Source organism: Capricornis sumatraensis, chromosome 7 (genome assembly GCF_032405125.1).
Source record: "Capricornis sumatraensis isolate serow.1 chromosome 7, serow.2, whole genome shotgun sequence".
NCBI classification, from domain to species: Eukaryota; Metazoa; Chordata; class Mammalia; order Artiodactyla; family Bovidae; genus Capricornis; species Capricornis sumatraensis.
The window spans coordinates 113247326-113391504 of NC_091075.1; the positions used below are offsets into that span (position 1 = coordinate 113247326).

A 144179-nucleotide genomic window follows, 5' to 3' on the forward strand; every position below is an offset into this window, starting at 1 on the left:
TTTGCAGCCAAAGATGGAGAAGCTCTATACAGCCAGCAAAAACAAGACCAGGAGCTGACTATGGCTAGGTCATGAGCTCTGTATTGTCAAATTCAGACTTAAATTGAAGAAAGTAGGGAAAACCACTGGACCATTCAGGTATGACCTAAATCAAAGCCCTTATGACTATACAATGGAAGTGAGAAATAGATTCAATGGACTATATCTGATAGAGTGTCTGATGAACTATGGACTGAGATTCATGACATTGTACAAGAGACAGGGATCAAGACTATCCCCAAGAAAAAGAAATACAAAATCTCAAAATAGCTGTCTGAGGAGGCTTTACAAATAGCTGTGAAAAGAAGAGAAGCCAAAAACAAAGGAGAAAAGGAAATGTTATGTAGTTAGAATAGGGAAAAGGAGTCCAAAATGGCGGTGGCTAAAAGACAAGGAAGGGAAAAGCCTGGAAAAATAGAACAAAGGAAGGTCAAAGAAAGGTCTGAGGACCTGAGTGAGGACTTCAGGTAGAACAGCACTCCTGGCTGAGCCCAAGTGGCATAGGGCAGGCCCAGGGGGAAGAAAACGTATAAAAGGAGGAGCCAAGCGCTCTCTCTCTCTTCCTGGTGCCTATGCTCTTTCTCTCTCTCTCCACCCCCACCCCTCCCCACCCCTGCTTGCTGGCACACTCCTCCACTCTCTTCTCTTCTTCGAGGATGGATTCTCCTGCTATCTTCTAAATCAAATAGAGCTGTAACACTGATTTGTCTAAAAGCTATGACACGGTTTGTTCAAGACCAGGGAGCTGTGATGCGCCAAGGGCTTTAATGTCCATGGCTCCAAATCATTGCTGTGATGAGACAAGAGCCCAGAAGCATACACTCGCCTGACAGAAAGATACACCCATATGAATGCAGCATTCCAAAGAATAGCAAGGAGAGATAAGAAAGCCTTCCTCAAAATTGCAAATAGAGGAAAACAATAGAATGAGAAAGACTAGAGATCTCTTCAAGAAGATTAGAGACACCAAGGGAACATTTCATGCAAATATGGACTCAGTAAACGACAGAAATGGTCTGGACCTAACAGAAGCAGAAGATATTAAGAAGAGGCGGCAAGAATCCACAGAACTGTACAAAAAAGATCTTCACGACCCAGATAATCACGATGGTGTGATCACTCACCTAGAGCCAGACATCCTGAAATGTGAAGTCAAGTGGGCCTTAGAAAGCACCACTACGAACAAAGCTAGTGGAGGTGATGGAATTCCAGTGGAGCTATTTCAAATCCTGAAAGATGATGCTGTGAAAGTGCTGCACTCAATATGCCAGCACATTTGGAAAACTCAGCAGTGGCCACAGGACTGGAAAAGGTCAGTTTTCATTCCAATCCCTAAGAAAGACAATGCCAAAGAATGCTCAGACTACTGCACAATTGCACTCATCTCACATGCTAGTAAAGTAATGCTCAAAATTCTCCAAGCCAGGCTTCAGCAATACGTGAACTGTGAACTCCCTGATGTTCAAGCTGGTTTTAGAAAAGGCAGAGGAACCAGAGATCAAATTGCCAACATCCACTGGATCGTTAAAAAAGCAAGAAAGTTCCAGAAAAACATCTATTTTTGCTTTATTGACTATGCCAAAGCCTTTGACTGTGTGGATCACAAGAAACTGGAAAATTCTGAGAGAGATGGGAATACCAGACCACCTGATCTGCTTCCTGAGAAATCTGTATACAGGTCAGGAAGCAATAGTTAGAACTGGACATGGAACAACAGACTGGTTCCAAATGGGGAAAGGAGTACATCAAGGCTGTATATTGTCACCCTGCTTATTCGATTTATATGCAGAGTACATCATGAGAAACGCTGGGCTGGATGAAGCACAAGCTGGAATTAAGATTGCGGTGAGAAATATCAATAACCTTAGATATGCAGATGACATTACCGTTATGCCAGAAAGTGAAGAAGAACTAAAGAGCCTCTTGATGAAAGTGAAAGAGGAGGGTGAAAAAGTTGGCCTAAAATTCAACATTCAGAAAACGAAGATCATGGCATCTGGTCCCATCGCTTCATGGGAAATAGATGGGGAAACAGTGGAAACAGTGTCAGACTTTATTTGGGGGGCTCCAAAATCACTGCAGACGGTGACTGCAGCCATGAAATTAAAAGACGCTTACTCCTTGGAAGAAAAGCTATGACCAACCTAGAGAGCATATTCAAAAGCAGAGACATTCCTTTGCCAACAAAGGTCCATCTAGTCAAAGCTATGGCTTTTCCAGTGGTCATGTATGGATGTGAGAGTTGGACTGTGAAGAAAGCTGAGCACTGAAGAATTGATACTTTTGGACTGTGGTGTTGGAGAAGACTGTTGAGAGTCCCTTGGACTGCAAGGAGATCCAACCAGTCCATTCTGAGAGATCAGCCCTGGGATTTCTTTGGAAGGAATGATGCTAAAGCTGAAACTCCGGTACTTTGGCCACCTGATGCGAAGAGCTGACTCGTTTGAAAAGACTCTGATGGTGGGAGGGATTGGGGGCAGGAGGAGAAGGGAACTACAGAGGATGAGATGGTTGGTGGCATCACCGACTTGGTGGACATGAGTTTGAGCAAGCTCCGGAAGTTGGTGATGGATAGGGAGGCCTGGCGTGCTGCAGTCCGTGGGGTCGCAAAGAGTCGGACACGACTGAACAACTGAACTGAACTGTTCTTTTATAAATCAGTGACTTTTCTATCATCATATATGTCTCATGTACCTGTCCAAAATTTTAGAATGAAAGCTGTAAGATCTCTATGTCTGTCTTTGCTTAAGGGTGTCTTTGAATGTATGTTAGAAATGCATGGGTTTTTTGTTACCTCCAGATGATGTTGCTGGTTCTTTAATGTTTTGTTTTCTAGATTTAAGGAAACATTTTTTCTTTTCTCTTAAACTGGTGGTGATTTTCCACCCACTGACCTCTGCTTTATGCCTTGACTCTAAGTCCCCACTTGCCCATGTTCTGTTCAGTTTGAAGTCAGCTCTATACCAAGGTCTCTTTTCCCCCTATTATAACAGTTCCTGTTTAAAATTTGCCATCACCATTTTAACTTCTGTTACATTAACTTGGTAAATTGTATCTTTGTAAAAAGAAACAGAAAGTAGAAAAGGGGTTGCCAGGGGTTATGGGGAGGGAAAAAAAACAGCAAGAGTTTGGTAAAAAGGGTACAGATTTTCAGTTTTAAAAGGACTACAGTCTGAGGTGACTATAGCTGAGAACACTATATTTGAGTAATCAAAATTTACTGAGAGTAGAACTTTAATGTTCTTACTAGGGAAAAAAGGTAAACTTGTGAAGTAATGGTATGTTAATTAACAAACACAGTGAGGGGAATCCCTTTACAATGCATAGAAGTGAAGTCGCTCAGTCGTGTCTGACTCTTTGTGACCCCATGGACTGTAGGCCACCAGGCTCTTCTATCCATGGGACAAGAGTAGTGGAGTGGGCTGCCATCCCAACCCAGGGATTGAACCCAGGTCTCTTGCATTGTAGGCAGACGCATTACCATCTGAGCCACGAAGGAAGTCGCTCAGTGCATAAGTATACCAAATTATCAGGTGTATCAAAGTATCACTTTAAATAAGCAACGATTTGTCAATTATGCCTTAACATAGCTGAAAACAAAATCACAGGAGAATCTTGCCAAAGGAGAAGGCACTGACTCACATCTGCACACCAAGCCTTGCCCTTGTTTACTGTGTTTTCCCTGACAATCTCCCAGAACTATCACCTCCACACCTTTCCCTGTTTAGGTGGAATTTAAACCTGAATGCCTAATCCCCTCAGGGAGTTACTCAACATTCCCCTGTGCATCTCTCAAGTGTACATGAGGTATGTGTTGTGTGTGTGCTAAGTCACTCTGTCTTGTCTGATCCTTTGGGATCCCATGGACTGTAGCCCGCCAGGCTCCTCTGTCCATGGGATTCTCCAGGAAAGGATAATTGGAGTGGGTAGCCATTCCCTTCTCCAGGGGATCTTCCTGCCCCAGGGATCGAACTCTGCTGTGTCTCCTGCATTGGCAGACAGATTCTTAAGCTCTGAGCCACCTGAGAAGCAATACCTGAGGTATACATGTTAATAAATCTGCTTTTCCCCCCTGTGTCTTTTGTTACAGGGCCTCCAGTCAAGAACTTAAAGCTGTTCTTATTTTTCCTTCTCTGCATCTCCCTTTAGCACTGCAGAGGAGGGAAAAACTCCCTAAAGTCAGTTTGGCCAAAATGCCTCCTATTCTTGACGTCCTCTGTTGGTCATTTCCCACCCACTGACCTCCGCTTTCTGCCTTGATTAGAAGTCCCCACTTGCCGATCCTCTGTTTAGTTTGGAGTCAGCTCTATACCAAGGTCTCTTTCCTCCTTATTATAATAGCTCCTGCTTAAAATTTGCCATTCCTGTTTTAAGTTCTGTCTGCTTCTGGTTTTCTCGGAACTCAGTAACACCTGGAAGTACTCAGTCTCCTTCTCCCCAAGATTCACTGGCCATCTCTTTTTTTCTCCTGAGTTTATTCATTTAACTCTGTTTATTTCCAACTGTGCCAGTTCCTTTCACTTACTGAGGAAATACTTTCTTTTCAAAAGTTTTTTTTTTTTTTTTTTAATCAGGGTATAGTTGATTTACAATGTTGTGTTTGTTTCAGGTGTAGATGGAAAGTGAATAAGTTATAGAAATACATACATCCAGGGCTTCCCTGGTGGCTCAGTGGTCAAGAATTCACCTGGCAAAGCAAGAGCCCCAGGTTTGATTCCTGGGTGGGGAAGATCCCTTGGAGGAGGAAATGGCTACCCACTCCAATATTCCTGCCTGGAAATCCCATCGACAGAGGAGCCTGGTGGGCCACAGTCCATGGGGTTGTAAAAGAGTCGGACACAACTTAGCAACTAAACCACCACAACAACACATATATCCACTCTTGTTTGGATTCTTTTCCCATATAGGTCAGTACAGAGTATCCAGCAGAGCTCCCCATGCTAGATGGCAGGTCCGTATGTACAGCAGTGTGCAAATATCATCTCCAATCTCCTAGTTTATCCCTCTGAACTGTGGTGTTGGAGAAGACTCTTGAGAGCCCCTTGGACTGCAAGGAGATCTAACCAGTCCATTCTGAAGGAGATCAGCCCTGGGATTTCATTGGAAGGAATGATGCTAAAGCTGAAGCTCCAGTACTTTGGCCACCTCACGTGAAGAGTTGACTCATTGGAAAAGACTCTGATGCTGGGAGGAATTGGGGGCAGGAGGAGAAGGGGACGACCGAGGATGAGATGGCTGGATGGCATCACTGACTCAATAAACATGAGTCTGAGTGAACTCCGGGAGTTGGTGATGGACAGGGAGGCTTGGCGTGCTGTGATTCATGGGGTCGCAAAGAGTCGGACATGATTGAGCGACTGAACTGAACTGAACTGAACTTATCTCTCCTGCCTTCCCTTCCCCCCGGTAACCATAAGTTTGTTTTCTACATCTCTTATTTTATTTTATTTTATTTTTTTTAGGATTTCACAAATACTATTTTCTACTCAGAAGGAAAAAAGCAGTGCCTCAGAGGGAAGGTCATGTTGGTCCAGGAAAGGGAGGGGTGTTGAGTAGACTAAAAAATACACAGACACGATGCTCCCCATTTCCTATGCCATATGTCCTTGCTTCTCTCTTCTCATCACAACACAGAAAACCTAGAACTTTTCATTTTTCACAGATCATCCCAGTTAAGAGCTCATGGCAGCGGGGAAGGGTGGCTTGTGCAAGACCAGAAGGTGAATTGCTGCCAGTTTATAAATGTGCTAAAAAGCTTCAGTCTGTCCTTAGAGAAAGTGAAAGTGTTAGTCACTCAGTCGTGTCTGACTCTTTGATCCCACAGATGTTAGCCCACCAGACTCCTTTGTCCATGGGACTGTAGCCCACCAGGCTCCAGTGTCCGTGGGATTCTCCAGGCAAGAATACTGGAGTGGGTTGCCATTTCCTTCTCCAGGGAATGATCGAGACCCAGGGATTGAACCTGGGTCTCCTGCATTGCAGGCAGATTCTTTACCATTGGAGCCACTAGGAAAGCCTTAGAGAAGTGGGGAACCATTGAAGGTTAAAAAACTCAGACAAGGGAGATGGATGATTAGGTCTGTGCTCCAGTAATTAATTCATCCAACAAATATTGTGTGTCTGTAACTTTTCAACACTACGTGCTATGCTTACTTCAGGGAGCAGATGAAAATCCATGCCTTCTTGGAGTGCCCTTCAAGTAGGTGGGGGAGATAAACAATAAGTAGCTTTTATAAAGAAGTAAACAGTATTTTAGAAGGTGATAAATGCATTAAGAAAAATATATAGCAAGATTTCCTTTGTAATACAATGGGTAAGAATCCACTTGCCAATGCAGGAGTTAAGGGTTCAATCCCCAGTCCAGCAAGATCGCACGTGCCGCTGAGCAACTAACCCTGTGTGTCACCACTATCAAGCCTGTGCTCTAGAGCCCGGGAGCCACAGCTACTGAGCCCACCAGCTGCAACTACTGAAGCCCGAGTGCTCCAGAGCCAGACTCCTCAACAAGAGAACCCACTGCAGTGAGACGCCTAAGGCCCCCAACTAGAGAGCAGCCCCCACTCTTGGCAACTGGAGAAAGACTGCAGGCAGCAACAAAGACCCAGTGCAACCTAAACTAAAGAGATAAATGTTTTTAGAGAGCAAAGCAAAATATAGCAGAGAAAAGTGTTAGAAAGGGTTGGGCTGAAGGCTGTCGTTTTGTATAAGGAAGTCTGGAAAAGTCTCCTTGAGAAGATACTATTTGAATAAAGCTTTAAAGGAGTAGAGGGTTTAAACCAAGCTGATCTCTGTGGAAAAGAACATTTCAGGTAGGAGCAGCAGAAACAAAGGCCTTGGCAGGGCTCGGGGCTGGGGGTGGGTGGGAAGTGGGGAGCAGTGTCTGAGTTATTCCAGGAAACACAGGAATAGGAACGCAGGAAACAGGGAGGCCAGGATGGTGGGGTCAGTGCGATGGAAGGACAGAGGCCAAATCAGACTGGATCTTGCAGGCCATTTTGCAGGCTTTTCTCTGAATGCAGTGAAAAGCAGTTGGATGCCCACTGGAAAGATTCTTCTGGCCACAACATACTGGTGCACCAAAATACTGGCTGAGGATGTGTCGGGAGCCAGCGTGAGGAATTCCACCCGTGTCAAGGTCATGCGGCAAGAGCTCTGATGGCAAGGCTAATCAGACCCACAACATATTGATGCACCAAAATACTGGTTGAGGATATAGATCAAATATCCATCACTAAGAAGGTGAAGTGCTATCCTGGTTTCATCCGGCAATGGACTACTCTCCACCTCTAAGTCTTTGAAACAATGTTGTATCTAAAATACATGACACTCGATTCACACTGTTATACGGCAGAAACCAACACAATATTGTACAGCAGTTATCTTTCAATTTAAAAATGAAATAAAATACACCACACTGTACTCTTCTAAAATATCAGATTACATGTGTTGGCGCTTTCACCAAATTTGTGTCTGTCTCTGGGATTCAAATAAGTCTAGGCTGATGCCATGGGTCTTTTGGAAGTTCATGTGGGATTATCAGAAAACAAAGGAATTCTGGAGAAGAATTAGCAAATCATCATTCTATCCGTAGTGAAGATTGCGTGTGTGTGTGTGTGTTTGTGTGTCTGGACATCAAGCATCCTAGTTGATCCATGACAGTGCCGATTGGTGTCCTTTGTCCTGATGTCATTATTTAACAGCCCCCCTCTCTGCTAGGGGGACCTTAAAGAGACAAGGCATATGAGACAGAGAGCCACGAGTAGCATCGTGGGGGGACCCAGCCACCAAAGAGTGCCCCAGCTAGGGTATTGAGAGGGTAACAGGCAGGAAGGGCAGGGGTCTCCAAACGGAGGGAGGAGACAAACTACAAGTGTCAGATTTTTTCCTTCTCTATACCAAATTAGAGGTTTTCCTAAAATTCTGTGTTGCCATGATGACACCTGATTTCACTTGAACTTAACTTTTCTCAAATCTTGAGCTAACCAATGTGTTTTTCTTATGGAAATGTTTTTCTTAAGCTGTGTTGATGAAACTAAGTATTTCCTTTGGAGTTTGCCTTTCTTTGAAATGGTTCCACCTAAGACTAACTTTTTTCTTTTTTCAAATCTTGGGCTGATAATACCTCAACAAACCAGTATTCATCTCAATTGTTTTATGTCTGGGGGATGACACACCTCATGCCATCCTATCTCAAAAATGCATGTTGTGGGAGAGGGGCCTGGTGAAACTCCCTCAGCCTTGAGGCGTCTCTCTTATCTGATTAATAGCCTTCTAACAGACATAAGTTCATTTGTAAACTAGCAAGGGGCGGGGGGGCACTCTTTCTAGTCCTTTCCAATGTCTATGTCAGAAGCTTTGCCTATCTCTTTTATACTTTAATAAAACTTTATTACACAAAAGCGCTGAGTGGACAAGCCTCGTCACTGGCTCCGGATTGAACTGCTCTCCTCCAGTGGTCAAGAATCCAGGCATCTTTCATGGCTTAGCAACAACCTTCCAGTATCAAGGCAGGTTTTCAGTGAGAGTGGCTGTCAAAAGCAGTAAAAGCCTGCACATGTTTTTGATTTGTGGTTTTCTCCAGGTGTGTGTCCAGTGGTGGGATTGCTGTGGCATACAGTGGTTCCAGTTTTAGTTTTTAAGGCCCCTCCTACTGTTCTCCATGGTGGCTATATCTATATACATTCTTACCATCAGTACAAGAGGGCTCCCTTTTCTCCACAACCTTTCCAGCATTTATTGTTTACAGTTTTTCGAATTTTGTAGTTTTTTTCACATCATTCTGACTGATGTGAAGTGATACCTCATTGTAGTTTTGATCCACTTTTTCTCCAACAATTTGTGATGCTGAGCATCTATTCATGTGCCTCTTGGCCTTAAGTCAGAGGAAAACAAATGTCATATATTAACACGTATATGTGGAATCTAGAAAAAAGGTACAGATGAACCCAATTGCAGGTCAGGGACAGAGACACAGATGCCAAGAAAGGACGTGTGGACACGGCAGCGGGGAGAGGGAGTGGGGTGAATTGGGAAGTCGGGGTTTATATACACTACCACGGGTAAGGCAGACAGGTAGCGGAAACCTGCTGTATAGCACCGGGATCTGTACTCTGTGACGACCTAGAAGGGTGGGATGGGGGTGGGTGTGAGGGAGGGCCAAGAGGGAGGGATATATATACACACATGGCTGATCCACTTTGTCATTCAGCAGACACTTGCTGGCCAAAATCTTGGCTTTCTCTGCCACCGAAGCTGAGTAAAAAAGTTCAGAGACCGAGTTTGGAGGAAAGAGAAAGGTGACTTTAATTCTCAGCCAGTGGAGAGGGGCACACAGTAGGTTCATGCCTCAAGAACTGTGCCCACCCTGCATGAGCAGTCTAGGGGCTTATATAAGATGAGGGCTCGCAGCCAGTGATGAGGAACCAATATGTCAGGATCTTTATTTCTTCCTCTTGCCTGTTTCAAAGGCTGGTGTCTGTAACCCCCAGTAATTGAGTCTGGTATTTCGGTGGCTTTGCTGCCTTGTTTCTGATGTGTAACTACAAGAGGAAGGGTGTTGTAAGGGTAAACACCAGGTAGAGGATGTATTTAGCATAGAGTCAAAGACAAACAAGTGTGAAGTGTAGTTCCTGCAGACTTCGGTTCAATTCAGTTCAGTTGCTCAGGTGTCTGACTCTGAAAAGGAAACTTAGCTATAGACATGCAGATTTAGGAGCAGTTCAAGTTGGGAAAAATTAAAAAAAAAAACAACTATAAACTTTCAGGCTTGCTCATTATTTTCTTTATCTTCTCTGTTCTTAGGAAAGGGAAAGAAAACCTCATTCCTCTATTTTTTTCCTTTTCACTGCAACAAAACTAACACAATATTGTAAAGCAGGTGTACTTCAATAAATTTAAAAAAAAAAATGATGGGACAAATTCAAACGGCCTTGCAAGCAGAACCAGTCTGCATCCCTCAGGGTCTTAGCAGGACCCAGATAAACACACTCAATTTTCATAATTTGAAGAGGGTTTAACAAAGGACCATTTACAAAGGTATTAGGAAGCATCTCTACAAGCAAAGCTAGTGGAGGTGATGGAATCCCAGCTGAGCTATTTCAAATCCTAAAATATGATACTGTGAAAGTGCTGCACTCAGTATGCCAGCAAATATGGAAAACTCAGCAGTAGCTACAGGACTGGAAAAGGCCAGCTTTCATTTCAATCCCAAAGAAAGACAATGCCAATGAATGTTCAAACTACTGCATAATTACACTAATTTCACATGCTAGGAAAGTAATGCTCAAAATTCTCCAATATAGGCTTCAAAGTATGTGAACTGAGAACCTCCACATGTTCAAGCCAGATTTAGAAAAGGCAAAGGAACCAGAGATCAAATTGCCAACATCCATTGGATCATAGAAAAAGTAAGATAATTCCAGGAAAAAAAAATCTTCTGTTTCATTGACTATGCTAAAGCCTTTGACAATGTGCATCACAATAAACTGTGGAAAATTCTTAAGGAGATGGGAATACCACACCACCTTACCTACCTCCTGTGAAAGCTGTATGCAGGTCAAGAAGTAACAGAATGGACATGGAACAATGCACTGGTTCCAAAGTGGGAAAGGAGTGCATCAAGGCTGTATATTGTCACCCTGATTATTTAACTTATATGCAGAGTACATCATGAGAAATGCCAGACTGGATGAAGCACAGGCTGGAATCAAGATTGCTGGGAGAAATATCAATAACCTCAGATATGCAGATGACACCACCCTTATGGCAGAAAGTGAAGAACTAAAGAGTCTCTTGATGAAAGTGAAAGAGGAGAGGGAAAAAGATGTTTTAAAACTCAACATTCAAGAAATGATGATCATGGCATCCAGTCCCATCACTTCATGGCAAATAGATGAGGAAACAGTGGAAACTGTGAGAGACTTTACTTTCTTGGGCTCCAAAATCACTGCAGATGGTGACTGCAACCATGAAATTAAAAGACGCTTGCTCCTTGGAAGAAAAGCTATGACCAACATAGACACATATTAAAAAGCAGAGACATTCCTTTGCCAACAAAGGTCCATCTAGTCAAAGCTACGGTTTTTCCAGTAGTCATGTATGGATGTGAGAGTTGGACTGCAAAGAAAGCTGAGCACCGAAGAATTGATGCTTGTGAACTGTGGTGTTGGAGAAGACTCTTGAAAGTCCCTTGGACTGCAAGGAGATGAAACCAGTCAGTCATAAAGGAAATCAATCCTGAATATTCATTGGAATATATTCATTGGAAATTCCAATATTTGGCCAACTTATGCAAAGAGCTGACTCATTTGAGAAGACCCTGATTACAGGAGAGATTGCAGGCAGGAGGAGGGGAAGATGACAGAGGATGAGATGGTTGGATGACGACACTGACTCAATGGACATGAGTTTGAGCAAGCTCTGGGAGTTGGTGATGGACAGGGAAACCTGGTGTGCTGCAGTCCAAAGAGTCGGACACGACTGAGTGAATGAACAACAAAGAAACGTTGACTGAAGGGACCAGTGGACGAAATGACTGCAAGAATCTTGAAGGAAAGAGTCCCATAGAGAGGTCAGCAGCGACCGTCTGTCAATGAATCCAGCATGAGAGGCCGCCTGTAAGGAGGGAGCCAGCTAGGGCAGGCTGCAGTCTGAATGCTTGTGTGCCCCCCAGTTCATATGTTGAAATCCTAACCCCCAAGGATGGCAGTATTAGGAGGTGGGGCTGGTGGGAGGTGCTTACACCATGAGGGTGGAGCCTGATGAATAGGCTCAGTGCCTTATGAAAGAGATCCCGGAGGTCTCTCACCCCTTCTGCCCTGGGAGACACAGGGAGAAGGTGCCCTCTGCGGACCAGGAAGAGGGACACCACTGGAACAAGGACACACTGGTGCCTTCATCTTGGGCTTCCCAGCCTCCAGAATTGTGAGAAAGAAATTTTTGTTGTTTAGAAGCTACCTGATCTTTGTATTTTGTTATAGGAGCCAAATGGGCTGAGACAGGAAATGCATAGCTTTCTCCTTCCTCCCTCTGGGAGAAGATGGGGGCAGAGAGCCAAATGGAGGCAAATGGAGAATCTGGGGACCAGACTGGGGACGTCCAGTCCTCAGTCCCTTTAGTATGTGTCACCGATGGGGACTGAGCAGGAAAGGCAAGTCCGGACAGAAGCCACAGATTGTGGCAGCCTTTATGACCAGGGATGAAGTACTCCCCGTGAGGACTCACAGAGAGGGTGAGGTGGAGACGCTTGGAAAACAGCTGATATCGTGCAAAACACACGGAGGCTTCCAAAGACACTGAGATAGAGACTGCTGGGGTTATGGTGACCCCACTGTGAACTCTGGCATCAAGGGACCCAGGGAGACGAGCATGTGTAGCTTGGAAAGATTTCTGAATTCCCAAATAGTCTTAGTCACGCACACATCTGCCGGGGCTGCTGTCTAAGAGCACTTCAGTCTGCTGGCTCTATTCTCACGGTTCCGGGGGTCAGCACAGAGGAGCCAAGGCCGGGAGGAAGGATGTTGTCATCCACTCTGTGTGGTTTTGAATCATATGAAGAAACAAACAAAGGGTGCAGCTGCATACACACTTAACTTTGTTCATGTCTCATCTGGAGGCTGATTTGATAAGCACGCCTGATAAGATGAGAAACACATGCTATCCTAAGTGGCCATTTTTCTAGTACATTGCAAGTTGTTTTAGAATATATTTGGTGATTATTATGTTATTTCTGAAAAGGCAGTACATACACATGGTTCAAAAATAAAAACAACATACAAAGCCTCACTCCCACCCTTGTCATCTGTTTTGTTCCCTCCCTTTCAGTCTGATAACCATTTGCTCCTTTGTAAAAATACAGGCACATAGGGAGAAATATTATCGCTCCCTACCTTTTCTTATACAAAAGGAAGTGTTCAATACACAATACTCTGTATCTTACTTTTTTCTGTTTCCTAACATATCCTAGGGATAACTTTGTATCAACACATGCAGTGATTCCTCACTATTTTTTAAAAACAGATATTAATACATAATATTCCACGGGAGAGGTATTTCAATTTATTTAACCCATTCCCTGTTGGAAATATCACTTGGCTTGTTGGTATTTATTTTCTCTTATTAACAAGGTTTCAGTGAGTAATCTAGTATACTCATCATTTCTTATGCGAGCAGGGATATTTGCAAAACAAATTCCTAGGAATGGAGTCAATGGAGTCAAACACCCTACCCTTCTACTTCCAAAGAAACAATCCTCTTGATTATTTAAAAGACTCCAGCTTTTAATTCCAATGGTCTAAAAGTTTCAGGGACAGAGGTAATGCAATCCAAGAGCGGAGAATTCATCCACCAGGCAAGTATTGTGTTGTTGATTGATAGATGCTGTAGCATTCCAAAGACAGTCTGAAAAATTTTTCATTCCTAGCAACAGCAGCATATGCTTCGAAATTACATGGTAGAATTCCCTGGTGGCTCAGAGGTTAAAGCGTCTGCCTCCAATGTGGGAGACCCAGGTTCCAATCCCTGGGTCGGGAAGATCCCCTGGAGAAGGAAATGGCAATCCACTCCAGTATTCTTGCCTGGAGAATCCCATGGACGGAGAAGCCTAGTACGTTACAGTCCGCAGGGTCGCAAAGAGTCGGACACGACTGAGTGACTTCACCTCACCTCACTGCAAGTAACCATGGACTCTGAAAAAAAAAAGTAAAACAAAACACAACAAAAAAACAACCACACCATTAACAATAACAGCCAAATGTGAAAAAAAAAAAAAATCACTTTCCAATGTTTCTGTTAACACACAGCAAGGTGGATTTTTAACCAAGCAGAGCCCTGTGTATGGGCTCTTCCTAGGACACAGAACCCCCATGTCCTTGATGTCCTCTGCCTGCCTCTTGTTTGTAGAAAACCTTTAGCTTCCTAGGCTTTCCCCAAGTCCCAAAGAATAAGTTTAATCAGAGAAGTGAGAAAATGTGGAAACAGGAAAACACTCAGGCAAGACAAAAAAAAAAAATTATTTAGCCATTAAACAAAGGATCTTTAGTTCCTCCTCAAGGACTATAAATAATATTCTCAGCCACATCCTTTGAGCTGTTTTGCAGATACTAAAACCCCCACCAGGTAGAAAAAGTTAACTCTATGCTACCCGGATGCATATAGACCCCAGACTGGAACCAGAAGTTTGATGATATTGACTCCCAATGACCTCACCATTAAGAAGTCAGAAGAATGTCCTTGAGCTGATCATACACCCTATAACTCTCTTCCTCACCCTGTCCTTAAAAACCTTTCCCTGAAAGCCATGGAGGAGTTTGGGTCTTTTGAACATTATCTACCCAGTTTCCTTGTTTGTTGCTGACAATAAATGCTGTACTTTCCTTCACCACTGGTGTCAATAGACTTGGTTTTACTGTGCAAAGATGAATGGACACAAGTTTGGCTTGTAACAAATGGAGGGAAGTTTTTCTCATCAAGGAAAAACACAAGAAAACCTGACCATTTAAATGTTGTGAAGATAGACCGTGCAGTAAAACTTAACCATTAAAAACCTTCAGGAGAAAAGTGGGTTTAGTTCCATGAAACTCCCATCTACCCGAAAACTTCTCTTACAGATCTCCAACATTTGTCTCAGCCATTTTTGTTTGTGGTTAAAGATTTGTACCATAAGGCAGGGCTCAGGTTGGGATGTATTCAAAACAATATATTGAATCTATATTCTGCAGTACAAGCCACACCCAGGAAGTATACTCAACCATGCTCTGCAGCTAAGTGGAAATGTCTCGAGAACGTGGTGGCTAGGTTAAGAAAGACTGAAAAACATTTTGAGTTAGAATTCATTATGCACCTCCTGGCCTTGTGAAGATGGTGTCGTGAATGGAAGGGGAATCTTTTCCGGTTGCATCAGGCCATCACCATAAACTTGGGTTATTGTAGCATTCTGCAGGTGCTTTGCGCGGTTATTCCTGCTGGTGACCTTGGAGGTGAGGTTTAGAGTGACTTTCACAATGTTTTTGTGTGATGTAGAATTATGCTGTGGCTAACCAGGTCTGTTTCCACAATTGTCAGTCTTCAGAGTGCTTTTCTGGGCCCAAGACCAGACACCAGTTCTGCTATGTGTCTATCTTGTGACCTTAGCTGCAAGATGGAGTGTCTCCTGTCTGTCAGAGGACAAAGCACATAGCTCTAGGACTGCTATTAATAGTGGTCCCCCCGATAAAGAAAACACCACACCTTCTCTTCACCAGCCCTTCCTGTTAACATTACAGAGAATTACTTTTATTTATGGGAAATTCATTACAGAGTAAATGTTTAATTTAAAAAAATCTAACAAAACTCTCTCTCTTTTTTTTTTGGCTATACAGTAGGTCCTTGTTGGTTATCCATTAAAAGTATAGCAGTGTGTACATGTCTATCCCAAACTTCCTAACTATCCCTTCCCCCCATCCTTTCCCCTGGCAACCATAAATTCATTCTCTGAGTCGGTGAGTCTCTTTCTATTTTGTAAATTAGTTCATTTGTATCATATCTCTCTAGAGTCTGCATATAAGGGCTGTAATACAATATTTCTCCTTCTCTGTCTGACTGACTTCACTCAGTACGGCACTCTCTAGGTTCACGCATGTGGCTGCAAAAGATGTTATTTCATTCTTCTAAATGGTTGAGTCAGATTCCATTGTGTATACGTGCCACACCTTCTTTATCCATCTCCCTGACAATGGGCATCTAGGCTGCTTCCATGTCTTGGCTATTGTAAACAGTGCTGCAATGAACATTGGGGTTGCCTGTATCCTTTTGAGTCATGTTTTTCTCCAGATATATGCCCAGGAGTGGGACTGCAGGTCATATGTTAGGTCTATTTTTAGTTTTCTAAGGCATCTCCACACTGTCCTCCATAGTGGCTGTACCAATTTACATTCCCGCCAACAGCAACAGCAGCGTTTTGGTTAATAATGTTTAATAGCAATTAAAGGTTTTAATATGTATAAGATATTTGGTGCCATTTCTCATAATGAAATGGAACAAAGTGTTTCCCACCCGAGCTATGTGTTGTGCACCACAGCTGGTGTGCTGGTCTTCACTGTGGATGGTGTCGTGGAGCATGAAGACAGGCATGCAGTCTCCGCAGTGCAGGGCTCTTTCTCAGTGCTGTGCACAGGAGTCCATGCTTGGAGTGCAGTTCAATGCCATTCCTATGAAAGGAGTCAGTGCTTTGAAATGGATGGGTCTGAAGTTACTTGACCTCCACCACTGTCAGGGTTCTTAGTTACGTAAAATAGAACTGTCTCCCAACAGTGCATTATAGGATATTAAGTTCCAACGTCTCTTGGAGGGGAAGGAATTAGGAAAGAATCAGGAATAATATCCAAATGACATCACTTGTCCAGTAGAGAGCCTACTGCCCAGATCTCTGAGCAAAGGGACTGAAGCTTGGACCATGGATGTGCAGTCTAGGAGCTGACCAACAGGACTTCCCTGGTGGCACAGTGAATAAGAACCCACCTGCCCTTGTAGGGGACATGATGTCCATCCCTGGTCTGGGAAGATTCCACGTGCCACTAAACCTTTACACCACAACTACTGATCCTGCCCACCTGGAACCCGTGCTCCACAAGAAGAGAAGCCACTGCAATGAGAAGCCCATGAACCACAAGGAAGAGTAGTCCTGCCTTGCTGCAACTAGCGAAATCTTGCACAGAACACAGCGAAGACCTAGTGCAGCCGATAAATAAATAAATAGAAAAAAACAAAAGATCTGACTAACAGAACCCCATCAACTCTGCCTCAGAAAGCCTGATGTGATCACACTCAGTTTCCAAATCTATGAAGTGAGCAATAGCGAGAATGCCTACCCCACAGAGTTATTTCTAGAATTTAATGACTTAATATGTGTAAAGAGTCTGTTAGTGAGCCAAACATGGGTCTATTTGCCCACATGCAGCAAAGCCAACCTACAGGCACTGGGTTGCAGTGAAGGAAAGTACAGGGTTTATTGCAGGCATCAAGCAAGGAGAACTGGCAGCTCATCCTCAAAGACTCAGACGCCCTGATGACTGTCAGGGAAAAGGTTTTAAAGGCAACATTAGGTGGGAGGGTTGCAACTTGTGACCTTTTTTCTGATTGGTTGGTGGTGAAGGTAACACAATGACATTTTGAGAGTCTCAGGCATCAACCTTCTGGTTCCAACCAGCCAGCAGTATCTGTGCTTGTGGTCACCATCCTTCATCAGGGTAGGGGTCTTATTTCTAGGAGGACAACTCAGGGGTCTATCAGATTGTTATATATCTCTCTTGAGGAGTAACTGGAATTCTGTTTTATTGCTGATCTGTTGTTATTACTTTCCTTGTTTAACCGCTTTTCCTTTGTTTCTGCATTTCCTCACTTCCCTAATTAGTAACTGCTTAAGTCTGTTCTTTGAAACTCAGGGCAGGCTTAGGAGACAAAAGTCTTTTTCTACAAACAAGAAACAGGGGACAGAGAGGGGCTTTTGTGCTTAGGAGGGCCCTACAGGGTCCTGCTCTTTTAAAGCCCAGTACAGCGTGTCCACATAGCAAATGCTTCCTCTTCCCCTCTTTCCTTTCTTATTTTTTATTTTTCTCTGCCTCTGCCCCCTTTCTTCCTTATTCCCAACGCATGAGTGATAAGAAGCAGAGTATAAATAGTTTTGGAACTTCCCTGGTGGTCCAGTGGCTCAGACTCCACGCTCCCAATGCAGGGGCCCCAGGTTCCATCCCTGCTCAGGAAACTAGATCCCTTTTGCCTCAACTAAGAGTTTGCACACTGTAGCAAAGATCCAAGGTCTCATGTGCTGCAGCTAAGACTCAGCACAGCCAAATAAATAAATAGAAATTTTAAAAATAACAAAAGACAACCCATTCTGCTTATGGGAGTGATTTTCTCTGTTTCAGGGCCAGAAGGGGCTACAGGGTGCAAGTGCCCAAAAGCTACCTTTTCACTGGATAGTATCACAAACTAAATGCTAAACACACTTCTCTCTCCTTTTCTCTCCCCACACCTTGCTCTGTTTCTCCAGTGACATCAAATATGAAATGGGGTGGCTTCATATCAGATTCCAGAAAGGTGAGAGGATACTTCACCAGAGAATGTAAAAGACATGGGGACAGGTCTTTGTTTTTTAGCATCTCTGTTGAGATATATTGCACATACCATAAAACTAACCATTTTTAAGGTATTGATATAAAGGCAAAAAGTAGTATGAACAACAGCACAAGCAACTCCTTGTTTAACTAGCAAAGAATTTATGGCACCTTGTTATCTAATCTTCCTTGGACTCAGGAATTTAGGCATCTCTGTTATGTGGCAATGCTTTTTGCAGTCTCTTTGGCTATTTGACCAATGATGCTGCTAGATTTTTAATTATGTTTCTGTTCTTCTGCACTGGGAACCAAGATTCCCAAGAGACTTAGTCACCAGGTACCTTGGTACTCCGCTAGCATGGATCTCTTGAGTCTGTAATGAAGACAAAAAGGAAGTCATCTGTTTCCTTATATATGGGCAATGGGCAATGTAAACCCGATAAAAATAAACCTTCTTTTTTCAAGTTGTCAACCTAAAAGAAAAATTCACAACCAAAGAGTTGTGAGTTAAGTTTTATTTGGGGCAAAATGAGGACTGCAGCCTGAGAGACAGTATCTCAGGTAGCTCAGAGGAACTGCTCCAAAGAGGCAATGGGGGAAAGGTCAGTATATATGAGATTTTGGTGAATGGGAAATACTTGCAATCAAGCACATGTTTTTCCAGAAGGTTTCTACTAGTCTCCTGAAGCTCTGCTAGTCATGAGGAACATTCATCGCCAGGAAGGATTTTGGTGCTTTTCTAGATATGAGGAGATATAAGAACTGGACACATAAAATCTGCTCCTGAAAATACCTAGCTACCTGAAGACCTGTCCTGCCAGTTTTTCCCCCAAGCACAGAGTGCCTCATTTTTGCTCTCCACCCTGAACTCCTTTCAGGGGGTGTTGAAGGTTAGCAACTGCAGTGGCTCATGATGTAATCCTTCTGGAGGTGGATGCCCAGTGCCCATGGCAAGGGCCAATGTATAACTGACACAGCTATGGAGACATTTATGTGACCATCCTTGGAAGGCGGGTCAACTTCAATACCACATGTGAAGATGAAACCTGGGGGAGGAATATATAAATGCCTCACAGGGGGCTCTCACTGACCATCTCATTAATAGGAAATCTTGTCAACACAACACTAAATGATGGGTTGTTTCTCTTACAAGCTTTCCAGAAGTCATTTGTGTTGTATTTGCCATGTGGGAGTTGCTGGCCTACTTACTCATATTTTTCTCTTTAGGACATTTTTCAATGAAGCAAGGGAAAGAACAAAGGAATCCTGGGATGTATTGTGCTTGGTCTCCAAGAATTGGGGATGGTATCAGACCAGGGCTGAACACATTAATATGTTAAAAAATTTGAACTGGAAAGTGGTGCAGGAAGGGGAACCCTTTCCCGGGCTCCAGAGCGGGCTCTTGTCTATCACTCAGAAATGAATTGTCTGAGGAGACACACACGTGCTGACAAATCGAGAGACCTTATTGGGAAGGGGTGGCCCCGTGGAGAGTAGCAAGGAGCCCGAGAGCACCACTCTGCATGGGGCTCAAGATCTTGAGTTTCACGGTAAGAGGGTTAGTTTCCAGATGGTTTCTGGCCAATCCGTCTGACTCAGGGTCCGTCCTGGTGGCGCACGCATTGCTCAGCCAAGATGGATTCCTGTGTATTGAGGATCCTGGGAGGTTGGTAGGACGTATGGACCGGAGTCTCCTCTCTCTTTTTGGCCTTTCCTGGATTCTTCCAGTTGGTGGTAGTTTATTAGCTCTGTGTTTCTTACCAGGGCCTCCTGTTGTAAGATAACTCATGCAAGTGGTTACTATGGAGCCTGGCCAGGGAAGTCAGGGTTGGTTAATGGTTCCCCTAACAAAAGGTTAGGGAAGTCAGTCTATGTGGGTGCTAACATTAGGAAGAGCTGAAAAGTCAGTGACGAGGCTTATGAGAGGCTTATATCGAAACTGTGGGGTTCCTTGGTAGCTCGGTTGGTAAAAAAATCTGCCTGCAGTTCAGGGGACCAGTTCAGTTCCTGGATCAAGAAGATCCCCTGGAGAAGGGGCAGGCTACCCACTCCAGTATTCTTGGGCTACCCTAGTGGCTCAGCTGGTAAAGAATCCACCTGCAATGCAGGAGACCTGGGTTCAGCCCCTGGGTTGGGAAGATTCCCTGGAGGAGGACATGGCAACCCACGCTAGTGTTCTTGCCTGGAGAATCCCCATGGACAGAGGAGCCTGATGGGCTACAGTCCATAGGGTCACAAAGAGTCGGACACGACTGAGTGACTAAGAACAGAACACCACAGTTCATATCAATCTTATATTGACTTGGGAATGTGATAACAGATCCAACAGTTGCTTAGATTGTGTTCAGTAGCTATGCTTTGTGATAACTTTATACTAAAGAATTTTCTTTCCATCCTATATATTGGGGCAAGAGACATCTAGAAGCAAAACAATAGTTTTTACTTTTGATTGGGAGACAAACATTTGGAAAGCAGTTCAATTGAATCAGTAGGATGGATCATACAGGCCTGGTCCAGACCCTTGACTTTCAGCTATCTACTACTGTCTTATTCTAACCTTCTTCTTCTTCTCATCTTGTGATCCTTTTTTTAAAAAGACTACTTCATGGTACATTTTCTTCCCAGTTGGCTCAGTGGTAAAGAATCCACCTGCCAAGCAGGAGACATGGGTTCCATACCTGGGTCAGGAAGATCTCCTGGAGAAAGAAATGGCTACCTACTCCACTATCCTTGTCTGGGAAATCCCATGAACAGAGGAGACTGGAGGGCTACAGTCCATGGGGTCAAAAAGAGTCAGAGATGATTCGCAACTAAACAACAAAAGCATGTTACACTTAGAAATATTTAACCTATAAGCATTTAGTTTAAAAAGATTATTTATTTTAACGTATTTGGCCGTACAGGGCCTCAGTTGCAGCACGTAAGATCTAGTTCCCTGATTAGGGATTGAACCTGGGCCCCTTGCATTTCAAGGGTGGAGTCTTCAGTCTCTGGACCACCAGGGAAGTCTTATAAGCACTTACGTTTCAACAGAATTGAATAGAACTCTTCTATGGATTAATTTTGGCAATACCATCCAGAAACAGAAACACACCATATTTGTAACATATAGACAGACATCTAGATGGAAAGATCACCTAGTTTTCATTTTAAAACATGAATCATGTGAATCATGTATTAGAGTATAAAATTCATCGTGTGTGTGCGTTCAGTCAGGTCTGACTCTTTGCGACCCCATGGACTGTAGCTCACCAGGTTCCTCTGTCCTTGGGATTCTCCAGGCAAGAATACTGGAGTGGGTTGCCATTTCCTTCTCCAGGGGATCTTCCTGACCCAGGGATTGAACCCAGGTCTCCTGCATTGTAGGCAGATTCTTTACCAGCTGAGCTACAAGGTTTTAAAAATACATTTATATATACATATATATATATATATATATGTATATATAACATATATGAATAATCTTATTTGCAGTGCACGTGTTAGTTCATAAATAATCATAAGAAAAAATTAACTTTACTTGCTTTTCAAAGGTCTCCCCCCTATCTTTTTTTTCCTTTTAGTTTCTACTAATTGAGTCAGATAGAGCTTCCCAGGTGGCTCTAGTGGTAAAGAACCCACCTGCCAAGGCAGGAGACCTAAGAGACATGGGTTCACTCTTCGGGTTGGGTAGATGCCCTGGAGGAGGACACAGCAACCCACTCCGGTATTCTTGCCTGGAGTATCCCATGGACAGAAGAGCCTGGTGGGATCACAAAGAATCAGACACGACTGAGAGCCTTAGCATGTGCAGCACAGTACAACTGAGTCAGTCATAGTCTCCCGCCATGTGGGCTGTGTTCACATTTTGAGGACTGGATTAAAACAGTTATGGCTTTAATCTCTCTCCTAGAAATACTTTTTTTCTCTTGGTGTCACAATTTTGAAAAAACTGTTTGTCGCGCTAACTTTCTCTAACTGCATACATGAAAGGCAGTTTGGAAATGTCAAGAGAGCCCCATCTTGGCCAGTTCAGGGTGAGATAAGTATTTGCAAGGACTGGTTCCATCTCAGATGTACGTGAATTCAGCTGGAGTTCCACGGGCGGCTGCCAGTCTGGAAGCTGGTAGGCTTTAGAAGCACAATTTCCCTTTTTCTTTTAGTTTCATTTTACTGTAAAGTCCAGACCTTTCTAATTTTTAGCCATGTAAAAAAATATTAGCCAACTCACTTCACTCCAAAGTTTCCTGTATCCTTTTCCTGCCTAGAAATGCCATCTGTGTGACTTGCTCAGAAATTCCCCGTTTCGCTAAGAACTTCCTCCTCTATCCCCTCCTAAGAACTTCCCCTCATGTCCTCTGCTTAGAAAATTCTCCCTAGGTCCCTTTCACCTAGGGAATCTACTGCTACTTCTTTAAGATCCCAAGTCTTGGGACCACCCTGGTGGTCCAAGGGCTAAGACTTCACATTCTCCATGCAGGGGGTTTGGGTTTAATCTCTGGTCAAGAAAATAGATCCCACATGCTGTAACCAAGAGTTCAAATGTCACAACTAAAGATCCTTCATGCCAAAAGTAAGACCTGGTGCAGCAGTCAAATAAATAAATAATTTTTAAAACCCCAAGTCTTAGGAAAATAGGCAAACAGAAGTCGTGGAGCATCACATGATACAAGAAGATCCAGCTATCAGGAAAAATTCACTGAAGCCCCTGAAGAGGGATGTGAAATAGCCTATGGCAATAATCAACAAACAATCTCTAACAGGAATAGAAAAGAGGTTTAGTTGAGCCAAACTGGGGGCTATAGCCCAGGAGACACAGGCTCAGGAAGCAGTGGAACTGTTTTCCACTGGACTATAAAATGGGAGAGGCTTATCAAGGCAAAACCCATAACATTTCTTAAGTCGTTTGTCAAGAGTCAATCGGAGCTGTAGGAAGTAAGAGAGCTTGGTAAGTAAGGGTAGTCTGGGATCTGAAATGGCTGCATGCTACAAGGGGAGACCTTGAGACCATGGGGCTGCAGCTCTGTTAGCAGATATGGTTTTGAGCACGGTGGTGTCCTTGAGTCTGATTCAGTTCAGAAAACTCAGGTTCTCAGTGATGCAGGAACGTATCTGAAACCACATCCACAATGGCCATCAGGTTCCATTTTCCGTTGCCTGAACCACAGCTACTCCATTTTGATTTTTAAATGGTTAAAGCAAATGTACAATGTATGTTATAATGGGCCACAAAACGGGGGGGTCCTACTCAGCATAAAGTTTAAGCTAAATCGCTTTTAAGCCAGAATGACTTCCCCATGTCTCAATATGGAAAAAGGCCTTCCATCAGGTTTTATATGGTTAAAATATGTATTAATTTCCAATTCCTTCTGATTTATGTCATTCTTTTTCTAACATAAAGAATAATATTTTAAATCTACACAATACTGTAAAGCAATTATCCTTTAATTAAAAATAAATTTTAAATAAGAATACTATTTTATTCAAATTCCAGAACTCATTTTGAGAAACCATAGGGGATGTGCCCAGAGGTTTTTTTTTTCTTTCAGGATGCTATCATAGCATCGCAAAAGATTGGAAATAGTTGAAATTGAGATAATGATCAAATAAACCATGGTAGGACAATACTGTGGAAGGCCATACATTGTTAGAAATACTACTGATGAAGAATATTTAAGAGGGTAAAATATTTGTTAAAATCCTAGAGTATAAATGTTAGGAAAATCATATATATAATAACAAGTTATTATTATTATTAATGATATTTATTCCAGAATGAAGTTATGAGTAATTTTATTTTCTTCTTTGTAGTCTTCTTAATTTTCAAAATTACATACAGCCAGAGACTGGGTAGGACTGTGAGAGCACCAGTTCCAACCACTAGACAAGGCCCTGGCTTTGCAGAAAAGAATTTCCACAAAGACAGGAAGTAGTGAAGCAAGTAAAATATTTACCAGAAGGGAAAAAGAGTACAGTAAGTGTAGAGAGACAAACAGCGGAGTGGAGAGAGAGGGGATCGCTGGGTCACACCTTCATGGCAATTTGAGTTACTTTCACGGGACATTTCTTCTGGATTTCCCTTGGCCAGCCGTTTGGATTTCCCTGGTTCACAGTTCATATTTGGTGTATGTTCAGCTCCTCCCAGGTTTGCACATGCATCTCTTACCCATACAAAGAGGTGTATGGGTAGAGCATCTCTTGACATCATTCCCTTTTGACCTCCAAGGAGGCTTTCTGCACTTGTGTGGCCAAGGAGGTCTTCTAATTTTCAGAACGAGAAGTATGTGGTCTAGGCTTCTCCCTTAATTGTCCTGCTATTCTTGTCTTGGGAGTTTTAGACCACAGGGATTGAATCTCCCAATCACTTAACCCTTGGGCGGGGGGTGGGGAGGTGATTGTTGTTCAGCCGCTCAGTCCTGTCCAACTCTTTGAGACCTCATGGACTGCAGGATGCCAGGCTTCCCTGTCCTTCACCATCTCCCGGAGCTTGCTCAAAATAATGTCCACTGAGTCAATGATGCTATCTAATCATCTCATTCTCTGTCCCCACCTTCTCCTGTTCTCAGTCTTTCCTAGCATCAGGCTCTTTTCCAGTGTGTCAGCTCTTCATCAGGTGGCCAAAGTATTGAGCTTCAGCATCAGTCCTCCCAATGAGTATTCAGGGTTGATTTCCTTCAGGAGATTGGGGGTGTCCAACTACCTCCTGCCTCCTTATCTTGATGAGTTTCTCTGGTCCCTTTGATCTTGCCTTGGGTGATTTCTTGGCTTCTCCTTGATTAGCAACTGTTGGAATCCACCCCCTGGAACACAGTAAAATCATGAAAGTTGGAGTCTTACTTACAAGAAATGGGGAACAAAAAAAAAAGCCTTCTGTGTTCAGAAGCCCACAGGACCTCCTCGGTTTACATGTCATTATATATTTGTTAAAACTTGTTCAATATACAGTACCAAGGGTCAATCTTAATATAAAAGTGTTGTTCCTCAGTTGTGTACTACTCTTTGCGACCCTATGGACCACAGCCCGTCAGACTCCACTGTCCATGGAATTCTCTAGGCTAGAATACTGGAATAGACTGCCATTCTCTTCTTCAGGGGATCTTCCTTACCCAGGGATCAAACCCGGGTCTTCTGCATTGCAGGCAGATTCCTTACCATCTGAGCCACCAGGGAAGTCTAATTTTAACATAGCATATGAACTTTGGGAGGAAAGTTATGACCAACCTAGATAGCATATTCAAAAGCAGAGACATTACTTTGCCAACAAAGGTCCATCTAGTCAAGGCTAAAGTTTTTCCAGTGGTCATGTATGGATGTGAAAGTTGGACTGTGAAGAAAGCTGAGTGCCAAAGAATGATGCTTTTGAACTGTGGTGTTGGAGAAGACTCTTGAGAGTCCCTTGGACTGCAAGGAGATCCAAACAGTCCATTCTAAAGGAGATCAGTCCTGGGTGTTCTTTGGAAGGACTGATGCTAAAGCTGAAACTCCAATACTTTGGCCACCTCATGAGAAGAGTTGACTCATTGGAAAAGTCTCTGATGCTTGGAGGGATTGGGGGCAGGAGGAGAAGGTGACAACAGAGGATGAGATGGCTGGATGGCATCACTGACTGGATGGACATGAGTTTGGGTAAACTCCAGGAGTTGGTGATGGACAGGGAGGCCTGGTGTGCTGCGATTCATGGGGTCGCAAAGAGTCGGACACGACTGAGCGACTGAACTGAACTAACTGACTTATGAAATTTGGGTGATTATGATGTGTCAATGTAGATTTATTTGTTGTTCAATCACTAAATGTCTGACTCTCTATGACCCCATGGACTGCAGCATGCCATGCTTCCCTGTCCTTCATCATCTCCCAGAGTTTGCTCAAACTCATGTCCATTGAGTCAGTGATACCATCCAACCATCTGTCCTCTGTCGTCCCCTGTCATCCCCTTCTCCTCCTGCCCTCAATATTTCCCAGCATCAGGCTCTTTTCTAATAATTTGGCTCTTTGCATCAGGTGGCCAAAGTATTGGAGCTTCAGCTTTAGCAATAGTCACTCCAATGAATATTCAGGACCGATCTCCTTTAGGATGGACTGGTTGGATCTCCTTGCACTCCAAGGGATTCTCAAGAGTCTTTTCCAACACTACAGTTTTAATGCATCAATTCTGTGGCACTCAGTCTTCTTTATGATCTAATTCTCACATCTGAACATGACTACTGGAAATACCATAACTTTGACTACACGGGCCTTAGTGGACAAAGTGATGTCTCTGCTTTTTAGTGTGTTGTCTAGGTTGGTTTCATGATTGTCGATGGTGACTGCAGCCATGAAATTAAAAGATGCTTGCTCCTTGGAAGAAAACCTATGACAAACCTAGATAGCATATTAAAATGTAGAGACAATACTGACAAAGGTCTAGTCAAAGCTATGATTTTTCCAGTAGTCCTATTTGAAGGTGAGATTTGGACCACCAAGAGGGTTGAACACTGAAGAATTGATGCTTTTGAACTGTGGTGTTGGAGAAGATTCTTGAGAGTCCCTTGGACTGCAAAGAGATCAAACCAGTCAATCCTGATGCTAAGGCTGAAGCTCCAATACTTTGGCCACCTGTTGCAAAGAACCAACTTATTAGAAAAGAGCCTGATACTGAGAAAGATTGAAGGGAGGAGGAGAAGGGGACAACAGAGGACAAGAAGGTTGTATGGCATCACCAACCCAATGGACTTGAATTTGAGCAATCTCCAGGAGTGAAGGACAGGGAAGCCTGGTGTGCTGTAGTCCATGGGGTCAAGAAGAGTTAGACATGACTGAGTGACTGAACAACAACAGGTTGGTTTATGAATTATAACAAATGTGCCTCCCTGGTGCAAGAGGATGTGGGAGGGAAGGCAGTGGGTGTGTGGGGGAAGGGGATATGGGAACTCATTCCTGTCTGCTCACTTCTGCTGTGAATCTAAAACTGCTCTAAAAGCTTGCTTATTTAAAAAAAATTTTTGGAAATCAGTGAATGATATACAATATCCTTCCTTTCAGTGAATTTGATTTGGGGCTTTCTTTTGAGTGTTTGCTTATTTTGTTTTTAGCCTGCTCTTAAAAAAAAGAAAAGACTGAGAAGACATAATTTCACAGTTGTCTCCTAAATATTCAAGAATGTGTTCCTCCTCCCAGCTGAGATATTTGACCTTTAGCCCTTTGTGTTGGAATATAAGAATGGAAAGCGCAAGTGTCTGAGGGACTGAAATAAACATCTTATAAAGGAAATCATTGAGAAGATTTTGGCATGGCTTTGGGGAATTCTGGGTGGTTTGTGATGCATATGTGTAATTAGTAGCGTATAATCTTTGCCCAAGTTAAATTAACCCAGGCTAAGTTTGACAATGAGTGTCCTTTCCTGTTGTCTTTGAAATTCAGCATCTATTCTCCCTTCTTCTGGGGATGATATCCTGATTTTTCCTGTGGAGAACTTCCCCTTCCCCATGGGGGCTCCAGCTCCCGGATCAGGCAACAGGAGACTCAGACCTGATGTCACCAGAATGTGTCAGCCCCTCTGCTACAATGATTGGCTCAGAGCCAATGGGAAGTTTTTTAAGTGACTGGAATGAGAGGGTGTATGTGCATGTGTGTGTGTGTATGTGTTTTCTCAGCTAAGAGGAAGTATGGCACAGAAGAGCATGCGTTCTGTACCCACGGCTTGGGTTTGAACCCCAGCTGCCCAGTTTCACTACCCTCTGACCAAGTGGCTTTGGGTGAGTCACTCATCTTTCCTGGGTCTCAGTCTTCCTCTGCAAAATGGGACAAGAATCCTCCCTGTCTCAAAGGTTGTTATGGGGGTTGACTGCATGAATGTTTGTAAAGCCTGTCCTGATGTTTGTCTCCTCAAAATTGTCATGTGAGCATCTCAAATTTAACACGTTCCACACACATTCTTCTTTAATTGTTTTCCTCAGCTCAGTGAATGCATCTCCAGCTTTCCTGTTGCTCAAGCCAAAAATCCTTGAAGTTGTCTTTGACCTTTCCCTTTGTGTCTTTATCCATAAATAAATCTGTCAGATCTATCTTCAAAATAAATCCAGAATTCAACCAACTTCCACAGATGTCAACTTGGCTCAAGGCACCATCATCTCCTCTCTGGATGATGGCACCATAGCCTCCTAAAGGTTCTCCCTCCTTCTGCTTTTGCCCCACTTTAGTGTATCCCCAACAGGCAGCCAGAGTGAATCTGATAAAACCAAGTCAGAAAAGATCACTCTACTGCACTGTTGACCTAAAAGATAGTCATGACCTAAAAGTTGAGAGTTATGTTTTATTCAGTGGGAATTTTTAGGACTTAAGCCTGGGAGACAGCATCTGAAGGAGCCCTAAGAGAACTACTCTGAGGAGGTGGGTGGTGGTGGTGGTGGAGAGGTCAGGTTATAGAGATGTTTTGCAACAAGGGGCAGGCAGTCTGATCACCAAATGTATTTTGTGAATTAAAGAAAATCAGATATCCCAAGTTAAGGAATGTAGGACTTTTCTATGTATGGGAAGATGCAAGAGTCTGAGCTCATGGAAATCATTCCTTTCCGACCCATCTCAGCTATCTGGGGCCAGTATCCTGTGTTTTTCACATCCTGAATTCCTCAGTGCTCACCGTAGGCAGTGGCTGCAGCCTGTTGACTGCTGGATTGTGTAAGGATTGTTCTCCTTCCTGGGTGCCCTTAGGGCTCAGAGATTCACATTTGGAGAGCCAGAATTGCTGATGACTATGACAGCCTTGTTTACTGATATGGCAGGAATACTCCAGTTCTCAGTACCATGAGTGCCCATCTACCCCATCACACACCATCACACCTCCACGTCTCCAGCCTCTTCTCCCACTTCTTCCCATCTTGCTCTCTCTGCACTTAGCATATCTTGTCTGACCTTTGCTCTTCTGTCAACACACCAGGCGCTCAGCACTCGCTCTTTTCTTGCCTCTGCTGGGACTCTGTTTGCCCTGACATCATGTGGCTACCCCATCTTCTTCAGATCCTTACGCAAAGCCTGCCTTCTCAGTTGGAAGGTCTTCATTCCAGTGTTGCCACACTTCCCCTCCTCTTCCAGTTCTTATCTCATTCCCTGCTTATTTTGTTTCCTAGCTCTCATCACTACCTCACATGCCTTGTGGTTTGCTCACGTTTTTTATACATTATATGTCTGCTCCCCCCCATTAGAATCTAAGTTCCATAAGAACTGTTTTTAAATTGCTGTGTGTGTGAGTGTGTATGCTCAGTTGTGACTCAGCTGTGACTCTCTGTGATGCCATGGACTGTAGCCCTCCAGGCTCCTCTGTCCATGGGATTCTCCAGGCAAGAATACTGGAGTGGGTTGCCATGCGCTCGTCCAGAGGATCTTCTCAACCCAGGGACTGAAGCCAGGTCTCCCACATTGCAGGCAGATTCCTTACCATCTGGGCCACCAGGGAAGCCCTTCAACTTATACAGTGATGTATATCAGCTATTTCTCAATAAAAATGGGGGGGGATAGTTAAAAAAATGAAACAGTTCATGGAACCTAATAGGTGCTCAGTGACTAATGCATAAATGAATAAATGAGTAAACAAAGAAATATTCGCATTAAAATGTGATATTCATCAAGACACCGTTTTACAAACACAGTTTTGTGTCTACTAGATGTCAGAGACTTGCTAGTCACTGGGATCACACCAGAGAAAAAGATTGCTTCAAATTAAAGTCTAGAGTAGGGCAAAGAAAAACAAGGAAAATGATCCCCAAAATCCCCAATCGATCAAAAAAAAAAAAAAAAAACCATACAGGAAGTCTCAGGTGCATATAGATGCTTATGACAGGAATGAGAAAGTTTATGAAAGATTCTAGACATGGGGTGTGTAAGCTGTCACCTAAAAGTTCACGAAAGGGCAAGTAAGTCGACCAAAGAGGTGGAGGGTGAGGAGAGCGAAGTTGCCAAATCTATTAGGCTGAGGTTAGAGCACTGACCGAGGAAGAGGCTGAGAAGTTGATTTATCACAATGAACAAGCCAGGGCAGTGCAAAAAGAACACACAGCTCAGAGTGAATTAAAAACAATTCATGGTTTTCTGCCAATTCGTGTTAATTCTGATTCATTGAAAATACAGAATAAAGGGTGAATGACGTGGCTGTGCTCAGTTTCAGGATGTGGGAGATGTCACTGTACAGCTTTTGTTTTCACAAGAAGGTGAGAAGAAAAAAATCCCCAGATGAGAGGCTGTGATGTGTTTGACATCAATGGATGTGTGTTTCTGATGTTTGTGATATTCGGCATCTATTCACCCTTCTGATTTGAAAACACGTTGCAAAGACAAATGCCTTCCTGGGAAAATAGGTCCATCCTAAGCCCCTGATGATGCTCAGAGTTCATGGCTGCCGTGGATGCATACCCAAAAACGTGTTTCAAGAAGTTCCCTCTCTGGACAACAAATCCTCTGCAGCAACAGGCTGAGTCTGTCAATGCTGGGCCAGCACACAGTCAGAACCCATTAACTATCTGCTGCTTTAGGGTTATCTGCTGGTTTAAAGGTAGGGTTAGCTGGACAGGCTTGAAATGAGATTGTCTGAGTTCAAACCCCTCCTTGACTACCTAACTTTGGCCAAATTGCTTATCTTTCTAAGCCTCTGATTCGTCATCTATTTCAGTCCTCATGTGGACTAACAAAGAATTTACACAATGGCAATGCTGCGGGGTATTGTACACAAGTATTTGACAGTAATCGATATTGGCAACCACTATTGAAGGAGGAAGAATAATTTTGTAGTTACTGTAGCCTTTCCCTCCCCTCCCATCACCATTGCACTTTACCTCTCAGATGACCAACAGATGCTTACTGGATGGATTGGTTTTAGCTGTTAAGTCTTTTTTTATTGGTTTCGCTGGGTCTTTGTTGCTGGCTCTTCTGCTCTGCGGAAGAGGAACTTGTCCCTCAGAGATGTTTTGTTACTGGCAGAAAAAATAGGATCTTTGGCTCAGGTGGTAAAGAATCTGCCTGCAATACAGGAGACCTGGGTTCGACCCCCAGATCAGGAAGATCTTCTGGAGAAGGGAATGGGTACCCACTCCAGTATTCTTACCTGGAAAATCCCATGAACAGAGGAGCCTGGCAGACTACAGTCCACTGAGTCAAAAAGAGTTGGACATGACTGAGCAACTAACACTCTCTCTCACTTTTAAGTGGCAGAGATCATTCAGGTCTACTTAACCAGCAAACCCGTGCTCTTATTGTTGATTTAACTTTCAGTCATTATTTCTATTGTTATAACATGATGGTAAAAAAAAATATGGGCAATTAAGTTTCCACTTTGGGTGAAAAATTGAAGTACAGTCGGCTTACAGGATTGTGTTAGTTTCAGGTGTATAGGAAGTTGATTCAGTTGCATATCTGTATTTTTCAGATTATTTTCCATTATACATTATTACAAGACATTGAATACTGTTCCCTGTATTATATGGATAATCCTTGTTGCTTATCTGTTTTATTCACAGTAGTGTGTATCTGTTAATTCCATATCCCTAATTTATCCCTCCCCCTTTCCTTTCCCATTTGGCAACCATAAGTTTTGCTTTCTGTGTCCCTGAGTCCATTTCTGTTTTCCGAATACATGCATTTGGATTATATTCTTTTTTAGATTTCATGAGTAAGTGACATGATATGATATTTGTCTTTCTCTGCCTGACTTGCTTCACCTTGTGTGATCATCTCCAGGTCCACCCATGACTCTACAAATGACAACATTTCATTCTTCTTATGGCTGAGGCATAGTCCATCATAAATACATGCCCCATCTTTATCCATTCACGGGTCGATGGGCACCTAGGTTGCTTCCATGTCTTGGCTATTGTGAATAATGCAAGCAAGCCTGCGTTCTTAATTGCCCTACACAGGCACTCCTCAAAGCTGGTTTACTTCCCCACCCCCAGCAGTCCAGCACAGTGCTTGGTGTGTGATGGGTCCTGAATGTACTGGATCGATGCTATTTTTTGAGCCTGAGTGCACCGCACCATGTGTTGAGCACCTAACCTGCCCAAGGTGTGTATATTATCCCAATCAACCCCCGCTTTGACCTGAGTAAGCATTATATTGTGCCCATTTTACTGATGGGAAAACTGAAATTCAAAAATGCAACTTGCCCCAAATCGTACCATGTCCAGATAGTGTGGAGTGAGGGTGGTTCCTTTTTGTGCCTTTGTAATCTCCTTCTCCCAGGGCATACCAGGATGTCTGACATTTGTAGCTGAACACCGGACTTGCAGAAAGAAAGAATACAAGGTGAGAGGGTTCATAAATCAAGAGACTTAGCAGGAGCAAAGGATGAGAGGGTCTTTTTAGATATTATTTCCTCAAGTGTTTGTTGCACTTAACAGCAGGAGAGGCTGAAAGCTGAAGTGCTCCCACGTCACTCCTGATTCATAACCAGAAATTGAGCCAAGGCAATCTGAAACTAACTGCAGATGTGAGACTCAATTGGTACAATCTCTTTGACTGGAAATACCTTACAAAGTTTAAATGGTTGTGCCATTTGACCCAGGAAATCTACTTTTAGGAGTGTAACTACTTGGGTATGTGAAAAATATGCTAACACAAAAATTACAGTATTTAATGTAAGAAAGAAATGAAAAGCCTAAATGCCCATTGATACGGGTCTACTTAGATAAAGCATGGTGCATCCAGGCCCATCACTTCATGGCAGTGCAGTGCAGTTCAGTTCAGTCGCTCAGTCGGGTCCGAATCTTTTCGATCCCGTGAATCGCAGCACACCAGGCCTACCTGTCCATCACCATCTCCCGGAGTTCACTCAAACTCATGTCCATCAAGCCGGTGATGCCATCCAACCATCTCATCCTCTGTTGTCCCCTTCTCCTCCTGCCCCCAATCCCTCCCGGCATCAGAGTCTTTTTCAATGAATCAACTCTTCGCATGAGGTGGCCAAAGTACTGGAGTTTCAGCTTCAGCATCATTCCCTCCAAAGTAATTCCAGGTCTGATCTCCTTCGGAATGGGCTGGTTGGATCTCCTTGCAGTCCAAGGGACTCTCAAGAGTCTTCTCCAACACCACAGTTCAAAAGCATCAATTCTTCGGTGCTCAGCTTTCTTCACAGTCCAACTCTCACATCCATACATGACCACTGGAAAAACCATAGCCTTGACGAGACGGACCTTTGTTGGCAAAGGAATGTCCCTGCTTTTGAATATGCTATCTAGGTTGGTCATAACTTTCCTTCCAAGGAGTAAGTAAAGTAAAGTCACTCAGTCGTGTCTGACTCTTTGTGATCCCATGGACTGCAGCCCACCAGGCTCTTCAATCCATGGGATTCTCCAGGCAAGAATACTGGAGTGGGTTGCCATTTCCTTCTCCAGGGGATCGTCCCGACCCAGGGATTGAACCCGGGTCTCCCGCATTGGAGGCAGAGGCTTTAACCTCTGAGCCACCATGGAAGCCAAAATGTCTTTTAATTTCATGGCTGCAGTCACCATCTGCAGTGATTTTGGAGCCCCCCAAAATAAAGTCTGATACTGTTTCCACTGTTCCCCCATCTATTTCCCATGAGGTGATGGGACCAGATGCCATGATCTTAGTTTTCTGAATGTTGAGCTTTAAGCCAACTTTTCACTCTCCTCTTTCACTTTCATCATGGCAAATAGATGGTAAACAATGAAACAGTGAGAGGCTTTATTTTCTTGGGCTCCGAAATCACTGCAGATGGTGACTGCAGCCATGAAATTAAAAGATGCTTGCTCCTTGGAAGAAAAACTATGACAAACTTAGGTAGTGTATTAAAAAGCAGAGCTGACAAAGGTCTGTATAGTCAAAGCTATGGTACTTTCGGTAGTCATGTATGGATGTGAAAGTTGGATCATAAAGAAGGCTGAGTACTAAAGAATTGATGCTTTTGTGCTGTGGTGTAGGAGAAGACTCTAGAGTGTCCTTTGGACTGCAAGGAGATCAAACCAGTCCATTCCTAAAGGAAATTAATCCTGAATAGTCATTGGAAGAACTGATGCTGAAGCTGAAACTCCAATACTTTGGCCACATAATGAGAAGAGCTGACTCATTGGTAAAGACCCTGAGGCTGGGAAAGATTGAAGGTAGGAGGAGAAGGGGATGACAAGGATGAGACAGCTGGAAGGCATCACCAACTCAATGGACAAGAGTTTGAGCAAGCTCCAGGAGATAGTGAAGGACAGGGAAGCTTGGCATGCTACAGTCCATGGGGTCACAAAGAGTTGGACATGACTGAGTGACTGAACAACAAGTATACATGGGAATACTAGGGTCATTTAAACGAATTAGGTAGAATATGTGCTGTTAGCCAATGTCTTCCAAATACATCACTATGTAAGGAAAACCAGGTCCATGCCAGGGCTACACAATATGCTGTACTTTTTAATGAAACAATGAAAGCTTACCTCTCTGTTCATATGTGTCTGCATGAATACTCTCTATTTATTATACAGTAAGAGGAACATCCAGGGTAGGAGAAAGAAGGACTTTCTACATTTTTCCCTGGTTCTATTTGGCTTTTATTCCATGTGTATTTATCTTTTCTTTTAACATTTTTTTCTTATTTTGGTAAAAGTCAGATAATATAAAATATACTATTTAACCGTATTTAACTGCAGAGATTAGTGGCACTGAAAACGTTCATATTATACAACTGTCCCCATTGTCCATCTCTCAAGTTTTTTACATTCTTGAACTGAAACTGTACCCCTTAAACACGAAATAACTCCCCCATTTCCAAAAACAAATACTTTGTTAAAAGGGGTTGTTTGTGTGGCAGATCGTAGATGCTGTAATAACAGAAGACTTAGTTCAGTAAGGAATAGGAGTAACTGATTTTGGATCTTGCTCAATATTCAGCATAAAACAAAGTTCACCCCCAGGAGAAGGGAGTGGAGGAAGGCAGGGCACAAGGTCAGAGATCAGGGAAATGAACTCTCGGGCAAAACCAGCTTTTCTCACCCCATATTCATACTATTTCACGTAGATCTGAGATTGTGAAAGTAACCCTCTGAATCTAGTTTGGGAAGGATGGGGTAGCAGGGGCCAGAAATAAGACTCTGGTCTGCGATTCATTCATTTATTCATTCAGCCAGCAGTTGTGGACACCAGCTCAAGTCCCAGGATGCTGAGAGAATAAGTACTATTCCTGCAGACCTGGCCTTAAGCAAACCCTGGTCCAGCTGAGGAGGACATCTTGAAGAAATTAACAGAGGACATGTTCCTGGTCTAGGTGGTCCACACCAGACATTTGGGGCTCTGTATTGTCACTGGCATCTGTGTTCTTCTGCTAGGAAAGTATACAGCTTGGAGACCTAACCCAGCATGGGAGATCCAGGGCATTAGGAAATGCTTCTGGAGGAAGTCACCTTGAAGGAAATCAGGAGGAGTTGGCTGGGGTTGGGAGCAGGAGTGGGGAGGGGGGTGGGAGCAGGAGTGGGGACGGGGGTGAAGAGGTGATGGCATCTGTGAAGACCCAGTATCGGGGAAGGGCTTGAGTCTGATCCCTGGTCTCGGAAGATTCCCCATGCTGCAGGGCAATAAAGCGTAGAAGCTGCGACTGCTAAGCCGGTATACTGCAGCGACTGAAGCCCATGTACCTAGAGGCTGTGCTCTGCAACAAGAGAAGCCACAGCAAAGAGAAGCCTGTGCACTGCAGCTAGGGAGCAGCCCCCACTGCCTGCAAGCCCACGCAGCAAAGACTCAGCTCCGTCAGAATAGGAAAATTCTAAAGCATTACAAATGGCTAAGATGTGAGTAATAAAAACCAAAAAAAACCTAACTATATGTGAAAGGTTTCCATACCTATGTCTCCAGGACTAACCCCTGGCCTGAATGCCAAATGTTCATATCCCATCAGTTACTTGGTGTCTCCTCTTGCAGTCTAATAGGTATCTCAAACTTAACACCCCTAAAACCAAATTCTTGCTTCATGCCTTTCCCCCCAAACCAAATCTATTTCACCCCCAGTTTTCTTTTTGCTGTATGTGGCAATTCTGTCTTTTTTTCTGCTCAGTTACTCAGACCAAAATTCCTGGAGTCATCTTAGACTTTCCTCTTTCTGGTAAAACCTACATCCAACTCATAAGTAAATTCCCTTGCTTCTGCTTTTAAACTACATCAGGAATGCATCTTCCTTTTTTCTTTGCTGCTTCTGTTGCTACTCTCCTGGTTACAGTCATCATAACTGGTGCCCATCTTTCTATCTTTACTTTTCTACAATTTATTCTCAATACAGAAGCCAGACAGAGCCTTTAAAGTGTCATATCTGATCAAGTCACCGAGTGACTTTCAACAGGTTACAAATAAAATCCACAGTCCCCAGCGTCCTTCTTTTGTGCTGCAGGGCCATAGGTGACCTGCCTTCCTCCTACCCTCTGAACTGCTCTCCTGGTCTGCCTCCCTCAGCCCTGCATTCCAGTTCCAACGGCCTCCTTGCTGCTCCCAGAACAGACCAAGAGCTTTTCCTGCTGTTGTTTAGTCACTAGCTTTTGTCTCACTCTTTGCAACCCCATGGACTGCAGCACACCAGGCTCCTCTGACCTCCACTATCTTCTGGAGACTTTTTGCCTCAGGGTACTGGCACCTGCTGTCCACTCTGTATGGGAATTTTTTGCCCCAGGAAGTCACTTTCCTTAGGTCTCTGCTGAAATATCAGAGATGCTCCTAGTGTAGGAGCTTGAGAAAGTCAATGCAGTGGGTGTTGGGAAAAGCCATTGGATTAGTTATTGAATCACTACTTTGAGTTCTTACTGCATGCCAGACACATGCCAGACATGTTCCAAGCAACACCTCATGGGTTCTAGAACTGTATCCTGTCGACAGCCTCAGGGAGTAGGTAGGAACTGCTAACATATATCATGTTAGTGTTTATCATGCACCTCGCTTAACACTTGATAAGTGAAGAAGTAAAGTGAAAGTTGCTCAGTCATGTCTTTGTGACCCCATGGACTATATAGCCCACCAGGCTCCTCTGTGGAGGGTTCCCTGTTCATGGAATTCTCCAGGCAAGAATATTGGAGTAGGTAGCATTCCCTACTCCCGGGATCCCAACCCAAGGATCGAACCCAGGTCTCCCACATTGCAGGCAGATTCTTTACCATCTGAGCCACCAGGGAAGCCCTTGGTAATTATGAGCTCACTCAGTCCTCATAACAAGCCCGTAAAGTAAGTATAAAGCACAGAGAGGTCAAGTAACTTACCCCACATTACTCAACCAGAACTTACACTGATGCCACTGGAGAGAAGGCTTAAGCAGAACCTTTACAGGAGGCTGAGCAGGTGTTATATTTCTCCACTGATCTCCAGTAGCATATTGGGAACCTACTGACCTGGGGAGTTCCTCTTTCAGTATCCTATCATTTTGCCTTTTCATACTGTTCATGGGGTTCTCAAGGCAAGAATACTGTAGTGGTTTGCCATTCCCTTCTCCAGTGGACCACATTCTGTCAGACCTCTCCACCATGACCTGCCCATCTTAGGTTGCCCCGTGGGCATGGCTTAGTTTCATTGAGCTAGACAAGGCTGTGGTCCTAGTGTGATTAGACTGACTAGTTTTCTGTGAGTATGGTTTCAGTACCCAGCTGTGGATATGACTGGTGATAGAAGCAAGGTCCAATGCGGTAAAGAGCAATATTGCATAGGAACCTGGAATGTCAGGTCCATGAATCAAGGCAAATTGGAAGTGGCCAAACAAGAGATGGCAAGAGTGAACATTGGCATTCTAGGAATCAGCGAACTAAAATGGACTGGAATGGGTGAATTTAACTCAGATGACCATTATATCTACTACTGCGGCCAGGAATCCCTTAGAAGAAATGGAGTAGCCATCATGGTCACAAAAGAGTCCGAAATGCAGTACTTGGATGCAATCTCAAAAACGACAGAATGATCTCTGTTCGTCTCCAAGGCAAGCCATTCAATATCACAGTAATCAAAGTCTATGTCCCAACCAGTAACACTGAAGAAGCTGAAGTTGAGCGGTTCTATGAAGACCTACAAGACCTTTTAGAACTAACACCCAAAAAAGATGTCCTTTTCATTATAGGGGACTGGAATGCAAAAGTAGGAAGTCAAGAAACACCTGGAGTAACAGGCAAATTTGGCCTTGGAATGTGAAATGAAGCAGAGCAAAGACTAATAAAGTTTTGCCAAGAAAATGCACTGGTCATAGCAAACACCCTCTTCCAACAACACAAGAGAATACTCTACCAGATGGTCAACACCAAAATCAGATTGATTATATTCTTTGCAGCCAAAGATGGAGAAGCTCTATACAACCAACAAAAGCAAGACCAGGAGCTGACTGTGGCTCAGATCATGAACTCCTTATTGCCAAATTCAGACTTAAATTGAAGAAAGTAGGGAAAACCACTAGACCATTCATATATGCTGCTGCTGCTGCTAAATCACTTCAGTCGTGTCCGACTCTGTGTGACCCCATAGACGGCAGCCCACCAGGCTCCCCCATCCCTGGGATTCTCCAGGCAAGAACACTGGAGTGGGTTGCCATTTCCTTCTCCAGTGCATGAAAGTGAAAAGTGAAAGGGAACTCGCTCAGTCGTGTCCAACTCTTCGTGACCCCATGGACTGCAGCCTACAAGGCTCCTCTGTCCATGGGATTTTCCAGGCAAGAGTACTGGAGTGGGGTGCCATCAGGTATGACCTAAATCAAATCCCTTATGATTATACAGTGGAAGTGAGAAATAGATTTAAGGGCCTAGATCTGATAGATAGAGTGCCCGATGAATTATGGAATGAGGTTCATGACATTGTACAGGAGACAGGGATCAAGACCATCCCCATGGAAAAGAAATGCAAAAAAGCAAAATGGCTATCTAGGGAGGCCTTACAAATAGCTGTGAAAAGAAGACAGGTGAAAAGCAAAGGAGAAAAGGAAAGATATAAGCATCTGAATGCAGAGTTCCAAAGAATAGCAAGAAGAGATAAGAAAGCCTTCCTCGTGATCCATGCAAAGAAATAGAGGAAAACAACAGAATGGGAAAGACTAGAGATCTCTTCAAGAAAATTAGAGATACCAAGGGAACATTTCTTGCAAAGATGTGCTCGATAAAGGACAGAAATGGTCTGGACCTAAAAGAAGCAGAAGATATTAGGAAGAGATGGCAAGAATACATAGAGGAACTGTACAAAAAAGATCTTCATGACCTGGATAATCACGATGGTGTGATCACTCATCTAGAGCCAGACATCCTTGAATGTGAAGTCAAGTGGACCTTAGGAAGCATCACTACGAACAAAGCCAGTGGAGATGACGGAATTCCAGTTGAGCTATTTTAAATCCTGAAAGATGATGCTGTGAAAGTGCTGCACTCAATATGCCAGCAAATTTGGAAAACTCAGCAGTGGCCACAGGACTGGAAAAGATCATTTTTTATTCCAATCCCAAAGAAAGGCAATGCCAAAGAATGCTCAAACTACCACACAATTGCACTCATCTCACATGCTAGTAAAGTAATGCTCAAAACTCTCCAAGCCAGGCTTCAGCAATGCGTGACCCATGAACTTCCTGATGTTCAAGCTGGATTTAGAAAAGGCAGAGGAACTAGAGATCAAATTGCCAACATCCGCTGGACCATCGAAAAAGCAAGAGAGTTCTAGAAAAACATCTATTTCTGCTTTATTGACTATGCCAAAGCCTTTGACTGTGTGGATCACAAGAAACTGGAAAATTCTGAGAGATAGGAATACCAGACCACCTGACCTGCCTCTTGAGAAATCTGTATGCAGGTCAGGAAGCAACAGTTAGAACTGGACATGGAACAACAGACTGTTTTCAAACAGGAAAAGGAGTCCGTCAAGGCTGTATATTGTCACCCTGCTTATTTAACTGCTATGCAGAGTACATCATGAGAAACGCTGGACTGAAAGCTACACAAGCTGGAATCAAGATTGCCAGGAGAAATATCAATAACCTCAGATATGCAGATGACAAAACTCTCATGGCAGAAATTGAAGAGGAACTAAAAAGCCTCTTGATGAAAGTGAAAGAGGAGAGTGAAAAAGTTGGCTTAAAGCTCCACATTCAGAAAATGAAGATCATGGCATCCGGTCCCATCACTTCATGGGAAATAGATGGGGAAACAGTGGAAACAGTGTCAAACTTTATTTTTTTGAGCTCCAAAATCACTGCAGATGGTGACTGCAGCCATGAAATTAAAAGACGCTTACTCCTTGGAAGAAAAACTATGACCAACCTAGATAGCATATTCAAAAGCAGAGACTTTCCTTTGCCAACAAAGGTCCGTCTAGTCAAGGCTATGGATTTTCCTGTGGTCATGTATGGATATGAGAGTTGGACTGTGAAGAAAGCTGAGCGCCGAAGAATTGATGCTTTTGAACTGCGGTGTTGGAGAAGACTCTTGAGAGTCCCTTGAACTGCAAGGAAATCCAACCAGTCCATTCTGAAGGAGATCAACCCTGGGATTTCTTTGGAAGGAATGATGCTAAAGCTGAAACTCCAGTACTTTGGCCACCTCATGCAGAGTTGACTCATTGGAAAAGACTCTGATGCTGGGAGGGATTGGGGGAAGGAGGAGAAGAGGAGGACAGAGAATGAGATGGCTGGATGGCATCATGGACTTGATGGGCGTGAGTCTGAGTGAACTCCGGGTGTTGGTGATGGACAGGGAGGCCTGGCGTGCAGCGATTCATGGGGTCGCAAAGAGTCGGACATGACTGAGAGACTGGACTGAACTGAACTGAACTAAGCAGGTGTTTCTCAAGGTGCTGAGCAGAGGTAGGCATTGCATGTACACAGGGAGGGAGGCAGACAGTCCCTTTGATTATCTCCAGGAAGCAGGTGTCAGTTAAGTGTAAAGTATAGCTTGGGAAAGGGAGCCAACCAAGGTGTATAAAGTTATACTGTCTGCTCTTTGAGTGTCTGCCAAGTAAGGTCAAGGGCTTCCCAGGTGGCTCAGTGGTAAACAATCTGCCTGCCAATGCAGAAGATGCCGGTTTGATCCCTGGGTGGAGAAGATTCTCTAGAAAAAGGCAATGGCAACCCACTCCAGTATTCTTGCCTGGAAAAATCCATGGACAGCGGAGCCTGGTGGGCTGCAGTCCACGGGATCTCAAAGAGTCACGACTGAGCAACTAAACAACAAATAAAGACAAAGCGGTGGCTTCTCCCTAGATGAGGAGCCTGGCTCCCTCTGCTCAAGAAGTGAACAGTTCAGTGCAGCTCAGTCACGTCCGATTCTTTGAGACGTCATGGACTGCAGCAGCCAGGCTTCCCTGTCCATCACCAGCTCCCAGAGCTTACTCAAACTCATGTGCACTGAGACAGTGATGCCATCCAACCATCTCGTCATCTGTTGTCCCCTTCTCCTGCTGCCTTCAATCTTTCCCAGCATCAGGGTCTTTTCTTCCCATCAGGTGGCCAAAGTATTGGCCATTCATTCCTTCCAATGAATATTTAGCACCACAGTTCAAAAGCATCAATTCTTCGGCACTCAGCTTCCTTTATAATTCAACTCTCACATCCACACATGACCACTGGAAAAACCATAGCATTGACTAGATGGACCTTTGTTGGCAAAGTAACGTCTCTGTTTTTTAATATGCTGTCTAGGTTGGTCATAGCTTTTTTTCCAAAGAGCAAGCATCTTGTAATTTCATGGCTGCAATCACCATCTGCAGTGATTTGGGCACCCCTCAGAATAAAATCTGTCACTGTTTTCACTGTTTCCCCATCTATCTGCCACGAAGTGATGGGACCAGAGGCCATGATCTTCATTTTCTGAATGTTGAGCTTTAGGCCAACTTTTTCAATTTCCTCTTTCACTTTCATCAAGAGGCTCTTTAGTTCTTCTTCACTTTCTGCCATAGGGTGGTGTCATCTGCATATCTGAAGTTATTGATATTTCTCCTGGCAATCTTGATTCCAGCTTGTGCTTCTTCCAGTGCAGTATTTCTCATGATATATTCTACATATAAGTTAAATAAGCAGGGTGACAATATACAGCCTTGACACACTCCTTTCCTGATTTGGAACCTGTCTGTTGTACCACGTCCAGTTCTAACTGTTGCTTCTTGACCTGCATACAGAATTTCCAGGAGTCAGGTCAGGTGGTCTGGTGTTCCCATCTCTTTCAGAATTTTCCACAGTTTCTTGTGATCCACACAGTCAAAGGCTTTGGCATAGTCAGTAAAGCAGAAATAGATGTTTTTCTGGAACTCTCTTGCTTTTTCCATGATCCAACACATGTTGGCAGTTTGATCTCTCATTCCTCTGCCTTTTCTAAATCCAGCTTCAACATCTGGAAGTTCACAGTTCAGGTACTTTTGAAGCCTGGCTTGGAGAATTTTGAGCATTACTTTGCTAGTGTGTGAGATGAGTGCAATTGCGCAGTAGTTTGAATATTATTTAGCATTGCTTTTCTTTGGGATTGGAATGAAACTGACCTTTTCCAGTCCTGTGGCCACTGCTGAGTTTTCCAAATTTGCTGGCATATTGAGTGCAGCACTTTCACAGCATCACCTTTTAGGATTTGAGATAGCTCAACTGGAATTCCATCACCTCCACTAGCTTTGTTCGTAGTGATGCTTCCTAAGGCCCACTTGACTTCACATTCCAGGATGTCTGGCTCTTGGTGAGTGATCACACCATCATGGTTATCTGGGTCATGAAGATCTTTTTTGCATAGTTCTTCTGTGTATTTTTGCCACCTCCTCTTAATATCTTCTGCTTCTTTTAGGTCCATACCATTTCTGTCCTTTAATGTGCCCATCTTTGCATGAAATGTTCCCTTGGGATCTCTAATTTTCTTGAAGAGATCTCTAGTCTTTCCCATTCTATTGTTTTCCTCTATTTCTTGGCATTGATCACTGAGGAAGGCTTTCTTATCTTTCCATGCTATTCTTTCGAACTCCTCATTCAAATGGGTATATCTTTCCTTTTCTCCTTTGCCTTTTACTTCTTTTGACAGCTATTTGTAAGGCCTCTTCAGACAACCATTTTGCCTTTCTGCATTTCTTTTTCTCGGGGATGGTCTTGATCCCTGCCTCCTGTACAATGTCATGAACCTCCGTTCATAGTTCTTCAGGCACTCTGCCTATCAGATCTCATTCCTTGAATCTATTTGTCACTTTCACTGTATAATCATAGGGGTCTTGATTTAGGTCATACCTGAATGGTCTAGTGGTTTTCCCTACTTTCTTCAATTTAAGTCTGAATTTGGTAATAAGGAGTTCATGATCTGAGCCACAGTCAGCTCCCGGTCTTGTTTTTGCTGACTGTATAGAGCTTCTCCATCTTTGGCTGCAAAGTATATAATCCATCTGATCCAGTCCATTTTGTGTTCGTTGATTCCTAAAATGTCAATATTCACTCTTGCCATCGAGGAAGTGAACAGCTGTAGGCTTTTTAAGACCTTGAGATCGTTATTGGTTGAGCAATCGCCACTGAGGCACTTCGAAAGAGGGGGGAGGAGTGGGAAAGGAAGCCAGAGAAAAGCCGAGCGAGCGCTAAAGGGGAAGTGCAGTTTGAGAACCGGGCTAGCGCTCTCCTCCCCGGCCACTCGGACTTCAGCGGCCTCTTCTACAAGTCGGTCCGGGAGACCCTCATCGGACCCCATGGCCGACTGCTGCACGAGAAAGAAGCTTTGCTACTGCTTTCTTCTGTGCTTCCTGGTGGCGGGGATCACCGGGGGGGCGATCGGAATCCACAAGTGGTACCACTCCGGGCTCAACAGGTGGCACGGGCTGGGCAGCACCCCTGATTTTCAGAAAATCATCCAAGAGCGATGCGACACCTACTCCCAGCAGATCTGGTCGTATTCCAGGTGAGTGGGCGTCTTAGGCGCCCTGCGGGGCTCCACGCGCGGTGGGGACGGCGCTCGGCGGGACGCGCGGGGCACAGCTGGGCACAGCTGGACGCCGCGTGCCGAACAGCAGCCGTCTGGATTTGCTGGCAACAAGGCATCTACTGTCCCGAGTCAGCTGGGAGCGCGCCGGGCGGTGCCGAGTAGGCAGTCCGCGCGCCACTCGCTAGAGGTGCGGGCGGCCGGTGGTCCCAGGGAGCCCGCCGAGAGCGCGCGGCTCCTGGCGCGTCCGCTGGGCTGCTGGAACTTGTCCGAGACGCCCTGAGCCTGGCCTTCCATTTGGGGCCGCAGCACTCTCTGGGCGCCCACCACCCGGCGACTGGTTCGGACAGCCAACGGGAGGCGGGTGAGTTGCTGGCGTTATCTACCTCGCGCGGGGTTTCTGTTCGCCAACTCTTGCCTTCCAAGCCCCCGGAGTGTTGTAGATGACACTGGATTAAGTGGTTTGCGGAGCCTGGGGTCGCCGGAGGACAGTGTCTGGGGGGCCGGATCACCGACATTCATTTCATTCATTAATATACCAGCCCCGAGAGTCTCCTTGTGCGCCCTGAAATAAATGTGACCAGAGCTCCCGGTAACGACAGAAAACAAAGTAACAGCAAGGTTAAAAATTAAGATTCTAACAGCCTCAAAAGTGCATCTGCTTTATGAGTCTATAGGGACCCTGGAAACACCCAGTCTATGGAAACTTTTGTGAAGGTTTCTCTGGCCCTATCCCAGCTAGCCACTAATCTCACCCCAAAGTGAACCGATTTCCTGACTTCCATTACCGGGGCTTAGTTTCACCCGGAAAACTCAGTTTTGAAATTGTACATGAAGTAGAATAAGCTAGAAAGTAAAAAGGTGCTGGCTGGCTGCCTTTTCCAGACTGCCACAGGCGGGCAGGCTAGCCGTGATATCCACCTGTGTGATTCAAATCAGTTCTGCCTTTTGACCCGGGGCTGGGGAAGAGAGGAAATGGGCAGAGAGACCCCTCATTCCTGCCCCCCAGCCTCCCTGCGGGTGCCCATGAGTTCAGGTTCTAGCGCAGCGACTGAGGTTTCTTACTTGCAAATTGTTCTAGTCCAAAGATTCCGTGGTCTCAAATGTTTTGCTTACAATTAGTTAATTGAGAGAAAATGTAGAGGTTGAGCCATTTCTTTAGATTTCAATTAACGTATCAATTAAATCAAGTGAAGTGCTGTGCTTTGTTGCTCATTTCGTGTCTGACCTTCTGCAACCCCATGGACTGTAGCCCACCAGGCTCCCCTGTCCATGGGGATTCTCCAAGAAAGAATACTGGAGTGGGTTGCCATGCTCTCCTCCAGAGGATCTTCCCAACCTAGGGATTGAACCCAGGTCTCTCACGTTGCAGGTGGATTCTTTACCACCTGAGCCATCAGGAAAGCCCATGAACACAGGAGTGGGTAGCCTATCCCTTCTCCGGGGGATCTTTCCCACCCAAGAATCAAACCAGGGTCTCCTGCATTGCAGGCAGATTCTTTACCAGCTGAGCTGCCCTGGAAGCTCAGATCAAGTGACACACAGTCTGAAATGGTAATGATAAAAGTGATCATTTTATTTTTACTGAATTTAATAGTCTTTAAATTGCTGTTGTTTGATCATCTTTAGGGCGTTCACATCCATACAGCAAGCAAGATGCCATAGAGACCAGGTGGCTTTTTAGTGCTTGTCAGGATGCCTACTCAATGTTAAATACACACTCAGTATTCAAAACACACAATATCTAAAAGACACATCCGTTGGTGAATGTATATGTATATACATATTTTTAAAATATTGATGGGGATATCTCCTGTTATTATTTTTTGAACATCTTTCCAGATATCCCACAATACACACACACACACACACTTTGTATAAACAGGTTAATAATTAATCTTGTACTTCCTGTGTGCCAGGCACTTAAAAAATATCAAACCATTTAGCCCTTTCACAACAATCTGAGGCATTACTAGTGCTCTCTCCATGTTACATATAAGCAAACTGAATTGGAGAGTTTGAGCAAACTGCCCCAAATTTGGCTCCAGAAACAACTCTTAACACTGCTACCTGTGTAGGTTCTGTAGGTAGAGGGACCATAATGGATTGACTGTGTCTGGAACTTTTTGAAAAGAAAGAGGACACTATTAATAATTATGCTGGCCTTAAACAGAACATCCGGTCATTTTATCCTTGGGTAGTTTAAGAGCAGGAACTCTGCACACTGGGTTCAAATCCCAGCTCTGTCACAGCATAACTCTGGGCAAATTACTTTCTTTGAGCTTCAGTGTTCTCAGCTGTGAAATGGAAGGCAGTGCCTACCACATGGGGGGAATGATGAGAATAAGGAGGAAAGATCCTGATGTATTCTAAACGTTCAACATGGTATTTTTGAGGGAAGTGCGACATCACAGACATCTTTCAATGATAATAAACATGGACCAAGGCCAACATCAAAACAGATGTTCCTTTGCCATAATCGGCCTTTAGGTGACCTCTGAAAACTGTTTCCTGTTGGTGCAGGACTTGCAGAGCTCATGGTCAGATCAACCCATACATGAGTTCTCCTGGCCACACTGAGATGATCTTCACTGAAAAAGAAAAGTTTATTGCTAAATCAGAAGAGGAGGTTGCACAAAAGAAAAAGATATCCCAGAAGAAACTGAAAAAACAAAAACTTATGGCCTGGGAATAAATGCCACCAAAAAAAAAAAAAAAATCCAAATAAAAGTAAAAGCAAAAAAACAAAAAAAGTAGGTGCCTAAGATTAGATTTATTTAAAACACAATCCACTAAAGCAATCTCCAATGATGAAAAGTTTTTTCTACTGTAATTATCATTTTTTAATTTATAATTGGTCCCAGAGATGTTTCAGTGTCATTACACATAGGTTGTGCAGGTTAAGTTGCTTCAGTCATACCCGACTCTTTTGTGACCCTGGACTGTAGCCCGCCAGGCTCCTTTGTCCATGGGATTCTTCAGGCAAGAATACTGGAGTGGATTGCCATGCCCTCCTCTAGGGGATCTTAAGGACACAGGGATCAAACCCCGTGTCTTACATCTCCTGCATTGGAAGGCAGGTTCTTTACTACTAGCACCATCTAACAGCTAATAGTATTCTGTAGGGTGGATGTAAATATTTCCTGTGTGTGTGTTTGTGTGTGTGTGTGTGTTAGTCGCTCAGTCCTGTCTGACTCTTTGCAACCCCATGGACTATAGCCTGCCAGGCTTCACTGTCCATGGGATTTTTCAGGGAAGAATACTGGAGTGGGTTGCCATTTCCTTCTCCAGGGGATCTCCCCAATCAAGGACTCGAACCTAGGTCTCCTGCATTGCAGGCAGATTCTTTACTCTCTGAGCCACTGAGGAAGCCAGCATTCTGAGGGTGGATGTAGATATAACACAGGAGTGAAGGACAAAGCGCCCACTCTCATGAAGCTACCGTGCTGGCTGGGGAGAAACATGCTGCAATGAATATTTTTGTGAAATAAATAATTTTTGTTATATATATTATGTTATATATATATGTAGCTACCCAGGTGTCTCATAAAGAATCTATCTGCAATGCAGGAGACGCAGGAGACAGAGGTTCGATCCCTGGGTCAGAAAGATCTCTGTGAGGAGGAAATGGCAACCCACTCCAGTATCCTTACCTGGAGCATCCCAAGGACACAGGAGCCTGGGGCCCTACAATCGATAGGGTTGTAAAGAGTTGGACATGACTTAGAGACTAAACAACAACATATAAGTATATTTGTGTACGTATGGGAGTGTTTCTATAGGATAGATTTACTGGGCCAAAGGGAGTATTATGCATATTTTAAAATCTGATAAATATTTCTGAGTTCTCTCCAAAGTAGCTGTATCATTTTATACTCCCATCACCATCCATCAGAGGTCATACTTTCCCACAGTCTTGTCATTGCTGACTAGAACAACAATAGCAACTAATTGTTCCCTGACTGTTGATGATTCTTAGCATATTGTGTATGGTTATTGGTCCCAGGGACGGGGGAGCCTGGTGGGCTGCCGTCTATGGGGTCGCACAGAGTCGGAGACCACTGAAGTGACAGCAGCAGCAGCAGCAGCGTTGGTCGTTTATATATTTTTTCCTATGAGTTTCCTATTCAGATCCTTGTTAATTTCTACTGAGTTGCTTGTTTATTTCCTTCTATGAGAATTCTTCATATATTGTAGATTATCTATGTGATGTTTTCTTTCTCTCTGCCTGTTTTTCTTGTAGCCCTTCTGCTTTCTGTTCCCCCAGAGACTTTTAACTTCAAGGTCATGGCTCTTTGATTAATAACTTCCTCGTTCTATGTTGTTGAAAGTCTAGCACGCTATTTCCCTTGTAGTCATACCCTCTTTTCCCTGATGAAAGCTGAGACCATTCCTGCAATCCTTTGCCTCCATCTCTTGCCTAGACTACTCTCTCCTGCCTTGGTCATTTATAGTGGGCCAAAGCAGCAATTTATGCCAACCGTTCAACTTGGTATTTCTACTCTGATCTAGCTCTTCTTACCTCTGCAGTACTTGATTCAAACTATGTCTAACATAAAATTGTGATAAGTAATATCATGCAAAACAAAACCATCATAAAAATTATGAGTATAATAATTGCAGCTATGTAAAATTGAGTGTCGAGGAAGAAAGAATATGGCAGTGCTAGGTAAAGGGGCTTGTTAGCCACTGATAATTACTACTCCCCTGCCATCAGCAGGCTTATGGTAGGTCTCTTCCCTTATTACTCTTCAGTTTCAAATGATCTGTAATTGGTATCTTGCTTATCTATTACCATGTAACAAACCACCCCCAAACTTAGTGTCGTAAAACATAAGCCATTTTGCTGTTTTGCATGACTCTGAGGATTGATGGGGCTTTGCTAGGTGGTTCTTCTGCTCCTCGTGATGTCGGCTGGGGCTGAAGTCACTGGGGGCTTAACTAAGCTGGAGCATCCCAAACAGCGCAGACATCACTTCCATGAATGGCACAGTGGTGGGGTCAGCTGAAAGGCTGGTGTCAGCTGGAATGCTGGAAATGCTGAGTTTCTTCTTCTCCATGATGTCTCAGAGCCTTCCAGTCACACCTCTGAAGTCTTGACCCTGTGAATGTGTTTTATTAGCAGCACCCTGGATGTGATCATTGCCTTGAGGCCATTTCTTGCTTTGAAATTCTTTTACTAGGAAAGACTGGGAATGAAAAGCAGTTTTACTTCAAACCTAACAAATCTTGACTTGGAAATGCTTGCTCTTGAATCTGCTTAGAAATGAACAGTTCTCTTTTGGTTTATTTCTCTCTTTCTCCCTGAATCTTTCTCACAGACAGCTGGAAGAAATGAGTTGGCACTGCCAGCATTCTGCCTGGAAATCTCCGTGGCCAAAACCCTAAGGTCACTAGGTCTGTTTCTGTTAGTTCCATTATGGCAGGTGACAGGTCTTCAGAGCACAGATTTCATTTCCCCAGCCTCCAGTAACAATTTCTGTCCTGCCTGTTCAGCCTTCACAAACAGTCTTCTTGAGGCCTTTCTATTAATGACTGTAGCTTGTCACCCAGTGCTAAATGCTAAAGTCACGTTGTAATAAGAAAGAGAGAGAGACAGAGACAGAGAGATAGCGACAGAGGGAGAGAAAGAGAAGGTGCTCATTTAACATATTATTGACCAGAGACACGGCAATGTGCTTTTAAGAGTGATACAATTAACATCACCGTGCAAAGATGTTAGAGCTAAAAACTGATCAAGGGTTCCTCATACACCTTGTGGTTGTTATCATTCACATTTTGCTCCATTAGGTTTTTGTTCCAACCTTATGTATATCATCAGCAAGTTTATTACCATAAAATTTTTTAAAAGGACGCATCATGAAATTTTAAGTGAAGAGGCATTTTTCGGTGAATTTTATGCAGATACTTTCTCTGATTGTCCAAGCAACATAAATACTAGGATCTCAGAAGATGATAGTTCTTCAGAATATACTTCTGATTCAGACGATGTGACTATTAGGCCAACAAAAAGATTAAAACCCTTTGTGATTCAATATTCACTTGCATAACAAATCGCTGGCCATAGGCATTAGTTTCTGCAAAAATCCTCCAGTCAATAATGTTTGAGGAATTGGCTCACGTGATTTGGTGTCTGACAAGGCAAAATCTTCAGGGTGGGCAGGCAGGCTAGAGATCCAGGGAAGAGCTGATGCTGCAGCTCTAATCTGAAGGCCTCTGCTGGCAGAATTCCCTTTTCCCTGGGGGAAGTCAGTCTTTTTCTTAAGGCTTTCAGCTCACTGAATGAGGCCCACCCAGACCGTGGATGGTCACCTGCTTTACTCAGAGGGCATCCATTTAAATGCAACATGCATCCAGATGCATCTGACTAAATCTCTGGGAACCACGGGCTACAAGCTGACACAGAAAAGGAACCATCGTACACATGTTGGACTGCAAGGAGGTCCAACCAGTCCATCCTAAAGGAGATCAGTCCTGAATATTCATTGGAAGGACTGATGTCGAAGCTGAAACTCCAATACTTTGGCCAGTTGATGTGAAGAGCTGACTCACTGGAAAAGACCCTGATGCTGGGAAAGATTGAAGGCGGGGGGAGAAGGGGACGACGGAGGATGAGATGGTTGGATGGCATCACCGACTCAATGGACATGGGTTTGGGTGGACTCTGGGAGTTGGTGATGGACAGGGAGGCCTGTCGTGCTGCAGTCCATGGGGTTGCAAAGAGTCGGACAGGACTGAGAGACTGAACTGGACTGAACATGTGTTTTAGGTTTCCCTTAGGCCATGCCTCTCTTCCAGGTGCGCTTTCTGTTTTGGTTATCTTTTGCTGCATCAAAAATTACCCTAACACATAGGGGCTTACAGCCTCAGCCATTTGTTATCTTTCCCAATTGAGTGGCTTGTCTGGGATCAGCTGGATGGCCTGCTTCACATGGTGCCAGCTGGGGCTGTAGTCATGAGCAGCTGACTTGGCTGGAACATTCGAAACGTGGCACTTACAAGATGGCGCCGTGGCCCACGGTGTCAGCTGGGGTGGTGGCCTTGCTTTCTCTATTCCTCTCAGGGCCCCTCTTCACCTCATGGTGTCACCATACAATCTCTTTGTGGTGCAGCTGGATTTCTTCCAAGTTCCCAAACTTTCAGAAGAGCCCTTCCTAAAGCTTTAGACCCGTAACCAGCACAGCATCACTTCCACATTGGTCAAGTCACCCCTTCAACCCAGATTCAGGAGGCAGAGAAGCAACGCTGCCCACCCCATGCCAGGAGTGACGGAGGTATTGTGGGCAGCTGCACCCTTTATGTATCTCTATGTTAGCTTTTAAATGTTCATTTCTTTATCATCTTTTTTGTTTTTCTGTTACACCTCTTTCTACTTTATTGCTTTTTTTTTTTTTTAAAAAAAACTAGATTTTAAAATGTTAAAACTCTAGCAGATGCTTCATGAAATGTATGGTCATTTAGTCTAGAGACATTCTGTTGCGGGATATATCTCGAGGATCTAAAAGAGTGCCTGGGATATAATAAGCAAAAATATTTAGCTGGATTAAATGAGTGATGTACAAGCTAGCAGGGGCTACAGGGGGCTCAGCGGCGAAGAATCCGCCTGGAATGCAGAAGACATGGGTTGGATCCTGGTTTGGGAAGATTCCCCTGGAGAAGAAAATAGCAACCCTCTCCAGTATTCCTGCCTGGGAAATCCCATGGACAGAGGAGCCTGTTGGGCTACAGTCCATGGGGTTGCAAAAGAGACATGACTTAGTGACTAAATAACAACAATATATAAGCCAGTATATTACAAATAATAGAAATGAATAAAATCATAATAAATGATTATTTTTGTCCCTGTCCTGAGACAAGCTAGGGTCCTGGCTGGAGGCCTTGCTTGCTTGCTCATGCTGCCATGTCCAACTTTTTGCGACCCTGTGGACTGTAGCCCGCCAGGCTCCTCTGTCCATGGGATTTTTCAGGCAGAATACTGGAGTGGGTTGCCATTCCCCTTGGATAGAGAGGGGCTGTTTAACTCATCTCTGCATTTCCTGTGGTCCAGCATGTCCTTCATCACTTTATAGAGTCTTAATCCGTGCTTACTGACTTGAACCTGCTGAAGTCCACACCGTGCTTGTTGATACATAAGCAATGAGAGCCTTAATCAGAGAAGATTCTTCTTTGATCTTTTCCCAGCTGCTAATGATCCCTTCTGTGACCGCATCCACTGTCTTTTCCGATGCCCTTATCTCTGGTTCATCACTTGTTTCAGCTTCTCTTTCCTTTTCAAAATTTCCAATAAGATTTCTCAGGGCCAGCACTTCATTTTTACTTCCCCTTGCCTCCCATTTTAATGACTTTAGCATTTCTTTAACTTCCACTTCCCATAAAATGTATGAGCAAAAAATTGTGCCCAATAGCAGATTTATACAAACTCTTAGTCAAGGCTTTTATGTATGTGTGTGTGTAGCTGGGGCGAGACGTGGAGGATTCAGGGAGAAAGAGAACTTGAGTCCTGCCCTCCGGGTCCTGCAAGGCAGGTTTAGGAGGACTGGCCTGGAAACAGTAACGCGGGATAGTGCGATGTTCAGCAGCTAAGAGGGTTGTACCCAGACGAGAGGGGCCCTGAGGAGGGAGGGGCCGCTTCTCTGCTATTAGCCCTTTGCTGGATTCTCTAGGGCCGTGTGGGATGTACTCAGGTACCCATCAAACGAGAAAATATCTGTACATGAATTGCCACGTACCAAGGGTCACAGCAGCACCACCAAGATTCAGCGAACTGAACCCACCTGGAGCGGCTGAATCAGGAAGGGCTTGATGAAAGAGGTCATGCATGAAGTCTTCCTTTAACGGTAGGGTTTCCACAAAAGGCTGTTCCCAAGAGTGTGTATTAACCCTGTTGAACAAAGTCTGGGAGACAGATAAGATGCCACGGCTTGCGGCAGATTGGCCAATCCGTGGACCAAAACTCTCTGATGGCTGCGGGCCCTCGGGAGGATCTCGCTGGTTAGAGGGTCATGCCGGCCCGTGTACAACCTGAACTTTCTCAGCACACGAGACTGTGAGAGGGTGACCGTCCTTGCAAGGGACAGAATGGCAGTGTGGTTTCCCTTCGCGGTGATGGAACAGCCACCTGCTCATCGCCCCTCTTCCCAGTTAGACCCTGAACTTCATCAGCGCACCCAGGGCCTTGGGTTCACCCGTGTGCTTTCTGTGATTATCAGGTTTCCTTCAAGCCTATCTTTCCTTTTGGGCTTCTGAGGCCGGGACCAGTGGCCAGAGGGTCTCAGGTGAGCCCGACTGAATGTGGAAAGTGAAACAAGAGTCCGAGCTGCTGCTATGGTTACGAGGAGGGAAGTCGGACCCTAGGGCTGAGTTATCTGTGGAAGGAAGGGTGGAGTGGAGTACATATGCAAATAAGCTGAGTGTGGGGCCTGTGGGGCTTGGGGTGCTCCCAGGATATCTGGGGAAAGGTAGCTGGGGGTGGGTAGACTCTTCTAGAAGGAGGGGTTAATTGCATGCTCTGGGAGCCCATTAGATGGCTGAGTGAGAGAGGACAGAAACAGAGGAGAGAGAGAAGGAGAGAGGTCATTTCCAGGCCAAAGATGCTTCTTTGTTGCTTCTGATGTTGTTCTTAGAAAGGTCGGTGCTGTTTGCAGCTGCCTGCCCCCAAGCTCCCTCCCTGGTATCGTTATTAATAACCCAAGGAAGTGGCCATGAATAAAGAAAACCTTTATTCAGTACCACAGTGAGCACTCACGGCCTCTCTGCTTCCTCCCTTCCTCTTTGGAGGGAAAATCCCTTGGAAAACAGCTGCAAAAAGCCTGTTTAGAAATTTCAAGGGGATAAAGGTTGGGAATCCATGTGAATGGGCTGTCTGCAGCACAGTAGGAGCTCTATCTCGCATCCTGTCAGAGAAGTCTCAGGACACACACTGTAGGGATGGAGCCGAGACAGTTACTATAAATGATTGAGTGATTTCCTAGAGCTTGCAAGGTAACTTGTGGGGTCCTCGTACAAATAAAGATGACTTGCTCGTTGTTCAGAAAGCAGGAGGAAGATTCCCTTTTATTCTGTGGTCTTGAGCTTCCTAGGTGGCACTGGTGGTAAAGAACTTCCCGTCGATGCAGGAGACGTAAGAGACATGGGTTCCATCCCTGGGTCGGAAAGATCCCCTGGAGGAGGGCACAGAGACCCACTCCAGTATTCTTGCCTGGAGAATCCCATGGACAGAGGAGCCTGGCCCAGTGCAGTCCATGGGGTCACACAGAGTCAGACATGTTGGTTTATCATTATTATTTTATGTGATATTTTTGCTGTGCTGAGTCTTGGTTGCTACACGTGGCCTTTCTCTAGCTGCGGCCAGAGGAGGCTCGTCTCTAGTTGGTGCCAGGTCTTCTCCTGTCGGGGACCATGAGCTCCCGAGTGCTGGCTCAGGAGTTGTGGAAAATGGGTTTAGTTGCCTCCCAGCATGTGGGATCTTCCCAGACCAAGGATGGAGGTCATTTCTTCTGCATTGGCAGGCAGATTCTTAACCACTGGCCCACCAGGGAAGCCCTGCCAGGTGGTCTTTGCCTGCTCTTAGAAGTCGGGTTGTTACCGAGTCCAAGCTCACTGTGATGAATCCGAGACAAGGCCCTGCAATCAGGACTTTATTTGGGAGGCAGCTGACTGAGAAGACTGCCGACCAGCGCCTCAAAAGAACCATATTGTGGGGCCTGGAAGCCAGATTCTTTAATGGATCAGAGATGCAGGGAGGTGAGGAAACTGAATAAAAAGACTATTCAGTCCTTACAAATGTTCCCCACAATGGCAAGTCAGGCAGGGGGATGTGTTAGTTTCACTTCCTTGCAGACCTTCACAGGTGGGCGGCTCAGCTCATCTCCCTGAGGCCAGTCATTGTGCACGCAGATAATAACAAAACAGGCAAGATGAGGGTTCCAGTCACAGAAACAGATCCAGCAGAAATTCAAAATTAACCTTTCCTGGTTGCCGGGTTTCCTTGAGCATGGGGGTTACTGGCAGGGAGAGTTCAGACCCTCACAGGTGCCGGATTGCTCCCCGCAACTTGGTACACAGGGAAGGGATGCCTGACTCCACCGGACCCTCCTGCTGGTGGGCAGAGTGAGGAAGGGTCCTCACAGGCAAGACCCTGCCCCAGGGAGGTGGAGAAGCAGCTGATGGGGAACCATATGTGAGCCAAACTTCAAGGCCCTGGCGCCCCTCCCAGTGTCCTATTGGGCTTCTCTTGTAGAAACACAAAAGCAAAGGTAAAACTTTTAAAAGTTTCCAGACAGCGACTTCAGAGCATCAAACTCTAAGCGCAGTCTTTCTGAGCCCCGGGCTCTCTGTGACTGTATCAGTGCATGAAGACAATCTTGAAGTTAGTACACGGCAGAGTGAGGACCGAAACTCATCTCTTTCTACCCTTGGAATCATCAGGCCCATTCAAACGAGGAGGAAACAGAGACAGGGAGTGCTTTTCCCATGGTCGGAGCTGGCTAAATGGTAGAACTGGCTTTTGAACTGACTGCGTAGCCTGGCGCCGTCCCATTCAGTGGTTTCCAAAAGAGGGTGTTCTAAGCGAGTCCGAGGCCAGAGCAACCCATTCCCAGTGTGTTAGCGTTTCTGCTGTCTCCAGACAGAGGTGTCTTCCTCCGTCATCTCAAAGGTGAGCCATTAGGCTGCTGGGTGAGGTCACAGGCCTCCATTTAGTGAGGCAAGGTCCTAATGTTTGTGCTTCGGGACACACTACACATTTCTGCAGGAAAGGCAGCAGAGTGCCACGCCTGCGCTAGTTAACAGCCATGGTCTTTGTGGTTTATCTCACGTCTGGAACCGTCATCTCTTGGAACTGGGTCAGGAAGGATGTGGTTCATACCAAGCACACTAATCCTGGGTCCCTGGAAGCCACTGCCGACTGATCACAGTTCGTGGGGGTGAGCCTGGGTTCAACCTCAGCCTGCCGTGTAGATAGATGCTAGCAGTTGGTTAGAATAGTCCCGAGAGACTATCTGTGTGTGACGTCTATTTGTGATTCTGCAGCAGAATCACATTGCTTATCAGTAGATAAGTGTAAAATACTATTCATTCCACCTGGGGATATTCTTTCCCTTCTCTTTCAGATATGGATGCTTAAGTGCACTCAGTTCAGTTCAGTCGCTCAGTCGTGTCTGACTTTTTGTGACCCCATGAATCATAGCACGCCAGGCCTCCCTGCCCATCACCATCTCCCGGAGTTCACTCAGACTCACGTCCATTGAGTCCGTGATGCCATCCAGCCTTCTCATCCTGTCTTCCCCTTCTCCTCTTGCCCCCAATCCCTCCCAGCATCAGAGTCTTTTCCAATAAGTCAACTGTTCTCATGAGGTGGCCAAAGTACTGGAGTTTCAGCTTTAGCATCATTCCTTCCAAAGAACACCCAGGACTGATCTCCTTCAGAATGGACTGGTTGGATCTCCTTGCAGTCCAAGGGACTCTCAAGAGTCTTCTCCAACACCGCAGTTCAAAACCATCAATTCTTCCGCGCTCAGCTTTCTTCACAATCCAACTCTCACATCCATACATGACCACTGGAAAGACCATAGCCTTGATTAGATGGACCTTTGTTGGCAAAGTAATGTCTCTGCTTTTGAATATGCTATCTAGGTTGGTCATAACTTTCCTTCCAAGGAGTAAGCGTCTTTTAATTTCATGGCTGCAATCACCCATTACTCAATCTCAAAAATTATCAACATCTTGCTATTCTTCTTTAATCTGTCTCCTCACATTTTTTTCCCCCTAAAGCAGAGGTCCTCAGCCTCTCGGATCAAATGCCTGATAATCTGAAGTGGAGCTGCTGTAATAATAAAAGACAAAGTTCCCAATAAATGCAATTCACTCAGATCGTCCTGAAACCACCCCATTCCGACCCCTGTGCATGGAAAAATTGTCTTCCATGAAACCAAAAAGTTTGGGGACCATACCTATAAAACACTTTCTTTAAAGCAAATTCCAGACTTCACATTATTTTGTCTGTAAATACTTCAGTCTGAATCTTGAATGAAAAATAACATTAAAAAATTCAAGCCCATGTAATACCATACTCTCATGTAACAAAATAAAGAGCATTTTTTCAGTGTTATCCAGTATCCAACTTGCATTCAGTTTTCTATGATTTTCTTAAAAATCATGTAGTTTTATAACTGATTTGTTCAAGTAGAGATTCACTCATTACATTCAGCTATCTGAAGTATCCTCTAAGTATCTTCAAGGATGGATTCTTAGTGTCCTTTAATTTATAATCATTTTTAAGAGCCTGTTACTCTGTTGAGGAGATTCAGTGATTCGTCTTGTAGAATTTCCCACCTGCTGGGTTTGGCTCCTGGTTTTATTTCATGTTCTCCTCTAGTCCCTGTGGGCGTCCCTGGTGGCTCAGATGGTAAAGCATCTGTCTGCAATACGGGAGACCCTGTTTCGATCCCTGGGTCGGGAAGATCCCCTGGAGAAGGAAATGGCAATCCACTCCAGTATTCTTGCTTGGAAAATTCCATGGACTGAAAAGCCTGGTAGGCTACAGTCCATGGGGTCGCAAAGAGTTGGACATGATTGAGCGACCTCACTTTTCTCTAGTCCCTGTGGTGAGCGGGCTCAGTCACTCAGCTGCTTCCAGCTCTTTGTGACCCCATGGACTGTAGTCCATCAGGCTCCTCCACCCATGGGATTTTCCAGACAAGAACACTGGCATGGGTTGCCGTGCCCTCCTCCAGGGGATCTTCTGGACTCAGGGATTGAACCCAGCCTCTTACATCTCCTGTCCCTGTATGACCTGCAGACAGAGAGCTAGGTTAGAGTCAGATTAGATTCGGGAGTGGTCAGGAATGCTTCATAGAGGGAGCTGTAGAATTCCTTGGGCATCACCTCAGGAGACACATAATGTCACGTTGTCTTGCATTTAGGGGCGTTAACAAGATTGGCCGTTAACTGCCTAATTCATTCATTATAAAGTTCCACAACAACTTTTCATTGAATTAGTTTAGCAGCATTTGATGATTATTGCCAAGATTGATTATTTCCATACTGCTACTGCTAAGTTGCTTCAGTCATGTCCGACTCTGTGTGACCCCATAGACGGCAGCCCACCAGGCTCCCCCGTCCCTGGGATTCTCCAGGCAAGAACACTGGAGTGGGTTACCATTTCCTCCTCCAGTGCAGGAAAGTGAAAAGTGAAAGTGAAGTCGCTCAGTCGTGTCCGACTCTTAGCGACCCCATGGACTGCAGCCCACCAGGCTCCTCCATCCATGGGATTTTCCAGGCAAGAGTACTGGAGTGGAGTGCCATTGCCTTCTCCCGATTATTTCCATAGGAGCTGTAAAATGGATGTTTCCTTTCTTTTCTGTCAAAATGCTTTTACTTAGATCCATAGAAAATGTCCTATTTACTGTTCATCTTGGATCCTAATAGCATTAACATAATCATGTATTTTCTTTCATATGTATATATGAAATAATTAAATAATCATATGTATATCATTGTTGTTGTTAGCAAAATGTGTACATAGTGTTATGATTCTTTTGGTCCTTAGGATATAGGCTGCATCCCACTAGTGATGAATAGTGATGTATAGTGATGAATAGTGGTGTATAGTGATGAATAGTGGTGTATAGTGATGAATAGTGATGTATACTGATGAATAGTGGTGTACAACTGTCTGACACCATATTAAAGGAACCCCTCTGGTTGCTGGGTTGAGAATAGATGGTAGGAAGGGTCACGGAAGCCGTGTAGAAGTTCCTGTAGGTGCTCAGGTGAGAAGTGATTGTGGATTTGGTCTTGATAGATGGGGGTGAGAAGGGGACATATTCTGGATATATTCCGAAAACAGATTTCGTGTGATTTGCTATGGGCTTGAATATAGGATATTAGGAAAAAAGAATAAAAAAAATAAAACTCTGAGGTTTGTGGGCTGAGTTACCAGAAAAATGCATTTCCCTATATTAACAAGGGAAAGACTGGGGTGAAGCAAGTTGGGCCAGGAACCACCAGTTTGGTTCTGTACATATTAGCTTTGTCCATTGCCACTGAAGTGCAGACACTGAATAGGATGCTGGCTGCTATGAGTGAGGGTCCTGGGGAGGGGTGTGGGCTGAAGATATGAATGTGAAAGTCAACTGTGCGTAGAAATTCAAGCCGATGTTTCATGATGAGGAAGTGTTCATTGTCTTCTTCAACTAGTTCTGACTGGCTAAACAAGATGAAAGCTGAAAATGGACCAATGGATCGATGACTTGACAAGACGGGTTTTAGAGGAGTGGTCATGGGGAAAGCCTGTCATAATGGACTGAAGAAGCAGGGAAGAGAGGAATCAGAAATTGTAAATAGACAGCTCTCCCTAGGAGTCTTGCCGGAAAGGAGAGCAGAAACGACATGGTGATTGGATGGATAAGCGGGGCATCCAAGATGGGAGAAATCGGGGCTAGTTTGAGAGACAGCTTCTTTGAAGTGGACCGAGAAGTTGTCTAAGTGAAGAATGCGTCTAAATTTCTACGGTTTTCTAAGGTTTTTGACAACTGACCTACCAATATCAAACTCAGCAGCATTTTTAAAGTGACTCACCTTGGTCATTTTTACCCAAAACTTCAACTTAGCTTTCACAGGAAAAAAGTTTTTCTTTTTTCATGCATCCAATTTAATGAAAGGGCATAATTAAAGCAAAAAGGATAGGCATACACCTACTTAAGAATAGGTAAATAAAGAACCATATGAGTAAAAATAGAAGCTCTTGGGTATCCTAGAAAGTAGCCTAGTAATTGTGTAGAAGGCAAGCAACCTGTGTAGGGAGAGTGAAAAATGGTGGTGTTAACACAGAGACTCAGTTAAACACGGGTCAGGTAGAGTTTCTTTTTTCATTTTTGCAATGAATGATTTTAGAAATGGTCAGGCATTGCATTTATTTATTTATTTATTTTTGCCATTAAAGATCTCTTCCTTGCCTCAGTTCACAAAACTACCAGGACAAATTTTTCTTTAAATGAACTGTGGTGTAAAGACCTGCCTGCAATGTGGGAGACCTGGGTTTGATCCCTGTTGTTGGGAAGATCCCCTGGAGAAGGAAATGGCAATCCACTCCAGTACTCTTGCCTGGAAAACCCCATGGACAGGGGAGCTTGGCGGGCTACAGTCCATAGGGTCACAAAGAGTCAGACACGACTGAGCGACTGTCACACACACTCATGGTATAAAGAACACACGCAAGATGGTGAGGCTGAAACATGAAAATGAATGATAGATGAAATCAAGAATTGCTTTCGTGTGTGCGTGGAAGGGAATGACTGATTATATTCACAAGTTTTCGTAGTTGATCTGAGTGGAGAGTAATGATAGCTTATGGTGAACGATGTTGGATTCATGATCTCCAAAGAAGATTTAGCTTCGGGACCAGGGACCAGGCTTGATCACTCAAGAGCTTTTGTGTAGCAGAGTTTTATTCAAGTCAAGAAAAGGCTCAGAGAAAGCTTCTGACATAGACATCAGAAGGGCATGGAGAATGCCCCCCTTGCTGGTGTTTGCAAGGGAGTCATATATTTTTTAATTAATTATTACAATAAATCAAAAGAATGTCCCAAGGTAGTAAATCATTTTACTAGACTCACTCCCATAATTTACATTTTAAGATAACAGGATTAGCCAGAAGGTTTTCAGGAAGGAGAAACTGTCCTCAAGCAGGATACATTGTTGTTATATAATCCTTAGGACAGAGTTTAAAATTTGTTGTGTAATCATCAGTTCCAGGCTTAAAGAAAAAATGTTTTATGTGACTAAGACTAAGGAATGTAGAGGGAAAAAGTCTGTCCTTTCCTCCTCCTTGAGAATTCCAGACCCCTATCTCCTCCTTGGGAACCCTGGACTTCTTATCAACCTGCCTAGGAATTGACTCTCTCTGTAGGAGATCATGTTTTTTTGTTTTTTTTTTTTAATATCACCAGTAAATACCTGCTCTGGAACTGGGAGGGATGATAGGAAGGTTGTTTTTAAAGATAAAAAAAGAAAGTGAAACCTGAGGTCAGAAGCTTGAATAAGTGCTGCATGAGAATGATATTCCTTCTCCTTGCAGGGATTTTTCTTCTAATTTTAAAAATTAAACATACCCTTTTTAGAACACGTGGAAAAAAATTTTTTTTTAGTGTAGAGAAGACTATAAAATCACTTAACCCCCAAGTGAAGTGAAGTGAAGTCACTCAGTCGTGTTCGACTCTATGACCCCATGGACTATACAGCCCACCAGGCTCCTTCATCCATGAAATTTTCCCAGGCAAGAGTACTGGAGTGGGTTGCCATTTCCTTCTCCAGGGGATCTTCCTGACCCAGGGATCGAACCCAGGTCTCCTGCATTCAGGTAAGCCCCAAAGTGGGATTCTAAATACTAGTGGGGCATACCACAAAAATTAAGGTGATTCACAAAAGTAAGCTGTATACTTGCTTAAATGGGTGGCTTCAGCTAAGTAGTTTTATAGATATAATTCAAATTTCCCCTATAATATGACATTGAAAAAATTGCTGATCTACATTCTCCACTTCCTACCTGAATGCATCTGTATAGCAGAAAGCTATCCACCTCTTTAGTCTGTGGATGTTTTGAAGCAGTTAGTAAAGCTTGATTTGAAGTGATGTTAACAATTCCGCCCATGCTTTCCCTTAGCCTTGATCCATACTCGCCTTGCCACGGTTGAGATGTTTCTTTTCTCTTGTTGTAACTATCAAGCAAACATTATAAAGTGGCTTCTGTCTTTGGCACCCACAGTTTAAATATTGTAAAATGCATAATAAAGTTTCTTTCTTCATTATCTTGGTTTCTCAGAGTAAAATTCTGTGTATGAATTAGCTTGTCTATAGCAGTAATCGGAGAAGGCAATGGCAGCCCACTCCAGTGCTCTTGCCTGGAAAATCCCATGGGCAGAGGAGCCTGGTGGGCTGCAGTCCATGGGGTCGCAAAGAGTCGGACATGACTGAGTGACTCCACTTTCACTCTTCACTTTCATGCATTGGAGAAGGAAATGGCAACCCACTCCAGTGTTCTTGCCTGGAGAATCCCAGGGACGGGGGAGCCTGGTGGGCTGCCGTCTATGGGGTCGCACAGAGTCAGACACGACTGAAGTGACTTAGCAGTAGCAGTAGCAAAGCAGTAATAAAATCTCCTTGGGGATTCTTTAAGAGTCAAGAGAGACGGAAAACATACAGTTTTGTGTGGAAACTGGGAGAGATTTAAAACTACAGAGGAATGTGTGAGGCTGAGTTCAAAGGTAACTTTGTATTTGGGGGATCTGGTTTCATGTTTAAATACTTCTTGGTAAAAATTTTTAAAGCCTTTTTTTTTTTTCTTGTCTAGTATAACTTCTTTGTTCCCACTCATATTTCTTTTTGTACAGCTCTTTGGAGCTCCTTTCTGTCTGCTAAACTGGGTGCTGTTTCATTCATGAATTGTTGATCTTGAAAATAAAAAATAATTTTAAAGGTTCGGAAACCAAGATTATGAACATATCCGTTTGTGCTGAATGTTGTGCGTTTTGTATTTGACAGCTCTAGTTTTCTTCACGCTTTTCCTTGTTCAATATTCCTTACTCCTCAGTTCATGTATCCTCTCAAGTCTTTTCTTTTAAACATATTAAATCATGATAATGCTAAACACACTGAAATATCTGTGGAACAAATATCCATTTACTCATCATGCAGAATTAACTGATAATAAAATGGTTGTCATATTTCATTCAGATCTTTTCCCCCCAGTTTTCAAAGAAACATGTTAGAGAGAAAAATCAAAGTGCATCTTCCTTCCATTTTCTTCTTTCTCAGATGCAAGCAATACTTGATTGACCTGTATCTTTCTAGAAATATTTTCTGAATATATGAGCGCATATGCATATATTCTTTTTTTCTGCACACAATCTTTCATCTGTATCTCACTTTTTTTTCACTGAATAATATATCTTGATTATCAATGTAGTTCTGTCTCATTCTATAATAGCGTTCCACTTTATAGATTTACCAAATTCTAGACTTGTATTGATGGACATTTAGGTTGTTTTAAAACTTCCCTGGTGGCTCAGATGGTAAAGCGTCTGCCTCCAATGTGGGAGACCCAGATTCAGTCCCTGGATTTGGAAGATCTCCTGGAGAAGGAAATGGCAACCCACTGCAGTATTCTTGCCTGAAAAATCCCATGGATGGAGGAGCCTGGTGGGCTACAGTCCATGGGGTCGCAAAGAGTCAGACACAACTGACCGACTTCACTTTAAACTTTTTAAACTTTTGCAATAGATTGCAAACTATGCTGCAATAAAATCCTTGGGTTTGTAAGACAGAATCCTAGCAGTCAAAATATGTGCCACTCTACATTTTCAAAACATGGACAACACTTCTCCTGATGAAGCAATCCTCTTCATGAGGCAATGACACTTTATTTCCCTGTCTGTTAACTACGCAGGATGTTTTCAAACGTTCTGATTTTTGTCAGTCTGATAAGGGACGATGCTACTGCCTTTGAATTCTAGTTTGTATGTGTTTTGCGTTTTTGCCCTGTAGAATGAACTTTGCTTTTTTCCACTTACCAATATGTGTTGGTGATTTCAATTACATTACTTTAGTGATTTATTCATGTTGCTATGCGAGCACTAGCTCATTCATTTTAACTGCTGCATAGTAGCCTAGTGAATGACTGCATCCTACATTTATGAATAGATTTCCTTTTTCTAAAGGTATACACTTAATATATTTATTTTAAATTTTTTTCTTTTTCTTTGAACTATCACAGATTGTCCTTGTACAATATTGAGACGTGCAGAACAAAATACAGTTATTGGAGGAGAGTTGCTCTACAGAGCTTTGTGTTGGCCTCTGCCACAGATCAACCTGAGTCAGCCACAAGGACACACACGCCCTTCCTCCTGAGCCTGCCTCGGCCTCCCTTCCCATCTCACAGCTCCAGGTTGTCACAGAGCCCTGGGTTGAGTGCTCTGTTTTACACAGCAAATCCTCCCTTATTCTGTTTTAGCTGACCTAAACCGTGCCGAAACACACACATCTTCTTGTGCCTGTGTTTTTTCTCAGATGTTTAGCTAGAGACAGAATTCCTCAGCCCTAGAGTGCCATTTTCACCTTTCCTGGGTGCATTAGTTTGCTAGAGCCACCATAACAAACCGCCACAAACTGGGTGGCTTAAACAATGGGAATTTCTTGTCCCACAGTTTTACAGGCCAGAGGTCTGAAGCCAAGGTGTCAGAAGGCTCGGCTCTTTCCGAGGACCACGAGGAAGCCTCTGTTCCGGGCTCCTCTCCAGTTTCTAGACGCCTCAGGCATTCCTTGTCTAGCAGACGGGATTCTCCCTGTGTCTCCACATTTTCTTCCTTCTGTGTGTGTCTGTCTCTAGGTCCAAATTTTCCGCCCTTTCTGAGGACCCTGGTCATAGTGGGTAAAGGATCACCCTTATTCTCATCTAACTTGATCATCTGCAAAGATCCTATTTCCAAATAAGGTCACCTTCTGAGGGACTGGCAGTTAAAACTTGCACATCTTTCAGGGCACACAATTTAGCTCATAACAATGGGTATATCAGTGAAGATGCTTTTGGTGACAAGAAAAAGAATACTCAACTATAAGAGGTCTAAAACAAGAGGTTTTTAATAGACACACATAACAATATATACAGAAGTGGGGTGGTCCTTGGGTAGGTTCAGCAGCTCACCCATTACTCGGGACCTTCCATTCCTCCATCTCCCTAGGGTGGCTTTCATCCTTGTGCTTCTTGTCACAAGACGGCTGCTGCAGTTCCAGGCATTATGTCCTTATATCGTGATACCCAGGAACAGAGAGCAGGGGGATGGCAAGACTGCCTTCCCTGCAAGTCTCCTTATCAAGGAATAGCATCCTTCCCAGAGCCCTCCTTCAATTGCCTCTATGCTTCCTCCTTGAACTTCATTAGCCAGAATTGGTGTACATGGCTCCCCAAACTGCAGAGGAGGCTTGCAAAGTGAGTATTTGATATCTGGAATCTCTGTGATAGGAGACGTGCTTTGCCAGTAGGGAAGAAGAGTGAAGGGTATCTATTTGGGTTGGAAAGCAAAGTTGTCTGCTACATCATATATGGCCAAACAGGCCTCCAAATTTGTGGCGTCAATTTCCCTTCACAAAGACAGTGTGAATTTACTCGTTACCATGCATCCTCACCAGCACTTGGAAATTGTCAAAATGTTTTGCCCATCTTTTGCGGCTCTAATTTTTGTTCCCCTCATTACTAACGCAACTGATCACTTTCTAATGTGTTTATGTCATTCTGGTTTTTCCTGTGAAATGCCTATTTTTATCTTTTGCCTGTTTTTTATATTGAATTTTTTTTTCATACTGATTGTATAAAGATTCTAAATTTTTATTAGTTATGTGGCTTGCAAATAACTTCTCCCTATCTGTGGTCTGACCTGACTTTATTTATCAGGTCCCTTGTCTTACTGAAGATTTTAATATACTCATCTTTTATGGTTATGCCTTTTTGCATCTTTAAAAAAATGTTTATTTTTTGGGGGGAGCCACACTGCAGGGCATGTGGGATCTTAGTTCCCTGACCAGGGATCAAACCCATGCCCTCTGCATTGGAAGCTCGGAATTTTAACCACTGGACCACCAGGGAAGTCCCTTGTATCTTATTTAAGAACTTGTTTTCTACCAGAGACCACAAAATGTCACATATAATAAAAAATTTTTTTAAACATTTGATTTCATTAGTGCTTTATACTTTTGGAATGTATTTTTGTGTGTGATATAATATTGGAGCCTAATTCATTTTATCCCTGTAGTTGGATAGTCAGTTCTGTAAGCTCCATCTATTAAATAATCTATTATTTATGAAGGGCTTTATAATGCCACTTTGGTTGTGTATCAGGTTTATTAGTTCATTTCTGGGCTCTAATATGTTTTATGATCTTTTTATCTCTAAACCACTCCACATTGTTTAAATTACTAATGTCTTGATATTGAGTGGTGTACCTCTTCTTTCTGTTAGTTTACACTTTTTTTGAAGTTTATGCAAACAGAATTACACACTCCATATTTTTGTGTGGTGTCTTCCACGGCTGTGGCATGATGTTTTCTAATTCATCCGTCTTGTACTAATAGTTCCTTCCCTATTATTGCTGAATTGTAGTCCCTTGTGTGTATATTCCACAGTGTGTTTATCCATTCATCTGTTGGCTTGCAGGTGACTTGTATTCACTTTTTGGATATTATGAGTAAAGTTTCTATGAATATTAGTATACACGTTACTGTGTAGACATGTGGTTTCATTTTTCTTGGGTAAATCCCCGGAAATAAAATAGCTGAGCCATTGTGGTTCAGCTGTTTCAGAAGCTGCTACACTGTTTCACATGGTAATGGCATAGCTTTATGTGTTCACTATCAGGGTATGAATATTCTTGCTAGCACTGTTATTGTCGGACTTTTATGTGTTAGCCATTCTAATGGGCTTGCAGTGGTATTTGAATGGTGGTTTTAATTCGCATTTCCCTCATGACTAATGATATTGAACATCGTCTCGTGGACTTATTGAAGTACGTATTCGAGTCTTTTGCCAACCTTTAACAAATTAGGTTTCTGTTCTTACTATTGAGCTGTAGGTGCTTTATTTATACTGAATACAAGTCCATTATCAGTTCAGTTCAGTCGATCAGTCGTGTCTGACTGCTTGCAACTCCATGGACTGCAGCACGCCAGGCCTCTCTGTCCATCACCAACTCCCAGAGTTTACTCAGACTCACGTCCACTGAGTCGGTGATGCCATCCAACCATCTCATGCTCTGTCGTCCCCTTCTTCTCCTGCCTTAATCTTTCCCAGCATCAGGGTCTTTTCAAATGAGTCCTTTATCAGATGTGTCCTAAACATATTTTCTTTCACTTTGTAACTTGTCTTTTCATCTTCTCTAATGGAATGTTTTAAGGACCAAAATTTTTTTTAAAAAAACCCTTTATAAGATCCAATTTGTTCATTTTCTTTTATACAATTTGTGCTTTAGGTCTTTGATCAATTTCTAGTTAATTTTGTGTATGGTGTGAAATGAGAGTCAATTTCTTTTTTCTGCATATGCAAACTTATTTGCTATAGTATTATTTGGGCTTCCCAGGTGGCACTGTGGTAAAGAATCTGCCTGCCAAGCAGGAGACTCCGGTTCGATCCCTGGGTCAGGAAGATCCCCTGGAGGGTAGCATGGCTACCCCCTCCAGTATTCTTGCCTGGAGAATCTCCATAGACAGAGGAGCCTGGTAGGCTACAATCCATAGGGTTGCAAAGAGTCGGCCACAACTGTAGTATCATTTATGGAAAAAGCTTTCCCTTGCCTTCTTTGACTCCCTTCCTGAAAGTCAGTTGACCATGTCTGAGTCAATTTCAGAGACTGTAATAGAATAGCATAGACTGGGTGGCTTATGGGCAACAGAAATTTATTTCTCCCAGTCCTGGAGGCTGAGCATCCAAGACCAAGATGTCAGCAGATTCAGTGTGTGCTGAGAACCCACTTCCTGTTTCAAAAATGGCCCCTTCTCGCTGTGTCCTCACAGGAATTAAGGAGGGAGTTCTCTGGGTCTCTTTTATGAGGATGTTAATTCCATTCATGACAGCTCCGCTCTCATAAGCTAATTACCCCAAATGCCCCCCTGCCAAATACTATCGCCTTGGGAAACAGGTTTAACTTATGAGTTTTGGGGGGACACAAACATTCAATCTATAGCATCAAGTATGTTTGGGTTTCTTTCTGCCCTCTCTTCTACTTCTTTGATTTATATCAATTCTTTCATGATTCCTACATTGTCTAGATCACTGAAGCTCTTTAGTAAATCTTGAAATCAAATAACAAGTCCTCTAGCTTTTTCCCTTTGATTGGTTTGGCTAGCTTGTATAATAAAGTTTAGACTCAACTTGTCAATATGTTTAACACAGCATGCTGAATTCGTTACCATCTTAATATTGAGCCTTCCAACCCATAAATATGGTGTATCTATTTCCTTGAAATGTTAATCACTCAGTTGTGTCTGACTCTTTGCAACCTCAAGGACTGTAGCCTGCCAGACTCCCCTGTCCATGGGATTCCCCAGGCAAGAATACTGGAGAGGGTAGACATTCCCTTCTCCAGGGAATCGTCCCTACCCAGGGAACCCAGGTCTTCTGCATTGCAGGCAGATTTCTTTAATATCTGAGCCACCAGGGAAGCTCTTAGGCATTTGAAACTTTCTCATAGCAATGTTTTGTTTTCAGAGCATAAGTTGCATATATTTTGTTAAATTTGTTAATATTTCCAATTTTTGCATTCCTATAGTTTAATATACATGTATATATTCTACTTTGATATAATATGTAGTATATAGTTTTCATATAGTACTTAATATATAGTATTTAATATATAGTTTATAGCATAATAGGGGACGACAGGGGATGAAATGGTTGGATGGCATCACAAACTCGATGCATGTGAGTCTGAGCAAACTCCAGGGTTGGTGATGGACAGGGAAGCCTGGTGTGCAGCAGTCCATGGGGTCACAGTCAGACATGACTGAATGACTGAACTGAACTGAACTGAACTGATACAATATGTTACATATCCTGATCAACACCACCTCGACCCAAAGACTTCTCCATCCTAGTTCGTGGCAACTCCATCCTTCCAGTGTCACAGGCCCCAAACCCTGGAATTATTGACTCCTTAAATCACTGCAGATGGTGACTGCAGCCATGAAATTAAAAGATGCTTACTCCTTGGAAGGAAACTTATGACCAACCTAGATAGCATATTCAAAAGCAGAGACATTACTTTGCCAACAAAGGTCCGTCTAGTCAAGGCTATGGTTTTTCCTGTGGTCATGTATGGATGTGAGAGTTGGACTGTGAAAAAAGCTGAGTGCTGAAAAATTGATGCTTTAGAACTGTGGTGTTGGAGAAGACTCTTGAGAGTCCCTTGGACTTCAAGGAGATCCAACCAGTCCATTCTGAAGGAGATCAGTCCTGGGTGTTCTTTGGAAGGAATGATGCTAAAGCTGAAACTCCAGTATTTTGGCCACCTCATGCGAAGAGTTGACTCATTGACAAAGACTCTGATGTTGGGAGGGATTGGGGGCAGGAGGAGAAGGGGACGACAGAGGATGAGATGGCTGGATGGCATCACCGACTCGATGATGGACGTGAGTTTGAGTGAACTCCGGGAGATGGTGATGGACAGGGAGGCCTGGTGTGCTGCGATTCATGGGGTCGCAAAGAGTCGGACACGACTGAGCGACTGAACTGAACCGAACTATTTCTCTAACACTACTTATCCTATCTGTTAGGAAATCTCCAATGAATCAAGAATTTATCACATCTGCTGCTATCCCGGTGCAAATCACCATTGGCACTTGTCTGGATTACTGGTCTGGGAGCGCAGCTCAACCCAGAAAGTTGCTCACCTTTCTCTGCCTCTTCCGATTTTCAGACTATATTTAACAAAGCAGTCAGAGAAGTGCTGTGAAGCCGAAGTAATGTCACGCGCCTCCTCCCCTGCTCAGCATGCAGTATGCCTCCCCAGTTCATGAGTAGAACCTCGCTGAGCTCGGCCCAGTGGGATCGCCTTTCTGACCTCACTTCCGTCCACTGTCCACCTTGCTCGCTGCTCCAGCCACACTGGCTTCTCTGCTGTTTCGGGAACAACCAGGCACCAGGGCTGTTGTGAACGCTGTCCCTTCTGCCCAGAGTGCAGTGGGTGTCTGTGCAAGTAACTTCCTTGCTTCCTCTGATCTTTTGCTCGTGTTATCTACTGTCCTCCCTGTTTAACACCCAACACAGACACTTCCTCCCCATGACTTCTGACCCTCTTCTCCTGTTCTATTTTCCCTCCCCCGCCCCATAGAATTTATAAACTGCTGGGATACTCACTATCTTTACCATCTGCTCTCAGTCTTGCCCTGATAGAATGGAATCCAGCCAGGACAGAGGGTCTTGTCTATTTTGTTCACTGGTGTATCTTGTTTGTTCATAAATGTGCCTGGAACATAGGAGATGCTCAATAAATATTTGCCAGGTGAATGAATGAATGATTTCTGAGCTTTCCTAAGCCTGAAGAGCCTTCTGATTTTGAGACTCTGCTGAGAAAATCCTCACCACCTCAGTGAATGCCGTCAGTCTTTCTCCTCCCAGTAGCTGGCGGTCTTCGCCTTCAGCGCAGGCTTCCAGGAGCCTCAAATTTGAGAATCCACTGACTCCTGCATTGCAGGCAGGTTCTTCACCATCTGAGCCACCGGATCCTAATTCCTGTTAGGACTCAGCTCTGTTCTGGGGATAAGTTGTTATTGTTGTTCAGTCACTCAGTCGTGTCCGACTCTTTGCGACTCCATGGACTGCAGCATGCCAGGCTTCCCTGTCCATCACCAACTCCTGGAGCTTGCTCAAGCTCATGTCCGTTGAGTCAGTGATGCCGTTCAACCATCTTATCCTCTGTCGTCCCCTTCTCCTCCTGCCCTCAGTCTTTCCCAGCATCAGGGTCTTTTCCAATGAGTCGGGTGGCCAAAGTATTGGAGCTTCAGCCTCAGTCCTTCCAGTGAATATTCAAGGTTGAGTTCCTTTAGGATTGACTGGAGATAAGTAGGGATGTGATTTTAAATTTCCTGAAGGGGGCAGCATTGTTTAGCAGAAAGAGAGAAGTTTGGCGGTAAGGCACCTGTCCTGCCTGCTGACTGTTGTTTGGCTTTGGGCAGGTTGCTAAGCTCTGAGACTAGGTAGCTCCAAAGCAGGGAAAAGGGTAATCCCCTCCGCCTCCCCTGCCCCCCCGACACACAAGGAGAGCTGGGGTAAGGGTTAAATTGGATGCGTCCACAAAGAGCAGTGGTGCGTGCTGCGGTGTTCACACCCTCTCCTCGCTCCTTCTAGCACTCCCCTGCCTCTGGGCACTGCAGACGCTTGCATGAGTGGGCCAGAGGTAGGAAGAAGGGGCAAGCGGTGAACAGGAGGGAATACTCATGGTGGGAGGGAAGCTGGTGGGGGTCTGTGGGAAGGAGCTGAGTGATAGGAAGGAGGAGGACATCTCAGTGACCTTGAATCCTGACACTGGTGCCCAGCCTGCATGCATCAAGACTCTAGGTCAGCAATTAAGGAAGCAAACAGCAAACTGCTATCAGCCTGGGAACCCAACTCAACCCAGAAAGTTGCTTATGACAAATCACTTTTTTCAGAAGCTGCTCCTGGAGCTTGTCGGGCATGAACACTGATGAAACACGCTGATTTTTCAGTCTTCCTTGGTGGCTCAGATGGTAAAGAATCTGCCTGCAATGTAGGAGATGTGGGTTCGATCCCTGGGTTGGGAAAATCTGATGAAGGGAATGGCTACCCACTCCAGTATTCTTGCCTGGAGAATCCCATGGACAGAGGAGCCTGGTGGGCTACAGTTCATGGGGTTGCAAAGAGTTGGACACAAATTAGTGACTGAAGAACAAGAAAAACCAGTTCAGATTGCTGGTTACCGTCAATGCCTGCCCTCCTACCCCTAGATAAGAGCACCTGTGGTTGAACAAAGTGGGTTTATTGCTTTTTGCAGAAGAACTGGACTCTCGCCCTAGGGACGCACCGGGGCAGGAGAGGACACACAGGGGCAGGAGAGGGCTCCATCTAAGGATGCTGTGTGCTAGTAGCTTAGTCCTCTCCGATGACTAAGGCAAGAACACTGGAGTGGTTGCCATTTCCTTCTCCAAAAGGAACTATAGAAAGAAAGAAAGTGAAGTGGCTCAGTCCTGTCCGACTCTTTGCGACCCCTTGGACTGTAGCCTACCAGGCTCCTCTGTCCATGGAATTTTCCAGGCAAGAGTACTGGAGTGGGTTGCCATTTCCTTCTCCATCTAAGAATGTTAGAAGGGACTTAAAGGATTTGGACTTGTTTTATGAGATTCTGGCCAAGTTTCAAGGAGGCTGGTTTCCCTGGATGCTGCCAGGAGGCAAAGGGGATGGGGTTAAGCCTTCATGTGCTGTCTCTTCAGTCGTGTTCCACTCTTGCAACCCCAGGGACTGTTACCCACCAGGTTCCTCTGTCCATGACATTTCCCGTGAGGCAAGAATATTGGAGCGGGTTGCCATTTGCTTCGCCAGGGGATCTTCCCAACCCAGGGATCAGACCGGTGTCTGTTACGTCTCCTGCATCGGCAGGTGGTTTCTTTACCACTGAGCCACCAGGGAAGGTCATAGCGGCTGGGCCTCGCTGATATTCCCCGATTCCTGGGCTCATCAGGAGGAAGGAGCCACTCGACTTGGCTAGCCTGATGCCAGAAGGCAGAAGACCCTTGGAATGACAGCTTGGCTAGTGCCCCGCAGGGACAAAGCAGGCTCAGAGGAAATAAAAAACTGGAGGCTCATCCTCCCTCCCCTGGGTCCAGCTGTCTGATCTGATATTATACTTGGGATGCCAAGTCCAAAGGCCAGAGTTTGTCCTGATGACGATAGCTGAGCTCTGCCAATGGAAACCCACTCCCTGCCCCGCTGCCCCGAAGAGCTCGGGTTCACGTGCCACACAAACTCACAAGGGAAGGTCCAGCTTGGTCTCCTCCAGCAACCCCCATCTCCTCTCCATTTTTGCTGCCTTGCCAGCCTGCCTGCTCTCCACCAGGGGCTGTTTGGAGGGGGCCGTGGGGTTCGAATTTCTATTTCAAAGACTTCTCTCCATCTTTGAGGCCATCACAAATTTTTTTCAGAATGATTAAAAAAAAAAAAAGTCAGCAGAGGCCGCCTCCCTGCTTCCACCTATCCACCATCTTCCCCTTGTGATTAGGTAAGATTCGGAACCATTTCCTTGGTCTAAAAGGCCCGCGTGATCTCCTCTCAGTTACTTTTCTGACTTGACTTCTCCCCTCTGCTCCCCTTGTTCTTCACTCACTTCCTGAAAATCAGCAAGTTCTTTTCTGCCTCAGGGCCTTTGCAGTTGCAGGGCCCTCTGCCTGGACCGCACCCCTCCCAACATCTAGTCTTAGGGAGCCATCTCCTGACCAGCCTTCCTAAGGCGGTCATTGCACCAAAATTCCCCACTGATTCCCTACGCTCCTGTCATCACCTGTACTTACTTTGTTAGCTTATTTGCTTGTTTGTGTCCGATCTGTCTCTCTGACCAGAGAGGAAGCTCACGAGGGCAGGGACCTTGTAGGGCGGGGAGGCTGATGCTCATCCCATAAGGATGCTGTGCACATGAGACGCAATGGTGTGGATGAACCACCTGGCACAGAGTGACCTTCTCAGTGAGACTTCTTTGGCGTGTGTGTGCGCTCAGTCGTGTCCAACCCTTTGTGGTCCCGTGGACTGCAGCCCATCAGGCTTCTCTGTGCATGGGATTCTCCAGGCAAGAGTACTGGAGTGGGTTGCCATGCCCTCCTCCAGGGGACCTTCCCTACCCAGGGATGGAACCCACGTCTCCTGCATCTCTTGCCTTCGTAGGCAGATTCATTACCGCTAGAGCCACCTGGGAGGCCTTGTGCTCTAAACATATATTTGCTTCCTATCTTATCTCACAGAAACAGAAACTGCCAAGAGATCAAGCAGGCATTCATGAGTGCATTCATTTCCAAGGATCCCTGCAAAGCGACAAAGGAAGACTACAAACCACTGATCGACCTGGCAGATTCCACTGTGCCTTGTGACAAGGTAACTGGGGCCAAGTTATGGATTTAAAAACTGAGCATAAAAGCCAAAGGGAAGAGGTCATAATCAGGGTGAGGGAAGAGGAAAACTGGATATTAGGATGTAGGCTTGACTGGTGGGGAGGGAGCTTGTGGGCCTTTGGGAGACCACGATGTCACAGGGATTCAGGACACCCCGGGGACAGGAGATGAGAGAGAGGATTGGGGATGTAGAAAGAGGAAAGGAAAGTTGGCCAAAAATCAGGCAAAACAAACCCAGCATAAATCCCAACCCAATCCAAACAAAAGTGATCCACCTGATAAAATTCAAAACTCTCCCTAACCTCTGGTGATAGTGATGATGGTAACAGCAATGCCTTTTTGAATTTTCTGAGTGTCCTTTTTGCTTACAAAGGACTCTCTGAATCTTATCCTGTTAAGTTTTCACTGTGAACCTGTGAAATAGGCAGGTTAGGCATCAGTCTTTCCATTTCACCAGAAAGAACACCGAGGCTTCCTGAGTTGGGGGACCAGTGATGACTGAATTTGATGCTCTTGAAAGTACCCAGCTGAAATGCACAGAGTTCAAGATTTAGACCCAGACAGGCCTGCATTTTAATACACTAATTATACTGGGAAAGGTCTCTAACGGAGTGCATCTTTTCTTTTTTAAAAGCTTGATTTATCTTAATTTTAGGATAATTACTTTACAGTATTGTGATGGTTTGTGCCATACGTCAATGTGAATCGGCCATAGGTATACATGTGCCCCCTCCATCGCGAACCCCCGCACCCATGGAGTGTGTCTTTTCTAAAATCGGCATTTAAGGTGAAAATTCAGTGTGCCCCAAATCATCTTCATGTAGCCGCGAAGCCTTAAAGCCACGAATTACAGCGTCTCCTCCCACTGTTAGAGCTGCGGTTACCATGGCGCTCTGGTTGGTACAACAAGCACGAGGCCCTTCACAGAGGAGCTGCTCGTAGATTACCACCCGGGAGACGCTGGCTGAATAAGTGATGGGACCGCTGACAAGCGCTTGCCTTGTATTGTCTCATTTCACCTCGGCATCTCAGGGATTCCTTACCATTATTATCGATGGTGGCTAAGAGCCAAGAATCCGCCTGCCAATGCAGGAGAGGTAAGAGACCAGGGTCTCAGAGCAGGGGACTTAGGAGACCAAGGTCTGATCCCTGGGTTGGGAAGACCCCCTGGAGGAAGGCATGGCAATGCTCAGTCATGTCCAACTCTTTGTGACCCCATGGACTGTAGCCCAGCAGGCTCCTCTGTCCGTGGGATTCTTCAGGCAAGAATACAGGAGTGGGTTGCCATTTCCTTCTCCAGGGGATCTTCCTGACCCAGGGATCGAACCCGAGTCTCATCCATCACAGGTGCACTTGTTACCATCTGAGCCACCAGGGAAGCCCCCAAGGCTGGCTGCCCACTCCAGTGTTCTTGCCTGGAGAATCCCACGGACAGAGGAGCCTGGTGGGCTACAGTCCATGGGGTCACAAGAAGTCAGATACAACTGAAGCAACTAAGCATACACACACCATTTTACGGATGGGGAACGCGAGGCTTAGAGATTCCTTAGTCGCCCGAGGTCGGAGAGCTAGTGAGCACTGATGCTGGGTTTTATAAAGGCAGCGAGACTCCAGCGCCTGGCTGCAAAGTACACCCTCCACTGCCTCCTACTGAGAATAAACAGATCCATGGAACAGAAGATGGTTCTGAAATCTGACTTTACTAAGAACCTTTACAAGGGTCCCTGACAGAGCTCACTGTGTTTGTTCTTTTCGTCTCTTTGTAAGGGGAGATTTGAGGGGGAAAGCGGGGATTATAGAGCTCTTTAAGAAGCAACGAGCAGTTCTCCCAGAAAATGGCATGTAGCAAAAATTGTTTTGCCAAGAACTTCAGGAATTTGGAACTTCTTAATGCCTTCCCCAGATGTGTTTGGAGCTTTACAAATTCTAAGATTTTTAAAAAAATTTTATTTATTTAACTTTGGCTGCACTTTTTATTTTTAATTTTTATTTATTTAATTTCGGGTCTTTGTTGCTGAGCTCAGGCTTTTCTCTAGTGCAGTGACTTTTCTTGTCGCAGAGAAGGGAGTCTGGGGGGCTCAGGCTTTAGCAGTCGTGGTTCACAGGCTTAGTTGTCCCTTGACATGTGGGATATTCCCACATCGGGGATCAGACCTGTGTCCCCAGCGTTGGCAGGCAGTTTCTTAACCACTGGACCAGCAGGGAAGTCCTATTATAAGATACTGATTAGTAGCTTTCAGGCTTTTTTCCTGCAATCCAGAAAAATCACTTCCTTTTACATTGTGACTTAGAGAACACACACACATGCTCACGAATACACGCATACACATGCACCCTCTCACTCACACACAGAAATTGATGATGCCCGCTGTCCTTACTCTTATACAGGTGATTTATGTGATGTTTCCCATGTTTTCTTTCATTAAAAAAAGATGCAGATTTGACGTTTTTATTCAACTTAGTAAGTTGATCTCAATAATAGATTGTCTTTATTCTTTCCTAGAGAGTCTTATGGAGCAAAACAAAGGAGCTGGCTCGTGAATACGCGAAAAAGCGGGGCCTGGTGACCCTGGAGGACACGCTGCTGGGTTACCTTGCGGATGGCCTCAGCTGGTGTGGAGAGCCAGGCTCTCCTGGTGAGATCTGGGGTCGTGTGGGGCGGCCCCAGGGAAGCGCAGGGTGCAGGAGCCTGGGGCTCTGAGTGCTCCTTGGGCTGATGGAAGACAGTGTTCTATAGGCCAGCTCATGTTTTCTAGAGAAAAAATGCCTTCAGGATTTGGGACTGTCCAAGCTTCCTGATTCTCTCCTTCCTGAGGGAAGGTGTAGCCTGCTTTGGAGTGGTGGTCTGCTTTCTCTAAGGGCGCCATTCAGGACCAAAGAATTCTCGGGCAGGAGGAGCCTCCAAGGGAGCCAGGCAGAAGCCCTTGATTTGCAGAACAGCCCCCAGAGGCCACGCTCTGGGCTTCTCCGTCTCGGGCTGTGGGCGGCTCTGCCAGAGGTGAGAGGTCCCTTTATCTTCCCAGAAAGACGGAGAACACCTCCCTGCAGAAAGGTATTTCTGCCTAGAAAGTCTGACTGCGCTTTGACTTCTTTTTCTTCTCCTCTTTTTATTTATAATGTGGGTATTTTTGCTTTATATAGTTTTATTCTTTTACTTTATATATTTTATTCTTAATATTATTTTACTGCTTTTTACTTCCCAAGAAAAAAAATAAAACTTATTGTGGTGGCTTCTTCAACCCAGATGTCCACTGTTTCCAAGTACAAAAAGGATGCACTCTTTTTTTAAAAAATGATTTTATTTTTTTATTTATTTTTGGGCGTGCTGGGTCTTTGTTGCTGTGAGGGCTCTTTCTCTCATTGTGGCACATGGGGGCTATGCTCTACCTGCCATGTGTGGGCCTCTCACTGCCATGCCTTCTGCTGTTTTGGTCATGGGCTCCAGGGTGCGTGGGCTTCTGTGGTTGGGGTCCACGGGCTTAGTTGCTCCTTGGCATATGGGATCTTCTTGGATTGGGCATCAACCCATGTCTCCTGCAATGGTGGGTGGATTCTTTACCACTGAGCCACCAGGGAAAAAGTCGGCTTAAAGCTCAACATTCAGAAAACTAAGATCATGGCGCCCGGTCCCAACACTTCAAGGCAAATAGATGGAGAAAGAGTGGAAACAGTGACAGACTTTATTTTTTGGGGCTCCAAAATCACTGCAGATGGTGACTGCAGCCATGAAATTAAAAGACACTTACTCCTTGGAAGAAAAGTTATGATCAACCTAGACAGCATATTAGAAAGCAGAGACATTATTTTGCCAACAAAGGTCTTTCTAGTCAAAGCTATGGTTTTTCCAGTAGTCATGTATGGATGTGAGAGTTGGACTATAAAGAAAGCTGAGCACCCAGAATTGATGGTTTTGAACTATGGTGTTGGACAAGACTCTTGAGGGTCCCTTGGACTGCAAGGAGATCCAACCAGCCCACCCAAAAGGAAATCTGTCCTGAATATTCATTGGAAAGACTGATGCTGAAGCTGAAACTCCAATACTTTGACCACCTGATGAGGAGAACTGACTCATTTGAAAAGACCCCGATCTGGGAATGATTGAAGGCGAGAGGAGAAGGGGACAACAGAGGATGAGATGGTTGGATCGCATTACCGACTCAATGGGCATGAGTTTGAGTAAACTCCGGGAGTTGGTGATGGACAGGGAGGCCTGGTGTGCTGCAGTCCATGGGGTCGCGAAGAGTCAGACACGACTGAGCGACTGAACTGAACTGAACTGAGCCACCAGGGAAGCTCCTCCAATTTTTGAAACTGATGTATAGTTGATTTACAGTGTTCTGCTGGTTTCTGCTGTGCAGCAAAGTGACTCACTTAAACTCACATGTGCATTCTTTTCCAATATTCGTTTCCATTATGATTGATCCTGGGAGATCGCGTGTGGTCCCCTATGCTACACTGTAGGACCTTGTTGTTTGCCTAGCTTTGATTTTGAGGCTCAGCATATTTGTGTATTTAATGGTGGACATTACTATTCCTGTTGTTAACTGACAGCTCATGTGTATTAATCCTTTTGTTGGATGTTTATTGCTTTCTTAAAGATGTTCTATATAAGTCAACAGTGATTGCTACTATTTATTGGGACTTATAATAGTCCCAGTCATTGCTCTATGTGCTGTACGAATATTTGCTCATTTAATCCTTCAGGACTCCTGAGATGATCCCATTGTACAGATGAGAAGTCTGAGGCCCAGGGCTGCAGAGTGGGTTGTCAGCTAGTGAGTGGTAGAGCTGGAGCAGACCCAGGATTCCTGGCTGAAGGATCTGTATTCTGAACCACGTGACATCCTGCTTGTTTTCTGTCACCTATCTATTTTTCTCAGCTTCTGTTTTTCTTTTAATACTGTTTATATTTTGTGTTTTGTCTATAGAAAGGCAGGGAAGTCTGTCAACCCTGCCCCATTTGGCTACTGGGTTGCTTGTTTTGCTTAGGTTTTCCTCAGGCAAGACTGAAGTCTTCTATATTTTCATCTAGTGTGTTTATTTTGTAATTTTCAATTCATTTTTAATCTAGAATTTCCACCCAGAAATATGACATATAAATATGTCTCCATTTTTTTTTCTTTTTGGCTAACTTCCAGTTTTCACCATATTTCTTGCTCTCCTTTTAAAATGTCCTTTATTGTAAGTTGGGCTTCCCAGCAGCACTAGTGGTAAAGAGTGCACCTGCTTTAGCTTTTGATGGTCATTCATTTAATCCTTTTAGCTTTTAAATGTGTTTCCTTAAAACTTTTTATTTTTTTTTCAATTTACCACTTCAATTCTTTCTTAAAGTTAAAGATATATAAACATCTACTTCTCATCTGTTTACCATTTAGAGTTCTTTATTATTGCTCTCTTTTCAATTAAATCCCATATAGGTCATTTTATTTTGTCAGCTTCCTTCTTCTTTGGCCTCAGGTTTTACTGATTTTAACCTCTTCCCTTTGTTTTGTTTGCTGTCTTTCCATTCCTAAATTTATGTTTTAATTGTTCTACAGTCTGGCTTAAATGCTTTCTCCTTATTTTTTGCTACATTAATTTTGCCTTGTTGGTTTGCTTTATTATGAAATTGGTAGGCTGCAATCCATGGGGTCGCTAAGAGTCGGACACGACTGAGCGACTTCACCTTCACTTTTCACTTTCATGCATTGGAGAAGGAAATGGCAACCCACTCCAGTGTTCTTGCCTGGAAAATCCCAGGGACGGGGGAACCTGATGGGCTGCCGTCTATGGGGTCACACAGAGTTGGACACGACTGAAGCGACTTAGCAGCAGCAGCAGTTTCCATTGTAACCTCAAATTCCTCTTTTTTAAAAAACTTCTTATCTGATTTTTAGGGTCTTGATTTCTCTTTATTGTAAAATTTCTCTCCTTTTCTCTTTACCTAATAAGCAAGTAGCAAGGGGGAGATATCCTTGTGGGCAGGAGGTAGGTGACAAACTCAGAAACTTCTCTCTGGATGTGGTTGTGAAGATAAAAAAGCTTTATGTTCATGAAACCCTATGAACAGGGGCACTGATGTAGCATCTTACAAAACGTATGTTCACTTCATTATCATCAACATTTTTGCCTCTATTGGAGATGATTCAAATTTATCTTTCAACTCCACAGTATTTATTTACATCGGTACATGGAAAAGGTTTTGTTCTAATTTGCGTTATTTTGTTTTTAATGCATTTAATTATTATGGAAACCCTCAGGATTACTTCCTCATCCCTGAAGGTTTCTGATCTAGAGCTTTATTTTCCATCATTGGAGGTCAAGCCCACATCTGTAGTTATGTTAGTTTCCTGAGGCTGCCATAATGAAGAACTGCATTTTGTTGTTGTTCAGTCACTAGGTCATGTCCAACTCTTTGTGACCCCAGGGACTGAAGCACACCAGGCTCCTCTGTCCTCTACTATCTCCCAGAGTTTGCTCAAAGCCATGTTCATTGAGCATGTCCGGTGATGCGTTCCAACCGTCTCATCCTCTGCTGCTCCCTTCTCCTCCTGCCTCCAATCTTTCTAGCATCTGGGTCTTTCCTGATGAGTCAGTTCTTCATGTCATGTGGCCAAATTATTTCAGCTTCAGCACCAGTCCTTCCAGTGACTATTCAGGAATGATTTCCTTTAGGATGGACTGGTTTGATCTCCCTTCAGTCCAAGGGGTTCTCAAGAGTCTTCTCCAGCACCACAATTCAAAAGCATCAGTTCTTCAGCGCTAATCTTTCTTTATAGTCCAACTCTCAGATCCATACATGACTACTGAAAAAAACAATAGCTTTGACTAAGACCTTTGTCAGCAAAGTAATGTCTCTGCTTTTTAATATACTGTCTAGGTTTGTCATAGTTTTCCTTCCAAGGAGCTAGAGTCTATTAATTTTATCCTTGCATTTGCTCTCTGCTGTGATTTAGGAGCCCAAGAAAATAAAGTCTGTCACTGTTTCCACTTTTCCCCCTTCTATTTGCCATGAAGTGATGGGACCAGATGCCATGATCTTAGTTTTTTAAAAGTTGAGATTCATGCCAGCTTTTTCACTCTCCTCTTTCACCCTCATCTAGAGGCTCTTTAGTTCCTCTTCACTTTCTGCCATTAATAGTGGTATCATCTGCATGTCTAAGGTTGTTGATATTTCTCCTGGCAGGTGGCTCAGTGATAAAGAACCTGCCTGCTAATGCAGGAGATGCGAATTTGATCCCTGGGTAGGGAAGATCCCCTGGAGGAGGGCATGGCAACCCACTCCAGTATTATTGCTGAGAAAATCCCATGGACAGAGGGGCCTGGCATGCTGCATTCCACGGAGTCACAAAGAGTCTGACACACCTGAGCATGCACACACACACACACACACACACACACACACACAATCTCGATTCCAGCTTGATTCATACAGCATTTCTTATGATGTACTCTGCATATAAATTAAATAAGCAGGGTGAAAATAAACAGTCCTATCATACTCCTTCCCCAGTTTGGAACCAGTCCATTGTTCCACGTCCGGTTCTAACTGCTGCTTCTTGACCTGCATACAGGTTTCCTAGGAGACAGGTAAGGTGGTCTGGTATTCCCATCTCTTTGAGAATTTTCCACAGTTCGGCGTGTCCACACAGTCAAAGGCTTTAGTGTAGTCAAGGAAGCAGAAGTAGGTGTTTTTCTGGAACTCCCTTGCTTTCTCTATGATCTAATGAATGTGACATCAAACAATATACATTTATTTTCTCACACTTCTGGAGACTAGAAGTCCTGTATCAAGGTGTCGGCTGGGCTGTGCTCTGTCTGAAGGTTCCAGGGGGAGAGACTCTGACTCTTCCAGCTTCTGGTGTTTGCTGGAAAACCTTGCTCATGGATACCCACTCCACCCCCTGTCTCCATCCCCACTTGGCTGTCGTCTTCCTGTGTGTCTCCACAGCATCTTCTCCCCGTGTTTGCCTCTGTAACCAAACCTCCCTTCTCATAAGGACCTCAGCCTTATGGGACTAGGACCCACCCAACCTAGCAGTCTCATTTTAAAAAATTAATTATTTTTATTGAAGTAGCAGTCTCATTGTGACTTGATTGCATCTGCAAATAGCCTTCAACACATCTTTTGGGGGGTACATGAGTTAACCTATAATGAGAGGGAAGCAGAAAGATGGGTGTTTTTGTAGGGTCAGCTGTGCACATACCTGCAGAGGAGACAAGCGGCTGCTATGTGTCTGACTTCTGGGGCACGAGAAAGGGTTCTGGGGTCTCTCCACACCCTCAGGACCTGCTTGCTGGTGCAAAGCCAAGGTGACACCATGCCAGATTGTGCCTTCACTCTCATTCTGCCCTCCGCTGCCATGCCCAAGCAGTCCCCATCTAGTCATTTACCTGGCATTCGTCCTTTCCTTCCTGTGTCTGTTACCACTGCCTGAATCCAGCTCACTAACATCCTCTCTTTTCTTACTGAACAGACTGCTTATCCCTGACCCCTTTAGGTCAGCCTCCATCTGGCCATCCCAATGGGATTGCTTCTGTCTCATACCTAAAACCCGAACAGCTCTCTTTGCCTCTAAGATAAAGTCTGAATTCTGTCTTTCATACACCTGATCATCAGTCCAGCCCCTCCCCATCCCTTCTGCTCTGCCAGGATCATTGTAAACCCCATGCCTGTGCACTGCTCTCTCCTCATGGAACCCCTTTCTCTAGCTCATCTGTCTGAAGACTCCTATTCATCCTTCAAAATCAAGTTCAACATCACCTTCCCTCCTGGTGCTGCATACCACTCCCAACCCAAATTGACTTTTCTCTGATTTATTTGATTATAGCAGATCACGGGGGCCTCTGAAGGCAGAACTTTTATCTAACTCATTTCTCTGTCTCCAGGACATAATACTCAATAAATGCTTGTAGTCAAATGCATTGGATAAAGAAAATGTGATATACACACACAAAATGGGATATTATTCAGCCTTTGCAAAAAGAAAGTCCCATCATTTGTGACAATATGATGAAGCTGGAGGGTACTATGCTAAGTGAAATAAACCAGACAGAAAAAGACAGATACAGCATGGTACCACTTATAAGTGGAATCTTTAAAAAAAAAAAAAGCAACCATAGAAACAGAAACTACATAAGTGGTTTCAAGGGGTTGGAAAGTGGAGGAAATAGGGAAAGAAGGGTAAAATTTTTCATTTATTAGACAGATAAGATCTGAGAATTTAATGTGTAACATGATGCCTATAATTGTTAACTTTGTATTATATAATAGAAATTTGCTGGACAGTAGGACTTCAAAGAAAGTGAAAGTTGCTCAGTCATGTCCAATTCTTTGTGACCCCATGGACTATACAGTCTGTGGAATTCTCCAGGCCAGAATACTGGAGTGGGTAGCTGTTCTTTTCTCCAGGAGATCTTCTCAGTCCAGGAATCAAACCAGGGTTTCCTGCATTGCAGGCAGATTCTTTACTTGCTGAGCCACCACAGAAGCCATCAGTTCAGTTCAGTCGCTCAGTCGTGTCCCACTCTTTGCGACCCCATAAACCGCAGCACGCCAGGCCTCCCTGTCCATCACCAACTCCCCAAGTCCACCCAAACCCATGTCCATTGAGTCGGTGATGCCATCCAGCCATCTCATCCTCTGTCATCCCCTTCTCCTCCTGCCCCCAATCCCTCCCAGCATCAGAGTCTTTTCCAGTGAGTCAACTCTTCACGTGATATGGCCAAAATATTGCAGTTTCAGCTTCAGCATCAGTCCTTCCAGTGAATACCCAGGACTGATCTCCTTTAGGATGGACTCGTTGGATCTCTTTGCAGTCCAGGGGACTCTCAAGAGTCTTCTCCAACACCACAGTTCAAAAGCATCAATTCTTCTGCACTCAGCTTTCACCATAAGGACTTCAAAGTTCTCATCAAAAGAAAAAAAAAAAAAAGTGAGGTGATGGATACACTAATTAGCCTGATGGGGAAGAATCTTTCCCCAATATATATGCACATCAAATCACTATATTATACCCTTTAGGTAGTTTACGCTTTTGTCAATTATTTGTCGTTGCAGCTGTTCGGTTGCTAAGTCATGTCCAACTCTTTGTGACACATTACACTGCAGCATGCCAGGCTTCCCTGCCGTGCACTGTCTCCCAGAGTTTGCTCAAATTCGTGTCCATTGAGTCGGTCATGCTGACCAGCTCATCCTCTGTTATACCTCAATAAAAAACAATACAAATAAATGTCAGTGTGTTAAGGCAGGTGTCCTTCATAGAAGTAGCACAGAAACTGTGTTCCTGCCTTATGTCTGTGGTTCCTCGCTGACAGCTGAGCCTGTCTGGATGGGGTATGTGTAGGAAGACTCTGAGGGTATCTGAGCCTAAGGGCATGGGGATGAAAGCAGTGAGGGAGGAAATGATCTCAAATTCTTCCTGGAACTGGAAATTCTACTGGGGGCTTGTCTCTGTCAGATGAGCTTTTCCTGCAGTTTCCCAGAATGATGACTCAAAGCTGGTCACTGTGTTCCTGTCTGGGGCGTGAAGGGTAAGCTGAGAACTTGGAAGGGATTCAGGGGGCACTCGGTTAATTGGGTCGAGAGGCGTCCGTTCTCCGTCCTCTGTCTTGGCAGTGATGCTTCGGAAAGTGGCTCCACTGTGATCCGACAGCTCGCAAAGAACAGAGATGAATTACGCCTTTTCTCTCCCACTTTAAGTACTTTTCTGCAAACCGTGTCTTTTAGATTTGAACACGTGGTCTTGTCCAGACTGGAAGGAAGACTGCAGAACGAACTATCGTTCTGTATTCTGGGAAGCGCTGTCCGAAAGGGTAAGAACCGGGGTGGGATGGGGGCAGAATGGGAAGGAGTGTCTAGAGGGAGGGGATATATGTATATTTATGTCTGTTTCATGTTGTTTGGGCTTCCCTGGTAGCTCAGACGGTAAAGTGTCTGCCTGCAATGTGGGAGACCTGGGTTCAATCCCTGGGTCAGGAAGATCCCCTGGAGAAGGAAATGGCAACCCATTCCAGTACTCTTGCCTAGAAAATTCCATGGATGGAGGAGCCTGCTAGGCTACAGTCCATGGGATCCCAAAGAGTCTGACACGACTGAGCAAATTCACTGGTGGCATATTGTTGTACTGTGTGAAACCTACCCAACATTGTAAAGCAGTTATCCTCCAGTAAAAAATATTAAAATAAAATAATTCACTTTATGAAGAAAAACAAACAAAAGGGTAAGTACTACATATGAAATTCTAGAATTTGGAGACCAAAGAGCTTAGGAGGTCATCAATCAGTGGCTGGTTTTAATTCACCTGGAGAAGGGAGCATCCCAGATCCTTTTAGAAACAAAAGTTTAGGGTTCTTTCCTGAGAAAAATGTTCCTAAGCACGTGCCAAAAGACTTTCACATGTAATTTGTGGCCATTCATGGAAGGTCTTGGGCTCTAGATGAAGAGTCCTGCTGCTGCCTTTTTCTGGAGCATTGGCTGCCAGGCACCTCTGGCTTGGTTGAATCCTCTGATCCAGGTATTGGCCCATCTTAGATTCCTGGAACAGTCTTAATAATCTACATTTGCAGACCATTTACTGTGTGCTAGGTGTAGTCCTCAGGGTTTTATGTGGATTAAAATCATGCATCCTCGCAAGAACTCTATGAAGCAGGCACCTTGAGTATCATACCCATTTTACAGATGACAAAATGGAGGTGAAGGTAAATAAGCATTCCACTAAAGAGACGCAGCAAGTGGCAAACGTGGGTGTTTGTCCCAAGATGTCTGACTCCCGATCCAGAATTCACGCTGGGAAATACCATCTTCCCCTCTGTCTATATATTTCTGGCCTCACACTAAGCTTCTTTTGTGCTTATTTTTAAAATACTTTTATTGATTTATTTTTTTTTGACTGTTCTGGGTCATCACTGCTGCACCCAGGCTTTCTCTAGTTGAGTGTGAGGACTTCTCACTGGTGTGGCTTCTCTTGTTGTGGAGCACAGACTCTGGCTGCAGGAGCTTCAGAAGTTGTGGTGCATGGGTTTCATTGCTCGGCAGCATGTGGGATCTTCCCAGACCAGGGATCAAACCTGTGTCCCCTGCACTGGCAGGCAGACTATTAACCACTGGCCCACTACAGCAGCCCTGTCCTGGCCTTTCTGTGTGCACCTGCCTCAACCCCTACCAGGTGAAGTCCTGTTCACCCTCTAGCACTTGGTTTTGATCCTCCTCTGTTGTGCCTTTGCTGGTTCCTCGCTGCTCTCCATCACAGGGTGTTTGGGCATCTTGCTCTCCTTCCCTGTTCTCCGTCCATGGACTTTCCTTGGGCGCCCACCCTGGCTGCAAGGCTCCAGCACTGTGGAGGTGGGTGCAACGGCCAGGCTCACAACTATCAGTCCCAGGGGCTAAACCCACGTTAAACTCATCATCACAATTCCCTAGAGCTGGATAATGTGAGAAGGGGATGCAGAGATAGTCCCAGGGGGTCTGGGTGGGCCTCCTGGAAGAAATAGTAGATTGCTTAGTGCTTTTATTTTGTATTAGCATATAGCTGATTAACAAACAATGTTATGACAGTTTCAGGTGAACAGTGAAGGGACTCAGCCATACATATACATGTATCCATTTTCCCCTCCGTAGATCACATACTTTTGTTCATCTTATTTTCCCCAGCATCTAGTGAAGATTCCAGCTGAATCTTTGTTGCCTGAAGAACTACAACCCCATGTTCAAAAATATCCACTCGTTCATTCGTTCTCCACTCCTCAGTATGCCCATGCAGCCTTCAAGGCCACCGTCTGTCACAGTTTCTTTCTCCTTGGCATTTTCTGTTGTCTTTCTTCCTTTCTTACTGCTGACGGGTCTGCTCCCACTGAATAAGAGGTATGGTGTCTACAGTGCGTGGTGTTAGGAAAGCAATGTTACCGTCCTTCTCTGGCAATGATGCTGTTCTTACTCATCTGGACTTCTGCCTTCTGAACCGCCAACTTAGCAGCAATGAAGCTGAACTTCATTGTTCAGACACGGATTGGAACAAGCATATGCCCTCTAGTAAGATGTTCAAGGTGGTTTTAGAAAAGGCAGAGGAACCAGAGATCAAATTGCCAACATCTGCTGGATCATGGAAAAAGCTAGAGAGTTCCAGAAAAACATCTATTTCTTCTTTATTGACTATGCCAAAGCCTTTGACTGTGTGGATCACAAGAAACTGTGGAAAATTCTGAAGGAGATGGGAATGCCAGATCACCTGACCTGCCTCTTGAGAAATCTGTATGCAGGTCAGGAAGCAACAGTTTGAACTGGACATGGAACAACAGACTGGTTCCAAATAGGAAAAGGAGTCTGTCAAGGCTCTATATTATCACCCTGCTTATTTAACTTCTATGCAGAGTAGATCATGAGACACACTGGACTGGAAGAAACACAAGCTGGAATCAAGATTGCTGGGAGAAATATCAATCACCTCAGATATGCAGATGACACCACCGTTATGGCAGAAAGTGAAGAGGAACTCAAAAGCCTCTTGATGAAAGTGAAAGAGGAGAGCAAAAAAGTTGGCTTAAAGCTCAGCATTCGGAAAACGAAGATCATGGCATCCAGTCCCATCACTTCATGGGAAATAGATGGGGAAACAGTGGAAACAGTGTCAGACTTTATTTTTTTGGGCTCCAAAATCACTGCAGATGGTGATTGCAGCCATGAAATTAAAAGATGTTTACTCCTTGGAAGAAAAGTTATGACCAACCTAGATAGCATATTCAAAAGCAGAGACATTACTTTGCCAACTAAGGTCCATCTAGTCAAGGCTATGGTTTTTCCAGTAGTCATGTATGGATGTGAGAGTTGGACTCTGAAGAAGGCTGAGCACCGAAGAATTGAAGCTTTTGAACTGTGGTGTTGGAGAAGACTCTTGAGAGTCCCTTGGACTGCAAGGAGTTCCAAGCAGTCCATTCTGAAGGAGATCAACTCTGGGATTTCTTTGGAAGGAATGATGCTAAAGCTGAAACTCCAGTACTTTGGCCACCTCATGCAAAAAGTTGACTCATTGGAGCAGACTCTAATGCTGGGAGGGATTGGGGGCAGGAGGAGAAGGGGACGACAGAGGAAGAGATGGCTGGATGGCATCACTGACTCGATGGACGTGAGTCTGAGTGAACTCCAGGAGTTGGTGATGGACAAGGAGGCCTGGCGTGCTGCAGTCCATGGGGTCGCAAGGAGTCGGACATGACTGAGTGACTGAACTGAACTGAACTGAACTGAATTTGGGGTAAACGTCTGAGGTAGAACCCTACGGGCAGCTGCTCTTTCACCAGCTGATGTTAAGAGCTGCTGGGGATGGACCTGCTGGGGACTGGCATTAAGTCTGCATACTGAGGAATGGTGTTTCTGTTTTTAAGTTTGCAGAAAGTGCCTGTGGTACAGTCCAGGTGGTGCTCAACGGGTCGCTCGAGAACGCCTTTGATGAAATGAGGTACTTTTCCCTTTGCCTCCGGTGGGTCAGGGCTAATACAGTCTCCTACTGGCTCTTTCACCTTTAGAAGAATATGCTTTTCATGTCAAACTTCAGGACTGAAGATGTGGGCTACAAAAGGTAGAATGTTGTATTCTATGGTGAGATTTTTGTCTTTCTAAGTCAACACTTTTGTCCAGTTTCTCCAATGTTTAAAATTCTCTAAAGGTCCTTGCACGGGGTCCAACTCTTCCTCTTAGCTTTTTGAGACCTGCTCTCTCTCCTGTCGGAGAAGGCAATGGCAACCCACTCCAGTACTCTTGCCTGGAAAATCCCATGGACAGAGGAGCCTGGTAAGCTACAGTCCATGGGGTTGCTAAGAGTTGGACACAAGTCAGCACTTCACTTTCACTTCTCACTTGCATGCATTGGAGAAGGAAATGGCAACCCACTCCAGTGTTCTTGCCTGGAGAATCCCAGGGACTGGGGAGCCTGGTGGGCTTCCATCTATGGGGTCGCACAGAGTCGGACATGTCTGATGTGATTTAGCAGCAGCAGCCCTCTCTCCTGTACAGCTTCCCAGGTGGCTCAGTGGTGAAGAATCTGCCTGCCAGTGCAGGAGACACAGGAGACATGGGTTCAATTCCTGGGTTGGGCAGATCCCCTGGAGGAGGAAATGGCAACCTGCTCCACTGTTTTCCTCTCCATGGGCAGAAGAGCCTGGTACGCTACAGTCCATGGGATCACAAGAGCTGGACATAACCGAGTGACTAAAGCTCCACCACCCGGCACTCCAGATGCCCCAGATGAATTCTCCTTTCCTCTCTCTTTCTCTCTCTCTCTCTTTTTTAATACTTATTTGGCTACATCCTGTCTTAGTTGCAGTTGCCCGCATGGCATGTGGGACCTTAGTTCCCCAACCAAGGTTTGAACCCACGTCTCCTGCACGGCAAGCAGATTCTTAACCACTGGACCACCAGAGCAGCCCCTCCTTGCCCTCTGTTACTGTTTGAGTCCAGGGGGAGCCTTTGTCCTCTTGTCTTCTTCTGACCCCAACCTTTCGGGCTTTCGGGTGCAAGTGTGAACCTTCCAAAATGTTGTAATCTGATATTAGGGGCCCAGGCGCTTGTGACAGGAGTAGTGGAGCCTAATGGGGAGAGCTGAGGGCTGGGGTCAGAACAGGACAGAGGGGTCTTTCAATGACACGCTTCTCAAACTCACTGTGCATGGGGATCACCTGAGAATTGTTGGGCTGCTGGCTCTGATTCAGCAGGTGGTGGTGGGCAGAGATTCTGAGATTCTAATGAGCTCCTTACCTCGGTCTAAGCAAGTATAAGAGAATTCAATCTTCTTGGAATAGCAAGTGTGTAAAGAATCAGCATCAATGTACAGATGAAGACCCTTATTTTGAGAATCTTACTTATTTGGGGTCATCCTGAATAAGTGAAGGTGGCTGATTCTGATGCAAATCATGGGTCACTTCCAAACGGTAGGTTCTAACCAGTGACACCCTGCCCGATGACTTTTCACAGGGGCTGTGGGTGCTCCAACAATTCAGTCTGGGGTTAACAATGTTCTGTGTCTCTTCTCTCTTAGCATATTTGGACGAGTGGAAGCCCCTAACTTGAAGCCAATGGTTACACTACAAGTTTGGCTGGTACATGACCCTGGAAAACCTCCCCGGTATGTGTTATTACTCTGTACTCCTATATATTCTCAGGCTTATTTCAGGAATCAGCTCGTGAAAGAATCCGGAGTCACAGGGATGAATGCGCTGAGAAAGGACTGGCTCAGGAAATGAATGGGGCCTTCCTCTACCTGTACCCCATCCCAGCATAGCTCAGCTGGTAAAGAATCCACTCAGCAGGAGGCCCAGGCTCAATTCCCGGGTTGGGAAGTTCCACCGGAGAAGGAATAGGCCACCCACTCCAGTGTTCTTGGGCTTCCCTGGTGGCTCAGCTGGTAAAGAATCCGCCTGCAATGTGGGAGACCTGGGTTCGATCCCTGGGTTGGGAAGATCCCCTAGAGAAGGGAAAGGCTACTCACTCCAGTATTCTGGCCTGGAGAATTCCATGGACTAAGTCCATGGGGTGGCAAAGAGTCGGACACGGCTGAGTGACTTTCACTCACTTGACAGTCTCTTAATTGTATCTCCGTGGTAGGTCTCTACCTAGTTCACACCTTTGACTCTGCTGCGGACCTGTGAGCTCTCTGAAGCTCCCTCCACTTCACGTCTTCATCTGAGGGCCTTGCCCAGGGCCCACCTCCTGGAAGAAACCAAGCGACTCCAAGGAAATGCTTGTGAGCTCTTGTTGTTTTAACACTTTCTTTTTTTTTTTCCTCCAGTGACTCATGCTCTGGCTCCTCTATAACGAAACTGAAGTCGATCTTAAGTGAAAGAAATGTCAGATTTATCTGCAGGGATAATCTCAGGTAACTGATGCTTTCCCGCCACATGCAGACGCTCTTCCCTTGGGCCTTGACGGCGCTCTGGGTAGTGCCCTTCAGTGAACTCCGCCCCTCTCCCAGCTTAGCCAGGAAGCCATTTCCAGCCAGTGGCCTTCTGATGTCCACTGCCCCGCCCTGTTCCTCGTCCTTCCCCACGCAAATCACTCTAGCAGTGATTTGCTTCTAAAGGTGACCCAGGTTTGAGGGCATCTTTCCTGCTTTCCCATGTGACAGGCGTGACCCAGAGCTCCTGACTTTCAGGGGTGTAGAAGCACATTTTGCCCAAAGCAAAGGATTTATAAAGGCCTTGTGACTTGCCATATCTTTCAGGTGAGGTTTCTTTGGTTGGGTCTCAGTTGTAGATGCCTAACACTTCGTGGCTTACACACAGACACAGGTCAGACACAGGTCAGCTCCCTGGGTGCCTAGCTCCTCTAGACACCAACACTCAGATCTGCTCGGGGGGCTTTAAGCAGACACTCACAACAGACAGGAGGCCTGACTTCAGGCCTCCACATTTATTCTCCTTAAAGCCCACCGCCCTTTCCGGGCTTCCATCCATCATCTGTAACACTGGAACGGACTGGGTGACTTCTAAGACTTCCTAGCTTGGCCTTCCTGACCCTTGATTTAGAAGGTAGAGGGTATATCCATAATCTCAAATCATAAAGAGCAAGCTTTATGGTTTTCTAATGTAAAAATGTAGACTCTTAAAACTGTTTACCCGTAACACATATTTATTGGAGAAAAGTTTAAATTACAGATATATATATATATTTTTTTTATTCTGGTTTTCAAAAATTTTAGTTATTTGTTTGCTTTGGACCATGCTGGTCTTCGTCGCCGTGTGCGCTTGTCTCAAGCTGTGGTGAGCGGGCTTCATGCGGCAATAGCTTCTCTTGCTGTGGCTCCCAGGCTCTAGGGTGTGCGGGGCTCAGTAGTTGGCGGCATGAGGGCTTATTTGCTCCACAGCATGTGGGATCTTCCCAGATCTGGGATCGAACCCATGTCCCCTGCATTGGCAAGTGGATTCTTATCCACTGTACCACCAGGGAAGCCCTGAGTATATGTTTTTTAAAATCACCTACAACTCTGTTATCATAACTGAGACCCCTCACTATTTTTAAGATGTGTGGTCAATATTTAACTCCAGGCAGAGATCTGTGCCAAAAGCATCTCTGGAAATTTTCCCATATATGACAGATAGATACGGGACAGACAGTTCCCATAGAATAGATGCAGAGAAAAACACTTTCTCAAAGAATGTCAAAGCTGAAATGCTTCCCATCACTTCCCTGCCACCACCCTTTCCCCCCAGCCGTGTCAGAAAGGCAGGGGGACAGATTCAAGGAACATTTGCTCAAGGCTTTGTCTCTCCAATGACCTGAATTCCCCATCAGCCAGCTGGCTTCTCTCTGGAAACTGCCAGAGAATAACACAAGCTTTCTGTCGCAGTTAGATGGGAAAACAGAACAAAGGGACACCCATAGAAGAGACATGGCAGACATCTGACCAGTCTGAGTTACTCAAAGGTCTTTTGCATTGAGAGAATGGAATACGAAAACCTGGGGCAAGATTAGGGAATATTAAGTGAGTCATTCACAAAACACTTTTGTCTCTTTCCTTACATTAACCTTTCACCCTTTTTTTTTTTTTAAATGAATGGCCCAAACTGTAGGTTCTGGGTGAGCTCACTCATCCTTCACCTTACAAAAATAATTACATATACCTTCCCACCTGGACTTGTGGAGTGACCTACATAGGAGGCCAGCACCTGTCACTCAAGCATCAGTTCATGTGACCTTAAACTTGGGGACCATATTTGAAATCACTGCTGGTTTGCTTCAATCATGAGGTCATGATATATTCAGCATAACCAGACCCTCAGGGTCCCCTGTTGTATCTAACAGTTCCCTATTGTATCGAACTGTGGTATCTAACAATTTGGTGACTTTGCAAGAAACCTGCTTGTCTCTAGGGGAGCTCAAAGTGAACGTCATTGATATAGATATCGACTGTAGACTCCTTCCATAGCATTATTTCCTGGAGGGTGAGGATCCTTTTCCCACCTAGAATGTATTCAGGTGGGTTTTCTGGGTGGCGCTAGTGATAAAGAACCCACCTACCAGTGCAAGAGACATTAAGAGATGAGGGTCCAGCTCCTGGTCCAGGAAGATCCCCTGGAGTAGGAAATGGCAACCCACTCCAGTATTTTTGTCTGGAATATTCCAGACAAGAATGGACAGAGGAGTCTGGCAGGCTATAAGACATGGGGTCTCAAAGAGTCAGACACAACTGAGCGTGCGCACACACACACACACACACACACACACACACACACACACGTATTCACGTGGGGGATCCCAGATCACAATGTTGATGAGGATGGATGACTCTTCTTAGAGCCAATGTGCCCAGCTGGTCATGACAGAGGGCTAGAGATGAGCCTGAGATGGTCCATCCTAGAAGCCCAGGGATGCTGCTAGCTACTTCTAAGGCTCTCTCTCTTTCTTGACACATTTAACAAAATCAGATTTGACTGCAATTAAAGGAACCACTTTATCCCCACTAGACAACCCCCTCCACTATGTGCCAGCCACTCCCATTGAACTCTGTTGCTTTGTGATTTGATTTTTATGAAAACTAGAGTCATTCACCTGCTGATAGTATAGGAGGTATTCTGTGCAAAAAATCGGAGTCCTCTCGTTGACGGCAACCAGCCCTCTTTTGGAGTGTCTACGACCTCTTGCTGCCTGATGCTTTGACCCAATACTTCCTCAGGAAGTTTTTGAAGAAGAGAAAACCAATCCTCAGTGGAAAATATGGGGTCTCTCCTCTTTGGTTGCTGCTTCTGCTGTTTCTTGACCATCAGCGGAGGTTCACAGCAGCTCTCTGTGACATGTGTGAGCCAGACATTCGTTCCCATCTCCACATATCATCAAACATCAGTTGTCTATTGCTACGGCTTTGCACATGAAATGAAGCTACCCTGGGCTGTGGTTTCAGTCCTTCACTCTTGGACTTGACCTTTCTCGGCATTGTCACTGCCGCAGAAGAAACTTGTGTGGGTGCTAAGTGGTCCATGCATACTTTTGCTATTAATGAAGGGCTTTCTTTCATTGGCAAGTTGACCAAGGGGTGTATTGTACTGCCTTTTGACCTTTCTTCTTTCTCATCATAGCCGGGACGAGTTTCTTGGAAGATTCTGAGGATTTATCTTGCGGATGAGTCAGTCAGCATGGTTGAGCCCTGGTTGTACAGATCAACACACACGATTCAGGAGACATGCTGGTGGAAAGTTGGGAATTTGGGGGGAAACTTTTGTCATAAAATTAACACCAGAGATGGAAACCTTTTCCTCCAGGATGTTAAAATAACTTATGCTATTGACATAGTTTTTAACTTGATCTAATAGTCAAAAAAAATTAATTATAATATAAAGTTAGAGTAGAAATTTTATACAGTTTTTTATTTTATTTTTCATATGATTCTTTTATATTGCTAATATGTTGGTAACATCCTCTCTGTTAAAGAATGACCTCTCCAAACCTATTGGCAGGTCAAGAAAAATGAATGCCCAGACTTTTCAGCAAAGGTCACGTATCAAAATGAATGACCTTACCTCAGGATATATTTTTGTATCTTTCCTACAGATAAACTATAGATGCCATGGCTGTGGGTCATGTTACCTTCTGTAGGATGTAAGTTACTCCTGTGCTTGTTGTTTTATCTCTAATCCTTCCAACAGCCCTGTGAGGTTGATATTACTATCCTCCATTTGTTAAATGAGAAGAATAAGTTCAGAAAGTTTATATAATTTCCCAGAAGTCATACATTTAGGTCAAGGCAGAGAATGAATTTGAACTCAACTTTATTTCAAAAATTCATGTGCTTGCCCTTTCTAAGCAGATAATACTAGATTGATAGTCCTTATGCTCTCTTCTAATGAATGTATGTTGGATTAAATTGAATACAATAGAATCTGAAATGTGATTTTTTTGCATGGCTTCTAAGCAGGTACATTTTTTCATCCTCTTCCTTGCTTCTTCTCATCTCCCTGTCTTATGTAGGAGTCAGTTAAAATGTATTTATGTGTTCTTGATGCTGACAGTTTGTTTCTCACTTGAATTTTACTTGATTAGTCTTGCTTGGGAATGATCATTTTTACTACTCTTAAAGAACCAACATTTAACTTTGTTGATTTTCTCATTCTACTTATTTAGGTTTTACTTTTCTCTGTATTGTTAGAGATAGAGAGAGTCTAATTTCTTTGTATTTCCTTATTCAGCTTCTTAAGATGGAAATTGCAATCACTGAGTTTGCAGAACTCAAACTGTGTGCATTTTAGCACTATAATTTTTCTTCTGAGCGCTGCCTTAGCTGCAGTTCTTAAAATTTTTGATATGTCTCTTTTCCTCATAATTTAAAAATATTTTCTGGTTTAATTGTTACTTCAAAATGTGTTGCTTAAGTTTTAAACATCCAGATATTTTCTACTTCTTTGTTGTTCTTGTCAAACCATAAGAAGCATTGAGTGGAGAATTAATAAACTCATTTGGAAATCCTTCAGGGAGCCCAGTAGGTTTGTTGAAAACAGCATACATTTTGGAGTCAGACGTTTCTGGGTCCATATTTTGGCATCAGTCTGTGCTTTAGAATGAAATACCTAATCTCTCTGAACTTCAGCTTCTTTGCCACTCAAATAAGGATTATAAATTTACCCTCATCAGAGTGTGGTGAACACTAAAGAAGATGACAGAAACTGACAGTCTAACACAGTGAGTTGTATGTAAGAAGTCACTAGAACATCGTAGACGCCCTTCTGCCTGCCCTTTGATTGACAGTCCAGTTCCCGTCAGGAGTTCTTGCAGCTACCGCCACCGCCACCAGCTCAGGGGTTCTTCACCAGCCCGTTCTCCGCCTTCTCGTGGGATGTGGTCTTGGCTGGACATGAAAATATGTGCTAGGGACCAGTTCTGGTTAAGGTGCAATCTTGCCTCCTGCCTACCTGCAGAACGTCTTCAGAAATAGGTCCCTGCTAGTCCACTGGGTAACCCAGCTGTTTTTCTTCTCAAGACTCTGCCTTATTGCTGGGCTGCTTGCTGAGTTCCGGGTCCTTTAATGTGCCTTCCTTGTGTACCAGGATACCCCATGAGGTGGCTCCCTGTGTCAGGAAAGTTTTGTCCTTAACATCTCCTTTCAGTGATGAAATGGATAGAGTAAAAGTCAGTTTGTGAGAATCTTCCCCTCAAGAAGACTCGTCTGAGTGCTTAAGGTCAAAGCTGGTGGACACCAAAGAGGAGGCTGGTCCCCAGGTTGTCACACCTGCTGCAGAGCGCCCTGAGGGCCCTGGAGGCGGCCGGAGGCTGAGGTGCTATTTGCTCCTCACACCACCTTTGTGTCTCCATTAGCATGATGCTTCGTCCGTGACTCTGCTCTCCCTGTAGTTCTGATTTTGCATCTTTGCCGTTGACCATGCATCATGGGCCTTCCCTGGTGGCTCAGCTGGCAAAAAATCCACGTGCAATGCAGGAGTCGCTGGTTTGATCCCTGGATTGGGAGGATCCCCTGGAGAAGGAAATGGCAATGCACTCCTGTATTCTTGCCTGGAAAATCCCGTGGACAGAGGAGTCTGGTGGGCTCCAATCCACAGGGTTGAAAGAGTCAGATACGACTCAGTGACTAAATCTGTGTCTCTAGCCCTAAGGACTTTTTCCGTAAGTAGATCCTCTATATCGCTCTTCTTATAAGTGACATCTCTACCAAACTGCTGATTGCTCATCAAACCTCATATTTTACTCCTAAACCTGCTATGCCTTATCTCCCCACTTCATTCCTGTGTGCTCTAGAAAAATCCTGTCACTATCCCAAATTTTACGCACCACCATATTCACCCAAAGGCTCTGGGAATGAACCGTAGCCTCCTTTCCCATTTCCAGCTCCTTAAGGATCACTATTTTCCTTCTCTAATGGCTTATGACTTGACAACATTTTGAGGCACACTTTCAAACACAGTTCTGATAGTTGGAAGGATACACATATGCACGTATGGTGTATATGTGTACATGTGTACACACATTTTTCTCAGTCCATAGGGATTCTGCATTTAGTAGGTCTTTCTTAGTCCTGTTTGTGTCAACCTGTTTCGCACCACATCTGTGTCTCTAATATACTTGGCAGGCAAAGCCAAGTACATATCAAATATTTTGGGAAAATACATTCTTTTCGGCTCGACAACTTTCTGTGCCTTTCCACTCTTGTTGGAAACAAGCTCACCCAAGCCTGCACACTCCCCGCTGGAAGAGATGCCTTGGGAGCTGTGCTGACTTACTTCATGGCATGCAGTTTCTCCTGAGGACCACTCCCAAGACTGTGACTTGGGCATCTCAGGTAGAATCCACATGGCACAGAATGACTCTGTGTTTTTGTGGCTTTTTAAAGGGCACGTGGTTATTTATATGGATACAAGTCTTGTATGGCAAGTTAAAATTGTGTGAAGCAAAATGTTAAAATAAACCTACAGCATAACTTTAAAAGGCATTTGTATTTATTTATTTAACTGGAGGATAATTGCTGTACGATGTTGTGTTGATTTCTGCCATAGGATAGCTGGAGTTGGTCTTAACTATGTCTCTTCCCTCCTGAGCCTGCCTCCCAACCCCCACCCCCATCCCATCCCTCTAGGTTGTCACAGAGCACCAGACTGGGTTCCCTGTGTTATATAGCAGCTTCACATAAGTAAAAGCTAAGATATTAAAAAAGAGGGAATATGTGTATATGTATGGCTGATTCACTTTGCTCTGCAGCAGAAATGAATACAACATTGTAAAGCAACTGCACACCAATAAAAATTAATCAAAAAATAAAAAGGTATTAGAAGAAGACAGCATTTTATACATGCAATGCTAGCCTAACATTTTCCCACAGTTTTTAAATAATGAAGCAGTTAATTTCTTTTTGCTACATTAACCATCATTTTTTAAACTTTTTATTTCCTATTGGAGCATAGCCTATTAACAATGTTGTAACAGTTCAGGTGAACCGTGAAGGGATTCAGCCACACATATACCTGTATCCATTCTCCCCAAAACTGCCCTCCCGTCCAGGCTGGCACATAACATCGAGCAGAGTTCCCTATGTTATACACAGTAAGACCTTGTTGGTTATCCATTTTAAATAGAGCGGTAGTCTTCCCAAGTGGCTCAGTGGTAAAGAATCTGTCTGCAATGAAGGAGTCATGGGTTCAGTCCGCGGGACAGGAAGATTCCCCTGGAGAAGGGAATGGCAACTCACTCCAGTATTCTTGTCTGGAAAATCCCATGGACAGAGGAGCTGGGCTGGCCACCGTCCATGGGGTCCCAAAAGAGTCAGACACAACTGAGAGACTAAACAACAACAGGTCAACCCCAAGCTCCCTAGCTCTCCCTCCCTGCACCTGTCCCCAGTAACTTACGATATGCCTCTTTCTCATCTGCCTTCCTTCTCACAGTGTGACGCATCTCCAGGCCCATCCGCGGCACTGCAGATGGCGTTACTTCACAAGCTTTCTAACGACTGAGTGATATTCCCTTGTATAGACATACCACATCTTCATCCATTCCTCTGCTGATGGCCGTTTAGGTTGCTTCTTTGTGTTAGCTATTATGAACAGTTTTAGCCATTATTTGAATATATGTTTTTTATATCAGTCCATCAGGGACTCAGTTTCTGGGTGCTACCCCAAGAGGCAGTGGTTAGCTGGCCCTCAGATCACACTCACAAAACACAGAAGAGTTTGAATTGATCCCTAACACAGTGTTTATCCTTGAACTTAATTCAAATTGACTCATCATGCTTTTTTAAAAAATCATTTAAGCAACCTGCAAACAGCACAAGGAAGTGAAAACAGTGGTATTAAGAGACAAGTGACCCAAAGAGAAGGTTCATGAACATCTGTGACTCTCCAGTTTGGAATATATTTATAACAGATATCAATGAATTATACAAATACTGAATAATAAAGGACTTTGTGGATTTATTCTTTTAAAAACCATTGTATCTGGAAAAACTGCTTGCCCTCACTTATGTGTGGAATCTAAGAAAGTCAAACTCACAGTGATAACAAGTGGAAAGGTGGCTATCAGAGCCGGAGGGGTGGGGAACAGGGCAATGCTGGTCAAAGGGTGTTGTAAACTTCTGGTTATAAGATGAGAAAGTTCTGGAGACGCAGTGACTAGGGAAGCTGAACTCCAATACTTTGGCCACCTGATGTGAAGAGCCAACTCATTGGAAAAGACCCTGATGATGGGAAAGATTGAAGGTGGGAGGGGATGGCAGAGGATGAGATGGTTGGATGGCATCACCAACTCAAGGGACATGAGTTTGGGCAAACTCCTGGAGTTGGTGGTAGACAAGGAAGCCTGGTGTGCTGCAGTCCATGGGGTCACAAAGAGTCGGACATGACTGAGCGTCTGAACAACAACAACAAAATAAATATCAAGTTTTCTCACCACACACACACACACACACACACACACACACACACACAGAGGTAACTATGCAAGGTAATGAATGTGTTAATTAGCTTAATTGTGACCACTGTTGAGCAATATATATGTAAACCGAAATGTCACACTGTACACCTTAAATATATGTCAATATTTATTCGTCAATCATACCTCAATAAAGCTGGGGGAAAAAACCTGCCACAATTGTCTATGGGATTGGAGGAAGAATCAAACAAGCTGGAGATGCTCTTCCAAAGACAACATGGCTGCTCGCCAACCCCACCCCAAGGTTAAGTGAGTCGGGCAGCCGGAGAGAGGATGGACGGTCATTGTGGATGTCTTGGGGATGGGGGAGGTGGGAATAGATGCTCAGCGGGGTGCACATAGTCTGTTGAAGACCTAAGCCCTCACCATTCCTCTATGCCATCAGAGACATCAAAGAACAAATAGTGCAATTTGCTTTCCAGCAAGAATCTCAGCTTGAAAGTTTGGAGAATCATGTGATGACACACCTTTGCCCTGTCAAGAAACCTCACTTGAGACCTCCCAGGAGTCGATGTGATGAGATAGTGAAATGTGTGACTATTCATAAGGAACATAACTGTGAAGCAATGTTTGGAATCGTGAACCACTGCAGACCTGCAGAGAAGAGAAACTGAAGAAGGTTCGTCAAACACGTGTATCAACCAGTGACCTTAGCTGCAACAACTGAATACAGCTCCGGCCAGAAATACATTTTCTAGGGAAGCTCAGAGGATGGCAGGTTTTCCAGGAGGGTAGGAGAACAGTTTGGAAGCCACTTAGTCAAAAGCAACCTTCCAGGACTTCCCCGGTGGTCAAGTGGTTAAAATTCCACTTTGCAATGCAGGAGATGTGGGTTCAATCCCTGGTCTAGGAACTAAGATCCCAAATGCCATGGAACACGGAACAACTAAGCCCACACGCCCCAGCTGCTAGGTCCTTGAGCCCCAACTAGAGAATCTGCAACAAATCCCGCGTGCCAAACCAAGACCTGCCACAGTCAAATAAAAAAGTAATATTTTTTAAAAGGACTTCCCTGGTGGCTCAGATGGTAAAGCGTCTGTCTACAATGCAGGAGACCAGGGTTCGATCCCTGGGTTGGGAAGATCCCCTGGAGAAGGAAATGGCAAGCCACTCCAGGACTATTGCCTGGAAAATCCCATGGACAGAGGAGACTGGTAGGCTACAGTCCATGGGGTCGCAAAGAGTTGGATACGACTGAGTGACTTCACTTTCTTTCTTTTAAAAGGGCAACATTGTAAAGGGCTCCACAGACAGGTCAGGTCGAGGGGTCATCCTTGCCCCAGGGACACTCAGCCGTCACTTTGTCACTGCCAGATGTGGCCGCTGTTGCTTCTGGGACCAGAAATAACTGAAGGGGGTGGTGCATGCCGAAGCACACAGAGTGTGGCCCTCGCCTCCTACACCGGCCTCACGTTCACGGTCACCAGATCCAGCTGACGTCAGATCCTGAGGGGCATAGAATGCCTAGACAAAGCTCAGTTTTTCTACTTGTAAAATAGAGTGATTGTGGTGCCCAGCTCTTTGGGTTGTTTGAGCTTTAAGCGAGATGATAGCTGCACAGTTCTCAGACTAGCTCTTGAGGTGGTGGTCCAGGGGTTAGAACTTGGCGCTTTCACTGCCATGGCCTGGGTCCAATCCCCTGTCAGGAAGCTAAGATTCTGTAAGTTTGAGCTTTCCCTTGTAGCTCAGCTGGTGAAGAATCTGCCTGCAATGCAGGAGCCCCGGGTTCAATTCCTGGGTTGGGAAGATTCCCCTAGAGGAAGGCATGGCAACCCTCTCCAGTATTCTTGCTTGGAGAATCCCATGAACAAGGGAACCTGGTGGGCTACAGTCCATGGGGTCGCAGAGTCGAACGCGACAATGACCAAGAACAGCACATCTACCAGTGAAACCACTACGACCCTTCCGCCTCCTCCGTACCTCCAGGACATGGTTTATAGTGACGCACTGGGCTTCCCTAGTAGGGCTAGTGGCAAACAACCTGCCTGCCAGGTTGTAAGAGGTGAGGACTTGATCCCTGGGTCAGGAAGACCCCCTGGAGGAGGAATTGGCAACCCACTCCAGTCTTCTTGCCTGGAAAATCCCGTGGACAGAGGAGCCTGGTGGGCTACAGTCCATGGGATGGCAAAGAGTCGGGCACACCGAGGCGACTTAGCATGCCTGCTGTTTACATGTGTGTTTCCTCTACCATCTCCACCCCTAAAGTTTTAGAGACAGACAACGCTTTTCCATCACTTTATTTCCGTGATCCTAGTCCTTACTGGTTGAAACAAGTATAGCATATTAAAAACCAAAATTATATCATAAAGGATGAAATAAAACAGATCTTAAAATCAATACAAACAGGCAACAAACTGACCCTAGTGTACATCTTATTGATAAATCAACTACCCAGGCACAAGACATGGACTCAAGTCTTGTTTGAACATAATATACTGACTGTGCAATATTATTGGAATATATTCTAAGGATGAAAATAACCACAAATCTATCTTTAACTCTAATCAATAGTTCGTTTTGACATGTATGATGTTTTGCAGGTTAGACCAAATGACTGCAAAGAATGAATGTATAAATTGAGAGAAGACGAATGAGGTGTTGAGTTTGAGTTGATGGTATCACTGTGAACTTATACATATTTGCAGATGTAATATTGTTTAGCTACATTGCTATTTTGTCATATTTTATTTTCTCTGAGGACCTAATTCTACAACATACGTTGAATGCTTGCTATAATCCAGACCTGGTACTCAGCAGTTTACATGAAATATTTCCTTTAGTTTTCACCATTGCACTTTGTGATTTGTACAACTGTTAACAAAAGTGCCGGGGTCCAGCCCCGGTGGATCCAGGGTGATTCGAAGGTGGGGGGACGGAGTCGGCGTCTTTGAAAAAATACATATTTAATTACAGATATAGAGAGAGATTAGAAACGGATAGTATAGTAGTAGGAAGATTAGTGGAGAAAAAGAGGCTGAATAACTTGGATTACGTGGAATAGCATCCATGCTCCAGATGGGAATTCAGCCAGAAAAACGGGAGCAAGAAAGAAGCGACTGGGGGAATCGGTCTTTCCAGAAACTGATCCAATTTCTTTATTTTGGGGTTTGCTTATATACCTTTTGTTACACATAGGGATGAATAGAGAGTCACGCGGGGGTCAGCAGTCCTGACCTTTATCAAAATCAGGTGCTTCACATAAATGTATTAAAAAAAGGTCTTAGGGATATTACATCATCTTCTGGCCATGAGTGAGACCTGCTGACATTTTATGATCCTTTCTTTCTGATAACCAAAAAACTTATTTCTTCCAAAGGTGTTTTTTCTTAAACCAGGCACCACCCTCCAAATAAAGTTGCATTCCTATAGGGTGAGGGTGTAGTGAGTTACAATCATGAAAGGCATTTATTTAACCCAAGGTTAACATGATTAGTCTTAAAGGTTAATACTTATTTCTCCTATATGCTTAAATGTTAATACTTATTTCTTCCTATATGCTAGTTATATTCATTATAAGGGTAGGGAACATGGAGATTTAGCAGCAAACATCAGCCCAACAAATGAAAATCCTTTCACCAATGTTCCCCTTAAGATCTATTTAGTCTTAAGATAGTGATAAAGTTACATTTTTACATAACAAGGACACAGTGATTTATAACAAAGTACAGTGATCTATATCAAAAGAGAAAATCCATTAACTCAAAAAGTCTAGTATTGCTAACCTTAAAACTACTATATTTCCTTTTCTATATTCCAAATACATTGATTAATATATTCCCAGGTGCCTAAGGATATGGAGGCCTGGCGGCAATCATTGACTCAACAAGAAGAAAAAGCCCTATGCTAATTAAGACTCTCAAAATACTCCAAAATTCTCTGTGCTGTTTATGGTTGAGAGGTAGTAAACAATCATGTGCGTAGTGGCAGGAGTACGGATAATCCTGTCACACAAGCTAGTCTGTCAGCAGAGAGGTTTGACCTGAGACATCCTTGTCCCACCCAGAGCAGGGAATTAGCAGCAATTATTGACACAACAAATGAAAAACCCTTCACCAATATAATTCCTAACCAACCCACTATACTAATAATTTGTAAGTCCCCAAAAGAATTTGCCTTTAGTAAGTCTAAAACATCTCGTGCGTCTCAGATTGGGAGGCTGTAAACAATCACATGTGGCCAGACGAACCTATACAGGTGGGCTAGATAACCTTCAGAGGAGTCCGTAAGCTGAAACACTCTTGTCACGCCCAGGAATTTTTATTGCCTTGGAGCTGCATGTTTACTCCTTCTCCGAGAGAAACGGTTATGGGGGAGAGCCCCCCGTAAAGTCAGAGGTGTAGGTTAGAGCATAAAACAGACTCTGGTTTTGGGGTTAGATGCTCAGGAACAGGGGGTTTCCTGAGGCTTGATCACGCCTTTGCGTATGCCAAGCCTCGTTCCTCATTACCTTTGCCATAGGTGGAGTTCCTCTCGCTGGCTCCCGGCACGAAAGGTGACAAATTTGCCCACAATAATGGAAGAGTTAGGTGTGATCTGACCCCAAATTGTGCTTATAATCACAGAGATGAGGAAGACAAGTCATAATGTACTCCATTTTAAAGAACAGCATTCATTTTAACACTAAACTTGATCCGATAACTGAAATAATTGTCTTAACAGGAAAAGCTTTGGAATCACCTAATTCGTCAATAAAAGGATTTGTGCTCACTTGGCATAGAGCATATTTTAAGGGGGTTGGGAAGCAAGATCTGGGTTCTAGACCCTCTTCTGAAAAATCCCAGCTCCATGACCTTCTGCAAGTACACCAGACCTTTCTGGGTCTCTGTTTTGGCTTTTCTAATTGAAGGAGCTGGAAGACATGTCGAGTCAGACTCGAACGTCTGCAGATATCGACTGGAAACATAAATTAGTAAAATGCCCTCAGGACCTGTATCCTGTCTATGCTGGTGGTGATCTCTCAGCTGCAGTCCCAACGTTGCCAGGCAAGAGTGCAGGCCTGCCTGAAGTCCTCTGAACTTCCAATTCCTCAAGAGAAACCAGCAGTCCAGGCTTATGTGACACTTTTCAAATCTTAAACTAATAAATAAGAAAACAAAACAAAACAAACAAACAAAAAACCTTGTGTCAGAAAAACAAAAAAAACAACCCATATTGGCTCTCAGATCAACACCTTATACATTTATGGATCAGATAAACTCTGAAGTCCCTTCAAGAGGAGTCTTTGTAGAAAATGACATGGTGGCTCCAGTCATGGAGATGTTCCATGCTTTAAATTGTGAAACTCAAAGTGGATTGCCTGGTTGATCTCAGAACTTTGAGGGAGTGGACAAATCCTAGCACCTGTTGGGGCTACCATCTTCCTACGGTGCAATGAAGAGCCTGAGGGTCTCTGGGGATGCAGGGATAAACCTATTACCCATTGAGCCCCTGGTATATGTCAGGGGCCTTCATGAATCATACCATTTGTATTAGCTGGGGTTGTGCAGAGAAATGGAACCATGAGTAGGTAGACAGATAGAGGAGGAGGTTGTCAGTCGCTCAGTTGTGTCCGACTCTGTGACCCCATGGACTGTAGCCTGGCAGGTTCCCTGTCTATGGGATTTCCTAGGCAAGAATTCTACAATGGATTGCCATTCCCTTCTTCAGGAGATTTTCCCAACTCAGGGATCGAACCTGGATCTCCTGCATTGCAGTTAGATTCTTTACCATCTGAGCCACATGGGAGATGGTTAAATTGATGGATAGATAGATAGAAGATGGATAGATGATAGGTTAGATAGATGGGTAATGATAGATGATAAGATAGATAAGTAGATGAATGATAGATAGATGATAAATAGATCACTAACAGGTAATAGATGGAGAGACAGGTAATAGATAGATAGAGGATAGATAGATAGAGAAGGATTTTAGGAGCTTGGTTTGTGTGATTATGAAGGCTAGTAAGTCCAAAATCTGCAGGGAGGGCCATCAGGCTGAGACCCAGAAGAGATAATGGTCCAGTTCTAGTTTGAAGGTCATCTGCTGGCAGAATTCCCTCTTGTTCAGCAGAGGTCAGTCTTTGTTCTACTCCTCAGGCTTTCAACTTTTCGGATGAGGCTCACCCACATTATAAAGGGTAATCTGCTTTAATTACAGCCCACAGATTTCAATGTTAATCTCATCTAAAAAACAAAACAAAACAAAACAAACAGCCTCTCAGAGACATCAAGATAATGTTTGACCTAAAGGCTGGACAAAGTGACCTGCTCAGTTCAGTTCAGTCACTTAGTTGTGTCCAGCTCTTTGTGACCCCACAGACTGCAGCACACCAGGCTTCCCTGTCCATCACCAACTCCCGGAACTTGCTCAAACTCATGCCCATCAAGTCGGTGATGCCATCCAACCATCTCATCCTCTGCGTCCCCTTCTCCTCCTGCCTTCAATCTTTCCCAGCATCAAAGTCTTATCCAATGAGTCAGTTCTTCACATCAGGTGGCCAAAGTATTGGAACTTCAACTTTAGCATCAGTCTTTCCAATGAATATTCAGGACTGATTCCTTTAGGATTGACTGCTTTGATCTCCTTGCAGCCCAAGGGACTCTCAAGAGTCTTCTCCAACACCACAGTTCAAAAGCATCAATTCTTTGGTGCTCAGCTCTCTTTATAGTCCAATTCTCACATCCATACATAACTACTGGAAAAACCATAGCTTTGACTATATGAAACTTTGTTGCTAAAGTAATGTCTCTGCTTTTTAATATGCTGTCTAAGTTTGTCATACCTTTTTTTCCAAGGAGTAAGCATCTTTTAATTTCGTGGCTGCAGTCACCATCTGCAATGATTTTGGAGCCCAAGAAAATAAAGTCTGTCACTGTTTCCATTGTTTCCCCCTCTATCTGCCATGAAGTGATGGGACTGGATGCCATGATCTTTGTTTTTTTGAACGCTGAGTTTTAAGGCAGCTTTTTCACTCTCCTCTTTCACCTTCATCAAGAAGCTCTTTAATTCCTCTTTACTTGCTGCCATCAGGGTGGTGTCATCTGAGTATCTGGGGTTATTGATAATTCTTCCAGAAACCTTAATTCCAGTTTGTCCTTCATCCAGCCAGGCATTTTTCATGATGTACTCTGCATATAAGTTAGATAAGCAGGGTAACAATATACAGCCTTGACGCATTCTTTTCTCAATTTGAAATCAATCCGTTGTTCCATGTCTGGTTCTACCTGTTGCCTCTTGACCTGCATACAAATTTCTCAGGAGGCAGGTAAGGTGGTCTGGTATTCCCATCTCTTTCAGAATTTTCCACAGTTTGTTATAATCCACTCAGCCAAAGGCTTTGGCATAGTCAATGAAGTAGATGTTTTTCTGGAATTCTCTTGCTTTTTCTATGATCCAACGGATATTGACAGTTTGATCTCTGGTTCCGATGCCTTTTCTAAATCCAGCTTGAACATCTGGAAGTTCATGATTCACATACTGCTAAAGCCTGGCTTGGAAAATTTTGAGCATTACTTTGCTAGCATGTGAGATGGGTGCAATTGTGCAGTAGTTTGAGCATTCTTTGGCATTGCCCTTCTTTGGGATTGGAATGAAAACTGACCTTTTCGAGTCCTGTGGCCACTGCTGAGCTTTCCAAATTTGCTGTCATATTGAGTGCAGCACTTTCACATCATCTTTCAGGATTTGAAATAGCTCAATTGGGCTTCCATCACCTCCACTAGCTTTGCATGTAGTGATGCTTCCTGAGGCCCACTTGACTTCACACTCCAGGATATCTGGCTCTCGGTGAGTGATCACAGCATTGTTTTTAGCTGGGTCATGAATATCTTTTTTGTATAGTTCTTCTGTGTATTCTTGCACCTCTTCTTAATATCTTCTGCTTCTGTTAGGTGACTTGCTAAGTTGATACATAAGGTTAACTATCATACCATTTAGCTTTCACCATGATCAATGAAGTAGATTGCTATCCCCATTCTACAGATGAGGAAACTGAAGCTCTGAGAAGTTTAATGCCTTATACAAAAAGCAATTAGGGGCAGAGCTGGCTTTCATACCTGTATGTCTGACTTCCAAAGTCATTTCTTCACCCAGCTCTCTCATGATTCTACATACTTTTCAATATTTGTTGCTTTTGACTGTGCTGGTCTCCGTTGCTGCACAGGCTTCCTGCAGTGGTGGGGAGTAGGGGCTGCTCTCCTGGTTGTGGTGGGTGGGCTTCTCCCTGCAGTGGCTCCCCTTGTTAAGAACCGTGGGTGCTAGGCTCATGGGCTTCAGTAGTTGTGGCACATGGACTTAGCTGCCTCACTGCATGTGGAATCTTAGTTCCCAGTCCAGGGATCGAACTCATGTTCTCTGCACTCTGGGGCCCTGACCTTTCCCTGGATTTTGTATCCTTGGGGGCTAGCATCTGTCTGCATATAGTAGATGGCTAATAAATGCTCACTGAATGTCTCCATGGACAGAGGGGTAAATAGAAATGATCTATTTACATATCTGTGCTTCTACCACACAGTTATCTCCTTCAGTTCAGTTCAGTCGCTCAGTCGTGTCCGACTCTTCGCGACCCCATGAATCGCAGCACGCCAGGCCTCCCTGTCCATCATCAACTCCCGGAGTTCACTCAGATTCACGTCCATCAAGTCAGTGATGCCATCCAGCCATCTCTTCCTCTGTCATCCCCTTCTCCTCCTGCCCCCAATCCCTCCCAGCATCAGAGTCTTTTCCAATGAGTCAAATCTTTGAATGAGGTGGCCAAAGTACTGGAATTTCAGCTTTAACATCATTCCTTCCAAAGAAATCCCAGGGCTGATCTCCTTCAGAATGGACTGGTTGGATCTCCTTGCAGTCCAAGGGACTCTCAAGAGTCTTCTCCAACACCACAGTTCAAAAGCATCTTAAGTGAGTAAAAGTCACTCAGTCGTGTCCGATTCTTTGAGACCACATGGACTATACAGTCCATGGAATTCTCCATGCCAGAATACTGGAGTGGGTAACCTTTCTGGGAATCTCTTGCATTGCAGGCGGATTCTTTACCAACTGGGCCACCAGGGGAAGTCCAAGAATACTGGAGTGGGTAGCCTATCTCTTCTCCAGCAGATCTTCCTGACTCAGGAATCTAACCGGGGTCTCCTGAATTGCAGGCAGATTCTTTACCTGCTGAGCTAACAGGAAAGCCCTATCTCTTTAAGGACAATAGCTAAAAATATGGGCTTAGAATTGGACCATCTGACTTTAATGTCCAGCCACCCTGCTTACTGACCCAGGTTCAATGTCTTTGATTGTCAACTATTGCTAAAAATAATTCTGCTAAAAAAAAACTCTGTGCCAACCCATGGACTGCAGCATGCTAGGCTTCCCTGTTCTTCACTATTTCCCAGTTTTCGCAAACTCTGCTGCTGCTGCTGAGGTAATAAATGATGAATGACTCATTTAATCCTGGGCCACTAGGGGCGGTGAAGTGACGTGAAGTCGCTCAGTCGTGTCCGACTCTTTGCGACCCCATGGACTGTAGCCTATCAGGCTCCTCTGTCCATGGGATTTTTCAGGCAAGAGTGCTGGAGTGGATTGCCATTTCCTTCTCCAGCGGATCTTCCCGACCCAGGAATCGAACCCGGGTCTCCCGCATTGCAGGCAGACGCTTTATCGTCTGAGCCACCAAGGAAGCCCACTAGGGGGCGGAGAGGCCGGCAAATCCTCCCTCTCTTTTCTTCTCAGCTCACAGGTATGTTCCCTTTAAATGCCGCACCAGCCCTGAAACTGGGGACCAGGGCAGTAGAATGTGAGGGTTTGGTGCTGTGAGAATGCAGGCCCTTTTCCTCGTGAATTTTCACCTAAATTATTTACATCTCAAATAAGTTGAGAGTGAATGAGAAATTAGCATCTTCAAAGCTATGCAATTCACTCTTCCTAGTAATAGTTGTTATTGTTGTTGTTCAGTGGCTAAGTCATGCCTGACTCTTTGTGACCCCATGGACTGCAGGATGTCAGGCTTCCCTGTCCTTCACGGTCTTCGTGAGTTTGCTCAAACTCATGTCCATGGAATCGGTGATGCTATCCAACCATCTCATCCTCTGGGATCGCCTTCTCTCTTTGCCTTCAATCTTCCCAGCATCAGAGTCTTTTCCAATGAGTCAGCTCTTCACATCAGGTGGCCAAAGTATTGGAGCTTCAGCTTCATCAGTCCTTCCAATAAATATTCAGGGTTGATTTTTTTTAGGATTGACTGGTTTGATCTCTTTGTAAAAGGGACTCTCAAGAATCTTCTCCAGCACCATGATTCGAAAGCATCAATTCTTTGGCACTCAGCCTTCCTCATGGTCCAGCTTTTACATCTGCACATGCCTACTGGAAAAGCCATAGCTTTGAACCTTTGTCAGCAAAGTGACATTTCTGCTTTTTAATATGCTGCCTAGGTTTGTCATAGCTTTTCTCCCAAGGAAAACCATGAACACTCTTGTTTTCCCTAAAGTCCTTGCTATACTCTTGTTTGTTCCAAGACCAGAGAAAATCAGAAACACTGTTAAAGGGATCTCCACTTTATCTCTGTGGAGAGATCCCCACTTCCGGGTCTGAGGTTACCCCACGTTAGAGCAGGTCAGATGTGCCTTGGCGTTGAATCACCATAATGGCCAGACTCATAATTTTAAAAAGTGTCAGCTTATCTTTACCTCTCGCCTTTTATTCTGGCTTGGCAGAAACTTATAAACTCCTGGAAAAGATTATGTAGCAATACGTCCATATTTCAATTACCCATTAGGCAGGTACTCTTGTTTGAGTTCAATCAAAAAAATTTTTGCCTGAAAGACGTTAATAAGGTACACTTATTTGAGTCATGCACAGAAAAAAAACAACCAAAACAAATGGATTTTGGAGACTTAATAGTATATTCTGTATTATTAAGAATAGAATATATTTTAAATTAATAATAACATAGAATAATATTGACATTGGGTTGACCAGAAAGTTTGTTCTGACCAACTCAATAATAATATATGCTGTACTGGAAGGATTATACAATATCACAATATAATATTATTAATATAATAACTAATAATAATATTTATCTAAAAATTGTGCCTACATTTTGCCCTTTTAGTCTTAGAGTGAGGATATATTGAATTTTCTCTCTGAACTGAAGACCAAATATTCTCAGTTAAGAATATGTTCTAAATAGACATGTGGCCAGGAAAAACTAGAGGATACAATTTTTGAATGACAAATTATAGATTGGATTGATAAAGAATATCAGGGCATTTAGGGTGTGGTCCCAAACTCTCAAGGCTTTGCCTTTCTTCATGCCTGTGGTATTTTTCTCAAAGACTTAATGCTGGGAAAATTTTATATTCCTTTTATCATGTAATCAGAATGTTACATCATGTAATGAGGTCATCAGGAAGTACCTGAAAGTCCCCTTTTCTAGCTTTAAAATGCAAATGATTCAGAAAACACTCAGGCCATTTATTTCAGTATTGGAGAATTAATGACAACTCAGCATATCCCAGATTTTGAAATTTAAAACTTGCTCTTCAACTTCTATCACATTGACACATTTTGTTTTTGAAGGTATTGGGCTTTTCAGAGAATAAAGAGAAGATTTTGGGTTACGTGTAACATAAAAATTACAGTAAATGTTTATTGAAATACTTGATAAAATGAACCTTTATTTATGTAAGGTTGATATATAATTTGTATAACTTTGTATTTAATTACAAAACAAAATTTGGGAAATATGCTATTAAGAAAAAGAAGAAGGCAATAAAAATGACTTCTAATTCCATCACCCAGGGATAATTACCATTCTCATATTTTTGGTGTAATGCCAAGTTTCATCCCCGTCAAAAAGTAGGTCCTCAAGAAGTTTTAGTTCACTGACTATGTCCTTGATGTTTATTATTATGAATATGTGTATATATATTTAAAATTATAGGCATATCATGGGAAGTGTTCTGTAATCTGTTTATTAACACACACTTCCAAATTATAAGCACACACTTATTATAACACACACTTCCAAATGATAAAAAATGAGTTTTCTGGGACTTCCCTGGTGGTCCAGTGGCTAAGACTCTGAGCTCCCAGTGCGGGGGGCCCAGGTTCGATCCCTGGTCAAGGAGCTAGATCCCACATGCTACAACTAAGACCCAGAGCAGCCAAATAAATAAATAAAATTAAAAAAAAAAAAGAGTTTTCTGCTTCAAAACAGAAAACTCAGAAATACTTTAATGACTTCAAACAAGTTGATCAGGTTATCCTTGGGAAATAGACTCAAAAGAAGGGGATGTGAGAGCAGAAAGTTTATGAGCAGTGCTCTTGGGATCAACACTTTGGGAGGGGAAACAAAAGAAGCAGTTTTGACCAGAAGGAGAGATGAATCTGCCATGCAGCCTTAGAAAAGGTCTGGCTGATCCCAGTGGGAGCTGGGATGGTCCTCCTGGGAGTCCCTCCTGGAGGTAAGGGCTGGAACAATGAATGCTGAACAGTCATTAGAGGCGGGTAAACTGGTCCCTTCATCAGAAACAATCCTGGATCGGACTCAACTGAGAACCATCAGCTTCCAGCACTGCCAGACGCTGGGGAGGTGAGTAATGGTCTAGGGTTTGCAGGGCATCTGACCACCCACTGGGCTATGCCACACCTGCCAGGGGTGGCGGGGCCTTCTTAGCTTCTATTTATTTGCGTGTTCTATTTATTCATAGCATCTGCATTCTGTCAGTGTATACCAGAAGGGGCATGTGACTAGGTGAGTACTCATCCCCCGCCCCCTTCAGACTGTCTTCTATTTGTGACTATATGGGCTTCCCAGGTGGCTTAGTGGTGAAGAATCCGCCTGCCGAGCAGGAGACACACAGGTTCAATAGCTAGGTTGGGAAGATCCCATAGAGAAGGAAACGGCAACCCACTCCAGTGTTCTTGCCTGGGAAATCCCATGGACAGAGGAGCCTCCAGGGCTACAGTCCAGTGGGATGGCAAAAGAGTCAGACACAACTTAGCAACTAAACAGTAACAAGTTGTGACTACAGCTCAAATGCTACTGGCTCATTCTTTTGAACATTCTTTGTGAGCTTGATCTTTTTAAGTTGTTTCACTCCTGGTTTGCTGAAGGAAGGTGACCATATTGGGCTCAAACAAAAACATGAGATGGAACTTCCATTTCACACCGGTCAAAATGACCATCAACAAAAAATCTGCAAACAGTAAATACTGGAGAGGGTGTGGGGAAAAGGGAACCCTCTTACACTGTTGGTGGGAATGCAAACTAGCACAGACACTATGGAGAACAGTGTGGAGATTCCTTAATAAAACTAAAAACATCTACCATATGACCCATCAATCCCACTCCTGGGCATATACCCTGAGAAAAACATAATTTGAAAAGATATATACACCCTGACATTCATCGCAGCACTATTTGCAATAGTCAGGACGTGGAAGTAACCTGAATGTCCATCAGCAGAGGACTGGAGAAAGAAGACATGGCTCATATATACAACGGAATGTTACTCAGCCATAAAAGGAAAGAGACTTTGCTATCTGCAGAAACGTGGATGGACCTAGAGACTGCCAAACAGAGAGAAGTAAGTCAGGAAGAGGAAGACAAGCATCGCGCATTAACACGTGTATGTGGAATCTAGAAAAATACTACTGATGAATCTATATGCAGAGCAGAAATGGAGAGAAAGACATAGAGAAAAATGTAAGGACACCAAGGAGGGGAAGGGGGTGGTGGGATGAATGGAGAGATTTAGAGTGATGACTGTGCACGACTAGGTATAAAGTTGTTGACGACTGAGGAGCTTCTGTACAGCACAGGGAACTCTGTTCAGTGCTCTGTGGTGACCTAAACCGGAAGGAAATCCAGTAAAGAGGGGATATATGTATATGTGGGTTTTCCTGGTAGCGCAGCTGGTACAGAATCTGCCTGCAGTGCAGGGGGCCCCGGTTTGATTCCTGGGTCAGGAAGATCCCCTGGAGAAGGGATAGGTTGCCCACTGCAGTATTCTGGGGATTCCCTGAAGGCTCAGTCAGGAAAGAATCCACCTGCAATGCAGGAGACCTGAGTTTAGTCCCTAGGTTGGGAAGGTCCCCTGGAGGAGGGCATGGCAACCCACTCCAGTATTCTTGCTTGGATAATCCCCATGGACAGAGGAGCCTGGTGGGCTACAAAGAGTCAGACACAACTGAGTAACTAAGCACATCACAGTGAATTTTAGGTCAGGACATACACAGCACTTATGGATACGTATGGCTGATACACTTTGCTGTACAACAGAAACTAATACAACATTGTGAAGCAATAAAAAATTTTTTTTATATATATGGCTAACTCTGATTTTCTTGGGCTCCAAAAATCACTGCGGATGGTGACTATAGCTATGAAATTAAAAGACGCTTGCTCCTTGGAAAGAAAGTTATGACCAAACTAGACAGCATATTAAAAAGCAGAGCCATTACTTTGTCAACAAAGGCCCGTCTAGTCAAGGCTATGGTTTTTCCAGTAGTCATGTATGGATATGAGAGTTGGACTATAAAGAAAGCTGAGTGCCCAAGAATTGATGCTTTTGAACTGTGGTGTTGGAGAAGACTCTTGAGAGTCCCATGGACTGCAAGGAGACCCAACCAGTCCATTCTAAAGGAGATCAGTCCTGGGTATTCATTGGAGGGACTGAAGTTGAAGGTGAAACTCCAATACTTGTCCATCTGATATGAAGAGCTGACTCATATGAAAAGACCTGATGCTGGGAAAGATTGAGGGCAGGAGGAGAAGGGGACGACAGAGGATGAGATGGCTGGATGGCATCACCAACTCAATGGACATGAGTTTGAGTGAACTCCAGGAGTTGGTGATGGACAGGGAGGCCTGGCGTGCTGCGGTTCATGGGGTCACAAAGAGTCAGACTGAGCGACTGAACTGAACTGAACTGAACTGAGGGAAAATTGTTGAGTTTAAAGGGACCTCAGCTGCATGAGACATGACAGAGGGCTTCGTGTTTTGGCAAAACTACAGCGATGGTCAAGCCATCCTGAAATGAATAGACCTGCTCCAGGTTGAGAGGTCTGTCTTGTCGCTCTCATTCAAGGCTCGTCTTCTACCAGTACAGTGCACACACCCACCCACCAGGTTGCCATGCCCTCCTCCAGGGGATCTTCCCCACCCAGGGATCAAGCCCACATCTGGGACCAGGCGGGCCTCTTGGGCAGAAGTAGGGAGTCCCAGAGATGACCGACCTGCTGAAGGAAGGGCTACCTAAGCAGAGAGGGTGGGAGGGTAGCCCTCAACTTGCCCTTTTCCTCACCTTACTGTCTCCATCAACTCCTGCAGCTACTGAATTTGTCAAGAAGCCAGAATACACTGAAGCCCTCAGGGGTCAGCTTCCCTGCATACAGAGAAGAGCAGGGCAGTGAAGTGAAGTCGCTCAGTCGTGTCCGACTCTTTGCAACCCCATGGACTGTAGCCTACCAAGCTTCTCAGTCCATGGGATTCTCCAGGGAAGAATACTGGAGTGGGTTACCATTTCCTTCTCCAGGGGATCTCCCCGACCCAGGGACTGAACCCGGGTCTCCCGCACTGGAGGCAGACGCTTTAACCTCTGAGCCACCAGGGAAGCCAGAGTAAAGAATAAATCTGAGGGTGAGTAGAAAGTGAAAGTGAAAGTGTTAGTTGCTCAGTTGTGTCTGATTCTTTGCAATCACATGGACTGTAGCAGGCTCCTCTGTCTGTGGGATTTCCCAGACAAGAATCCTGGCGTGTGTTGCCGTTTCCTCCTCCAGGGGATCTTTCTGACCCAGGGATCAAACCCACAGCTCTTATGTCTCCTGCATTGCTGTGGGTTCTTTACCATTAGTGCCACCTGGGAAGCCTGATGGTGATCAGGCCCAGTGCAGTCTATCAAGAGTAGGAAGAGGAACGTTGATGGAACCAATCTTCTCCCCATCAATCATCCGAGAATCCCAGTGGTCTTCTCAGGGAGGCAGTAACTCCTCAAAGGGATCCAACTCTTTGTCATACTTGGACAACAGGGCCCAGGCTCAGGCCCCCAGGGTGGAAACACTGTTGTTTAAATTTAAATGCTTAACAAGTCCTCAGCAGCATGGTCTTGGTCCAAGCATGTTGGTTAAGGTGGAGTTCCAGTCTTAGGCACATGCCTGACACAGTGGGCATCTCCATCATGGAACCTTGGCTTGGAACCCAACATTCCACTTCCTCATTCTGAGTTCTCCACTGGAAGCCTAACCTCAGCCAACATCATTGCAACCAACAAATATCTTCTGTTATCACTGAGCCTCAAACAAAACGGTTTTCAACTCTTTATCTCTGCTCTCCCATGATCTCCTTGGCCCATAAGAAAATTTCCACTTTTAACCCAGTAATCTTTTTGCCTTCTCATGCTATTCATGGGGTTCTAGGCAAGAATGCTGAAGTGGTTTGCCATTCCCTTCTCCACTGGGCCAGGTTTTGATGAAATCCTAGCTGAGCTATTTCTAATCCTAAAAGATGATGTTGTGAAAATGCTGCACTTAATATGCCAGCAAATTTGGAAGGCTCAGCAGTAGCCACAGGGCTGGAAAAGGTCAGTTTTCATTCCAAGCCCAAAGAAAGGCAATGCCAAAGAATGCTCAAACCACCACACAATTGCACTCATTTCACATGCTAGCAAAATAATGCTCAAAATCCTTCAAGTTAGGTTTCAACAGTACGTGAACTGAGAACTTCCAGATTTACAAAGCTGGATTTAGAAAGGGCAGAGGAACCAGAGGTCAAATTGTCAACATCTGTTGAATTATAGGAAAAGCTAGAGAATTTCAGAAGAACATCTGCTTCATTGACTATGCTAAAGCTTTGATTGTGTGAATCACAACAAACTGTGGAAAATTCTTCAAAAGATGGGAATACCAGACCACCTTGCCTGTCTCCTGAGAAACCTGTATGCAGTTCAAGAAGCAATGGTTAGACCTAGACATGAAATAATGGACTGGTTCAAAATTGGGAAAGGAGTACGTCAAGGCTGTGTATTGTCACCTTATTTAACTTATATACAGAGTATCTTATGCAAAATGCCAAGTTGGATGAAGCACAAGCTGGAATCAAGACCGCAGGGAAAAATATCAATAACCTCAGATATGCAGATATGTCTGTCTACAATGCGGGAGACCCAGGTTCAATCCCTGGGTTGGGAAGATCCCCTGGAGAAGGAAATGGCAATCCACTCTAGGACTATTGCCTGGAAAATCCCATGGACAGAGGAGCCTGGTGGGCTACAGTCTATGGGGTCGCAAAGCGTCAGACACAACTGAAGTAACTTAGCATGCACGCATGGTGTTACATCCCCTGGCCCTTCACCTGTGTTCACCTTCCTTGGCATTTGACACAGTCATGTGAGGAGGGTGACGTGAGCACGTGAAGCGCTAGTGGGGTCATGACCTGGGGATCAGCTGTACTTTACTGCAGTCAGTTGTTGGGTTGTACCCTATGGTGTTGCTAGATCTTCAAGGTTTTTTTGAGAAACAAAGAGGGAAGGCATTTAGATTTTTATGCTAAATTTTTAGAATGCTTGTGACTAATTACAAATGTTAAGAATACTGTGCAGGACTTTGAAACCACATGTCAGCTGGTCTCCCTTTCTTACCTTAGCACCAAGCTCAAGTACCTGCAGAAAAATCTGTTCTAGTTTCTCTCTAGACTCAAGTCCCAGAGACATGTGTTGGTAGTTTTAATATTCTTTTCTTCTTCCTGGTTTGTATGTATCATGTGTGTGTGTGTGTTCATGTTTCTTTTTTGGAGGAGAGTGGCTTTTTATTACAGTATAACATACATACAGAAAAACAGTTAATCATAAATATTCACTTTGAGGAGTTTTTCACAAAATGAGCATGCTTGGTTAAGAAACAACTCTTTTTACCACCCTGGAAGCTTCCTTCACACAGCTTCCAGTTCAGTTCAGTCACTCAGTTGTGTCCAACTCTTGGTGACCCCATGGACTGAAGCAGGCCTCCCTGTCCATCACCAACTCCCAGAGTTTACCCAAACTCATGTCCATTGAGTTGGCGATGCCATTCAACCATCTCATCCTCTGTCGTCCTCTTTTCCTCTTGCCTTCAATCTTTCCCAGCATCAGGGTCTTTTCAAATGAGTCAGCTCTTTGCATCAGGTGGCCAAAGTATTGGAGCTGCAGCTTCAGCACCAGTCCTTCCAATGAATACCCCAATGAACTACCTCCTAAGGATAACTATATCCTGCCTGTTTGCAATGAAAAGGAAAAAAAGAGGAAGGAGTTTTTCTTTTTGCCTTTTCTAAGAACAAAGAAAATAAAGAGAACAGTGAGCAGGCCTAAATATTCCTTGTTTTTTTTGTTTTTTTTTTTTACTTTCAGTTCAGTTCAGTTCAGTCACTCAGTCGTGTCCGATTCTTTGTGACCCATGAATCACAGCATGCCAGGCCTCCCTGTCCATCACCAACTCCCAGAGTTCACTCAGACTCACATCCATTGAGTCAGTGATGCCATGCAGCCATCTCATCCTCTGTCGTCCCCTTCTCCTCCTGCCCCCAATCTCTCCCAGCATCAGAGTCTTTTCCAATGAGTCAACTCTTCACATGAGGTGGCCAAAGTAGTGGAGTTTCAGCTTTAGCATCATTCCTTCCAAAGAAATCCCAGGGCTGATCTCCTTCAGAATGGACTGGTTAGATCTCCTTGCAGTCCAAGGGACTCTCAAGAGTCTTCTCCAATACCACAGTTCAGAAGCATCAATTCTTCGGCGCTCAGCTTTCTTCACAGTCCAACTCTCACATCCATACATGACCATAGGAAAAACCATAGCCTTGACTAGACGGACCTTAGTTGGCAAAGTAATGTTTCTGCTTTTGAATATGCTATCTAGGTTTTTTTACTTTCAGTTCAGTTCAGTCGCTCAGTCATGTCCAACTCTTTGCAACCCCATGAATCACAGCACGCCAGGCCTCCCTGTCCATCACCATCTCCCGGAGTTCACTCAGACTCATGTCCATTGAGTCCATGATGCCATCCAGCCATCTCATCCTGGGTCGTCCCCTTCTCCTCCTGCCCCCAATCTCTCCCAGCATCAGAGTCTTTTCCAATGAGTCAACTCTTCCCATGAGGTGGCCAAAGTACTGGAGTTTCAGCTTTAGCATCATTCTTTCCAAAGAAATCCCAGGGTTGATCTCCTTCAGAATGGACTGGTTGGATCTCCTTGCAGTCCAAGGGACTCTCAAGAGTCTTCTCCAACACCACAGTTCAAAAGCATCAATTCTTTGGCACTCAGCCTTCTTCACAGTTCAACTCTCACATCCATACATGACCACAGGAAAAACCATAGCCTTGACTAGGTGGACCTTAGTCGGCAAAGTAATGTCTCTGCTTTTGAATATGCTATCTACGTTTTTTAACTTTAACTGCTCCTAATTCTGCATGTCTGTAACTAAGTTTGCTTTTCTGGCCCCTAACACTGCAGGAGCTACAATTTACATTTTCTCCTTTGACTCTATACTAAAAACATCCCCTCCCTGGTGTTTACCCTTACAACAGCTTTCCCCTTATAGTCACATATCAGAAAGAAAACCTCAGAGCCACCTAACTGCCAGACTCAATTACTGGATTACTGCTGAAAGTTTATGACTGTCTTTGAAACAATGAAAGTGGAAGAAATCAAGATCCTGTCACCTTTGTTCCTCATCACTGACTCCTGACTAGGAGCCCTTGCCTTATATAAGCCCCTCCCATCACTTCATGGGAAATAGATGGGGAAACAGTGTCAGACTTTATTTTGGGGGGCTCCAAAATCACTGCAGATGGTGATTGCAGCCATGAAATTAAAAGATGCTTACTCCTTGGAACGAAAGCATATTGAAAAGCAGAGACATTACTTTGCCAACAAAGGTCTGTCTAGTCAAGGCTATGGATTTTCCTGTGGTCATGTATGGATGTGAGAGTTGGACTGTGAAGAAAGCTGAGCACCAAAGAATTGATGCTTCTGAACTGTGGTGTTGGAGAAGAGTCTTGAGAGACCCTTGGACTGCAAGGAGATCCAACCAGTCCATCCTAAAGGAGATCAGCCCTGGGTGTTCTTTGGAAGGAATGATGTTAAAGCTGAAACTCCAGTACTTTGGCCACTTCATGTGAAAAGTTGACTCATTGGAAAAGACTCTTATGCTGGGAGGGGTTGGGGCAGGAGGAGAAGGGGACGACAGAGGATGAGATGGCTGCATGGCATCGCTGACTCAATGGACTTGAGTTTGCGTGAACTCTGGGAGTTGGTGATGGACAGGGAGGCCTGACATGCTGCGATTCATGGGGTTGCAAAGAGTTGGACATTACTGAGCAACTGAACTGAATTGAGACTCCTCATGGAGGGGGTTGGGAGGCACGGTTGTTCATTCATAAGCCTGCAGTGTTCCCCTCTCCACTGGCTGAGAATAAAAGTCACCTTTCTATTTCCTCCCAATTCTGTCTACATGTTTTTCATTTGGCTTCAGTGCGCAGAGAAGGCCAAGATTTTGGCCGGCAACATGCTTTCCTGCACCGTAGAGTCTTTTTTGTCTTTTTTTTTTTTTTCTTAAAACAATGGAATTGTAGAACATACTTGCTTTTGTGTTTGGCTTCATCATCTCAACTTTGTGAAGGTCATCCGTGTTGTTTCATGTTGTAAATTTTTTCTTCTTAATTAGTGTATAGTATTTCATTGTGTGAATAGACCATGATTTATTTGTGTATGCTACTCTTGATGAGTAGTATTTGGGTAATTTCCAGTTTGGGGTTGTTAGGAATAATGCTGCTACCTTCTCACACATGTCTCTTAGTGGACCTGTGTATATACTTCGCCAGGTATATATTTAAGGTGGATGGCTGAGTCATAGGTTAGGCGTGTGTTCAGCATTAGTAGTTCCTACCAACAAAGTTTTGCAAAGTGACTGTCACAACAGACACTCTCCCAGTATGTGAGTTCTGGTTGCTCCATGTCCTTGCCAACACTTGGCATTGTCTAGTGTTTCCATTTTAGCTATTCTGGTGGGTGTGAAGAGATAACGCAGTGTGGTCTTATATCTGTTTTGTTTTCCTTTAAATTTGGGTGCTATGGCTATTATTGTCAGGGGTACCTCTATATAATCTATATACTACTTAAGGAGCTCATTTATTATAAATTCTTTAAATAACTCTCAACTGCTTTCAGCTCAGAGGTTAAAGCATCTGCCTGCAATGCAGGAGACCTGGGTTTGATCCCTGGGTCAGGAAGATCCCCTGGAGAAGGAAATTGCAACCCACTCCAGTATTCTTGCCTGGAGAATCCCATGGATGGAGGAGCCTGGTGGGCTACAGTCCATGGGGTCACAAAGAGTTGGACACAACTGAGTGAGTGGCTTAACGACTGCTTTCAGGGTAGAGCTAAAACTCTATAACCATTTTTTCCACTATAAATCCTAAGTGCTTTCATTCAAGTCACACTGAGCATCTCTTCATGCTTTTTTCTCTAGGTTTTTCCTCTTTCGTGCTTTTTCCCAGATTTGATATTTCTGTGTGTTTTTCTCTCTGCCTGGAACCCCATTCTCTGACATCACTGCCTGACTAATTGCTTCTCAGCCCTCAGGATTCAACCCAAACTTTACCTCTTCCAGGAAGCTTCTCTTGACTTTTATAACTTAACTGCTTATACTGTGCCAAAATGGTCAATATGCTTATTAACATCCATCAGTTCTTCATGAGTAAAGGCAATTTACATGGTTGTCATAGTGTATGAGCAGCAAGTGTTTATTGAATGAATGAGTGAACAAACCAGAGCATCAGTAAGAGAGATTTAGAAAGGGGAACAAACTTAGAGATTTGATAATGGTATTTATTCAAGAGGAACTTCTAATAATAATAAAAATTATTATTTTTTCTTCAATTCTCTTAAGCAAAGCATTGGTTCTGGAGAGCAAGGCAACACATTCTTCATTCAATTCAATTCCAGTGTTGAAAAGATGCTCAGGCTTATGCAAAAATGAGTTCCTTTAATCACAGAGGTTTACTCAGGAAGCCACAGGGAAAGTGATTAAAGCAGATGAGTCACTACTGGGTTTAGTGAGAAGTTGTTTCAAACCTGCCCTGAAGGTCTGGTGGGTGGGGAGATTTGCTTCCTTTCAGCTGTCTTCAGGTTCAAACATGGTCAATATAGGTTTGATCACTTAGTGTATCTTTCCAGATCTCATGTATAGGGAAGCTCTTATAATCCAAGAATCGCCCAGGGAACAATAGGCCACCAATGCGTCATCTGATTCGTCTTTCAGTGTCGTAGCTCTGTGATTCTTAGTGAACAGTAGAACACTGATTGGCTCCAGACTTGAAACGTATCGATGGACAGAGCATTGACAGATGAGCCAGACTTAAGCACGCTCTTCTGAAGCAGTGAAATAAAAGAGAAAACCTTGAACCCACTGGTTGAGAGAAAATCACCAGCTAGTGGATCTCATTCATTGTCTTAAGAATGCAATATTATTTCAAAATTATTTTCTTACTCTCAAAAGTAAGATGAAGAAATTAATGTATAATCCTACAAAAATGCTTCTGTCCTGTGGGAGACAACTCACTCCCACCACATCCCTCCCATTCATACAAGCTCCACACAGGGAGGGACCATGTCTCCATTTCTGTATTCCCACGGTGTGTGTCAGTGCCTGCATTTGATAGGTGCTCAATAATCATCTGAATTAAATAGATTTATAACCCATACATTTACTGTCTCTGATCGTATGTTTTGTTTTTGCCCTGCAGCAACTTTGATGTACAACTCAACACTCTTTTACATTGGTTAAGAATTATCGCATTAGCATCAGATGTAGATTTTACTGAAGGGTTTTTAGGAGAAATAGAAAGATTTCCTTAGAGACTGTAGCATCTCATCCCCTAGGTCCCCATCAAACACATACTTCCAGTTTCTCTCTCCATTTTTTTTTTTAAATTTTGGGCACTGTATTCTCTCTCTTCACACCTCCCTCAGGGGTCCATGTCTCCCAAGGAGTAAGGTATGAATCCGTAAGAGACACTTTTTGGTTGTATGTGTAATGATTTTAGACCATTCCCAGAAAGAGCATAGCAGCACATCTTGTGATAAGAAAAAGTATTCCCTTTAAATTTTATTCTCAGTCCAAATTACAGCAAAAAGAATGATTTCAGTTTGCTGCTATTGTGTCTTCTTTTTTTCCTCCTAAAGCCCATCTTCCTTCTTTTATTTTCTTTTATCTGAGAGAAAACAGGACTCACTCACATGAGACAGTGGTTTCTAGCTAGACATTTTTTTATTGTTGTTGTTGTTCTTGTGTGGCTTTCAGGATCCTAGTTCCCTGACCAGGGGTAAATCCTGGGCCCTGGCAATGAAAGCACCAAGTCCTAAGCGCTTGACTGCCAGGGAATTCCATCTAACTAGACTGTAAGAACTTGAATTTCTTCACATTATATTTGTTTTCGTAATTATTTTCTGTATATATAAAGTTATATTAGCTTTTAGTTTAATGCATGGAAATAAGCCTTCCTTTTAAACTGAATTCAAATTTAAAATTGAATCAATTTAAAGATAATGGTAACTGATAGCTGGTAACTTTAGAAAAGTAGAAAATAGTAATATTTGGGGTTTGAGAAAATGACATAAACCAAGTTGGATTTGTTGTAATTGTTGTTTAAAACAGAAATTTGGGTCTGTGCTCTAGCTAAATTTTGTGTCAACTTGGTTCGGTCCTAGTGCACAGGAAGTTGTTCAAATATTACTCTAGACATGCTGGGAAGGTGTTTTAAACACATGGTTAAGATTTAAATCAGTAGACTTTGAGTAAAGCAGATTACCTTTCACAATGTGGGTGGGCCTCATCCAATCAGTTGACATTTTTGATAGAAAAAGATTGACCTCTCCCAAGAAAGATGCCATCCTTTGGACTCAAACTGCAGCTCTTCTTTGGGCCTCCAGGCTGCATGCCTGCCCTGAGAATTTTGGACCCACTAAGCCTCCACCATCATGTGAGCCATAGTCATTAACCCTTGAGTCAGCATTTTGCTTTAAAAGACAAGGGCATAGGGGCTTATACACACTTTCAGAGGTGGCCTCAGAAAAGAGATCCATCAGGAGAAAGCAGGTAAAAAATAGGGGTAATGTATGTGGACAAAGAAAGACTCCACTTGGGTGTCAGTTTTCAGAAAGTCCCTGACAGCATGCAAGGTACACACACACACACACACACACACACACACACACACACACCCCAAACACATACTCACAAAACCCAGGTCTAAGATTAGTTAGCTATTAGTATTTATTCTCAGGGCTTCCTTTGCAGCTCAGCTGGTAAAGAATCTGCCTGCAAAGCAGGAGACCTGGGTTCGATCCCTGGGTTGGGAAGATCCCCTGGAGAAGGGCTAGGCTACCCACTCCAGTGTTCTGGCCTGGAAAATTCCATGGACTGTTTTATTTATTTTCAAGTACTTTTTCTTAGAAAATACCACTGAAATAACTGGTTGATCAGTCAATCCAAATTTCCACCCTGATAAGGTCTTAATAGAGTCTCAGAGTAGAGAAAACAAAGTTAGGATATTCAGATATTTATGGGTTTGGGGTCTGGTTTAAGGTGGGCCTTTCAATGCATGGTCTTGATTAGCACGGGGCAAGGATCATACCATAATCACGTAGGATTAATGGACCTAACAAGGCAGGGGTTCCCACGCACAGGTTTAGAGGAGTCTTGTTATTTGTTAACCACCTACTGAAACATCAAGCAGTCTGATGTTCTCTTAAATCGATTTGACCTCAGGAAGTTCCTGACCCAAGGAGTAAGATCATTTGCAACTTCTTATCTTCCTGGGCAAACAGATGTCTCCTGGAATAGCAGTCATATTGCTCGGGATGGTGATGCACAATTTGTTTTTGCCACTCAGCAACTTTGAAGCATGACTCAGCAGTTTTTTCCATTCGTAAAGAATTTGTTGCTTTGCTGTACAATGATTTTAGTGAGAGCTTCTTTTAAGGCACAAAAGAGCAAAAGGTTTATCTTGTAAAGTCATGCTGAGGAAGACAGTAGAATATGAATGTCAGGTCAAGACTGACAGCTCGTGAGCATGCATAGGCTTGGTTCCCATAATCAAGACCCCTGATTACAAATGACAGAAAAAAAAACCCATACTGGGTTTTCAGCACAAAGAGATTCAGCTGACTCATGAAACTGCAAAGATTCCAAGTCCAGGCTTGTGTAGAAGGAGGGGCTCCCATGATATCATATATTATGAATCTATGATTAGAGAAAGATATTCCACTATTGTATTTCTCTTCATTTCCCAAGTCTTCTGTCCCCTGTGCTGGCTTCATTCTCAAGCTCATAAAGTGAAAAGGAAGTGAAGTCGCTCAGTCCTGTCTGACTCTTTGTGACCCCATGGACTACAGCCTGCCAGGCTTCACTGTCCATGGGATTTTCCAGGCAAGGATACTGGAGTAGGTTGCCATTTCCTTCTCCAGGGGATCTTCCTGACCCAGGGATTGAACCCAGGTCTCCCACACTGCAGGCAGACTCTTTACCATCTGAGCCACGAGGGAAGCCCTCAAGCTCACAGGGACAGATAAAAGGGATACGGTAGGTGATTAAATAGTTAATCCCACAAGGGGATTGTAAGTAGAAAACTATATGGGAGGCCCCTGTAAGTCAAGTTACTCAGGAAAGCAGGTTTGCTTAACCACAAAACCAAGCAGGCTCGCTCAGCAACAAAACCATGGGACAGAAGCACGAGGCATGCCCCCAGACAATAAAGCAACGGTGATCTGAGACCCGCATCCTGCCCAGAGAGCTCGGCAAGGTAATGCTTCCTAGTGCCTGCTCTCTGCCCACATAAAACGGGATAATCTGTGGACCCAGCTTGACCATGCTGGGACAAGAAAACTCCCCTGCTCAACCAGGAGGAGGAGTTGACGACGGAAGCATAATATCTGCTCAAGAAGGATGCAGGAGGTCCTCTGTGCTCCACTCTTCCTTTGATTATAAAGCTGTTACCCACTAAGTTCCAAGGGCCTTGCACCCTCTCATCTGCCTGCAATAAGCCTCATAAGCACCCATGCTAGTAAATCATTTCTCATCCATCATGTTGCCTCTTGCTGAATTCTACCTTTGCTGAAACACATAGGACTGTGGTACTGGAGCTCTTTGGAGCCCCTGAAGTGACACTCAATGGTTTCAAAGCCAATTCTCCCTTTTCAAGGGGAACATGGAAAATGATGGATGGATGTTACTTTAGAGAGAGGGCTCCAGAAGGCCTCTAGGAAAAGGTGAGTTAAATCAGTCATATGAATATCTAGGGCAGGATTTCTTGGCAGAGGAAAAAGCAAAGAGCAAAGACCCCAAGTGGGGAGTAAGTCTTAGGAGTGTGGAAATGCAAGCAGGGCCATGTGGACTAGAACAGGGGCATCAAAACAGAGCAAGGAGTCAGAGCTACTAGAAATTAGAGATGAGACCAGAGAGAGAAACAGATTATAGAGGGATTCACAAGCCATGGAGACGAGGTTGTATTTTATCCTGCCTGTAAGGAAGACTGGAGGGTACTGGGCAGGAGAGTAATGGGTCGGTTTTATGTTTTAAACTGTGCTCTGGGTGCTAAGAGGAGAATTACTTGGAGGGGGACAAAAGTCCAATTAGACAAGGTATGAAATGATGGTCGTTTGATGGTAGAACCAGCAGGGCCCCTGTATATGGATTTGAGGTAAGACTAAAGGGGAGCAAAAGATCAAAGAGGGTCCTACGTTACCATCCAAATAAATGGGTAATCATGAGAGTCATCTACAGATCTGGGGGCCTGTGGGAAGGAACCAGTTAGGAGTCAAGGGTTCTTGACATGCTTACTTTGAAATGCCTACTAGGCACCCACATCATGTGTCAAGCAGACACTTGGACCCAGAGGACAGAGTGGTCTTGGGAGGCTTTGGGAGACAGGCACGTAGATGACAAGAACAGGGGTCCCAGGACTGACTCTTGGAACACTCCAGGAGAGAGAGGTTGGAAAGAGAAGATGAAGACAGCAAAGATGACGCAGAACAAGTGGTCTGTAAGGTAAGGCAGACTCAGGGCGTGATGCCCCACAGCCTGGAAAAGGGAGTATTTCCAGAAAGATTGACTAACTTCCTGAGAGTCTGGGCCAGGCGAGCTCTGAGAACTGGCAAACGGAAATGAGTGCTGTGCAGCTTAGATCTGCAAAGCACATGTATTTCCTGTGGACTGAGGGTATTGTGCTTGGAAATCCCTGTTCTCACTAATGACGGTGGAAGAGGGGCTTAGCAAGACAGTTAAAGGTTGCTTTCTCTTCTGGGATTTTAATTATTCTCTTTGGGGTTGCCTCAACCTCTATAGGGTAGGAAGTTCAAACATAAGACTATTCATGAGGTTATTTTCTCCCTCTCTTCAGGGGTTTCCTCACGCCTTAACCTCAAGAAGGCACCTGGGGACAGAAGGCAGTGCGTGGAGCTGGGTGGGGTCCTGGTCCTGGGTCTTTGCTACTGAGTGTGGCTCCTGCTGGCTGGTTCCCAGTCCCGGCTCTGTTCCTGACCTCTGGGCCCTGTCACCGTCATCCCTGTCTGCATCCCTCACCCACCAGCTCTCTCAGCATCTTGAGGTCCTCTTCCTCAGAATGGGGGACCAGAGCAAGAGAGGTGACGGCTCTCACTGCCCTCACATGCCCCTCAACCATGGGCCCTGGGAGGCAGGTACAAGGTTCAACAAAGGCATTCTCTCGGAGTCTCGTGATTTGCCTGAGAGATGGCAGCCCCTGCTTAGATTAGCTCCAAGCCCACGCAGACGCTTCTAGTCTCCTTCACTCCCCTCCACTCTCGGGGCTTTACCCCCAGGGCGGGGGGCAGCCGGGATACTTGGTTATGACACCTTTGTCCCATTCCTCTCATACTGCTTCCTCCTTCATGGGGGCACATCATTCACATCAGATCTGGGGTCTTTCCTCCGGCAGGTGGTGTGATCCTTGGAGGTCCAGGTTAGATAAGTAACAGGGAACATTCCCAATACAGGAAAGCCCTTCAGAGCTGTTTTTTATTTGTTTGTTTTTAAGTTTGGTATTTAACACAACTGTCTTCCTAGGAACAGTAGAAAGTCAACTTCGAGAGTCAAGGCTAAGAAATGATTTCTAATAGGCTAGGATTCCAAACCAGTCACTCCTAAAGGAATTTCTAATAAGTTAGGATTCCAAACCAGTCCATCCTAAAGGAAACCAGCCCCGAATATTCAATGGAAGGCCTGACGTGGAAGCTGAACTCCAATATTTTGGCCAGCCTGATGCGAAGAGGTGACTCCTTAGAAAAGACCCTGATGCTGGGAAAGATTGAAGGCAGGAGGAGAAGGGGACGCCAGAGGACGGGATGGTTGGATGGCATCACCGACTCAATGGACATGAGTTTGAGCAAACTCCGGGAGAGAGTGAAGGACAGGGAAGCCTGGCATGCTGCAGTCCATGGGATCGCAAAGAGCTGGACACGAGTGAGCAACTGAACAGCAACAAGGAATTCAAAGCAGAGGAATCCATCTGTCCAGCGTTGCATGGAGCCACAGGCACCATGCTCTGAAAGGAATGAAAACTACAATGATTATCAGGCCCGCTATTTTAGCTTCGGTTGTGCTGGGTCTTCACTGCTGTGGGAAGGTCCTGTGCACCGCTTTTCTCTAGTTGCCTTGAGCGGGGGCTACTCTTTAGTTGCAGGCTGCAGGCTTCTCATCGCAGTGGCTTCTCAGGGGCTCTAGAGCACGTGGGCTTCAGGCCTGGTGGCTCCCAGGCTCTAGAGCACAGGGTCAGTAGCTGTGGTGCACAAACTCAGTCGCCCTGAGGCACGTGGGATCTTCCCAGGTCAGGGACTGAGCACAGGCAGGCTATTTTCATAATGTTTTTGTCTGTCCCCTTCCAACACCCCTTGGTGTAATCTCACGAATTGCATTGCTTTCCCTTCTCATGTGACTTTCAGCCACGTATGAGCAGTTTGTCTCTTGTTCAAACTTCTCCGAGTGTCCATTCCAGTTCTGCTACTCAGAGAATTCTTGCACAGCTGGGGGGACCTCAAAGCTCTCATATGCACAGATTCTAGGAATCAGAACACAGACATCTTTGAGGGATGCAGCATTCTGCCAACCACAAGTCCACGGGTATGTGGCATCCTATCAACAGTCCCGTTAGGATACAGTTGGAGGAAGGGAGGTGGTTTAGGACACAAGTTAGGACAACAGTCCCTCTACTAGTGAAGCTAAGTTTCAGAGGGTATAAATTTGAATTGGAGAGGGAAGCCATTGCCAAACCTATGTGTCTTCCTGGGTGTGTGTGCCAGGATTGGGGTGGGGGGGAAGCAGATAAGAAAAGTAGCTGCAGGGCCCCACCCCAGCGATTCTGATTGATTAGATCAGAGTTGGTGGTGCTGTATTAGGTTCCCCTTCCTGGTGCAGAAGGGTGTGAATTATACTTCCCCAAGCTTGTGACCCTGCCTGTGAGAGACCACGGGTGGATACTCCTTTTCTTATTCCCCTACTGAAATCTGGCCTCACAAGGACACCTAGGTGGCCGAGTCATTTCCCAGTTGGTCAGCAGTCACCACCAAGAATGAAGATGCCGGGGAGGGTCAAAATGGATGCGCTTCCTCAGGTGTATGTTCCCGACAGATTTCCTTCCTTTAGGGAACAGTGGTATTATTCATCCAGGTCACCTGCCCCAAAAGAGGAGAGCTTCTCTGGTGGCCCAGTGGCTGGGACTCCACACTGCTAGTGCAGGGGACCTGGGTTCGATTCCTGATCAGGGAAGTGGATCCCACAAGTTGCAATTAAAGACCTCACAGACCACAGCTAAGACTCAGCACAGCCAAATAAATAAATGATAGTTTTAAAAGAGAGGATGACAACAAGGGCTACCTGCAAATCATTTTTGGGCAATATATAGTACTTCAATTATACGAATATATTTCATTAAATTTTTTAGTTGAAAAGGTAATAGAAATTGAAAAATGGAAATGTGTATAAAGTAAAAAAGATAAGCCTCCCTCCCTAGTTTTCCTCTTCCCCCAAATAGTTGCTGTCAGTTTTTTTGGTCCAGAAATATACACAAACGTATTTATGTAGACATGTCCACTTTTCTCTTATGCAAATGTAACAATCTTGTGCACACACCATTCCCTATTGTGCCTTTCCCCCTTGGACCTGATTTCATATTCAGTTCAGTCGCTCAGTCGTTTATGACTCTTCATGACCCCATTGACCACAGCATGCCAGGCCTCCCTATCCACAACCAACTCCTGGAGTTTACTCAAACTCATGTCCATTGAGTCAATGATGCCATCCAACCATCTCATCCTCTGTCGTCCCCTTCTCCTCCTGCCCCCAATCTTTCCCAGCATCAGGGTCTTTTCAAATGAGTCAGCTCTTCAGATCAGGTGGCCAAAGTATTGGAGTTTTAGCTTCAACATCAGTCCTTCCAATGAACACTCAGGACAGATCTCCTTTAGGATAGTTGGATCTCCTTGCAGTCCAAGAGACTCTCAAGAGTCTTCTCCAACACCACCATTCAAAAGCATCAATTCTTCAGCACTCAGCTTTGTTTATAGTCCAACTCTTACATCCATATTAGCACGAGAAATTGGCTGCATGAGATCAACTCCTTTTCAGAACTGTACGCCTTACAGGGATGACTGTGACTGATCTTGACTCTTCCATATTAGTGCCTTTTTAGATTGTTTCCAGATTTTGCTAGTACCAACACTGCTATAATAGCTAGACTTGCATACATGTCATTTCCTGACCATCAGAGTCTAATTTAGGGCAAATATCTGGATACAGACTTGCTGGGTTAAAGGGTTTGTTCATTTCCAAGTCTGATTCAATACTGGCAAGCTTTTATGAAGAGCCTGTGGAGATTTACGACCAGCAACAGATTGTGAGAGTGTCTGTTTCAAAACGCTCTCTTTTGTACCTGCTCTGAGGCAATCGGAGTTTCATTTTGGAGTCTCTTTTAAAAGATGCCAGTTGTCCCAGTTCCAGCTGTATGGGTGTGGGGGAAAGGGTACCAGTCTAAAAACTGGAGCAACTGGATCCTAGTCCTGCCTCTGTAATTCCCTAAAAGATCTCTGACCAGTTACTTATTTTTCCTGGGATCCAGGCTTCTTATCTGATGACAGGTCTCTGAAATAGACAAGTACTGACACCATGATCTCAAATCTGTGATTGCCAGCTGACACAGCCACACACCATGTCAGTGGTCATTCACCACAATGTCCAAGAGCAGCTCAATCAATAAGCTCTGATCAAGTCCCATTAAAAGCCAAGCTCGTGTGTCACATACCTTGTCAAATACAAGCTATAAGGCATGCAGCAGCTGCTGCTAAGTCACTTTAGTCATATCCGACTCAGTGCGACCCCATAGATGGCAGCTCACCAGGCTCCCCCATTCCTGGGATTCTCCAGGCAAGAACACAGGACAAGGTTGCCATTGCCTTCTCCAATGCATGAAAGTGAAAAGTGAAAGTGAAGTCGCTCAGTAGTGTTCAACTCTTAGCGACCCCATGGACTGCAACCTACCAGGCTCCTCCATCCATGGGATTTTCCAGGCAAGAGTACCAGAGTGGGTTGCCATTGTCTTCTCCAGATAAGGCATGAGCACTCACCTTTTGAGAAAGATGGCTACCAAACCTCAAGGAAGTGGTGAACCACAAATGATGGCATGTGATCAAGTGTCACACTGGGTGGCATGGATAACAAGGGTCGAGAGATTGACATCAGGCACTTAGTGTCAACACAAGGTTCTTTGAAATGTGCCATTTACCTAAGATATAAAGATAAGTAGAAACTTACCTGGCAGCGGTGGTGGGAAGGAAGCTGGAGCATAAGGTGCTGTGAAAGCACCCCCCCTCGACATAATGAAACATCACGCTGGAGCACAGGAAACACTCCCACACCAAATGTGGTTGTGCCTTATCTGTCGTTTGCACAGTGGCTGAAAAACAAGAGTGAACTCCCTGTCCCCACCACCAACGTGTCTTCATAGTAGCTCCTGTCTCAGGTGGAGCAACTCTACTCTTTCAGTTTGGTAAAACCTTGAGTTGCCTTTGACTCCTCTAGTTCATGACTCACGTCCAGTCGGTCCCCACTTCCTACTGAGTCTATCTTCAAAGTGGATCCAGAATCAAAGTCCTTCTGTCCAGCTTCACTGCTGCCACCTTGGTCCTGGGCCACCATCATCTCTCAACTGCACAGCTATGAACGCCTCTTACCTGGCATTTTGCTTCCACCTGACTCCTCACATGTTACTCTGGGGTAGAATGATCCTGTTCAAATGAAAGTCAAACCATGTGATACCTTGGATGGCTTCCGATGGCACCCAGGGTGAAAGTCAGGCTTTACAATGACCTGCAAGATCCTACGTGATGTGATGAGCGGCCCCTCTTCCAGACCTCCTACCATCCCCTCCTCATTCCTCACTCCTTCCCCTGTTTCCAGCCTTACTAGCTTCCCCCGTTGCTCCAGTTACATGCCAGTCTCAGCACTATTGTGCAGTGTACACCCCCTGGCTAGAAAACGCTTTCCTAACACAGCAATAAGCTCACACCTCTGCTATCTTCTCAATGAATCCTATCCCGTGAAAAATGGCATATTTCCTGCCATATCAGAAAACAGGAATGACACCGTCATCAGCAACTCCAGCCCTCCGATGTGAGCTGGTGAGCCCTAAGGGAACTCAGGTAGGAGAAGAATACCTCTGATCCAGCAACAATCAGACTGCAACCACTCCCTAGGGTGAGCCCAAGGGAGCCCAGGAATTGAAACACACGGGATACTGGCCCCAACAGCTAAGATGCACATGAAAGGAATGAGTTCAGTGAGCCCAGACTCTTGCCCCTTCCCATATATAGAAAAGTGCTAAAGTCCTTAACTTGGGATATCTCAGTTCAGTTCAGTCGCTCAGTTGTGTCTTACTCTTTGTGACCCCGTGAATCGCAGCACGCCAGGCCTCTTGCATCTTCCCATACAAAGAAAAGTGCTAAAGTCCTTAACTTGGGATAGCTGGTGTTCTTTAATTCACAAAAATATTTTTGACATTCATACTCCCTGCCCTTTGTTACAAACTTCTATATAACCTCTCCCTGCCCCATTTCCTCTGGACTCGTTCTCTCCAGGTTACTTGAGATGCTGCCTCCCAAGCTTAAGTCCTAAAAATTCCCACCGGATAAAACATACCACTTAACTGTTCAGTTCAGTTGTTCAGTCGTGTCCGACTCTTTGCAACCCCATGGACCGCAGCATGCCAGGCCTCCCTGTCCATCACCAACTCCCAGAGTTTACCCAAACTCACGTTCATTGAGTTGGTGATGCCATTCAACCATCTCATCCTCTGTCATCCCCTTCTCCTCCCGCCTGCAATCTTTCCCAGAATCAGGGTCTTTTCCAGTAAGTCAGTTCCTCACATCAGGTGGCCAAAGTATTGGAGTTTCAGCTTCAACATCAGTCCTTCCAAAGAACTGTTAGGCTGTGAATATTTTTAAGTCAACATCCAAAAGCCCTATTTATAATTGCAATCTGCTCCCACTTCTTTGGCACTTTCAATCCCTTTATCATGCTCCACTTTTTCTCATAGCACTGATTTTACTGTATAATTAAATTATTATTTTCTTACATTTATTGCTTATTGCCTATTTCTTCCCACCCCTCACTAGAATGTCAGCTCCACGAGGGCAAGGCTATATGTCTGATTCTTAGGAGAGTGCCTGGCTCATAGAAGGGCTCAATGGATGTTTGTTAACTGAATGCCTAAATAAATCAGATGGTTTTTGGATGTGCTGCTATGAAGGCCAAATGTTCTGGGCAGTTATCATCAAAACGGTATTTTCCTTTGTCCTATCTTTTGTCCCCTGAAGGAAAAAATGTTGCCTGCCATATCAGTAAACAAAGAATGACGCAACCATCAAGCCCGCACTTCACAACCTCTCAGACACTGGGCGCTGAGGGAACTCAGGACAGAAACAGGATGTCTGCCATCCAGCTGTCAGCCACTGCAGTCACCACGACCCCCTCAACAACACACCTTGAGGAGACTCAAGATGAGAAAACACAGGATACAGGCCCCAGATGGCCGAGATGTGCATCAAAGGAATGATCTCAGTAAGCCCAGACTCTCGCATTTTTCCATACATAGAAAAGCAGATATCTGGTTTTCTTTCATTAATAATCTTGGTTTATTAATAACTAAGGGCTTCTCGACAGAGGATGAGATGGCTGGATGGCATCACTGACTCGATGGACGTGAGTCTGAGTGAACTCCGGGAGTTGGTGATGGACAGGGAGGCCTGGCGTGCTGCGATTCATGAGGTCACAAAGAGTCAGACACGACTGAGCGACTGAACTGAACTGAACTGAACTGAAGGGCTTCCTTGGGAAGATCCCTTGGAGAAGGAAATGGCACCCCACTCCAGTATTCTTGCCTGGAGAATCCCATGGAGGGAGGAGCCTGGTGGGCTACAGTCCACGGGGTTGCAAAGGGCTTCCTTGATGGCTCAGATGGTTAAGAACTGCCTGCAGTACAGGCAACCTAAATATCCATCAAGTTCAAGACCTGAGTTCTATCCCTGGGTCAGAAGATCTCCTGGAGAAGGGAATGGCTGCCCACTCCACTATTCTTGCCTAGAGAACTCCATGGACAGAGGAGTCTGGTGGGCTACAGTCCATGGGGCCACATGTTGTCGGACATGACTGAGGGACAAACACATTAATAATTAATACTCATTTAATAATCTTTTGATGTTCTGACTATCTGGTCTTTGTAGCAAAAACTCCTCTATACCTTATCTTCTGCCTTACCTCTTCAGAGGGGTCACTCAGAGAGACCTGAGAGTCCTGTCTCCCAGGCTTGAAGTTCTCAGAAAGTCTGCTAAATAAAACATAATTCTCAACTTTTAAGTTCTGCAATTCTTTTCAGTCCACATTCCGCTGCCCACCAAGCTGGTGTGTTCAGTGACAGCTCCCTGCTGGATGCTAGTTGATCCATCACGGAGTAAGAGAGGCGGAAAGGTGCAGTGTTTGCACCAAGAGCTTTGCCTTCTGGCTCTGTTGCTTACTGGTTGCTTAAACCATCATCCCGGGAGCTCACTTTCCTCATCTGCAAACTGGAGGCAATGATACAAACCTCTTCAAACTGTGGTGCTGGAAAAGACTCTTGAGAGGCTCTTGGACTGCAAGGAAATCAAATCAGTCAATCTTCAAGGAAATCAGCCCTGAATATTCACTGGAAGGACTGATACTGAAGCTGAAGCTCCAATACTTTGGCCATCTAATGCAAAGAGCCATTGGAAAAGACCCTGATGCTGAGAAAGACTGAAGGCAAAAGGAGAAGGCGACGACAGAGGATGAGATGGTTGGATGGCATCACTGACTCGATGGACTGAGTTTGAGCAAACTCCGGGAGAGTGAAGGACAGGAAAGCTTGGCATGCTGCAGTTCATGGGGTCACAGACATGACTTAGGGACTGAAAAATAACAGGCAAGAAGATTAAATGAGATAATAATGTAAAAAGCATTTCAAAAAAAAAAAAAAAAGCATTTCCACAGGATACCTGATGTTTAGTAAGTACTGAAGAGAACACCCAACAGGGACTTCAGATCTTCCCTAGCTCTAAGGGGAAATTAGGTGGGGGTAGCCTGGCAGTCACACCTTCCTTCCATTGTCTCCACATCTAGGTGATATCCCCCAGGTTTCCAGTTCTTTCTCTGTGCAGTCACCTCCCCTTGACAATCTTTGCCAGCCAAGGGGGAAAAGCCAGTTTTGGTCTCAAGGGGAGGAAAAAAAAACTGCCTCAAGGCCAAAATGCCCTGGTGAGGGAGGCTCTCTCCTCATTCTGCCAGCCCCACGCCACCCGCTAACCCCTGGCTGCTAAGGAATTAAGGTTCCTGACTTTTAAAGGTAAGGGGCCTTTAAAACGAACGGGTTGGGCGAGAGCACGGCAAAGGTGAGAGTCTAGGCCTCCCGGGAAGGCTGGCAGCCCTGTAGGTTTGGGAGGGGCCGGAAGAGCGCTCCAGAGCATCCCAGGGGTTTGCTGCCAGGAGCCGCTGTGTACCTGGCCAGCGCTGTGGCCGCGCTGATTGGCCCGCGCGAGTGGGGCGACATCGGGTGATGGGGGGGGGGGGGGGGGCGGGCCGCTCAGCTGGGTGTGTCCAGCCCCTGCTCGGGTTCTTTTCCCAGGGTGTGTGTTTAGGCAAGTGTGTGAGCCACCAAGGTCCCCACTGTTGCCAAGTGGGTGACTAAGTCAGCCCTGGGTGAGAAAAAGAATGTGCATTTAGAATGATGCAAGTTTCCTAACAGAGAGAAGTTTGCCTCCAAAGATCCAACACTCCCCACAGCCTCGTCCCTTAACAAGAGGTGGTTTACTGACCACCGTGTTGAGTACTTTCCCTGCCCTGGGGCTCACTGGATTCTTACAACAGCCCTGAGTAGGAGATGCTTTAATTCCCATTTTATAGATGGGAAAACTGAGGACCAGAGAGGCTCAGAACTGCACACCCACTGCAATCAGTCAGTAGCAAAGTCAGGTTTATAGTCCATAGCCCTTTGCCTTCAAGGGGACTAACGATCATCCTGCCCCTTTTATTTATTTTTTAAATAGCACCGTTTTTTGTGTTTTGTTTATTTGTTTTTTACCATACCGGATCTTATTTGTGCAACGTGGGATCCAGCTCCTGCACCAGAGATTGAACTCCAACCCCGGCACTTGGAGAGCGGAGTCTTAGCCGCTAGACCAGCAGAGAACTCCTTGTCCTTTATTTTTAAGAGAATGGTAAGTTTCTACTAATAAAACATCTTCTCTTCTTCAGTGAAATGTAGTTGACATAGAACATCATATTAGTTTCAGGTGTATAACATGATGAGCCGATATGTGTCTATTGCAAAATCATCACCACAATAAGTCTGTTTAACATCCATCACCACCCATAGTTCGGATTTTTTCCTTGTGCTGAGAACTTTTAAGAGCTACTTTCTTCAGCATCGTCTTGTTAATCCAGTTGGCTTGGGGACTTGAAGCCATTTTTCCACATCGTAGGTGGTGACAAGAAGACCACACGCCTCACCCTCCACCTTCTGAAAACTAGATTTATCCTTCTATCCAAACTTGTGTTTTGAGAATTCCTTAGGTCACTGGAATCAGCAAGTCAGAAATTCAGAAAGGGTCTTCACTGCCCACCCCTCCTGACTGCTCTGAGGGCCGAGAAAGCAGGCTCTCTAAGTGCCCTGTCAGCTGGCTCACCCTTCATTATGTCTTGGGCGGGGAATGGGGGCTTTCCTTGGTGGCCTGGGAGACCCTCCTAAGCCCTCCGCCCACCCCGCACTGCTGCCCCCAGCCCAGGCTCCAGCCCCACCAGGCCTATCTAGTCCTTGTCACGTCCCTCTGGGTGGGCTTTGACCCTGCTCTGTTGAATGTCAGTCTCAGTGGTCAGAATATCTGATCTCAGGACCTCTTCACAATCTTCAAGATTATGGAGACATCCCAACAAGTTCCGTTTCTGTGAGTCATAGTTGTTAATATTTACTGTATTAGAAATTAAAAATAAGATTTTATACCATTTTTTTAAAGTATTTATTTATTTGGCTACACTGGGCCCCAGCTTGCAGTACATAAGGTCTTTCACTGGGGTGCATGACTTCTCTTGTCGGCTCAGTGGATTTGGCGAGTGGGCTTAGTTGCCCTGTAGCATATGGGATCTTAGTTCCCTGACCAGGGATTGAACCCTCATCCCCTGCGCTGGAAGACAGATTCTTAATTGTTGGATCACCAGAGAAAGTCCCCTAAAGCATTGTTTTGAACAATAATAAACCCACAACATGTTAATAGAAACATTTCTATGAAAAATAACTATATTTTCCAAAACAAAAGATAATTAGAAGAATGGCATTGTTTTATGCTTTTGAAAATCTCTTTCCTGCCTGGCCAGAAGCCAGCGGGCTCCCCTCGTCTGCGTCCAGTCTGTCACGATATTACTGCAGCCTCTGGAAACCCCAGCTGTCCACTCCTGAGGGATGTGTGAGAAGACATGACATCTTAGTGTGGTAGAGCAGTAGCTTTGACTTTGTGAGCCCCTGAAAGCATCCCAGGGAATTCTCAGAAGTCTCCAGACCATGGTAAAGGCAGCTGGCCACTTTAAAAATTCTTTGCCTGGTTTTTCTTTGTCCTGTACTAGTTGTTTTTCATTTCAAATTCATTTTCTGCCAGTTATTTCTGCTTGGTGCCAAAGTCTAATAGATAAAGCCTGCCAGTGACCTAGATATCCAGTAATAGAACCAGACAACTTCCTACACTGAACCAAATGGAGCCATTAAAAATTATTTTTTCTTATTGTAATTCAGTATCTTTTCAATCACAATGAAATCAGGTGATAGTGATTACCCACAACCTTATATGTCCAAAGACAATCATTGTTAATACTCGTGTAGATACATTGACCTTAGACCTTAGACCCAGGAGGGCTCCCTGCCTGTGGCAGGCAGAATAACACCCCCCACATCTCAATATATTCTCATCCTCATGCCTGGAACCTGAAAATATATCACCTTACTGGGCCAAAGGGACTTTGCAGATGTGGCTAAGGTCAAGAATCTTGAAATTTGGAGAATATACTAGATTATCCAGTTATTGTTGTTCAGTCACTGCTGCTGCTGCTGCTAAGTCGCTTCAGTCGTGTCCAACTCTGTGTGACCCCATAGGCGGCAGCCCACCAGGCTCCCCCATCCAATGGGTTGCCATTTCCTTCTCCAGTGCATGAAAGTGAAAAGTAAAAGGGAAGTCGCTCAGTCGTGTTCGACTCTTAGCGACCCCATGGACTGCAGCCTGCCGGGCTCCTCCACCCATGAGATTTTCCAGGCGAGTACTGGAGTGGGGTGCCATTGCCTTCTCCATGTTCAGTCTCTAAGTCTGTCCAACTCTTTGTGTCAGGCTTCCCTGTCCTTCACCATCTCCTGGAGTTTGCTCACACTCATGTCCATTGAGTCAGTGACGCCATCCAACCATCTTATCTTCTGTCGTCCCCTTCTCCTCCTGCCCTCACTCTTCCCCAGCATCAGGGTCTTTTCCAGTGACTTGCTCTTCTCATCAGGTGGCCAAAGTATTGGAGCTTCAGCTTTAGTATCAGTCCTTCCAATGAAGTACTGATAATTTCCTTTAGGGTTGACCTCCGTACAGTCTAAGGGACTCTCAAGAATATTCTCCAGGACCACAATTTGAAAGCACCAGTTCTTCAGTACTCAGCCTTCTTTATAGTCCAGCTCTCATGTAGAAGGGATGTTACAATGTAGAACCTCTCTAAAGGCAGAGCTGAGACTCTTGCCTCTTGTCCTCAAGCAAAGCTATATCCATGTCTGTGCAACCCCAGAAGATGCTGGGAAGAGGAAAACGCACATTGATGATTTCCAAGCTCTTTCTCAAAAAAAAAAAAAAAAAAAAAGTTTGGACAATGCTGGTGTGCTTTCTTCCAGGGTTTTAGTAGTGAACTTCACAAGAATTTCCCCACAATGTCTTGAACGAAATAAGGCAGTAATGACTGCAGTTCAGCCTCGGTGGGTATTTTCTACCCAGGAAAGTCATAAAAGGGCATCACACCTCCTCCCTTACTGTCACTCTATGAAAGAGTCACCTGGTCAACCCCATAGCACTTGGTCATGCACCATCAGCAAAGTGGGGATCTTGATAGCTCAGGGCTCAGAACACCTCCAAATCTCCAAGAATATTACTTTCAGCAGAAAAGGTTGAAGTGGTGCAGGTAAGATCAAATGCTACTTAGAGAGGTACTAGATGGGAAATAAAGGCACAGTAGGCATCTCCATAAGTATCTTGAAATTTAAAAGTTTTTACCATTAAGAAGATCACAGTCTTGGCTTGCCAAGTGAGGGGCACCATCTCAACTTTTTAAAAAAATTCTTTTATTTGGCTACACCAGGTTATGTGCACACCGTAGCAAGTTCCATCTTTGTGGCAGCATCTTTAGTTGCCCTGTGTGGAATTTAGTTCCTTGACCATAGATCGAACCCAAGCTCCTTGCTTTGGGAGCTCAGAGTCTTAGCCACGAGACCACCAGGGAAGTCTCTCAACATTTGATGGAGGCTGAAATAAGAGAGTGGCAGCTCCCCTCTGCTCCGAGGTCTCTATCTACTCTGATGGCCCAGATGGGCTAGATGCCAGCCCATCACATTGAGGCCACCTGCATTCCACCCTCTGAGTGACAGTTTCCCAAGACACCCTGGGACTTGACTTGAGCCCCTCCCCCCCCCACCACCGCAGCACACAGACCTCTGCTCTTTGGCCATCACTGTGTCCCTCTGGAGGCAGGCTCCCCAGAAATGACAGTGCCTCTGCCATCAGGCCGCCCGCCACACCTCACCTGTCTCCTCTGCAGCTTTAGCTCTCTTCCCCGCCTCTCCCCTCTCCCTCCTCTTTACCTCTCTGTCTCCCTCTCCAACACCCCCCAACCTTCCCTACCTCCTTCTCTCCCTCCTTCCTGCTCCTCCCTCTTCCCTTCCCCCTCCTTCCTTCACTTGTCCCCTCTCCATCTGCCTCAAGGGGCAGAGGGGTTAGATTTGAAAACTAGCAGCTAGCCCATCACGGTTGACCTGACTTCTTGGGAATGTGCTGCTCTCTAGAACTCTTTCTTGAACACCTGCCTATGTTAGGTACTATGCTCAGGCCTAGAGAAACATAGGTGAATAAAACACTGTTCCAACTTAGACTTACAGGATTTGTGAGATCAGAAGGGACTCCAAGGAGCCGATAAAGGAGCACCCGCTGTGATCAAGACACTGGGTGTGCAGAGGTGAAGCCAGCTTTCCTCTGCCTTTGGGAAATTATAGCTAAATAAATCCTTGCAGGAAGCTGTCATAACAGAGACAGAAGGGCACTTGGGGATCTTCGATTTGCCTGGGGAGTCAGGAGTCAGGAGAGGAATTACAAAGAGCTTGAAGCTCTGTTTCTAAAATGAGCTAACACCCATGAGAGGAGGCTGTCTCATCCACTCCTCTTAGGAGCATATGCTGGGGTGCTTTTCAGAAGTGGAGGCTTGACACAGCCCGCCAGTGTGCTTCCCGGATGGCCTAGTGGTAGAAGGATCCACCCTCACCCTTCAGGTGAGGTTCAGTCCCTGGGTGGGAAGATCCCCTGGAGTAGGAAATGGAACCTGTTCCAGTATTCCTGCTGGGAAATTCCATGGACAGAGGAGCCTGGTGGGCTACATACTAGTCCATGGGGTAGCAAAGAATCGGACACGACTGAGCAACTGAGCACACACACACACACACACACACACATGTGCACTGGTGTGCAAACTACAAGTATCCCCTGACTCAGGAATCCACCAGATAGGCATTGAGCCTAGGAATTTACTGGCAAAAGTTTGCTCAGGTTCAAGTGTGATGGTGTTCCCTGCAGCCTTTGTCTGTAACAGTGAAATATACCAAGCAAGGGAAAGCTGGTGTCTCATCACTGTTGTTGTTCAGTGGCTAAGTCCTGTTCAACTCTTTGCCACCCCATGAAAAGTAGCATGCCAGGCTTCCCTGTCCTTCGCTATCTCCCAGAGTTTGCTCAAACTCATGTCTATTGAGTTGGTGATGCCATCTAACCGTCTAATCCTCTGTCACCCCCTTCTCCTTCTGCCCTTAGTCTTTTCCAGCATCAGGGTCTGGTTTCATTCCTTTTCATGTCTGTTAATTACCAAGAAGATGCTTCTCTGCTTTCTCGATGGGGAGTCTTCCTCACCTCCTTCCCCACTAGGGGTAATAAGGTTCAAGGATGAGTTCTTTCCTGAGGTGACATGAAACATACCTGCTTTGTTATTCAGTTGCTAAGTCACGTCCAACTCTTTGTGACCCCATGGACTGCGGCACATCAGGATTCCCTGTTCTTAAATATCTCGAAGGGTTTTCTTGAACTCATGTCCACTGAGTCGATGATGACATCCCACCATCTCATCGTCTGGTGTTTGCTTCTCCTCCTGTCCTTAGTCTTTTCCAGCATCAGGGTCTTTTCCAACAACTCAGCTTTTCGCATCAGGTGGTCAGAGTATTGGAGCTTCAGCTTCAGCATCAGTCCTTCCAATGAATATTCAGGGTTGATTTCCTTTACATAGACTTTGGTGTTGTTGTTTAGTTGCTAAGTCATGTCCAACTCTTCTGATCCCACTCCTCTGTCCATGAGATTTCCCAGGCAAGGATACTGGAGTGGGTTGCGTTTCCTTCTCCAGAGTATCTTCCTGACCCAGGGATCAAACCCACGTCTCCTGCACTGGCAGGTGGATTCTTTACCCTGAGCCACCTGAGAAGACTTTGGGTTCTGACAAACTTCACTGCAAAATGAGGACACACGGAAACCCGTACTAATTCTCTGTTTCAGGACCTGTCAGATTGTCAGTGACTCACCTCTCTGCCCTAAGAATTATTTGGATTTTGTTAATCCAGTGAGACAGAAGTTTCAGGACACCCAGAGACTGACACTAGTCACTGACCCTTTTTCCCCATCCAAGATAAAGCTATGCAACCTTTAGATATTGCCAACATCACTTCCAGCCCTCTGCCCATGGTGGATGTCTGAAAGGGTAAGTTTCATTGTTATTCAGAAATAGTAAGGTACACAGACCAGGAGATGACTGCCATTGAAAATTACCGGCCAGCCACAGTTCCCAGGGGAAGGGGACGCATCACACCATGTAGGGCCACAGCGGGAAGCACCAAGGCTGGTCAGGAGGCAGACAGCGGGAGGAGAACACAGCAAGAGCCTGTACTGGGGTTTCTGTGAGAAGCTATGGGCAAGGCAGGCTTAGCATTAGCTGCTCTGACTAATTTCATCATGTTCTGCAGTGTAGAGACTGTCCTGGGTTGTCTGGTACCCAGCTCTTCCTGGGGGGCGGTGCGGAGATCAGAGCAGGGGAATGTTGGCCTGGCGTGTGAGAGTCCTGTGTGAGCCCAATAAGGGAGATGTTTGTGGTGTGGGCTTTGGGTTAGTAGGTTTGCATTTGAAAGGAAGACTTGCAGCTGGATTTTTTTCCTCCTTTTTCTTTTTTCAAATTAATTTTATTGGAGTAGAGCTGCTTTACAATGTGTTCATTTCTGCTATACAGCAAAATGAATCCACTGTCTTATACAGACAGGCTTCCCTTTGGGACTTGCTTCTCATCCAGGTCACCACACAGGGCGTTAAGTAGAGCTACCGGTGCTATACAGTATGTCTGCTTTAGTTATCCATTCTACACATAATATCCATAGTGTACTAAGTATGCCAATCCCAATCTCTCAATTCCTCCCACCCCCACTTCCCACCTTGGTGTCCATACATTTGTTATCTATGTCTGTGTCTCTATTTATGTGTTGGAAATAGGATCACCTATGGCTCATGCGGTAAAGCATCTGCCTACAATGCAGGAGACCTGGGTTTGATCCCTGGGTCAGGAAGATACCCTGGAGAAGGAAATGGAAGCCCACTCCAGCACTCTCGCCTGGAGAATCCCATGGATGGAGGAGCCTGATGGGCTACAGTCCACAGGGTTGTAAAGAGTCGACACGACTGAGCGACTTCACTTTCATACCATTTTTCTAGATTCCATATATATGTGTTAATATATGATACTTGGTTTTTTCTTTCTGACTTACTTCACTGTTATGACACTCTCTAAGTCCATCAACTTAGATCCATCTCTAAGTCTCTGTGAAGGACCCAGTTTCGTTCCTTTTTATGCCCAAGTAATATTCCATTGTATATATGTACCACATTTTCTTTATCCATTCCTCTGTCTATGGATATTTAGGTTACTTCCATGTCCTGCCTATTGTAAATAGCACTGCAGTGAATACTGGGGGTATGAGTTTCTTTTTGATTATGGTTTCCTCAGGGTATATGCCCAGGGGTGAGATTGCTGGGTCATATATTAGTTCTATTTTCAGTTTTCCACAGTGGCTATACCAATTCACATTCCCACCATCAGTGCAGGAAGATTCCCCTTTCTTCACACCCTCTCCAGCATTTACTGTTTATAGATTTTTTTCCATCTCTAGAAATTGGCTGGTCCTGGGAATAGAAGTGTCTTCTGGGCAGCAAGGCCCCAAGATATCAAAACGTTAGGAAATACAGAAAATAATAAAACATGATTAAACAGTGGGTGGTATCTAATCATCCACTGTTGGCTCAAGAATGGGCTCAGGGCAGTTGGTCTGCAATGGCCAGCAAAGCTTGTGACCTCGGGCAGGCGGTCACCTTTAAGGTGCAAGGTGTCCTGAGCCCTGTTATGCCCTCTGTGGACCAGAGTCCCAACTTTCCCATTTCATCTGCACCAGAGCAGCTTGGTTGGGTGTTTGTTTTTGTCTCTAAGAGAAACACAGCACTCAGCCGGGGACTGTCTCCCCAACAAGAGGGCTTTGTGTAGGAACTTCTGCACACGGCACATTTTCTCCTTCCTCTTAACCATCCTGGGTTTGTTCATTTATTTTCCAGGAAAAGGACACGCAGAGGTTGGTGGACTTGCTTCAAGCTTCTTTAGTTCTACTTGCTTCCCAAGAAGAGGAAGGGCTTTGTCACAGGCCCTTCTCTAGGATCTGGGGAAACTTTAGAGACCCGACTGAGGTGAAGACAGGAGCTCTCTTCAAGGCTTTAGAGATGTGGGCCTTCTCCATGCCCAGGATATGCTGGGGATGAGGAAGAGTCCAGCCAGCAGCTGTGAATCAGGACAAGGAGGAGGAAGTGATCCCAACATCATTCGGTGAATGGACACTAGTCACTGATACATTAGGTCACTCATTCAACATTGCTTTGTTTATTTATATATTTGCAAACATGGGGATGTCCCTGGTGGTCTAGTGGCTAAGACTCCACGTTCCCATTGCATGGGGCCCAGGTTCAACCTCTGGACAGGGAACCAGATCCCACATGATGTAACTAAGAGTTCACATGCTGCAATGAAAGATCCCTCATGCTGCCAGGAGGATCAAAGATCCCACGTGCCACAGCTAAGACCTGGCACAGCTAAATAAACAAATATTAAAAACAAAAATCCCCTAGAAAAACAAAAACCACAATATTTGTTAGTTGCTTTATCATTCTAGGAAGAATATTATTTTGCCAAAAAAGGTCCTTCTAGTCAAGGCTATGGTTTTTCCAGTAATCATGTATGGATGTGAGAGTTGGACTATAAAGAAAGCTGAGCATTGAAGGATTGATGCTTTTGAACTGTGG

At 44.6% G+C, this 144179-nt stretch overlaps 1 protein-coding gene across 1 annotated transcript; it reads left to right on the forward strand.

The window, feature by feature from the left end:
• Positions 1-43610: 43610 nt before the first annotated feature.
• Positions 43611-96886, forward strand: CD38 (CD38 molecule). Its single transcript, XM_068975216.1, has 8 exons — positions 43611-43912; positions 73442-73571; positions 76092-76224; positions 84297-84382; positions 87944-88017; positions 89593-89679; positions 90343-90429; positions 93626-96886. The coding sequence occupies exons 1-8, from the start codon at positions 43704-43706 to the stop codon at positions 93651-93653; spliced, it is 834 nt and encodes a 277-aa protein (XP_068831317.1). The 5' UTR covers positions 43611-43703; the 3' UTR covers positions 93654-96886.
• The last annotated feature ends 47293 nt before the right edge of the window (positions 96887-144179 follow it).

Bases quoted from the DNA above. Each gene is read 5' to 3' on its own strand.
- CD38 (XM_068975216.1), top strand. From the start codon at position 43,704: ATGGCCGACTGCTGCACGAGAAAGAAGCTTTGCTACTGCTTTCTTCTG. The intron at 88,018-89,592 runs GTACTTTTCCCT...CTTCTCTCTTAG, and splicing joins AACGCCTTTGATGAAATGAG to CATATTTGGACGAGTGGAAG. The intron at 90,430-93,625 runs GTAACTGATGCT...TTCTCATCATAG, and splicing joins ATCTGCAGGGATAATCTCAG to CCGGGACGAGTTTCTTGGAA.